Source organism: Mesoplodon densirostris, chromosome 8, assembly GCF_025265405.1.
Source record: "Mesoplodon densirostris isolate mMesDen1 chromosome 8, mMesDen1 primary haplotype, whole genome shotgun sequence".
In the NCBI taxonomy this organism is placed as follows: domain Eukaryota; kingdom Metazoa; phylum Chordata; class Mammalia; order Artiodactyla; family Ziphiidae; genus Mesoplodon; species Mesoplodon densirostris.
Window position 1 is genome coordinate 97,809,685 of NC_082668.1, and position 144,179 is coordinate 97,953,863.

General features: G+C 37.3%; 1 protein-coding gene across 1 annotated transcript; it reads right to left on the bottom strand.

Moving 5' to 3' along the window:
* Positions 1-35,565: 35,565 nt before the first annotated feature.
* Positions 35,566-98,259, bottom strand: CWC22 (CWC22 spliceosome associated protein homolog). Its single transcript, XM_060106953.1, has 20 exons — positions 98,193-98,259; positions 77,078-77,217; positions 72,325-72,392; positions 70,872-70,982; positions 68,059-68,298; positions 63,970-64,098; positions 62,273-62,441; positions 61,835-61,888; positions 59,459-59,594; positions 59,162-59,368; positions 59,008-59,070; positions 54,712-54,816; positions 53,124-53,205; positions 49,486-49,546; positions 45,910-45,987; positions 45,133-45,285; positions 42,848-42,975; positions 41,042-41,143; positions 40,730-40,950; positions 35,566-36,420 (listed from the first exon to the last, which is right to left on the bottom strand). Exons 2-20 carry the CDS (start codon positions 77,102-77,104, stop codon positions 35,849-35,851), a joined length of 2,706 nt encoding a protein of 901 aa, XP_059962936.1. The 5' UTR covers positions 77,105-77,217; positions 98,193-98,259; the 3' UTR covers positions 35,566-35,848.
* Positions 98,260-144,179: the final 45,920 nt, after the last annotated feature.

Below are 144,179 nucleotides of genomic sequence, written 5' to 3' on the forward strand. Positions count from 1 at the left end.
TCCCTCATCTACATTACAAAGTAGGCTTTTTGAGGGACTTCTGGAATAATAATGTATGCCAGAGGGAGCTTGGCTAGTCCTGGATGACACCTACAATTCTAATTATCTGCCTTATCTTCTTTTCTAGACCCCATGCAGACCCTGGCTCATTTATGTAGCTTCTCACATTCTCCTGAATCAAGACTTCACCCTGTGTTTTTGATATCTTAAATTTATCTCTTGGATCATATTTATTCATATATTTATTAATTCACTTCTTCAAGAACATGTATGAAATGGTTACAATTTACCAAGCAGTGTTCTAGGCACTGAGGCAGACAACAGAGAAAAAAGACACCATTTTTACCTTAAAGGTATCCACATTTCAGTTGGGAAGGTAGACAGAGAAATCCTTGATAGACATCTGCAAATGTGTCCAAATCCAACTATATTGTATATTATTTTTTAAATTATGTTTTGAATCACATATCTGTGTAAAACCTGATTTTGCAAATTGTTATATATTTAAAATCATCCTCATTTTGGGTAGTGTTGTATCAATCTCCAATATGACTTCCAGTGTCCTCACCTCCTGATCTTTATCCTCTTATAAGGCCCCTTCCCCCATTAAATCAGTGCCAGTCTGTGTGACCAATAAAATATATCAGAAGTGACTTCTGAGGTTATAAAAGGTATTACTGCTTCCACCTTGGTCTCTTGGATTGCTCACTAGACAGCCACATATAAAGTGGCCCATGGAAAGACTACTCGAAGAAGAATTAAGAACCCTGGCCATAGCTAGCATCAACCTACCAGTCACATGATTTGACCACATTGCAAGCAAATATACTTTAGCCCTAGTAAAACCTGCAGGTGAGTGCAAGCCTGGCCAGGATGTGACTACAACCTCATGAGAGACCCCAAACCAGAACCAGCCAGCCAAGCCAGTCCCAAATTCCTCACCCATAAATACCATGAGACATATAAGCAAGTAAGTTTGGGGGAAATTTGTTACACAGCATTAGATAACTAATACAGATAGGCTATACTTTTGTCTTTTGTTATGAGCTTTCCTTCTGTGTAGACAGACTCCCTCTGTATATGTTCTCCCATTGCAGCTCCCTTACATTTTAAGGCACAGCACAAATATCACCTATTCTAATGCTTTTCTTAGTTATATCAGTCTCAGATCTGTTCCAATTACTTGGTACATTTCAAGTATTACAATTACTTGTCTATTTGTCACAATTATTCCTATATTATGAGCAATTACAACATCATAGCACTAGCCTAGGGTCTTATACATCATACGTGTACAATAAATATTTGTTAAATGAATGATAGAGTGTGGTACATACACAAAATGTGCTACATTAATTTTTACATTTTAATGTTTCATTTCAAGAGCTCTTTTGTCTTTTACATTTCCTGCATTGAAATTAGACCAGAGAATGAACCTCATCTATGATATCTTTTCTGCCTGCCTACAGTATCTAATATAGTGCTGGATATACAATGTGTGCTCAATAAAGGTTGGCTAAGCATTTAATACCTTAAAACAGAAATTCAATAAATGTAGTACCAGTGACCTGAAAGAATGATGTTTCTCCTTGTGTGTCTAATGGATTACCAAGGAGTATCTTAGAACTAGGATTTTAGAAACAATTGTCAATGCCAAACTCAAGGACACAACTATCACCTGAAAGGGTCTGCCTCAGAGAAAGATAATTCCCAAAGAATAATAAAGAGCTTAAGAAATCAGCCTGTACTTGGTCCATAAAAACTTAGATTCCTTAGATGTAAAAGACTCCCTCTGGGAGACACATAGTTTTTCGAGGCAAAAGCCCAGTGTGTCTCTTGCCTGGCAAAGCAATAAAGCCATCCTTTTCTACTTCACCCAAAACTCTGTCTCTGGGATTTAATTTGGCACCGGTATACAGAGAGGCCGAGGTTTCGAGGGAAGTGTTCTGTGCATAGCTGTACATTCAGTGTGTCCACTGAAGGAAGTGAATTCAGGAGCCTCCTATGTTGCCATCTTGGACCAGAACTTTGCTTTATATATCTTGAAACTCAGAAATTAGATGTGTACGTTTTAATTTTGAGGAACTGTTGATGAGAACAACCTGAAGACTAGCAGAAAAGATATTCCACAACTAAAAATATAAAGAAGGAACTACAACAAAACAGATTGCTTATTGATTATTTTTTCATCAACATTTGCATAACATAGTTGGCAGGATATCAGAGATACCCACCAGAGGACACCTGTATTCTACCCTGGACTGGTGTGTGGTACCAGCATGGGCCGTTTGAGCCCCACTGACTTCTTGGTACTCCTCAGATGTTCCGACAGTTGTTTTACTCTGATACTTTTGCAAAAATGCTTCATCTTCAAGAAGATTCATAGAAAGGACTTTTTGACAAGTACAGGTCTCTGATAGCTTTCAGATCATACTGCACAAATGGATCAGATGCCCATGACCTGCAACCAGGAGATTATGCATATTGGAAAAGACGTCAAGTAAAGAAACATTGTATGTTTCTGCCATACAATGAAGTGAATCAGCTATATGTATACCTATGTCTCCTCCTTCTTGGAGCTCCCTCCCAACCCACCCCCATCCTACCCATCTAGATCATCACAGAGCACTGAGCTGAGCTTCCTGTGCTTTATAGCATATTCCTGCTAGCTATCTATTTTAAGCATGGTAGTGTATATATGTCAATCCTAGCCTCCCAATTTGTCCCAGCCTCCCTTCCCCTGCCCCGTGTCCACTGTCCATTCTCTATGTCTGTGTCTCTATTCCTGCCCTGCAAATAGGTTCATCTGAACCATTTTTCTAGATTCCACATATATGCATTAATATATGCTATTTGCTTTTCTCAAAAAAAAAAAAAAAAAAGACTCCCTCTGACCTATACACCCATGCAGAAATCAAAGATTTCCTTTGAGGAGAGTGAATATCCCATCCTAGGTCAGCCTAGAAGTCAACATTAATGATGAGGGTTTTTGAGCTTCAAGATGGTGGAGGAGTAAGGCATGGAGATCAACTTTCTCCCCACAAATACATCAAAAGTACATCTACATGAGGAACAGCTCCTACAGAACACCTACTGAATGCTGGCAGAAGACTTCAGTCTTCCTAAAAGACACTCTCAGGCGACCTACATGCAGAGGTGGGGCCAAATCCAAAGCTGAACCCCAGGAGCTGTACAAACAAAGAAGAGAAAGGGAAATCTCTCCCAGCAGACTCAGGAGCAGCGGACTAAATCTCCACAATCAACTCGATGTATCCTGCATCTGTGGAATACCTGAACAGACAATGAATCATCCCAAAATTGAGGCAGTGGACTTCAGGAGCAACTGTAGAATTGGGGTTTGCTTTCTGCATCTAATTTGTTCCTAGTTTTATGTTTATCTTAGCTTAGTATTTAGAGCTTACTATCATTGGTAGATTTGTTTATTGATTTGGTTGTTCTCTTCCTTTTTTTATATATATATATTTTTCCTTTTTCTCCATTTGTGAGTATGTATGTGTATGCTTCTTTGTGTGATTCTGTCTGTATAGCTTTGCTTTTACTATTTGGTCTAGGGTTCTGTTGGTCCATTTTTGTTGTTGTTGTTGTTTTCTAGTACAGTTTTTAGCGCTTGTTATCATTGGTGGATTTGTTCTTTGGTTTGGCTGTTCTTTCTATCTTTTTTATTATTACTTTTTTATTTTTAATAATATATTTTTAATTTTAATAAATTTATTTTATCTTATATTTATTTTTCTCTTTCTTTTCTTTTCTCCCTTTTCTTCTGAGCTGTGTGGCTGACAGGGTCTTGGAGCTCCAGCCGAGTGTCAGGTCTGAGCCTCTGAGGTGGGAGAGCAGAGTTCAGGACATTGTCCACCAGAGACCTCTCAGCCCCATGTAATATCAAACAGCAAAAGCTGTCTCAGAGATCTCCATCTCAACGTGAAGACCCAGCTCCACTCAACGACCAGCAACCTACAGTGCTGGACACCCTATGCCAAACAAATAGCAAGACAGGAACACAACTGCACCCATTAGCAGGGAGGCTGCCTAAAATCATAATAAGTTCACAGACACCCCAAAACACACCACTGGATGCAGTCCTGCTCACCAGAAAGACAAGATCCAGCCTCATCCACCAGAACACAGGCACCAGTCCACTCTACCAGGGAGCCTACACAACCCACTGAATCAACCTTAACCACTGGGGGCAGACACCAAAAACAACAGGAACTACGAACCTGTAGCCTGTGAAAAGGAAACCACAAACACAGTAAGTTAAGCAAAATGAGAAGACAGAGAAACACAGCAGATGAAGGAGCAAGGTAAAAACACACCAAACCAAACAAATGAAGAGGAAATAGGCAGTATACCTGAAAAAGAATTCAGAGTAATAATAATCAAGATGGTCCAAAATCTTGGAAATAGAATGGAGAAAATATAAGAAGGTTTAACAAGGATCTAGAAGAACTAAAGAGCAAACAAACAATGATGAATAACACAATAAATGAAATAAAAAATTCTCTAGAAGGAATCAATAGTAGATTAACTGAGGCAGAAGAATGGATAAGTGACCTGGAAGGTAAAATAGTGGAAATAACTACCGCAGAGCAGAATAAAGAAAAAAGAATGAAAAGAATTGAGCACAGTCTCAAAGACCTCTGGGACAACATTAAACGCACCAACATTCAAATTATAGGGGTCCCAGAAGAAGAAGAGGAGAAGAAAGGGACTGAGAAAATATTTGAAGAGATTATAGTTGAAAACTTCCTTAATATGTCAGAGGAAATAGTAAATCAAGTTCAGGAAGAACAGAGAGTTCCATACAGGATAAATCCAAGGAGAAACACACCAAGACACATATTAATCAAACTATCAACAATAAAATACAAAGAAAAAATATTGAAAGCAGCAAGGAAAAAAAAAACAAATAACATACAAGGGATACACCATAAGGTTAACAGCTGATCTTTCAGCAGAAACTCTGCAAGCCAGAAGCGGGTAGCAGGACATATTTAAAGTGATGAAAGGGAAAAACCAACAACCAAGATTACTCTACCCAGCAAGGATCTCATTCAGATTTGACGGAGAAATCAAAACCTTTACAGACAAGCAAAAGCTAAGAGAATTCAGCACCACCAAACCAGCTTTATAACAAATGCTAAAGGAACTACTCTAGGCAGGAAACACAAGAGAAGGAAAAGACCTACAGTAACATACCCAAAACAGTTAAGAAAATGGTAATAGGAACACACATACTGATAACGACCAAATGCTCCAACCAAAAGACATAGACTGGCTGAATGGATACAAAAACAAAACCCATAAAAAAAACCCATGCTGCCTACAAGAGACCCAGTTCAGACCTAGGGACACATATAGACTGAAAGTCAGGTGATGGAAAAAGATATTCCATGCAAATGGAAATCAAAAGAAAGCTGGAGTAGTAATTCTCATATCAGACAAAATAGACTTTAAAATAAAGACTATTACAAGAGACAAAGAAGAACACTACATAATGATCAAGGGATCAAACCAAGAAGAAGGTATAACAACTGTAAATATTTATGCACCCAACACAGGAGCACCTCAATACATAAGCAAATACTAACAGCTGTAAAAGGGGAAATCAACAGTAACAAAATCATAGTAGGGGACTTTAACACCAACTTTCACCAATGGACAGATCATCCAAAATGAAAATAAATAAGGAAGCACAAGCTTTAAATGATACATTAAACAAGATGGACTTAATTGATATTTATAGGACACTCCATCCAAAAACAACAGAATACACTTTCTCAAGTACTCATGGAACATTCTCCAGGATAGATCATATCTTGGGTCACAAATCAAGCCTTGGTAAATTTAAGAAAATTGAATACATGTCAAGTATCTTTTCCAACCACAATGCTATGAGACTAGACATCAATTACAGGAAAAAATCTGTAAGACATACAAACACATGAAGGCTAAACAATACACTACTAAATAACGAAGAGATCACTGAAGAAATCAAAGAGGAAATCAAAAAATACCTAGAAACAGGGCCTCCCTGGTGGCGCAGTGGTTAAGAGTCCGCCTGCCGATGCAGGGGATACGGGTTCGTGCCCCGGTCTGGGAGGATCCCATATGCCGCAGAGCGGCTGGGCCCGTGAGCCATGGCCGCTGGGCCTGCGCATCCGGAGCCTGTGCTCCGCAACGGGAGAGGCCACAACAGTGAGAGGCCCACATACCGCAAAAAAAAAAAAAAAAAAAAAAAAAAAAAACCTAGAAACAAATGACAATGAAAACATGATGACCCAAAACCTATGGGATGCAACAAAAGCAGTTCTAAGAGGGAAGTTTATAGCAATACAGTCCTACCTCAAGAAACAAGAAACATTTCAAATGAACAACCTAATATTATACCTAAAGCAATTAGACAAAGAAGAACAAAAAAACCCCAAAGTTAGCAGAAGGAAAGAAATCATAAAGATCAGATCAGAAATAAATGAAAAAGAAATGAAGGAAACAAGAGCTAAGATCAATAAAACTAAAAGCTAGTTCTTTGAGAAGATAAACAAAATTGATAAACCACTAGCTAGACTCATCAAGAAAAAAAGAGAGAACACTCAAATCAACAGAATTAGAAATAAAAAGGAGAAGTAACAACTGACACTGCACAAATACAAAGGATCATGAGAGATTACTACAAGCAACTCTATGCCAATAAAATGGACAACCTGGAAGAAATGGACAAATTCTTAGAAAAGCACAACCTCCTGAGACTGAACCAGGAGAAATAGAAAATATAAACATTCACTGAAATTGAAACTGGATTAAAAATCTTTGATCAAACAAAAGCCCAGGACCAGATGGCTTCACAGGCGAATTCTATCAAACATTTAGGGAAGGGTTAACCCCTATCCTTCTCAAACTCTTCCAAAATATAGCAGAAGTAGGAACACTCCCAAACGAGGCCACCATCACCCTGATACCAAAAGCAGACAAAGATGTCACAATAAAATAAAACCACAGGCCAATATCACTGATGAACATAGATGCAAAAATCTTCAACAAAATACTAGTAAACAGAATCCAACAGCACATTAAAAGGATCATACGCATGATCAAGTGGGGTTTATCCCAGGAATGCAAGGATTCTTCAATATATGCAAATCAATCAATGTGATACACCATATTAAAAAATTGAAGGAGAAAAGCCATACGATCATCTCAATAGATGCAGAAAAAGCTTTTGACAAAATTCAACATTCATTTTTGATAAAAACTCTCCAGAGAGTAGGCATAGAGGGAACTTACTTCAACATAATAGAGGCCATATATGACATACCCACAGCCAACTTCGTTCTCAGGGGTGAAAAACTGAAACCATTTCCTCTAAGATCAGGAACAAGACAAGGTTGCCCACTCTCACCACTATTATTCAATATAGTTTTGGAAGTTTTAGCCACGGCAATCATAGAAGAAAAAGAAATAAAAGGAATCCAAATCGGAAAACAAGAAGTAAAACTGTCACTGTTTGCAGATGACATTCTACTATACATAGAGAATCCAAAAGATGATACCAGAAAACTACTAGAGCTAATCCATGAATTTGGTAAGTAGCAAGATATAAAATTAATGCACAGAAATCTCTTGCATTCCTATACATTAATGATGAAAAATCTGAAAGAGAAATTAAGGAATCACTCCCGTTTACCATTGTAACAAAAGAATAAAATACCTAGGAATAAACCTACCTAAGGAGACAAAAGACCTATATGCAGAAAACTATAAGACACTGATGAAAGAAATTAAAGGTGGTACAAACAGCTAGAGAGATATACCATGTTCTTGGATTGGAAGAATCAACATTGTGAAAATGACTATACTACCCAAAGCAATCTATAGATTCAATGCAATCCCTATCAAACTACCAATGGCATTTTTCACAGAACTAGAACAAAAAATTTCACAATTTGTATGGAAACACAAAGACCCTAAGTAGCCAAAGCAATCCTGAGAAAGAAAAACGGAGCCAGAGGAATCAGGCTCCCTGACTTCAGACTATACTACAAAGATACAGTAATCATGACAGTATGGTTTTGGCACAAAAACAGAAATATAGATCAATGGAACAGGATAGAAAGGCCAGAGATAAACCCACACCCATATGGTCACCTTATTTTTGATAAAGTAGGCAAGAATATACAATGGAGAAAAGACAGTCTCTTCAATAAGTGGTGCTGGGAAAACAGGACAGCTACATGTAAAAGAATGAAATTAGAACACTCCCTAACACGATACACAAAAATAAACTCAAAATGGATTAAAGACTTAAATGTAAGGCCAGACACTATCAAACTCTTAGAGGAAAACATAGGCAGAACACTCTATGACATAAATCACAGCAAGATCCTTTTTGACCCACCTCCTAGAGAAATGGAAATAAAAACAAAAATAAACAAATTTGACCTAATGAAACTTAAAAACTTTTGCACAACAAAGGAAACCATAAACAAGATGAAAACACAACCCTCAGAATGGGAGAAAATATTTGCCAATGAAGCAACTGACAAAGGATTAATCTCCAAAATATACAAGCAGCTCATGCAGCTCAATATCAAAAAAACAAATAACCCAATCCCCAAATGGGCAGAAGACCTAAATAGACATTTGTCCTAAGAAGATATACAGATTGCCAACAAACACATGAAAGGATGCTCAACATCACTAATCATTAGAGTAATGCATATCAAAACTGCAATGAGGTATCACCTCACACTGGTCAAAATGGCCATGATCAAAAAATCTACAAACAATAAATGCTGGAGAGAGTGTGGAGAAAGGGGAACCCTCTTGCACTGCTGGTGGGAATGTAAATTGATACAACCACTATGGAGAACAGTATGGAGGTTCCTTAAACAACTAAAAATAGAACTATCATATGACCCAGCAGTCCCACTACTGGGCATATACCCTGAGAAAACCATAATTCAAAAAGTGTCATCTACCACAGTGTTCTTTGCAGCTCTATGTACAATAGCCAGGCCATGGAAGCAACCTAAGTGTCTGTTGACAGATGAATGGATAAAGAAGATTTGGCACATATATACAATGGAATATTACTCAGCCATCAAAAGAAACAAAATTGAGTTATTTATAGTGAGGTGGATGGACCTAGAGACTGTCATACAGAGTGAAGTAAGTGAGAAAGAGAAAAACAAATACCATACGCTAACACATATGGGCAAAAAAAAAAAATGGGTCTGAAGAACCTAAGGGCAGAGCAGAAATAAAAACACAGATGTAGAGAATGGACTTGAGGACACAGGGAAGGGTAAGGGTAAGCTGGGACGAAGTGAGAGGATGGCATGTACATATATACACTACCAATTGTAAAATAGATAACTGGTGGGAAGCAGCCGCATAGCACAGGGAGTTCAGCTCGGTGCTTTGTGACCACCTAGAGGGGTGGGATAGGGAGGGTGGGAGGGAGATGCAGGAGGGAAGAGATATGGAGATATATGTCTATGTACAGCTGATTCACTTTGTTATACAGGAGAAATTAACATACCATTGTAAAGCAATTATATTCCAATAAAGATGTTAAAAAAAATGATGAGGCTACCTAAAAAATATCTGGACTGCCACAGTGAAAGGGGAGATCTCCACTGTGAATTCCTGTCGAAGCAACACCTACAAGGTCCAGCCACAGTCTGCTTGGTGACCAGTGCTGACTCTGCTCCCCAAGGCGGCTCCATGCATCTTGCTCATGATGCTCCCTGTCTGCACACTGACGTGAAGAGTCACCTTTACCCTCTAGGATACAAGCCTCTTAGCTCCAGCCCTGCCCATGACTGTCTTAATTCTCTTCATTTTCCTTTACCCATGCTGTGTCTTAACCCTGACTGACTGGTTTATGTCTCCTGGATGAATTTCCTTTCATCCATTTAAGTATCACTAATGAACTTGTGATTAATTAATTCCTTCTCAGTTTCCAAAGTAGGAGTTTTATTAATAGGAAAGTAAATGCTGATATTACCCACACTTTCAAAAGAGGAATTCACTGATTTTTTGGTTTTTTGAGATAAATGTAGCTTTACTTACCACAGTTCTTTTTAAAAGAAAGGAACCAAAATTCTGATGATGAAATTATTCTTCAAAACTACTTCTTTATGATATTTGATATATCCAGGGTTATGGAAATGATAACATTTTTGCCAAGTGAGAGGAAAATACAAGAGTGGAAGGAATATAATGAATATTCAAGTCTTTTAATACACTAACATTTACCATTTGGATTTTCAATAATTTAATGGAACACCAAAGCAGGTTTTTATTATTCAATATATTTGCCTTTGGATTATCCATCAGAGATGTAAATGCCTCTAATTCAATCATGTTTATCTTTTAAGTATATTAATAACTGTACTGTTGATGGCTTTTGTGTTCTGTATTCAACTGTATATTTGTTATTATGAGAACAATAATTTTAGAAAAGACACAAAATTATATAAAGTAGAATGGTATCTAAAGGGAATGGAATAAAGTAAAAATTAATAGAAACAGAGCTTTAGGAAGTAAATTGATTTTAAAATTAACATTATGCTACAGAAGGTTTTTAAAAATTTGTATACCCTACAAAGAATTAAGATGATTCATGGATGGCTTTTGGCTCTGAAACTTATTTAAGTTTAATAATTTAGCCTGAAAAACCCTTGGTATTTTATTTAAAAGTTCAATAAAGAATAACAAATAAAGTATGATCATCACAATCTTCAAGTGGTATTTATTAAGCTCCCATCTTCTTCCTTTAAAATCATATCCAGTACATAAATAACAAAATAGGGGCTCATTAAAAACTGATCTTCGTGCAGCTTCTATGTTCATTCTTCTGTTTTTATTTACAGCATTTTCTATACCACCACAACATTTATTAGGTACCCACCACAGGTCAAGTATTGCACTCATCACTCTAATGCACAATCTCGCTTACCATTCCAATCCTATGGCTAATTACTCAACATGGCACAGAAGGGGAAACTGAGGCACAAAGAAGTTAAGAAATTTGTCCTAGTTCACACAGTTAGAGGTGGTAGAGCCAGAATTCAAGTCGTACCTCTTTGACTCCAAAGCCTGAGCTCTTATCATTCTACTATGAGAGTGATTAAGAATGTTAAATCTCCTTCAAAAGACCTGCTGCTTCTCCAGCCCACACAAATTTCACTCCCTTTTCTAAATCAAACTTTTTTCCATGTATACCATGTTTTGATTATATACTGCTTTATATTGTTATGTACATGTTTAAAGTGTGTAAAATTTGTTCTTCAACTAGACTGTAAACTTCATGAAGGTAGGCTTATGTCTAGTATGTGCCATACTACTATCAGAAAACAAAAGACAACAAGTGTTGATGAGGATGTGGAGAGAAGAGAACCCTTGTACACTGTTGGTGGGTATGTAAATGGGTAAAGCTATTAAGGAACAGTATTGTAGTTCCTTAAGAAACTAAAATTAGAACTGTCATATGATCCAGCAATCCCTCCTTTGGGTATACACCCAAAGGAAATGAAATTGACACCTCAAAGAGATATCTGCACTCCCATGTTCACTGCAGCATAATTCACAATAGGCAAGATATGGAAACAACCTAAGTGTTGATGAATGAATGGATAAAGAAATTGAGATTATCTATCCTACCTACCTAATGAATATTATTCAGCTTTAAAGAAAGAAAGAGAGCCTGCCATTTGTAATAAACCTGGAAAATGTTATACTAAGTGAAATAAGCCAGGCATTTACTCATATGCAATCTTAAAAAGTCATATACAGGGCTTCCCTGGTGGCGCAGTGGTTGAGAGTCCGCCTGCCGATGCAGGGGACATGGGTTCATGCCCCAGACGCGTACAGCAAAAAAAAAAATAAAGTCAAATACATAGAAGCAGCGAATAGGATGGTGTTTACCAGGGACCGTGGGATGGAGAAATAGGGGGATGCTAGTCAGCGAGTACAAAGTTGCAATTATTTAGGATGGATACATTTAGAGATCTAATGTACAGAATGATGAGTGTAGTTAATAATAATGTATTGAAAATAGAAATTTCTAAGACAGTAGATTTCAGGCACTCTCAACACACACACAAAGAGTAACTATGTGAGGGGATATGTTAATTAGCTTGACTGTGGTAATCATTTCACTATGTATATGTTTAACATCATGTTGTACATCTTAAATGTATACAACTTTTATTAAAAATAAATATATTAAAAATGTGCCCTATACTCTTCCAATTTGCCAAATAAGCACTAAATAAGTACTAAATGACTTTAATTGAGTGTGACTATTTAAAGTAGGTGTTGATGGTTAATAAGGTATTTAGCACATTTATCTTAGTATTGTACTAGGTACTTTACATATATTATCTCATCGGATCCTGGAGGTAAAGTAGGCTTCATCATGCCCATTTTACAAATAAAGAAATGGAAGAAATATTAAATAATTTGGCCATGGTCACAAAGATAACTAGCGGCAGTGTGGGATTCAAATCCAAGCATCTAAAAAAAAAATCGATATTCTTATCATCTACTACACTGTTACATTAGGACTTGGCTAGGGAAAGTGATATTAACAAAATTATTTTTGCTTCTGGGTACAGGGTGAGCAAGAATTGAACAAATAGACAATATACAGCATTTTTACATATTATGTGTCTGAGTACATGGGGCTGAATATCAGCGATATGACTGACTGATAATTTAATACTTACTATGGAATAGGGGAGAAGGAGGTGGGTAGAAAGAGAGCATTTCTAGATATCTCACTCACTTGGGGGACAGAAAATTGAATTTAGTCAAAAATATTATCTGTAATCCTTCTAGAACTAAGGCCTGACATTTAAATAGCTTCTGGGGCCTTCCATGATGGAGCAGCGGTTGAGAGTCCACCGGCTGATGCAGGGGACACGGGTTCGTGCCCCGGTCCGGGAAGACCTCACATGCCGCAGAGCGGCTGGGCCCGTGAGCCATGGCTGCTGAGCCTGCACGTCCGGAGCCTGTGCTTCGCAACGGGAGAGGCCACAACACTGAGAGGCCCACGTACCGCAATCAATCAATCAATCAATCAATCAATCAATCAATCAATAGCTTCTGATTTCATATGAGATTGCCAACTATTTCTATCGGAGAAGTAAATCTACTTTTATTTTATTTCCACAACTTGACTTTTTGAGATGAATTAGCTTTAATATAAGAGATATCCCATAGTCCATTGTTATTGCATTATTAAAGAAAACAATCTCGAATATTCTCCTTTCACCACAAATCTCTTGGGAAACGTCACCTGCTTTTCCTACTTCAAGTTTGTGTTATGTTAAATATTTTATTTTCTTAGCAGGGGTCAGTCTGGAGTCGTTCCTTCACTTCCTCTTGATTTTGTCCTTTCCCAACGGATGATTCATCCAGAAAGAGAGTCAGTTAAAACCAGTATCAGGGCAGCAGGAGAGACAAAGTGTGTTCAGCAAGCAAGCACTGACCTCCATTGTAACTTCTCATAAAGTGATGACTCACCTCTTTTGCGAACACTGGCTTCACTGATTGCTTCTACTCTGCTGTCTCTATACCTTTGCCAAAGATGGCCATAATAGACTGGCAATATCTCTATTTGCTGGAAAGTAATACTTTTGATAGTTGATAAGGTAGCCGTATCAATACTTAACAGCATCATCAATATCCAGGAACAAAATTGATTTTAGTGAATACAGAAATAGAAAAAAGATTTAGCAGAGTTTTCCTTCAGCCTTCTTAAAAACTGCATTTAACTATATACCCCTTCATAGTACTATTTGTTTTTTGTGTGTGTGGTATGCAGGCCTCTCACTGTTGCGGCCTCTCCCGTTGTGGAGCACAGGCTCCAGACGCGCAGGCTCAGTGGCCATGGCTCACGGGCCCAGCCGCTCCGCGGCATGTGAAATCTTCCCAGACCGGGGCACGAACCCGTGTCCCCTGCATCGGCAGGAGGACTCTCAACCACTGTGCCACTAGGGAAGCCCCATGGTACTATTTTTTAATGGTTAATATGTTGGCTGACCAAGCAAAACTATAGATCTTTAAAGAATTATTAATGATGAAGAATTAGAGATACACTAGGAAAAAGTGAGTTACTGCAGAATGAGGTACACCTGAGGAAGGCAGAAATTAAAAAAAGAGAAAAATGGCTTAATATCACCAACGTTGAGAGGAAGATTGTCTCAATTCCAAGATGGGAAAAACAAAGTCATTGCCCAGGAAAACTAACCAGAAGCACACCTCTATGTTCACTTCAGCATTATTTATAATGGTAAAGACTTAGAAACAACATAAATGATCCACCATTGTGGCTCACTCTCATGTGAGAGAACACTATTCAGCCATAAAACTAGATTGCAGAGGTATATTTAATGACATGAGAAAAATTCATTAAATATTATAAAGAAATAAAAACCAGATTACAAAATGGTAGGTACAGCATGATGGAAATTAGATAGAAACACACAGATATACACATGCTCATACATAACATAAAGACGGGAAAGATAAGCACCAAAATGTTATCAGTACTTAGCTCTGGGTCATGAACTTGTGGATGGTTTTAATATTTTTCTCGGTACTTTTGTATACTTTTCAAATTCTCTATAATTAACATGTGTTATCTTTACATTTCCAGGATAAAAATAATACATTGTATTTTTTAAAAGGAAGAAAACAAAGAGAAGGAATTCTATTTTTGGCAATAAAGCTGACCAGGTACCCTAAATAGCACTTTTATTGAAAACAAGAAATTCTGGGCTAAAATAAAAATAAAACAAACAAATAAAACCCCTTTTAAAACATATTGCTAAGCTGGTAGAGATACACAGAAGCCTAAAGCAAAGTCAAAGAGGAACTCCAAGGAGGTAAGCAATTACTTAAATGCCTTTCACTTTGAGGGATATGCCAAACTCTGGTGAATTGAGCTTGTTTTCAGAGCCATGTAGCAATGGTGTGACATAGCTACCTACCAGCAGCCCAGAGAGCTGACTGTATACACCTCTTCCCAACTTCAATTCAGTGATACCACCTTGGTATCTTGATATCGGCCATGTGAGTATTTATAACACAGAAACTAGCAAATGCTACAAATCAGGGAACTTTTTCCAGAAAGCCAGTCCTTAAGCATTTACCAACACATCACTGAACATGAAGTTCAGGAGACAAATCCTAGGGTCTATAGAACTTAGGGAATCCAATCGTAGACCCCATGTAGAGCTGGGATCCCAAAGAACAGCATATTTAGCATAAAAGAGAAGTAGAAATAAGCCTATTCCACAGAAGGGAGCATCAAGAAAACAAACTTGATGCTAGGCGGGAGATAAAATATCTTCCCTGAAAATTTAACCACAAGCTTACCCTTACAAAAATTTTAGGGCCTGAAATTCATACTACCTATTTTGAACCAAAATTCAAAAGTGGTCCCAGTTGGTAGTATACCCAGGCTTCTGGTTGATACAAATACAAACCCTTTCTGTAGGAACTAAGAACTTACAACTAAGTCTCAAAAATTAGCACAAGAAAAAAAACTAGCCCACAATTTAAAAAACCCAAGAAAATAAGGCATTAAGAAACAACAGAGAGCAAAATCAGATCTGCAAAAATTTAAAATATGTAAGCTAGGCACAAAATAAAAAATAAGTTTAACATTTTAAAGAAATTAAACAGAGAATTGTAAAAATATGAGAACAGAGTGAGATTCTATTAAAATAGAAGACAGAAACAGGCTTGAGTCTATTAAAATAGAAGAAAGAAAAAGTCTATTAAAATAGAAGAAAGAAACAAATAGAACTTCTAGAAATAAAAAAAATCAAGTAATGGAAACCAAAAACCCAGTGAACAAGTTAAACAGAATGTTAGAGCTGAAGAAAACATTAGAAAAATCAAAAGGCAGATCTAAAGAAAGTATCCAGAATGCAGCAAGAAGTGTCAAAGAAGTGACAAATATGTAAGAGAGGTTAAGCAATGTGGTAGAATGACGGGGACAGGGAGACACACATGTGGTAAATCCATAAATAAAGGCAGGGGAATAATAAATATTAAATTCAGGATAACAGTTACCTGTGGGATGGAGTGAAGCATTGGCTCATGTGGGGCACATAGGGCTTTAAAAATACAGTTGACCATTGAACAATAGGGGGTTAATTCACATATAAATTATAGTCTACCCTCCATATCCAGGGCTCCTCTACATCTAGGGTCAACCAACCACCGACTGTGTAGTACTGTAGTATTTACTACTGAAAGATATTTTTGTATTAAGTGGACCCCATACAGTTCAAATCCACATTGTTCAAGGGTTAATTGTATTAGCAACATTCTATTTCTTAAGATTAGCAGTGGATACACAAGTGTTCCTTTTTATTGTTATTCTTTATGGCTTAAAATACATTATAAGTGCTCTTTTTTATGTTGTCAATATTTAGTCCAAATATTTTATTAAGCTATTTTTAAATAGCCTAAAAGGAAATACCCCATGTTGTTAACTCTAATTGCATTTGACTCATGCAACTATGGGTATTTTTATTTTCCCACCTTTTCTGATACTTTAATTTTTTTTTCTTGAAACTGTATTAAATTTATAATAAAAATATAATGATGAACACACTTAATACAAAAAAGAAGCATATGGTTTCACAACATGATAAATCTCTTTGCATACAATACCAAGCTCAGATAATCCTATTATCTGGAATCTTGTCTTTTATTTATAGATAAATAGACAAATTTCTAAAATACTATAGAGTGGGAAGGCTCCTTTGGGTTCTGTTTTTCTGAGTAAAAACCTAATATCAAGTTTCCAATGAATTAAGGAAGCTTTATTACTCTTTGGAACTTATGAAGGTTTTTAAACTGAATTACTTCAGTTTCTTGATTATATTTAATGACAAATTAATTAGACATCTGGGACTGATAAAATTATGACTGCTGAGAATTAAACTTGTTTCAAACAGTCTGTGACAAAGATAAGATTGATTTAATTTTGACTTAATGCGTTTATAGAAAGAAAATGTTAGAATAAGGCCCATTGATAAGAGAAGCATTGACACTGGTAGGTTTTTAGATAGAGAATTTGCTTAGGCTTCAAAGCATTTTTAATAACTAGTTGAATAATCAAATCCTAAAGAGAAAAAGACTTTTTTTAATGCTGAATTCAACTTACTATAGAAATTACATTTTGCAAAATCATGTAAGGGAGACAATGAGATTTTAAAAATTTCATTGGAAGCTGCTTCAGTTTTTCTAACATAAAAAAAAAAGCTAACTTATGCTTAAGGGTGAATACTGTTTCCTATTTGAAAAGTATAGCTTTGCCTGCAATTTTTATTTTAAGTGGCCTAAATTGTTTTTAGTTCTCTTTTAATTTCCAGCCATATTTATTGAGGTATAATCATATACAGTGAAATGCACAGATATTAAATGTAGTTCAATCCAATTTAACAAATGAATACGCCTGAGTAACCCAAACACCTATAAAGATATAGACTACTACCATCACCCCAGAACTTTCCCTTGTGCCTATACCCTATCAACTTATAACCCCATCCAACCACTTCCCCGATATCTATTACCATTGACTGGATTTGATTTTTCAAGAATCATGTAGTATTCACTCTTTTGTGTCTGGCTTCTTTTGTTCAGCATAATGTTTTAAAAATTGTTTCATTCTTTTTGTTCTATTGTATATCACAATCTGTTTATCCATTTTCCTGTTGATGGCCACCTAGGTTGTTTCCAGATTTTAGCTATTACAGATAAAGCTGCTATGAATATTTTTGCATAAGGCATTGGTGAACAATATGTTTTAAATTCTTTTGGATTAAATACTTAGGTGTGGGACTGCTGGATTATAAAGTAAATATATGTTGCTTTTTTCGTTAACTGCCAAAGCATTCTCCTAAGTAGTTACTCCATGTTATATTCCCACCATGAATGTATGAGAGTTTTGGTTGATCCACTCCTTGCCAACTTTGGTATGGTCAGCCACCTTCATTTTAGCCATTCTAGTGGGTGTGTAGTGGACTATAATGTTCTATTCTTGAATATTCTTGTCTGATCTTGATTGGTATCAGGGAAATCTGGCCTCATAAAACAAGCTGGGAAGCGTTTCCTCTTTCTATATTTTCTGAAACTTTGGGAAGCTTTATATGATGGTTTTGAGTTCTTTACCAGATATAAGTCTATCAAGATTTTCTTCAAATTGTCATGTTAGTTTTTGTAATTTGTATCTACATTGAATTTGCCTATTTCATCTAAGTTTTAACTTATTGGCGTAAGATTGTTTATAATATCCCTTTAATATCTGTAGAATTTGTAATGATATCCCATCTATCATTCCTAGTATTGGCTATTTGTGCTTTATCTCTTTCTTGATCAGTTCTGTTAGATATTTAACAATTTTATTAATCTTTTTAAAGAACCAAATTTTGGCATCATTCATTTTTTGGTTTTTGTCCATTTTCCATTGCACTGATTTCAACTCCTGTTTTATTAGATCATTCCTTTTACTTATATTTGGCTTAATTTGCTCTGATTTTTCAAGCTTCATAAGTTAGAAACCTAGGTCATTTAATCTACATCTTTTTTTCCTAATATAAGCTTATATTGAAACTTATATTATAAAAATATAAAAATAAAATATAAAAAATTAAGAAAAAAATGTAAGCTTATAATATAAAAACATATTTGACAAGTTTATATTTTTTTCTAGTATAAGCATTTATGTTTGAAATATAAATTTACCTCTAGGCACAGCTTTAGCTGCATGCCACACATCTTGAAATGCTGTGTTTTAGTTGTTATTCAGTTCTAAATATTTTTAATTTCTCTTGTGCTTTCTTCCTTGGTCCATGAGTTATTTAGAAATGTGTTGTTTATTTTCCAAATATTTGGTGATTTTCTAGACATCTTAATGTTATTAATTTCTAATTTAATTCTAGTGTGAAATAACAAATGTTGGTGAAGATATGGAGAAAAGGGAACCCTTGAAATATTGATGGAAATATAAATTGGTGTAGCCACTATGGAAATTAGTATGGAGGTTCCTCAAAAAACTAACAATAGAACTACCATATAATCCAGCAATTCCACTCCTGGGTATATATCTGAAAAAAATGAAAACACTAATTCAAAAAGATACAAACACCCCAATGTTCATAGCAGCATTATTTACAATAGCCAAATTATGGAAGCAACTAAGTGTCCAACAACAAATGAATGGATAAAGAATATGTGGTATATATACAAAATGGAATATTACCCAGTCATAAAAAGTTATATTCGGCCATTTGAAACAACATGGATGGATCTAGAGGGTGTTATGCTAAGTGAAATAAGTCAGAAAGAGAAAGTCAAATACTGTATCTTATCACTAATATGTGGAATCTAAAAAATGAACAAACAAATGAATATAACAAAAGGTAAACAAATTTACAGATATAGCAAACAAACTAGTGGTTACCAGTGGGGAGAGGGACAGGGGGAAGGGCAAGATAGGGTAGGAGATTAAGAGATGCAGACTACTATGTGTAAAATAAATGAGCAAAAACGATATATGATACAGTATAGGGAAATATAGCTATTATTTTGTAATAACTTTAAATGGAGTATAATCTATAAAAATATTGAATCATTATACTGTATACCTGAAACTAATACAATATTGTAAATCAACTATACTTCAATTAAGAAAAATACTATTGTGGTCAGAAAACATAATCCAAAGATTTCAACCTTTGGAATTTATTGAGGCTTGTTTTATGGCCCAATATACAGTCTACCTTGATAAATTTTCCATGTGTAATTGAGAAGAATTTATATTCTCTTGTTTTGGGCTGTACTGTTTTGAAAGGGACAATTAGATCAAGTTAGTTGATGCAGTTTTTCCAGTCTTCTATATCTTTACTGATTTTTATTGTCTACTTGCCCTATCATTTACTGAGGTGCTAAAATCTCTCAGTAGGTTTGTCTATTTCATACTAATAACTTCAAGCATTTAAGAGCTTTATTAGATGCATACATATTGTTTTCTGTTTTATTATTATGAAATGTCCCTCTTCCATCTATGAATATTCTTTGTCCTGAAGAGTCTGATATTTTAAAGAGTCTCACTCTGATGAGTGAGAGCAAATTGTCTTTGAGTATGAGGATCTTAGGATTTCTGAAACATCACACTAGCCTTTACTCAGATTTTCAAAATGTGTTAAAAAAGCCCAGCCATTTTCTTCTTACTCACTTTTGTGGCATCTTCCTCCTCCTCTAGCTGTTCCACCAAGAATTGAGCATCTGTGGATCTCCTCTCTCACTTTCTGAATTGTAGTTTATTAGGTTTCTTTGCATCCTCAGCTCTCTTCTGTGCTCCCCCAAAACAGAACAAAACTATGAATTTGTACATTATCCAGATTGTTCTTGTTGTTTAGGTAGGAATAATGCTTTCTTGCGACTTTCTATAGCCTACACCATAACTGGATGCAAAAGGGCCAACATAAGCATTTAAATAACATAAGACTCTCTCTCTTAAATCCTATACAATATTAAGTTCTTCAGATTAGTTTGTAACTTCTCCTTTCCCCAAGCAGGACCATGATTACATTAACCTAGACTTGATAGCAGGGGTCCTCAATCTTTTCTTGATGATGTTACTTTCAATATAATAGAAGTTTCACCATCACAGAGATTATATCTAATATAAGTGAATCTTACCCTAAGCAAGTCCCTCAACTATGGAGTCTCTTCTCATTGGTGCCTCTCCACCATCCTTCTTTGTCACCAAGTCTCCCTCTTCTAATTTTGCTTGTTCTCATGTGCACTCTGTACACTGCTGAGAGATAATTCCTAAAACACAGAAGTGGTCCTGTAGCCAGTTTTGAAGCCCTTCAATGGTTCCCCACAGCACAGATTACAAGGCTCCTTATGATCTGGCCCTGCATCAAATCTACATCCTCTTCATTTGTGTGTGTGTGTGTGTGTGTGAGTGTGTGCTTTCGGGCCTCTCACTGTTGTGGCCTCTCCTGTTGCGGAGCACAGGCTCTGGACGCGCTGGCTCAGCGGCCATGGCTCACGGGCCCAGCTGCTCCGCGGCATGTGGGATCTTCCCGGACCGGGGCACGAACCCGTGTCCCCTGCATCGGCAGGTGGACTCTCAACCACTGTGCCACCAGGGAAGCCCAGCCTCTTCATTTTAGATCACAAGATATGTGGTTTTAGTTTCATCCAACAACCCTCTGTTTTGAACTCTATTTAGTGACAGTAAAGTTAATCTAGCCAATCTGGGGTAAATCCAGTGAAGCCATGTTTTTCTTGTTCCCTCTTTTCTCCCCTAGATTGGGTCTCTCATTCTTTAGTGTTTGGGTCCATCTTGGAACATTGTAATTATCATCACTCTTCTACATTGGCAAATCCTGCGATATCTGAGTGCTCATGAACCCACAGTGTGAAACAGTTGTGGGTTTCACAGTGTATCTGCTGCTGTGCCTTCTCCCTCTTATGATGCCCCAAACCACAAATCCACAGGTTCTCAGTGTCATATTCACAAGAAAGTCTTTTGGCTAGTTCCCTCTCCTAGCTGAGGTTTTTTGAGGAATCTATAAGTCTTCCTAAGATTCTTTTGTCTATTTATTGTATTCAGACATTTCTAATGTATTCTCCAGTGCTATGATGATATAAAGAATTCTTCAGGGCTTGTCACCTTCCCAGGAAACCCAAAAGGGCAGCAGGCTACAGGACTCTTTTAACTCTGAGAATTTCAAATTTATACTGGGTCATCTGTTCTCCCTTAGGATTCAGAGAATCTTTATCTTAGATGGGAGTGATAAAAAACAAAGTCCTCCTCATCACATATTCTTCCAAATATCTCTGCCTTACTCTTTTGAAACTCAAAAGCAAAGACATCTTTGTTCTCTGATTCTACTGGGGCAACTCCCATTGAGGACAATAAGTCACCTGCCTAATGATTTAAATGCTGAAAAGGGTAATAGAAAGTAGAAATAGCAAGAATAGAGATAGCATTCTCTGCGATACTCCTGAACAGTCGTTTAATGATGGTGTTATTGAGCCTCTACCAGTAGAGCATATACTTGGGGAGGTTTTCTTATTGTGGCCACACAGTTGTGTTAATTATTCACCAGTCTCCCTCATCCTGCACCTCTGATTAGTAATACACATCAGAAAGACAGTGGCTAAGAGATAGGGACTACCATGCACAGCTAAGAGAACTGATTCATTATATAGAAGTCTCCTAAAAACTCAAATTACAAGCCAAAAGTCTCTCAGAGTGAGGAAAATTATAAAAATTACTGGCTGTCCTACTACACTGCAAAGAGATGAATGCCAACTTTTCCTGAGCTTGCTTCTTTATGTTGCATTTGTGGCATGAACTAAAATCATGGGTTTGGTAGGGATCAAAAGATGACTTTTAGATATGTCCAAAAAGGAGAGAAGTCGTTCTTTCGAAAGCTTAGATTCCACAACCCTCCATGGTAAATTTGTTCAACATTTCTCTGACAGGAAACATATTCCTTTAATAAAAAATCATGTAGTTGCTAAAGAACAGTTTTGACCATTATTTTCTAAACAGATAGGAAACAGTGATCAGCATGGTTTGTGGGAAAAACCTTACTATATCTGTAGGTCATTCCTGGAGTTTTCAAAGAGGCTGGTATAGTAAAACAAAATAATGATAAAAACAATGCAATAGGTATTTTAAATATTTTAATATTTGTAAAGCTAAATATTGGAGGTTTATGTTGTAAAACTGACCACTTAGGAGGAAAGACTAGAAGAACAAGGAGAAATCTCCATCATTATTAAAACATTTGTTAACTGTGTAATAGTATGTGAAAGGTATTATACTAGTTGCTGTGCAAAAAGTTCAGAGATCATTGTTGTATGTATCTGTTAGGTTTTATTGTATAGCAAAATACTCTTAAATCAGTGGTTTAAAAGAGCAAACAGGGCTTCCCTGGTGGTGCAGTGGTTGAGAGTCCGCCTGCTGATGCAGGGGACGTGGGTTTGTGCCCCGGTCCGGGAAGATCCCACATGCCGCGGAGTGGCTGGGCCCGTGAGCCGTGGCCGCTGAGCCTGCGTGTCTGAAGCCTGTGCTCCGCAATGGGAGAGGCCACAGCAGTGAGAGGCCCACGTACCGCAAAAAGAAAAAAAAAAAAAAAAAAGAGCAAACATTTATTAGTTCTTAAAGTCCTGAGGGTTGATTGGGTGGTTCTTCTGGTCTGTGACAGCCAGGTCACGGCTCACTCATGTTTGGTGCTTGGCAGGCTGGTTGGTCTGGGGGCCTCATTTATATGTGTGGCAGTTGTCTCAATGCAGGCTAGGGGTGTGGCCCCAGCCTCTCATCCCCCAGCAAGCTAGCCTGGGCTCATGCATTTGGTGGGAAAAGGATTTCCAGCATCACGATATGCCATGCCCCAATGACAAGACTATTCAAGCCTCCCTGTGCATGTTTCCTAATAGTCCATTGGCCAAAGCCAGTCACATACCTAGATTTATACCTCTCACAGAGGTGTAAATTATATATTCTTGTTGTAAAAAGGCTGAAATTCTAACTAGGGTTCAGATAAATACTCAGATTCAGTATTGGGTATCTCTTTGGGTCCCAACAGTGGAGTGATAGAGTATAACTCAGTGATAAGGGGTGTGCAGAGAGAGATTAGATAAATTTGTGGCCATGAATCTCCTTCATCGTGCATCTTTTTTTATAGTTATCACGAGGCAATAATTCCAGCTGTATTTGAGTTGCAAAGAAGGTCAAAAGCACCTATAGATTTTACACATCTGTATCATTTTTTTGCTTTGCTACTGAACAGAAAGTGTACAAATCCAAAGCATTTACAAGTCAATGCATTAGCTCAAAATGAAGACAATTTTGTAACTAATACCTGGAATGTATTAGTTTTAGTAACTAGTTTTAGTAACTAGTTACAAAATTAGTTTTGTAATAATAACTAATGTCTGGAAATAGAACAATACCAGTACCCCAATAGTCCCATTTGTCTCTTCTCCCAACATCATCCCACTCTCCTCCCCAAAGGTAACCACTATCCTGATTAGGCCAGTTTTACTGTTTCCCTATTTCATATAGTTGGGATCATATAGCATGTGTTCCTCTGAGTTCTTTCATCAACATATATGTTCTTTACATTTATCCATGTTGTTGAACACAGCTGTGGTTTTATCATTTTCATTTCTGTATAGCATTCCACTGCATGAATACACCACGCTTATTTATCCATTCTACTGTTGATGAATGTTGGGTTGTTTCCAATTTTTGGCTATTATGGATAATGATATTCCGAATATTCTTGTACTCGTCTTTTGGTGCATATTTGTACACAGTTCTGTTGAGAAGCAAGGAGATTGAAGTGTTTGTAGTGTTCTTACTGTTCAAGTACCTAAGTACGTAACATGTAGTGTTTTGGGTTTTTTTTAACAGCTTTACTGAGGTATAATTGACAAAACTGTAAGACATTTAAAGTGTACAAAGTGATGATTTGGTATACATTTACATTGTGTAAGAATATCCCCCCATGGAGTTATCTATTACCTCACATATTTATCATTTTTGTTTGTTTGTTTGGTTTGGTTTTTTTGGTGAGAACATTTAAGTTCTGTTCTCTTAGCAAATTTTATTTATATAATACAATGTTATCAACTATAGTCACCATGTTATACATTAGGTTCTTAGACCTTATTCATCTTGTAATTGAAAGTTTGTACCCTTTTACCACCCTCCCCCTACTGAACATGCAGTATCCCACTGCCCTGTTGAGCACTTAGGAGTGAAATTACTGGCTCATAGGGAACATGTATGCTCAAATTTAGCTGATATTGTCAAACAATTTTCAAAAACTGACTTTACTCATTTACACTCCCATCACTTCTGCACTTTTTTTCCCTTTAACACACTTTTATGCATACATATTTATCTTCATTTTGGTGTCCTAGGTTTGAAGCTAATGCATTTTTACCTTCTATTTTCTCTTGCTCTACTACAAAATACTTACATTTGGACTCCAATTAGGTTAACAATAATTGATCCTGCATTTAAAATTTCATAAAACCCAGAGGATCCCAAAGTGTATCAAATCATTCTGCCTAGCAATAAACCAAAATAATCTGTTTGCCCATTCACTCATCAAATGCTTATTGACTACCTATAAGAGATAGATTCGAACATGGGGACACAAAGGAATGTAAAATTGAATGTCTGACCTCCAAGGAGTGTCTACAGTAGTAGAAGACTCTTTTTCATTAGTACTGCTTGTTCCTCTCCAGTGCCTCCCGTCTCTCCTATCGATTCTCCAATACTTGCCTCCAGCCTAGGCGAGAAATGCAGCGTCTTTCATTAACCACAAACACAACTTTCCCTCCTCTCTCTTTTCCCTCTTTAGACAACTATAATTAAGAATTTTGTTTCTTCCTTTTTGGACAGAAAATAATATTAAGGACATAAGGAAAATTGTGCTCAAAACTTGAGGAATAGCAATATTTACTTTCTGTGTTTTTTCTATATTTTGAGGAAGCATCTCTGTGTATCATGGGGTTTTCAGGCTGCATTTATATTCTGTAAGAAGATTGCAAATGTTCGAAGTCTTCTTACTGTTCAGTATTTCATATTGTAAAATGATTAGGAGAATACATTAGTTGTAAAGGTAATGAGCTCAAGTATCTTTGTGGTTTAAAGGAGGCATTACAGCTCCCAAAATAGCTGCAGTTAGTCCTTTTCACTGGTAATATGAAACCAATTTTTGTTTGTGAACTGAATTGTTACATCTGTGCAATACATTTCAAAGCCCAGGAAGAGTGCTGTAGGAAAAGTGAGGTTCTGTTATAAAAATAGAGTACTAGTGGGCTTCCCTGGTGGCGCAGTTGTTGAGAGTCCGCCTGCCGATGCAGGGGACACGGGTTCGTGCCCTGGTCCTGGAAGATCCCACATGCCGCGGAGCGGCTGGGCCCGTGAGCCATGGCCGCTGAGCCTGCGCATCCGGAGCCTGTGCTCCGCAACGGGAGAGGCCACAGCAGTGAGAGGCCCGCGTACCGCAAAAAAATTAAATAAATAAATAAATAAATAAAATAGAGTACTAGTAATAAAATTAACCTCATTTAAAATCACTCATTTAGATATTTCCGTGAAGTATTAAGAGCCTCCCAAAGGTCCTTTTTTATATTTTTCACAGGTTATCTTTATGGAGTACATATTTATTTTCTTCTATACTCAAAAGGAAAGGCTACATGCAGAAGTATGTAAGCAAAAGTATAGTGTGGTGGGAACAGCTGTCCTTGTCACCCAAAACTGCCGAACAACAGGAATCACCCTGAATTAATACAGATGCTTTTAGTGCAAGTGGTACAAATCCAAATCAAAGTAGCTTAAATAGAAAAGCAAATTCATTTGTTCATATAACTTGGAAGTCTAGTGCCAGCCACACTTAAATTTATTTAGGGTCTCAAAATTGTTAGGACTCCTCCTCTATCTGGGCACTGCTTGCTTTTGAGTTGTACTCATCCTCTGTACTGCAGATTGGCTTTTTCCATGGGGCAGTGGATGCTCTAGCTTCAATAAACACCTTCCTTGCTCTGTGTGCCCTTAGATATGGCCCTGTGTTTCATGTTCCAAACTGAAAAACTACTGGAGAAGCTCTGAGTGGCCCAGCTTAGGTCACATGCTCACTCGTGAACCAATGGCATTGTCCAGGGGGATCACGTACTTTGTATGGCTAGGCCAGGGAGTTCTTTCTTTGGCAGGTTTACCAGAATTATCTGATCAGGGAGAAGGAATAATCCTCATACAAAAACAGCGAATGTTCAGTACAGCCCTCATAAGGCTTTTATGACCATATATTGGTCATAAAAACAGTGTTAGAGGGCCTTCCCTGGTGGCGCAGTGGTTACGAATCTGCCTGCCAATGCAGGGGACATGGGTTCGAGCCCTGGTCCGAGAAGATCCCACATGCCGCGGAGCAACTAAGCCTGTGCGCCACAACTACTGAGCCTGCGCTCTAGAGCCCGTGAGCCACAACTACTGAGCCCACGTGCCACAACTACTGAAGCCTACTAGAGCCCATGCTCCACAATAAGAGAAGCCACTGCAATGAGAAGCCTGAGCACTGCAACGAAGAGTAGCCCCCGCTCACCACAACTAGAGAAAGCCCGCACGCAGCAATGAAGACCCAACACAGCCAAAAATAAAATAAAAAATAAAATAAATTTATATTAAAAAAAAGTGTTAGAGAAGGGTAGCTCTCTGATTAAGCAAAACGGGTGCTATATAAAGTATGGGACTCATAAGGACTCCTAATTCATACCAGATACTGTTCCAGGATTTTTTCTAGGAGGGAAACCGACTCACAGGAGATTCAATCCCATTTGACCAATCATTTCGGTCTTTTAATGCACAAAATTACTGATTAAATGACTAGTTAATTCACTTTAACAACCATTTGACTGTCACTGAAGTGTATGATCAAAAATTAAGGTATTTGGATATTGGATAATCTAATTCTCTAATATGGGATTAAAAATAAAACAATAGTCACAGCTGGTTTGTTTTCCATTCCTAAAATGTGTTGGTTATAATAAACAGCTACGACAAGAAACCAGAACCTATATGAGACAATCATTTTAACAGGCTAATCATGCTTCCATTTGCAGAAAATCTACCTTTTAAAATGTCAACCAGAATGTGTTCTGTTCTCTATTAAATGGTGAGCTCTTCATTTAAAACACATCTCGCCCTCACAAAAACAAGAGGGCTGTATAAGTAGACACAGCTTTATATGAGTGGAAGACAGTGAAGTTCCCACAATAAACACTATCACTGTGATCCACTGAAGAGTATTTCCTAAGTGCTACATCTATGGCCGTGGTCATCAACTAGAGATGATTTTGCCTCCAAGGGCCTATTTGGCAATGTCTGGAGACATTTTTCATTTTCAGGACTGGGAGGCTGGTACTACTGGCATCTAATAGGTAAGGCCAGGGATGCTGCTAAACATTCTACGATGTACAGGACAGGCCCCCAAACCAAAGAATTAACTAACCCAAAATATCAATAGTGCTGAGGTTGAGAAACCCTGGTCTATAGCAAGGTACAGACAGAAAGGCAATGTTTAAGACAAAACTCCTGCCACTGACAAATCTGTAATCTACTTAGGTGGGTTAAGACAAAAAATAAAAATGATCTCACTGTATGATATACAAGTGCTAATTACAAGGTGTTTACTATGTGTGCCTTGAACTGTATCAAGCGCTATAGAAGGAAAAGCCATTGTTGGGTTCTACAGCAGAGCAACCTTCAAGTTAGTAGCAAGGTGGATGTGTGTTGAATCTTGAAAGATTTGGATGGGCAAACAGAAAAGGATATTTTAGGAGGAGGGTAGGAGGGAGGCAGAAATCCAGAGAGGAGAAAGGGTAGTATCTTTCCAGGGCAGTAAATAACCAGCTCAGCTATAGCAGGGTTTATGCGAAAGGGTAACCTTAAGAAAAAACTGATTTCACCTGTCATGTGTGATCACGTGGTGGATAGAGTTCTGGCTTTGCCATGTCTTAGCTGGGCAGACATGAGCGTGTGAGCTGTAAAATAGGGATAGCTCTTACCTTTTAGTTGTCATTGTAAAAATTAGGTACTCTAAAATGTCTGCCACATAGTAGTGCTCAAAGGATGGTCAGCTGCTAGAACCAACATTAAGAAAGACAAATGGAACTTGAACTTCAAAGAAATGCTAGAGGAGTTATTGGAATTCAGTGGATAAGGTAAGGACTGGATGAAAATAATGCTTTAGATTAACCTGAATCTAGGTAGATGGTATATAGGTGGTCACTGCATTGATTTTTCTGGATAGCTAACATTTTTCAAAGTATAAGTTTTTAAACTTGATCTTTTTTTCCCGCAAAAATTTAGGCTCAATTGAAAACAGGTCCCCTGTTTGTGTGTCCTCTTTGCTATATCCTCAGAACAGTACCTGGCACACAGTAGATGACCAATAAGCTATTGTCCAAGTCCAGCCATAAGTAAAAAGGGCCAAGACTATGGTGGTGTCAGAGTGGGAAGATAGGGACATTCGCAGACTTCCAAAAGCAATATTGATAGAATTTGGCAATTTGAGGATAGGGGAACAGCTCTGAAAATGCAAAAGTGACAGGAGATTGGTGGAATCATTTCACAGTTAAGTTGGAAAAGATGGAGATCTGAGGAAAAATGAATTGTATTTTGGATCCATGACATTATGGGGAATAGGCCAGTGAAATGCAGAACTGAAACTTGACACAAGTTTTGGAGTAATTTAGCTAGAGGGGATTGCTGAGATTAGCAAAGTAAATGAGGTTTCTCAAGAAAGATGAAGGGCCTATTCTCCCACTATTATGAGAGCAGAAACTAAAGCTAAGATCTCCTTTGTATAATAAAAGTGTTACTTCAAAATTAAGTGAAAGATCGTTTTTGAGGGTTTAGAGTGGAATCACAAACCAGCTACTCGAAAGCTAATTTACCTGTAGAGACTGCTTTCTTTGGACCTTCAATAAACTTTGGGCTGTTTTAAACTTACTCAAAGTCATTGTCAACAGGCCAGAAACTATCAAACTCTTAGAGGAAAACATAGGTAGAACACTCTATGACATAAATCACAGCAAGATCCTTTTGGACCCACCTCCTAGAGAAATGGAAATAAAAACAAAAATAAACACATGGGACCTAATGAAACTTCAAAGCTTTTGCACAGCAAAGGAAACCATAAACAAGACGAAAAGACAACCCTCAGAATGGGAGAAAATATTTGCAAATGAAGCAACTGACAAAGGATTAATCTCCAAAATTTATAAACAGCTCATGCAGCTCAATAGCAAAAAAACAAACAACCCAATCCAAAAATGGGCAGAAGACTTAAATAGGCATTTCTCCAAAGAAGATATACAGACTGCCAACAAACACATGAAAGAATGCTCAACATCATTAATCATTAGAGAAATGCAAATCAAAACTACAATGAGATATCATCTCACACCAGTCAGAATGGCCATCATCAAGAAATCTAAAAACAATAAATGCTGGAGAGGGTGTGGAGAAAAGGGAACACTCTTGCACTGCTGGTGGGAATGTGAATTGGTACAGCCACTATGGAGAACAGTATGGAGGTTCCTTAAAAAACTAAAAATAGAACTACCATATGATCCAGCAATCCCACTACTAGGCATATACCCTGAGAAAACCATAATTCAAAAAGAGACATGTACCAAAATGTTCATTGCAGCTCTATTCACAATAGCCCGGAGCTGGAAACAACCTAAGTGTCCATCATCGGATGAATGGATAAAGAAGATGTGGCACATATATACAATGGAATATTACTCAGCCATAAAAAGAAATGAAATTGAGCTATTTGTAATGAGGTGGATAGACCTAGAGTCTGTCATACAGAGTGAAGTAAGTCAGAAAGAGAAAGACAAATACCGTATGCTAACACATATATATGGAATATAAGAAAAAAAAATGTCATGAAGAACCTAGGGGTAAAACGGGAATAAAGACACAGACCTACTTGAGAATGGACTTGAGGATATGGGGAGGGGGGAAGGGTAAGCTGTGACAAAGCGAAAGAGAGGCATGGACATATATACACTACCAAACGTAGGGTAGATAGATAGTGGGAAGCAGCCACAGAGCACAGGGAGATCAGCTCGGTGCTTTGTGACTGCCTGGAGGGGAGGGATGTGGAGGGTGGGAGGGAGGGAGATGCATGAGGGAGGGGATGTGGGAACAGATGTATATGTATGACTGATGCACTTTGTTATAAAGCAGAAACTAATAAAAAAATAGAAAAAAAAAAGCTACATACAAATTCTTATTCTTTAATCCTCTTGAAAACCAGGTAGATTTGTCAACCTCAGCCTACGGCACAATTGGGTGGAGCTGGGCACCTACTGCCGCCTTTAAATGACTCCAGTTTACCGCTGCATTTGATTCTTTCAGCTGTGTGATCCACCTGGCCCCTGTAGGTATCTGAGTTTGCAGTTCTTGGTCTAGTGGTACCATGTCAGTACACTGATAGTACAAACTGTAACGATGAGCACTTAGTGCCAGGCACTGTTTTAAGCATGCCACAGAGATCATTTACTATTTGAGGGAGTTACAATTATTAAACCATATTACAGATGAGAAAACTGAGACATAGAGGTTAAAGGACCTGTCTGAAAAGTTAAAAAAAAAAAAAAAAAGGACTGCCTGAATGAAGGTCAACAACCAGCAAGTGGTAAAAAGTCAGACTTACATGTGCAGTTACCCAAATAGTATTCAATTTAAATGGTCATAAGTTACTCTATATGAACCTGAGTCTTTTTCTAAAAGAAAGCCTGTGCTCTTCTGTACGTACACACAGACATGCACACCCTATGTGACTTTGGCTAGCTGAGTATCTCCTTCCTTCTTCGACCTGTGCAAAGTTGGCCTAAGGTGAACTCAGTTTCATCCCTTCCCACAAAACATGGTCTTGCATGGTGAGGAGGGTGAGTCATAGTGGTAAGATGTCCACACATTTATCTCTAGAAAACATACAGTGCATAGATAAGACTAACTTCAAGAAACATATGTTCTAACTGGAGATATGTAACATGCTCAAAAGTTTTTAAGGACATTTAAAAAGAAACAGGTGGGTGGGTATAAATAGAAGTTGTAGAACATATCCAAGGCTGAAAGGCTGAGGGGACACGAGATCAAAATAAGGAGAGCCAGGAAAACCACTTGGAAGTGTTTCAGTTAGGGTTTGGAAGTGTGCACACGAAGATGTCCATATGAAGGGAACAGAGGTTTCCTAAAGGTCACACCAGGCACTCTGGGTTCCCTCCTAAAATATCAGCGGACATTAAAGTTTGCTTGACTGAAGAAACAACCGGTGGAATAAGCATGGAACAGAATGAAAGAATGTGAAAGGTCAGAAAGGACATCTGACTACACTGGAAAAAGTGAGAAAAGGATTAGGAAAAAAGGATCAGGGTTCTAAAAGATCTTGATGAATGAAAGCATATAATTATAAAGTAGACGTGAATTAGGGGAAAAAAACCCACACCAGTTGAGTCAAAATGACAGTGGAATAAACAAAGTATTAAAATCAAGAACAAAAAATTCCCTCATAAAAAAAATTCACGCATAACTATCAGAGATAACGAAAACATTTTTTCCCCTTTCTGACAACACATCTGGGAAATGTGAAATCAGAGGTATAAGAAGCTGGTTGCTTAAATTAAAAGAACACATACATCTGGAAAAGAAGTACTATAATAGGAGAGAAATGATAGAGAATTACTCTTTGTCACACATTGACTCTAGAAAAATCCATTAATTTTCTGTGTAGCTATTTTAACACAATCCTTTTTTAACACTGTATCACAGATGACATATAACAGAGCAATCATGAGTCAGGCAATGAACCTCAATTTTCTCCTAAGTCTTTGCTAGATGCTGGGGAAAAAGAAAACCAGTATTTGTTAAATGCCCACTTTGTGCTATGTATTACCACAGGCCTTTGACTGCTTTATTTCATTTAATCATCACTATAACTGTGTAAGGTGGGCACAATAAACTTAAAAAAAATCTTCTTTGAGGTATAGTTGATTTACAGTGTTGTGTTCTCTCTGCTGTACAGCAAAGTGACTCCATTTTACACATATATACATTCTTTTTTATATTCTTTTTCATTATGGTTTATCCCAGGATATTGAATGTAGTTCCCTGTGGGCACAATAAACATTTTAAAGATGAATGTGAAGGTTGGAGAGATGAAATAATTTGCCCAAGTCCACAGAGCTGGTAGGTGGCAGAGCTGGTCCTCAAATATTACTCCTCTCAAGCTGGAATAAAGCTTTTCTGGGTTAAAATCTGGTTCTGCTCCATACCAGCTTTGTGGCCTAATTAACCTCTGGATTTCACTCTTTTGCAATACAGGAAGACAAAACCACTTCTCAAAGGGTTATTTTGTGGAAATCAGTTTATTCATTTGTTCATCTATCAAATGACGGACCACAGAACAAGGAAGTGAAGAAATGAGGGAGGGGGTAACCTAAGAACAAAGTCAATAGCTCTAAAGTTGTGATGAAGTAGAGAAGATTGCTAGAATAGCAGCATTAAAGCAGATGAGCTGGATGGGCAGGGGTCAAAGTACAGTGCTTGAAGGAGAGTTTTCAGAGGTGGTATGGATTTTGATGTCAACATGAAGGAGATGACCACAGGACGGGGTGGCTAAGGATGTGAAAGGCAGGGATGGGGGAAGAGAACCTTGGAGGCAAGGAAGTTGCGAAACTGATAAACAATGAGCAACGCTTGCGAAGTATCTAGAACTCAGGTGATCCTTATAAAATGCTAATCCTGAAAAGTAAAAAATTAGACATAGCAAACATATTTCTTGTCTGCATATTAAAAAGGATGAAAGCGAGAAACCTGCTTGAGTGGCAGGCAGTGGACAGGAACACATATTTGACGCTATAGAAATGCATCGAGAAGGCGAATAGTGCAATTCCCCACCCAGGCTCTTATGTATTATTATGTCCTGATATGACTCCCTTACACTTTAAATACTTCTGCTTGAAGGTACTTAAGTGTTCCGTTAACTGCTTTTATAAGAGTAAATAAAATCGTGAAGAGTAAAAAAAGCTGAATTAAGTACAACAGGAAACAGTTAACAGTATGCAACAATGGTATGTTATTTTAAGAATATTAAGCATCCTCCTTACAACTTTATTTATATTATTAAATCACTTAGCAGTTCCTTTCCTGTTTTAAAATACAGGAACATATCCAATCCACGTTGAATGATATCTATTATCATCTGTTGATAATGATTATCTGTTATCAGGTTATTGGGATTCCAATTAAAGAGACTTTACTTATAGAGAAAAAAATAAGTAATTTTAATAATTTTTAAAAAAGTACAACAGGAAATGTTAACAAAACTTTCCAGGCAATATTTATTATAAATAAATACCTATGCCTCAGCAGTTCCCTCTACCTTGGTTCTTCCCACAGCAAACACCACCTTATGAGATATCTTCTCTGTCCTTCCTACGTAAAATCACCCCCCGCCCCCTGCCATTATCACACTCTCTTTTTCACATCATTTATTACCACTGGGTACACTTACATTTCTTTGTTCATTGTCTTTCACCATTCTTTCTCCCCACCATAAGAGCTGAGACTTTGTTTCTTTCATTGTTTTACCTCTAATTCCTAGAACAGACTTGGGCACACAGAAGCTCATAAAAGTTACATTAAAAAAAATCTACTTTAATAACTCTTCAAGGTCTTAAGTACTCAATAAAAAGAATGGTTTCCCATTTTTACATTTAGAAAAGAAATTATGAACTAAGGTTAAAGTGAAGAAAATAAAATTTCTAGTCCACTGTTTTTTTCCTTGTTACCACCTCTAAAGATCAATGTTTAGCTAAAAAAAAAAAAAAAAAATTAACGCTTATTTATTTCCTTTAGGGCTTACAGCCTATGTGTTCCTTAAATCCAATTTGCTGAGCTTCACAGTTCTGTGAAATGTACTATGTCCATTGTAATCACAACTCACCACCTTCTAACCACCACAGATGGAGAAAGCGTTGAAAAGAATTTTTCCAAGCTGCCATATTCGATTTAATACTTTGGGGGACAGAGGGAGAGGAGGAGGAGAGCATATTATTTCTTTACTGACATGGACTTTATTGTTACTTATACTCAAGTTTTTAAATAACAAAAATAGAAGACATTTTGAATCAGAGTACATCTCAAAGCAAAACATTAAAATGGTGGTCCCATTACTCTTGAACCTGGATACTGGCTAAAATGGATTTTATGTACTTTTAAGGTGAACAAGTACAAGTGGTCTATTTAGTAAAAAAGGTTAAATGTCTGTCAGCAGATCTAAAATTTCAGAGGCAATATTTTATTTCAAAAGTAATAAATAATACGGTCACATATTAACTGGTGAGAGTTACAATGATAGAAACCCTTAAAATTCTTATAAAAAAAACTCGAATTATTTCACAGTTAGACTTGCCCACATTTCTCATGACTGTATGTTTTCTGGTGATCTATTAATCCAAATTAAAAATTAAATACATATTAACTTACCAACAGTGATATAACTTCAAGGCTGAGAAAAAGCACTAATCACAAAGAATTTCAATTAAACGTTCATCTAACAGTACAGAAAGAGATGTTATCGAGAAGTCCTAATTATAAATCAGATAGCTGTGTATCTGTTTAAAGACTAACATACACCTAGCTTCACCAAAACACTTCCGAAAACAACTACACATACTTATTTTGTTCAAGACATAATATGAAACTTAAAATAATTCCTCTACTTAAAAAAAAGCGTGACTCCTAAGAAAGGTTCATAGCATCTCATTAACAAAGCAAAAATGTTAACCTGAAATGGTTCATCTATTTTGGTCCTCAGTTACAAATAAAAAGTCACTAACAATTTATTATAATAATTCTATAAACAATTGGAAACATTATTATCAGGAAAAAATTTTGTCAATGGAAAAAAATCACTGATTCAATGAGCATTTGATCATTTTATTAACAAAATATTGGCAAGAATTACATCCCTCTCTGGTGAAACTTTTCAAATAATTTTATGTGGAGGGCCTTGAGATGTATCAATTACAAAACATTTTTTTAAATGAAAGCATTTTTTAAATGTACAAATACAAACCAGTACTTTATACAAGCTACAAAGGTTGTCAATCAATGTAAAAAATAATTTGTTTCAACTGAATATAAGGCATGTTCAGTTTCTGTAATTTTGCAGAATTATTTTTTTTGCTTTGTTGGAGACTTTTCTTTTCGCCGGTCCTGATTTTTCTTTGATTCTCTGGATTGTTCAGAGTATCGGCTAGATTTTTCCCATCGCCTCTCAGCACCATTCTGATACCTATCTTCATCACTTCTAGAGGCTGAATGTTTTTTATCCTTTTCTCTTGACTTGGACCTATCCTTTCTTCTAAAATTCTCACTGTCCTTATTTCGGTATTTGTGCTCATTTTCAGAGAAGGAATTTCTTCTCTCTCCTCTTTTCTTTCTGGGATCCCCAAGATTATGTTCCAAATCCATGTACATTTCTTGGTCTCTGTCTTTCATGGCTCTGCTGTAGCTGTTTCGCTCAGAAGGAAGCCCTCTGTCTGACGTGTACTTTGTTACGGGATCTCTTGAATCTCTGTCTCTGGGTTTCTCTGACCTCCTTTCTCTCTCGGTCCTCGCTTCCTGCTGCCGTTGCTCTGGTCTCCTTTCTTCTTGTTTCCTATCATTCGTGTGTTGTTTCCTGATCAATTTATTTACTTCTTTCCTTCTGTGGTTCCCTTGCCCCTTCTTTCTTACATCTTTATCTGCATGTGTAAAATGAAATATAGCTTTCATTTTAGTCTTAATTTCACAACTGAAAAATCACACTTATTGATGCATTATAGGTTTACTAATTCAGACAAACTGGATGCAGAGCCAAATCGACTGAATGCAAAGTCTGATGACAACATTATACAAATAGTGTAATTTTTAAGAATATACAATATATTAACTGAAGTACTGCTTTGACCCTTAACTCAAGAGTAAACAAGAACTTTAAATAAACTATAGCCAATGTAAAAGTTTTAATGAAGTGACTGAAGTGGTACATTTCCACTCACAAATTTTATCCAAAACATAAATTCCAGCCCACATGCATTATGTCATATGAAATATTATGTCAGATCTCGTACATAATTAAAATGCAATGATCATACATGCCAGCAACATCACTTCCTAAAAGGTGGGCTGAGCGGGATGACTGGGTTTGTGTAATGATATGAATATGTATTTTTCAAATGAAAACCTCTGCCTACAGAAATGATAGTCCTGCTATCAGAGAAGTACTAATTGTACTAGCAAAGAGAAGCTATATTGAGATATCATCATAGGCTTTATGAGAGCCACAAAGGCTTGATTTCTGAGAAAACTCTTCTAAGAAGGCCTTGGAACTTTTAATTTTATTGATATGATCACAAATATAAATATTAATTACAATGAAATATCTTACCATTTTAAGCTATAAAACACATTCAATCACTATATCTGTGTTATTTAGTTTGGGTACATAATCAAGGGTACTGAGATGACCAAAATTTCTGTCAAATTCATATGAATACATAACAAAAAGAAGAAAATATGGTGGAAAGTTGCCTACCCTTGTCCTACCTCCACCCAAACGTCAGTGTACCAGCCTCTGTTTCTCCTGACAAATGCCTACCCCTGGCACAGTCAGTTGGTTTGCCACTAAGGACCTATTTCTCTGGTTCCTATCAAGCAGCTCAGCTGAGCTGCAGCTACCCAAGCAGAAACCATCTGGCTCTGTGCAGAATCGACGTCTCTCTGACCCTGGTGTATGCCACTCTTGGTGCTTCTTGACACTAAAACCTGAGCCCTATAATAATAGGCACTCTTCTCTCTCTTTGGTGTTTGCTTTAAAATTTTCTAATTTGGGGTAAGTTCATATTGCTTTTATGCTATTTAATATTTTACTGATAAAACTGAAAGCTCTCTACTGAAACAGTATGATGAGGCAAATTAATTCTGAATCAGCAAGCTTCCTTATTGCAGCAGTTCATGCTGTGTTATCATCTGTTCTCAAAACAGACACCATGAAATAACAAATTCTTTAGAGGTGAATGGTAAATGAACAATGTTAGTGTATTTCAATTCAAGAATAAAATTTCCTGTGAGCAAATGGAATCTTGCTCTAATAATATAAAACACTGAAAGTTCCCTAATTCTGCATGCCACTTAGTATGTAAAACACTTTGAAGTGAAACAAGCATGTAAAGACTAGCCTTCCAACCTACTAATAAGGCTGTGGGGAGAAGTGCTGCCTCTCTAAAATACACATTAAAAGATACAAGAAATGACACGCATTTTGGACAATCAGACTATCTCTTATTCAAACTAAGATACTATGATGAAAGAAAGCAGAATTGGCCCTGGGGAAAACAACATAGACCTTTTCAGAAAATGGCATATTTGAAAAAATCCTTTACTATAGCACTTCCCCTTCCCAAGGAGGATGGAGAAAATTGTGGAAGACTAGTGATGCTGCTGAAAACAACTAGAAATGCCAGATAAAATTTTAACATCTTCTGTTGAAAGGCACTAAAGATCTGGAGCAACTTAAGATGCTATAAGGAACTGCTCAAAAAAAGGGATGGGAGTATGTCAAAAGAACACTGGAGTCAACTTGAAGGAACTCCTAATTGCCAAAGTTGAAATGATCTGAACAAGAAAATAAATGATAGCATTGGACTTTAACCCATAGAATAAGATAAATATTCATGAGTCCACACTGATATAAATATATAGTTGAATTAATAAATAAATGGAGGAGGGCACAACTCTTTCTTACAGGAGAAATTCAATTACCAAATGTGGAAAAAAAGAGACAAACAGGAAAACCACCATTTGGCAAACACGACAGTAGTAAGTGTTGCCGATAAGATCCACAGATGGATGTGAAAATAGAAGACTGAAAGTTAGAGGAGAAAGAGGAGATTTGCATAGTATTGAATTATCTCCCTATAAGATATTAATTTATAAAGAAAAAGTTTCTATGAAAAAACCCAATAGATACCACCTTAACCAAGTGATCAAACTTAATGTCACCAGTATCAATATTATCAACTCCTCAATAAGGCACAGTAAGAACAACACATTGTTTCTATGGTATTCTGGCCAAAAATGAATAAACTCATTCTGATCATGAGAAAACATCAGACAGATCTCCATACTGTGGGACATTCTGCAGAATAAGTGACCAGAGGACTTAAAAAGGGTCAAAGCCAGTCAAAACAAGGAAAGCCTGAGAAGAACTACCACAGGTTGTAGAAGATTAAAGAGAAATACAATTAAAGGCAAGGAGGACCCTGGAAAAAGAAAAAGCACATTAGTGGGAAAACTGGTGAGATTCAAATAAGACCTGTTGTTTGGTGAATAGTATTTTCCTGATGTTAATCTCCTGGTTTTGATAAGTGAACTACAGTTATGGAAGATGCTAACATTAGGGGAAGTTGGGTGAAGACTATATGGAAATTCTCTGTACTATTTTTGCAACTTTCTTATAAGTCAAAAATTAGTTCAAGATAAAAAGTAAAAAATAAAGACACCAGAGAGCTGGCAAAAAAAAAAAAAAAAAAAAAAAAAAAAATGAGGACTAGAAGGGCCAAGACTCAAGAGAAGGCAGAACCCCAGAGAGGTAAGGTAATGTCACTTTCTCCCTGCGAGCATCTGCTGATTCAGGGCTGCTGCTGAGGGACATAGACCAGCAGAGCTCTGGCAGCCTTGCAGGGCTCGAGAGATAAGAACAGGACTAGTTACTTGCAATACATACATGTAACAAAAGATTCATATCTGAAATACATAAAGGCACTTACAAATCAACAGAAAAGCCAACTTAATGAAAAGGGGGGGAGGAGGCAAAAAATCTGAACAGCCACTTAACAAAAAGAAAATATCCAAATGGCCAATAATACAGAAAACGATGCTCAACTTCACTACTGATCAAGGAAATGCAAATTAAAGCCACAATGCAGTACCATTACACACCTACCAAAATGGCTAAAATGAAAAAGACAGTCAGTTAAAGTGTTAGTGAAGATGGGAGCTATGGGAACTCTCATACATGGCTGATGGGAGAGTAAACTAGAATAACCACTTGGAAAGCTGTTTGGCAGTATCTACACACACCCTACAACCCAGTGATTCCACCTCTAGGTACATATCCAACAGAAATGTGCATATATATATATATATATATATATATATATATATATATATATATATATATGTATGTCACCAAAAGATATGTACAAGAGCATTGATGGCAACATTATTTATAAATTTAAATTTGAATAAAAAGGATAAATGTTAAATATACTGTGGAATACCTGCATGGTGAAAAACTATACAGCAATGAGAATGAATGAACTATAACTAAATACAATAGTGCGGACGTATCTCACAAACATAAAGTTGAAAGATAAACCAAACATAAAGGAGTTCATAATACATAATTCTAAAGTTAAAAGCAGGCAAAATTAATTTATAGAATTACAAATCAGAACAGGAGCTGCCATGAGGCAGTGGATGGGAGGAGTGGTAGTAAGTACAAGAGGGAAAAAGGAAGATTTCTGGGGTACTGGTCGTTCTCGTTCTGGGTCCTGGCTACACGGATGTGGTCTGTTTATGAAAATTTATACAGCTGTTCACTTAAAATGTGTGCACTGAATGTGTGGTATGCGTCAATTACTAATATAAAACTTCACTAGTAAAAGTAAAAAATTAAAATTTCTTTAAAATATAACCATCAGGAAAGCTCCTGTAAACTAGATTACAGACATTATGAATGGCATTTCAGTCAGCACTCAAATAAATATTTGCCAATGGAATATCTTCATTTCGTTGAAGAGGATTCCAAAAGATAATCTTAGCATTATAAATGCTGAATTCAGTATAGACTGCAACAGTGATAGATGATCATTTATATTATTAACTGTGGCTTTTAAACAACTGAACTCTAAATAAATAAGCAATCAAATTATTCTCTTCCCTTGCAAATACCACCAGCAATACACTTGTTAGAAAAGAGCACGATCAACTATACATGAGTTTCAGTACCTGAGGCTGAGCTCTGACTACTGGCGGATGAAGAAGCACTTCCTCCACTAGAAGACTCTGAACTGCTGTCGCTGCTGTCCGAATCAGAGGCAGAGGAGTCAGACTCAGAGGAGTCAGACTCAGAGGAGGAAGAGGAGGGGGAGGATTTATTTGGCTCAACATCTGGTTTTTGTGCCACGATGACCTTTGGTATATTTTTGAGATGCTCACGCAATTCATCCCTAATTAGAAACATAATCTCTGTTAGATTCTGCCTTGAAGGAAACTGAAATAATTTTGTAAGTTGAATAAAATTCTGATAATAATTCTTACGTTAAACCGCCAAGACCTATAGAAGTAAAGAAGTTGATGGCAAACCGAGTGTTTCTTGGGTTATCTCGGGGTAATAATCCTTCAAAGAATGGCTGTAGAGTTCTAAAAAAGAAAAAGAAAAATGAACAAAAGAGGACAGATTGCTTAAATATAAAAAGGCAAAATCGATATATAGTCATTTTTTAGATTTTCTATATATTAAATTAGTAAATGAAATACAAGCAAGTGATTTAAAAATCATTTATCTGGTCAGGCTGCATGCTATCTAAATGAGTAGGGTCAAGTCATAATTTACTAAAATTAATTTCTAGGGATTTCCCTGGCAGTCCAGTGGTTAGCACTCAGCGCTTTCACTGCCATGGGCCCTGGTCGGGGAACTAAGATCCCACAAGCCGCGAGGAGCGGTCAAAAAAAAAAAAAAAAATTAAATTGATTTCTAGAATTATACAAGAGGAGGTTTTCAAAAAACTTTCTCATACACACACAACACTCAGAATAGATATATGTATATAACACATATAAACCTACATATACATATGTATATTTATTATATGTGATTGTATGTACAGAAAAGTAAAAAACAAAACAAGCCTCCTCTGTTGTACATGCAAACATGCATGTATACACAGCACTGTGGAAGGTACTGGAGGAGGGGAAGAGCAGTCAACAAAAGAGAAATCAAGGATGAAGACTGTAGGAATCACTGTTTCTAGGGAGGGGGAAAAATAGAGAAACATTAACAATATAATGTGGTTTTGAGTGCTACATTCAATGCACTAAGCTGCAGAGTTAGGAAAAACCATTCTTCACAGAAAAAGGTAACTTAATGTAAGAGGAACGATTAATAAGAGTTTGCTGGATAGAACAAGAGAAGGAAATCCCAGCTCTGGAAACAGAGGTAAGGAGGCATGAATGAGCCGGAATTGCTTAACCAGCTGGGCAGCGTTGGTGCAGTGCAGCTGCAGTGCAGCTTGCTGGGGAGGGAGTACGTGAGCCTGGCAAAGTAGCTAAGGACCAATAAGTAAGTATACGAAGCTAAGAGAAGCGGATGGATCCACCCAGAGCATGCAGAATCCAGGACAGACTTTTAGCGAACACCAGAGAGGCAGGCTGAAGAGGAGAGGTTGGGGGGAGCAAGGCAGAATGAGAAGAAAGTGAGGCGCTCAGGAGCAAGTGGTCAATGGTGTAAGTGAGACCACGAGGTCACGAGGCATGAGGACTGAGGAAGACTGCGGGACTCGGCAGGTGGTCCCTGAAAAAAATCTGAAAGGATTTCAGGACTGTGAATGGAGTAGAAGCCAATGTGCGTGGCAATGGGCAATCTGAACACACAGGAAGCAAGGAAGCTGGGACAGGGATTCCATAATAGTCCTGGAACAAAGCCCTAGTTCAGTGTAATAATTTCAACAGTTACAGGACTGATACTCACTGGTGTACGTTCACAATCATCCGCTGATAATAAAAAAATGATCATTCTTTGGCTCAGTATTAGGGTAAAAATGAAAATAAAACTACAAATACTCATTACTGGGAAACTCCAGTGAGCATGCAAAAAAAATTTTGTATGTTCTAACTAAACTAAAAGAGGCGTTAATTCTGCATTTTCTGTACTTGAACTAAACGATCGTTAAAAGTTTCACATTGTCCTGTGCCACACAGAGCATCAGAGTCAGAGCAGTATAACGGACAAAGAATGTCCTAAGGACTTAACTTGTATTTTTACAATTAAGGATGAACTTACGGCTGCTAAAGTAGGGGAAAACCTCCGAAGGCAGTAAGAATAAAGAGTGCTTAATATAAACTTACTCATCCTTTAATCTTCCATTAAGTTTAGGAAGACCCATGTATTCACACAGCTCTTGGAAAAATATTTTCACAAAAATTCTACTGGATGACGTAGTGGTTTCTTCACTCAGCTTTATGCATTCAAGAACCTGAAAATTAAAATTAGAAAACGATAATTTTATCTTGGTGTTCAAAAGATGAGACAAAGTGACCAATATCTGTAACTTTTAGTACCCCTTGAAATTAACGATTTGTTCTCATCTGCAGTTAGAATTATCTCTGAATATCTTCCCTTATGCTGATACGCATTATTACTTGGAAAAGTTTAAGACTGCTTCTCTATACAAATTTCCAAAATGTTAAGATGCTACAGAAATAGAGTTCATTCTCTTTCCTGAGTAATGTGCTTTTTATACCAGGGAGGAATATTGTCTTGAGCATATAATGCTAAGATTACTAGCTCCTAAAACTCACTCAACAAAACATGGGTGTATGAGGGTTTGGGGCAAAATGCCACTTAAAGCATCAAGCTACAGTTTTGTCCAGCACTAGAGTATACAAGACGAGTAAAGACGAAGAGTAATGGCTTGTTCTGAATAGTTAAGATTGGGCTTACTGAAGCTCACAGAGAGAAATTTTAGGGTAAATAAAAATAAAAGCAACCTCCAGTTTTTTATGGATGTGTTCCAGGAGCTCACTTATTTCAACTGTTTAAAACTTTGATTTCATTTTCCCAGAAAAGGGAGTAAAAACAAAGTAAAAGTTGTGATTAGCCTGCTGGGTTAGCTTATAAATGCCTATTAAAGTAGCTGGACACACTTAGTACTTAAAAGTATTACAAAAATCTATCCAACATTTATAAGCTCAATGATGCTGCTTCATTCTACCATTGGGTTGTGGTATTCTACAATAGGATCCTCTTTTTTCTTCCTTCTTGGATATAATTTCTTTCCAATTTTTCAGTTCCTTCAGCCTAACCTACCACTTTGTATTTTGCATTATTACCTTGGGCATCTTACCTCTTCTGTTATATGGTACTAAGCTTCTTGAAAGCAGGGACCATATACAATTCATTTTGGATGCCCAGTGTCTCTTTCTGGGCACAGACTAGGTGACTAAACAAATGGCTGTTGAATGAATAGTAATTGTACAATTAAATGCCAGCTTAATGAATGCAGTTCAAATTCCAACCCAGTGTACATTTCCCCATCGAGAGTATCTTTCCTTGTTCTAACTATGACTACAGAACCTCCTCCCTATCACTTACCCAACTTCAATGCCTGCTAAGAAAAATACATCTTGCCAGAACAGTCATTTCTCTCATGTCCTTACCAGAGGAACTACTGACAGTTACCCCGTCAGGAAACAGGCAGTAACTCAGAGGCTCATGTGCCACCAAACTATTGGTGTACGTGAATATGAGTGTGCACACATGTGTGTACACAGAGAAGATGAAAATCTGTATTTTCTCTGAAAACACTCCTAGCCATCACTATCAGAAAGCACTGTAATGTTTGGACTGTTAATATCATCCAGGATGGTATTTCTTACACTCACACATCATTTATGTAGCTTTTCTTTTTTTAAAATAATTAATCAATCAATTGATTTATTTTTGGCTGCATTGGGTCTTCGTTCTTATGTGCGGGCTTTCTCTAGTTGCGGCGAGAAGGGGCTACTCTTCGTTGTGGTGCGCGGGCTTCTCGTTGCGGTGGCTTCTCTTGCTGCGGAGCATGGGCTCTAGGCGTGTGGGCTTCAGCAGTTGTGGCATGAGGGCTCAGTAGCTGTGGAGCACAGGCTTGATTGCTGAGCGGCATGTGGGACCTTCCTGGACCAGGGATCGAACCTGTGTCCCCTGCATTGGCAGGCGGATTCTTAACCGCTGCAGCACCAGGGGAGTCCCTGCTTAGTTTTTTGATCCCTTGTTATATGAACACAACCTCAAAGATTGCCATTATAGTAAAAGTTTGCTCCACATTTCATTTTTTTTTTGCGGTACGCGGGCCTCTCACTGTTGTGGCCTCTCCCGTTGTGGAGCACAGCCTCCGGACGCGCAGGCCCAGCGGCCATGGCTCACGGGCCCAGCCGCTCCGCGGCATGTGGGATCTTCCCGGACCGGGGCATGAACCCGTGTCCCCTGCATCGGCAGGTGGACTCTCAACCACTGTGCCACCAGGGAAGCCCTCCACATTTCATTTTAAAGTACATTTCCTACATAGGAAAAGTATGGCTATGCTATACTTAATATCTATTTCATAATAACAGGGGATTAGGAAAGAAGTACAAATATTGACCCATCTACTTACGCTCCATGGAAGTGAATCGGTGTATAAGAGGTGAGCAAACATCTTAGCAACATTTCTCAATTTGTTTGTTTCCAAGCGATGGATGGTATCATATTGTTCTTTGAATATACTTTCAAAGGATTCCATGTATTCTTTTTTTAGCATGCAAAATCGCTAATAAATTAAAAATAAAAATGTCAATACCATTATGAGCATATTAAATACTAATTTTATTCAATCAAAAGTTAATAAATATTTGTATATCATATCACTCAATCTTCTTGTGCTGTATAATGGGATGCTCAAAAAAGAAGTTAATATATATCACCCCTATCTGTATGCTAAAACAAAGTTATACATGTGGCTGACCACAGACATACACGTTTGTATAAGATAAATATACTTCTCTGTGGGTTGAGTTTGGACTCAAAACATTATTTTAGATCATGCTTTATTTGTGCTGCCTGAGCATGTACTTGACTTCAGAAACTGCTGTGAAATTTTGAAAAGACAGCATTTAACTGTCCTCTTTGGGAAATTTTACAAAGCATGTGGAATTTCTCAAAGTTCTCGAAGAGTAATATGTAACGTTAAGGCACTATAAAAATGAAGTGGGAAAGGAGGAAACTGCAGAGAGTGGGAAACCTGTGGAAGGGAAGAACAATTTGCTTTCAGCAAAGATGTGTTATTATATTAGACCAGGCAACAAAGCAGACACATTAATTCACAATACTCATGTTAAGAATTACCCTTGTGATTTCATCAAAATCCAACAAGAAAAATGAGGTTGGAACTCACCCCAGCTAATAAGCCAAAAAATTTCTCATATGTCCTTTGTTGGGCACAGCAGTCAAGTATCATGTTGCAGAGTTCTTTCTATTTGGAGAACAAATACATTAATGATTCAAAACACAGTGAATCCATGCTATATGATAATTTATCAATATGACAGAGACAGCCTGAATTTTTAAATAAGGTTTTAAAAACACAAAACTCTGTGAACTTTAGTTGTGAAGACAAAACAAAAAATTCAATCTATTCAGGCCTATAGCTTTTTAAAGTCTTCTGTTTGCCTGACAGAAATTCCAGAGTCATTTATGCTAATTAGATTGATTATAAAATTCTAAATTCATATAAGTATGAACCACTTCATGAAAACCTAGTATAGGAAACAGATACATCAAAAAGAGACTGAATATACTGTATTCTAAAAAGATTCTATACAGAAGTCTTTTAAATATAGATCACCAATATGACATATAACAATTCAGTTATACATCTTCCAAAGATTTAAACCCAATTATCAAGGAATATATTTTGTTAGTACGGAAAAGGCAGAACATGGTGAGTCTTTACAGAAGCATACATGGGCACAGCTTCAATGTTAATGTAAATGACCCTCTGGCTGATAAAGAAGAAAATATATTTAAAAGAGCAACAACAAAAAAAGACCTTTGTGGCTAAGATTTTAGCCTCAAAATAAATGTTATACATATAGATCTGTCAATAGATGAATCTCTATAAATAGATGGAATCATTTCATAACTGCTATAGTAACACACTGTCCAATCAGTTATTTATGGGCCTTGAAACTCCTTTGTGAAAATTCTGTTGAACTAAGAAATGCAAGAATAAATCCAGGATCAGGAAATACCATCATCACAAATGACTTATAACAAATAAATATTATTTACTAATTCATGAAATAACCTTAATGAAATATGTGTTGATTATAGAAATTTCATAAATGACGAAACTCAGGAAATATGGACAAATCAATGGAGACAAAATGAAAAAAGGCATAACCCTACCCCTAACCCTGAGCACTGCTATAGAATTAACTAAATATATTTCTCAACATTTCTTATCAGAAATTTTAAAATTAGTTTTTTTAAATACAGTAAATGCAATGTATTTGCTTTCTATAAACAGAAAGCAAGCCTATAAAATACAATGTATACATTTCAGTTCATTTTTACTTTTATTTAATTTTACCTTTATATCTTCAATTAAGAATTTTGACACTTTTGTCACTTGATGACATTTTGTAACATTTTGTCACTTGATATAATAATTACTAAGATACAACCTAAGCAACTATTGTAAATAATTTAAAAAATGAGGTCAATATGCATTTACTGCAAATATCTGTGTGCAAGAGGAAGCAAGGGGACCCTGAAGCAGCACAGAACAGACACTCTAGAACTGTGCTGTCCAGTATGGTAGGCCCTAGCAACACATAGCTATTTAAATTTAAATTGCTTAACATTACATAAAATTCAAATTTTAGTTTCTCAGTCACACTTTAAGTACTCAAAAGTGACATGTGACGAGTATAGTGGCCACTGTATTAAACAGTGCAGAATATGAATATTTTCATCACTGCAGGAAGTTCTATTGGACAGTGCTGTTCTAGAAGCTGATAATTCACTTACAAAACTATCTACTCAAAGGCCTCCCTTCACAATATAAGATTATTTTTAGATGTAATTATATAACATTTTTAAAGATTAGTCACGAGTTGCCTCAATTAAAATGTTTATAAATGTCTAAGTTCTGAAGAGATGTACTTTGTCAAAATTTAATATAGTACTAAAAACTTAAATGAGGCTTTTCTGAGTTCTGTCATATAATGTTAATTTGATATATTAAAATGCATTTTCAACTTCTTCTACCAACACTGTATTTTACAATAACATAACAGGTAATCAGGTTTTAAACAATATAACATGGTAATATGCTGATAGCATTGCTAATAAAGTCAACACTACCTGAAAAACAAATTACTTTCTTCCCTAGACTAAGTGCAATTACAAGAGTTATTCCCTGTGGCATAAAATAATTAAATATTTTAACATTTTAATTAAATATCATAGTGATTTTAGGAGTCTTTTGAGTGCATGAAAATAGATGCACTAAGACACTCTTCCAAATGTTATCAAAATATGTTGAAGTTAAGTTCTAGAACAACTATCCTCTGGATTAATATTAATAAAATTTATAATGACTTAATTGTATTGCTCAAATAATGTGACAAGATCATATTACAACTTCAGTTTCAATTATAATTTTAAAGGTTAATTCACTAATTTATTCCCTTCCAATGACAACACATCAAGTGAACCATAATACAAACAGGTACACTATTATTAATATACCAATAAATAAACTTTAAGAGGGAAAAAATAATTTTTTAAATTTGAAAAGTATAATCTCTTCTCAAAATTCCATACCATGGCATTTCAAGAACTAATCTATATTCTTGAACAAAGCCTGGGTAACTTTTTCGGTAAAAAGCCAGACAGTACATATTTTAGGCTTCAGTGGCCATACAGTCTCTGTTGCAACTAGTCAATTCTGCTGCTATAGGGCAAAAGCAGCCACACACAATACATCAACCAATGGGCACAGCTGCACTCCAATAAAACTTTATTTACAAAAATGGGCAGTGAGCCTGGGCCACAGTGTGCCCATCCCTGTAACAGAACAGATTTAAAGCCTTAAGACAAAGGACTTCCACTTAACGTTAACTTAGCTCAGACAGTCAAGAAGATCTCTTAGAAGAACTAGAAACCAAAGAGCTGATACATTCACTCTGCACCTGTCTACTACATGTAAAGGAAGGTGTGAAAAAACAAAACCCTGAAAGCCTTGGCTCAGGCTCCAAGGATCTAAAATCCAGATGGACAGGGAATAATATACATAAGAATACAACTAGAAAAAAACACCCATCTAGTCTTTATTATCCTTGGTATTAGGGTTCCGTGATACTTTGAATAGTGAAGTATACTGAGTTATAAGACTAACTAGTTATAAGACTAATGGGCTAAGAGGGGGCTAAAACGTACTTTACGGCCAGCTGAATCCCTGACACCTTGCAGAGTGCCTGACATACAGTATATGCTGGATACATTTTGTTAAATGAATTAATGCATGAAAAAAATGGTACAGATTCTTCTGTATGCAATTAAAGTAATGTAACAACATGTATGGTGATCTTCACAACTTCTACAACATAAAGTAGATGGACCAGGTAATTCATTAGAGAACAAACTTCTTATTGTATTTAAGTCACCATTTGATTTATAGGCAACCACTCACAAATTTGTGTAAAGTGTGGTGGTTCAGAGAGACTTCCTCCTTTTCCCAAAGCCAAATCAAACAGCCAATTTAAGTCACTGGAATGAGTAGCATATATGAAGCACCTCGGAAGTCCTAAGTTTTGAGTTACTTTAAAATTTTAGAAAACCTACATTTAAAAAAATGAGTATTCAGTACTGAGTTACTGTTTCAATTCATGAAACCTATTAACTGTCTTAACCATTTTTATAACCAGTGTATATTTCCTAATAGAAAAAAAAAGTACTAACTTACTGTTTGACCCTCAGGAAACTCCATTTTCAGCAATTTGTGAGCACACTCTTCAAAATCTAAACTGTAGAGATAAAATGGTCACAGTAGTTAGGTTAAAAACCTGCAGCATATTTAAACTGTAGCACTCTTTCATATATAAAAATCTTACCTTAATAATTGTTTTAAATATTTTTTACTATAATTTCATATTACTGTATTGTATATATAAAAAAGACATAGTTCTTAACTCTGCAAAGAATGAAGTACTGATACATACTACAGTATAAAATGGATGGACTTTGACTTATGCTAAGTGAAAGAAGTCAGACATAAAGACCACGTACAGTATAATTCCATTTATATACTATGTCCAGAATGTGCAAATCCATAGACACAGAAAGCAAGCAAATTTTTATTACACTGCTAAATATTTCCACTTCTCCTGATCCAAGTCAGGAAGAGGTAAAAGATGTTCCAGGAGCCCAGCATGACATCCAGTGCTTAATCACCACCTTTACAAGTTATCTTGATTCATACCCAAACACAGGGCTTCTATTGTACATTATATAAAAACTAAGTATAAAAATAGTACATAACCAAAATCACTTACAAAGAAAAAAATTTGTTTTTATACAACACTTATATAAATTACATGAAAAATATCTTCAATATGCTTCACTTAAGAGAATTATCAAACTCAGTGTGAACTTGATTCAGGAATAATGCTAATATCTTTTGATAACAGCAGTATAAAATAATCACCCACTGAAATATAATGATTATGAATTTAGTTTTATAGTTCATCTCTATTCCTCAGCTTCTGTTACTTATTGGGTTTCATAAACACAAAAGGGGTAATAATTCAAGATGGTAGAATAGAATTTCAAAAAAAACTAAAAAGAAAAAAATCTATCAAGAAAGAGCTCTCATAACAGGTAATATTAAATAATATCTAGCCCTAAGATTAAAATAGTTGACTGTAGTTGATAAACTTTAATAATATAGCAATAACAAAAAGTATTTTAAAAGATGTGACATTTTCTAGTTTTTATTTTTTTGAAAACAGAATTAGTGCTCAGGAAGAAAATCCTGTAATTTCTGAAAAACAAGTCAAGTAGGTCACGGAAAACTTTTACAACTTTCCTTTTATCTAGTAAGTGAAGAATAAGGGAGAAGGTATGACAGTCTATTACCCTTGTTCCTGTTTTACTTTAAATGTATTTGGTGACTCCTTACCATGACTGTTTTGAAGTTGCACTAAATGTAAATATTAAATGAATTAAATTTGCTTGGTATTTTAAACCAAATGAATTCCAGGTTTAACACAAATTAATAGTGATGGAGGGAAGGGGAAAGAAAAAAGACTTTACATGATGCCCGTTGTCAAGCTGTGCTTACAAATGGTTTGTTGATGTCTCCAATCTAAGAAACTTCAAATTGTTGAGGACATTAAAGTCCCACCTCCCTCTGATGCTACAGCTTCAACATCACTTAAAAGCAAGAACAACCAGGAAAGTCTAATTTTTAATAGCAAAGCTAGTTGTGTTGTTTTATGTTTCCATAAATAAAAGAAGACTGTTTAAGGAGCCAGAACATTAAGAAGAAGATCAGAGTACTGTTGAGGTCAGTCAACAAGTCTAAAAGGAAAGAAAGTAAAAAAATAAAATCCCCAGATAGTTCAGTTGCCAGAACTTGGTTTTGTTCAGAAGATTTCCAAAACTGAACAGTTTCTATAAATAATCCAACGTCCTCTCAAGATAACCACTGGTGTTATGTTAATGCATTATTTCTAGAATCTGCCTACCTATTTGTATACTTAAGATAATGCTACCATCATGGTATTATATAGTCTATATTACTAGTTTTTATCCCCACCTAACAATAAATCAGACCACTTGCCCACATCAGTACCAACGCTCCATTAACCTAATTTTCAATGGTGGCATAAATTGAACATTTTGATTATTCATACTGGGCAATAAGATTCTCTTTCTCTCCCCCTCTCTTTTTGCTTTGAACAATTCTGTGTATAATTCTCTGTCAATATGTATTTCTTTAAGAAACATAATGAAAAAGAAGGGTCAAATGGCAATCAAACTAAGCCATTGATTCATGCTATCAAAAGGCTTTCCATAAAGAATGCACCAATTTAAATTCCCACCAGTAACTTTTCTGTGTATCTAACTGAACTCATCATTACTACTGAGTACTGTTGCTTTAAAAAGATAAAGTAAACCACTTTAGCTGTTTTAATGACCAACATTACTTATTCATCTCGAATAATATTTGTTTGGTAACTTTTTTACATTTTATAATCCCATTACCCGAGTCTCCCAACCAAGTCCTTTAAACACCTTTTTATCAAAGTTGTGTTTACTTCCTAAAATTATTTTTACTAGGCATTTAGGGGCTGAGACTCTTAACAAATAACACATAAGACAGTACTTACTGTACTGTTACTAGAATTGGTGCCGCTATATAATAGTGGCTGTCACTTGTCTAATGTTTTAGCTTTTCAAATCTTTTTGTGTGATTCAGAGGTTATCAAGGTTAGATCGCTTAAAAAACAAAGTTTCTTTTAAATAGTAATTCAAAAAACTCCACTGTGGCTCTTCAAAGTTAGTGTTAATAGCAATATTAAAGCAGTGAATCTGCTCTTTACAACTGATTACTATTGATTTTCTTAAAAAAAGGACAAATAAAAGGTCAAACTCTAAGAACAGCTACTTAAAACAAAAATTTCTCACTTTTAAGTTTGTATAAAAAAACATTTAATAGTTTTTCCTTTCATGTGAAAGGCAAAGAAACATGTAAGGGTAAACCAAAAAAATTTCTTAGCAATGTTTTGCTGTTTAACATTTCTCTTTTTGAAGATGAATCTAGGCCAAAAAGTTTTCAGACAGACTGAAAACAAGACGACTCCTACTTATGAATCATTTTTGCTATTACATCATATTAAATGGAAATATACAAAACCTAGTAACAAAACAAAACAGAGAAAATATTCCCTCTCCACTGTAAAATATACACGGTGCCCACTAAATCAATAGGCTGATTACCATTCGAAACAACAGATGTACTAAGCATTTAATATTTTCATTTATTTCTCTTTAAAACCAAAGTCACTGCCTTCAAAGGGAATAGGCTGTTTTCATGACATCATAGTAGTTCTTGCTTAACATTACTTCAAAGGGTCCTTAAAACCTTCCTAATTCCTACTTCTGTTCATATTCATTTCCATTTGCACAACAAATCAGTGTCCAAACGTCATCATAACAGTGTTTCTCTGCTTAGAACCAGAGTTAGAAACCAAATTAAAAAAAAAACAAACATTAAACTTCCACTACACAATTAAATACTGTGCTAACTCTGTAATGTAGAATTGTTTTCAGGTTATTAGTGATATTTAAATATAAGAAATGACATAGCTTTAAAAAGAAAAACATTTAATTACATAACAGATAAGTAAAGACAATTTGCTCTTGAAGTGAAGAACCAACAGCAGGAATCTATTAACTGGGGCTTGGGATGGGGTTAGAGGCAAGTAGTTTGAGAATCCCTGCAATAGTATCTAGTTTTCTGTTATCAGATTCTAAAAATCCCATCTGCTTGCCCATCCCCTGTCAAAAATAAGGATCAACTGATCTACAGTACCTTACCTTGACTGAATAGCAAGATAAATTGTACGACGAAATGAGACTAGATTAATTTCTGTTTTGTCATGAATAGTCACCGTTTGTCCTGAAATTAAACATAACAAAATTATAAAACTACACAAATAAATGTGAACTGGAAATGTATCCTTGTATAATATTTTCATAATCTATTTAGAATCTATGAGTTTAATAATAATAACACTCTCTTCTACAGTATAAATTAGTATTTACAGAATTCAAAGTAACTATTTCTAGTCTTTTGCCATATCTTAGAGTATTTTAATAAGTTTATTCAGCTCAAAGAAGTCCAGAACCAAGCCAGGAAAACTATTTTTGTTTCTGTGTCACCTGCTCATTTAGACATTATAAAAGGCTGCACTCATGCTGCTGTCTGTTAAAATATTATTTCGATATTTATAAACCGTTACCTTGATAATTTGAAAGAACTGTAACTTATGGGTAGAAATTCAGCTTCAGAGAACACTGGATCATCATGACAGGTTTAATGGGTCCAATAGAAATATGAATATTTGTTAAAATTTTCTCTTACCTAATGCATGAAAACTTTCCTTATAAACATTTAATAGTTTTTATTTGAATAGTATTTTCACATTAAAACAAAGAAATGCTAAAGTTAAATGTAGTACATGGTTAGGAGATGTTTTAAATGAGGAAGACATTGGAAAAAATCAAACTCATTTTTATAAACTATGTTGTAGAAGAGCTACTATACTCTAAGACAGAACATTATGCCCTAAAAGGGAAAGATATACTTTTAATATTTTCAAATATGTAACGTAAGTAAATACTGACCAGTGTATGTTCTTATGTTTTAACTGAGACTTAACCAAAGTAAAGTTCTGAGCTTATTTTCCTGTGAAATAATATAATCAAAGCTGAAGAGGAAGAACATCATGCCTGCTTCTGTTCAAATATAGCTTTGGGCCTCTCCACTCTATTTTTCCAACATAAAGAGCAAATATCTAGTCACTCTCATCTGTTACGTTCATGCCAGGGTAACATAAATCACATGCCCTCAACATGAATGTACCCTTTTCAGAGTTTATAATCAAAGTCATAAAATGTCAAGTTAAAATTATGTTGATATTAAAAAATGAATTTCCTTGTTTAATACTTTCTGAGCAGGGTCTTCCAACCTTGCCAATACTTATACTTTGCTGTGAGGGGCAGTCTTATGACTCACAGGATATTTCACAGCATCTCCAGCCTTCACCCATTAGATGCCAGCAGCATCGCTTGCAACCCTCCACAGATTAAGAGCCACTGTCTTAGAGGATTACGGTAGATTACCTTGGGAGTATTTTACAGTTTTATTTGAATAAGCTATACTTTTTTTTTTTTTTTTTTTTTTTTTTTTGCGGTATGCGGGCCTCTCACTGTTGTGGCCTCCCCCGTTGCGGAGCACAGGCTCCGGACGCGCAGGCTCAGCGGCCATGGCTCACGGGCCCAGCCGCTCCGCGGCATATGGGATCCTCCCAGACCGGGGCACGAACCCGTATCCCCTGCATCGGCAGGCGGACTCTCAACCACTTGCGCCACCAGGGAGGCCCTGAATAAGCTATACTTTTACCTTCTTCATCTTCTTCTCCCTCTTCCTCCTCTTCTTCCTCCTCCTCTTCACTACTCCCAGCATCTTGGTCTGTGTTTGAGTCACTATCTCCTTCATCAAGAATTTCTAAAAGAACAAGGTAGGTTTAGGAAAATATGAATGAGCGAGGGGTATAAATGCATCTCATTCCAAGAAGATAATTCTCAGTTCACTGCAACCCATAGTGGTGTAACAGTTTATCAACCAGCAGAGATGATCACACAGGCCTAATGTTATTATCTGAGTATTCAGAGAGCACTGTAACTAATTTGACTAGAGAAAGCCATATGTGTAATTCTTCTGCCAGATAGAAAGTGGCCATGAAACAAGCAAGGGATGAGAAGAACAAAGAAAAAGCAGATGAAGGTTTTCCAAAAGAGCAAGAGCACTGGAACAATAAATTAGGAAGAGAAGTTAGCATACTGGAGTCAAAATATTATTAGTTCATCATCAGAAAGAAGATAATTTATCATAAGAAGCTAAGGCTAGCTATAGAAAACAAGAATTTAGGCTAAGAATGTTTTTTGAAAGACAAAGAAGGGAAAAGAAAAAATTGTGTAATTTAGCATTCATTTTACATAAATAGTGGTGAGATTTTTATTAAAATGTATACTTATTAAATAGAACATTACAATCAATCCATAGACTTTCCATATGTACAACAGAAACGGAAGCTTAAAGGCCTTTAAGAAAAACTGGTAAGATGAGCACTTCACTGGAATATCATTTCTTAAAATACATGTCACATTAAGAACTGGGCGAAAACAGTGATGTAAATAAGAGACTACATAAGGCCAGTCATCATGTTAATAGTAATAAATGACAAAAACTAGAATCGTATTTTGCCCAATGGTATGTGCTCTCTATCTGTCTGACAAAGATTTTACAAACCTAGACAATTCACTTTTGCATTTTTATTATAATCAGACAGAACTTAATATAGTTTTGGGGTCAACTAAGTTTTAGGAAAATTCTAATTTCCTTATATTTAACCAAGTAGTATACATCAGGAGCCACATGTAATACTTAATGTTAGCAGAGAATTTCCTACTGTGAGAAACAAATCATTTTACAAAAATGGAGAGTTGTCATTCAGCCCTTAGCTGGCACACAAGTCTCCTTGAGAATATTTCTAACAAATTGTGACTTCAAGAAATGATCTTAAGTGTCTAGTTTATTATGACATAATGTGGCTTAGACAGACCTTTAAAAGAGGAAACTGTTTAGTATTCAATAGTAAGAAGACAGGCACTCCTGCTGTTTTCCCAAATGCTGTAAGACCTAAAACACAAGTACACCTGGGTCACTCTAAGGTGCTAATTACTAAAGCTGTGCCCACTTCCTGCTGCAGCCATTTTTTAATGCCAACTCTAGAACATTTTCTGAAAGAATTAAGGTCAAATGGACTGTCTAGTCATTTACATCATCCTCTCCTTATCTCTTCACTTTAAGATCTACTTACTGAAATCACTTAGGCCATGACAGCTGGATTTTATTAACTGAATAAAGCAGTGGTTTCCAAGCATGGTCTGTGAGTCCTGGGGGGAATCACTGAGACCTGTCAGGTAGTCTATGAGGTCAAACTATTTTCATAATAATATCAAGATATTATCTGCCTTTTCACTGTGCTGACATCTGAAATGATGATGCAAAAGCAAGAGGGGTTAAAACTTGCTGCATCCTGAGCAAAATCAAGGTATCGAACTGCACTACCAGTTATTGTACTATTTACTGCCACACTATTGTAGTAGGGGAAAAACACACACACACACACACACACAGTTTCATTTAAGAATGTCTTTGAAGAAAAAATATAAAATTATTAATTTTGTTCAGTCTTAGCCCTTGAGTATTGGCATTTATAATAGTCTGAGTGAGAAAATATGGAGTTTATATATAGCACTTCCGTTAAAGACAAATGTACAACGGTGGTGGCTATCTCAAGGAAAAGCACTTGTGTGACTGAGTTGCAAGATGAATTAGCCATATTTTTCATTTTTACTTGAAAGAATGGCAGACAAACTAGAGTTGTTAGGTATTTACCAGACATTTTCTCAAATATAAACAAAGTGAGACTATCATTTCAAGGAAAATGAACATAGGTATCTTCAGGTATTTGCCACCATGATCAAATTAAGAGTTTTCAAGAGGAAATTAGAATTTTGGAAAACTTGTATCCATCCCTGTGAGCTTGACAGCTTCCCAATACTTAGACTTTTCTGATAAGATAGGTGGTAATATGAATAAATGTGACTTCTTGACATTGTATTAATGTGTCAATTTAATTTTGAAAATGTTAACATGTTAATACTTGGAAGATGTGAATAATTCAGTGAATCAGTATTTTCCAAATGACCAATGCAACATGTTATGAAATCACGCATGAGTAAAAGATCCATTCAAAGTGACACTCCAATGGATTTTAATGTTAACAAAGTATGAAAATTCGTGGATATTGTTTCAGGTTTCACAATGCAATCAAATCATTAAGAAGCTACTAGCTATTAAATATTAATTGGAATAGTATTAAACAGAAATATACACAATTATAATTCTGAAAAGGCTATTAAAATACTCCTCCTTTTCCAACGATGTATCTGTGGTTAGGCTAAATTTCCATCATATATTTCAATCAAAACAACCTACTGCAACAGACTGAAATCAGAAACAATATGAGAATCCAACTGTTTCCTATTAGGCCAGACATTAAACTGCACAAAATATATAAAACATGCCATTCTTTTTCTTAAATTTCTTTTTGTAGTTATTTTCATAAAAACATGTAACATGCAAATATGTACTATGTTTATTATTATTTTGAAATGATCTAATATTTTTTATATTATCAGTTTTAAATTCTAATAAGTAAATGTCAATAGATACAACTCACATAAACAAAAGCTCTTTGGAGTCCTCAATAATTTTGAAGAGTGTAAAGGGATCTTGAGACCACAGAGTTTAAGAAAGGTTGTAATAAAGTAAAGTACAACTTTCTTGGCCAACTGCCAAGAGCCTAAAAAAATGGATGGGGAATTCCCAAGTTCAAAAAATAAATAAATAAACAAAACCATACCAGGTATAATAAGAATTCCACAAAATCATCTGCCATCTTTTAGGGAGACAGTAGAAAAAGAAGCTCATAAGAAAAGAAGAAAATGGGTTTAAGGGGTTTCTCCATGTTTGGAAACTAAATTTATTAGAGAAAAAGGAATCTGGCTGTTGCAGTGAAACCCCTCTAGGAAAACAGCAACTAAAGAGAGAAACATATTTGCTGTACCAGATTTTTAGGATAACGTATAAAACTGGAAGCTTCTTACACCTTTACCCTTAAACATTTCACTTCTAAGCGTGACTAAAGCATAGAACGCAGCAATGACAAGAGTTCTACGTCTCTGCTCTCTCTTCCTAGGAGCTTTCAGAGCTGTAAGTATTTGTCAGTAAAATCACAACTCAAGGGAAATAAACCCATGAAATTATTATATAATTATAATATATAAAATAATATATATAATTATGTAACAGAATATAATAGAATGATATAAGTAGCTCTGGATACTAGCTTTAGAAGAAAAATAATGACACACATGAAAAAAAAACAAAAAACCCCCCTTGTACCAGTGTCTAAATACATGCTCTGTGGCAATATAAAACACTGTTTTATTTATCCTTACACAAACAAGTAACATTTACTCTTACATCAAACAAGTAATTTGTTCTAGGTGACTAAGCTAGTAATGGCAAAAACAAAATACAAACCAGTATCTGTACAAAGTTAGTGCTTATAATAAACTAATGATGTACAAATGATAAAATAATCAATTTATCCATTTATTAAGTATATTAAATACCAATACCATATCTAGCACTGTGACTGATTTTATCAGAAAAATATCAACCTGCCCTCAACAAATAATGAAGTGTAGAACTTTATAATAAAGTACAGCACTGAATTGAATATTAAATTGGGTGGCAATTTAAGTTAAATAAAGGCCATTGGTAATACATGAATATTTCTTAAGAGGAATGAAGCTTAAGAGCTGCATAATTAAATAGAAAGAGGAGAGGGAAAATTAGTTAAATAATTTAGAATGAACTAATACCATGGATAAGCACTAGAGAGAAAAATAATGCATGGGCAAACAGTGAAGAGAATGGCTTCACAGAGCAAAGATTTCAATAGGTGGCGGTCAGTGATCTATACCATTCTATCAGTACTATATAATTACATTACTTGCTTCTACTTATCCAAAGGAAATTATTTTGTAAAATTCTACATACCCTTCTTAATGGTTCTGTACTTCTCTTCATTCTCCATAAAATTAGGATCCATCTTGAAAACATCTCAAAAAAAAAATTAAAAGTTAAGTTAGTGTTTATTTTCTATATTTACATTTGTTTGTGCTCCATTTCTCAACGCCCAGCCCTGACTTACTAAGAACATCTTCTGGATTATAGTCATCTTCCAGAGGGAGCATATGGGTGAACTGATCATCTTCTTCCACTAAGTCAAGTCCTTCTAGGACAACAGGGTGGTCCTTGAATCCATCCTTCCTTACAGCAAACATCACTTCAATCATATACTGAACTCTTTTGTCAATTTCAGACTCATGGAGAATGTTTCGAAGGCGTTCAAATATAGCTAAAGTTAAGCCAAAAGAAAACAAACTAAGCAATACATATTACAACACTCAAGTAAAAGCTCAATATCAAACCAAGGATATATACTTACCATTGATTCCTCTTGGTGACACTTGTGTTAATTTGAGACCACATTCCTTAAGAAAACCAATAGCTACTTCAACACTATCATCTGTTGGTCTTTCCAGGAGCAAAGTGAGCATTTCTAAGCATAAAACTTCATGAGCCTTGAACAGAATGAAGACACATAGAATAGAGAAAATGCTTTTACATATATTAATCTACTACTGATGGGTCATTTTAAAAATTAGTAAATCTAGCTTTTGCAGTGATAATATTGTACAGAGGATGAGCAAAGATTTATAATGTACATAAAAATACTCCAAATATGGGATACAATTTTTCTTTCACTTCCATTATGCATGTTAAGAATCTTCTGATTTTTCCAAAAGTCTTAATTTACTACACTGAATACAATTATATGATTTATCTCCAGAAGAAATATTCTTCTTATACTCTCTATATAGGAAATATATATTAGCTATAGGAAATGTCATATTAACCTCAAAATATAAGTTAAAAAGTCATTTACTAATTTTTAATCTGAGATATTTTCATAATTACTACATGAAGAACAGTAACATGATTCTTTTTATATCCTTCTCCATGACCACAACTCTATATCCATTTCCCAATTCATTCTCTCAGCAACTCTGTTAGCAAATAGTTCTTAAGTTATATGAATACTAATTTTCTCAGAAAATATCTTTCCAGTAATTTATAGCATACAACAACAGTTTTGAACACTTCTATTTTTAATTAAATCAAACTCTACACTGGCCATGGTCAAAATTTTTTAGAATGTTATAAACAATGCCAGGTAGACAGGGAATAAAGTTCTACTGACAAGCTCTGCTGTAAAAGAAAATGGACTTAGGAAGCATGTTCAAAAGACCATATATATGCCTTTTTAAAACTAGACTCTTATTTGAGATGGAGAGAGACAAAGTCCAAATCTCAACTCAGGAAAATATCCTCTTACATTTAGCACAACATCAAAAATACATACTGCTTTTATTTTGGGAAGGCAGGCGGGGTTGAAGTCTTACCTTAGGGACAAGAAAACATTGCCCAGTACCACAGTATGGAAGATGTAAAATATTTATCATTTTAACTAGTTTATGTCAATGCCAAAAATATCTCCAATATAAGTGTAATATACATTCAAAAATTGAAACATAATATCTGTGCTGTTATAGATTATGAAATTAGGTTTACAGACATATGAAATTAAGTTTCCATGGTCTTAAGTAGAAAATTATCACTGTAATAATATGACTAGGTTAAAATCTAAAAGGTTTCTTAAAGTGAATAGTGGAAAGAATTTCATATAGGAAAAAATTAAAATATTATTAAATGTTAGAGAAATAAGATTAAGTGTGACTTCAAAATTCTTCCTTATGTACAGATATAATTTAAAAAACAACAGTATATATCTGAAGGAAAACTGTGAGTATGAACAAAAGCAATTTTACTATTTTCACGTTTAAAATGAAGCTAAATCAAAACTCTCAAACAGTGGAAGAATACAAAATAAACACAAAAACTAAATAATAAAATGATAAATTTCTGCATTTAAAACAGATTAAAATTATTTAATCTATAATATTTTAAAAACTGATTCTAAGAATATATGAATATATGCATATACTATGTAGTTATATATATGAATATACACATATACTATGCAGTTGTGGGGAATAGCATTCTTTTTAAAGAGTATCAGCTATTAGGTTTTCATGAACACTTAGGTACAGGGAAAAGAAGAAATAGCAACTTTTAAAATAAACACACATTACACGGGCTTCCCTGGTGGCACAGTGGACAAGAATCTGCCTGCCAATGCAGGGGACACAGGTTCAATTCCTGGTCCGGGAAGATCCCACATGTCACGGAGCCACTAAGCCCGTGCGCCACAACTACTGAGCCTGCACTCTAGAGCCCGCAAGCCACAACTACTGAAGCCCGCGCACCTAGAGCCCGTGCTCCGCAACAAGAAAAGACACTGCAGTGAGAAGCCCACGCACCGCAAGGAAGAGTAGCCCGCACTTGCTGCAACTAGAGAAAGCCTGCATGCAGCAACAAAGACCCAATGCAGCCAAAAATAAATAAGTAAATAAGTAAAACAAACAAACAAAAAACCAAAAAACACCACATTACACTCTTTGACGAAAAAATGTGTAGTAAAGTAACCATGTACAGCATTAAGAGTTAGATAAATTTGATAAAACAGTTGTTCTGGGTTCCTCTTTATATTAAAAAATGCACTTATTATAGTTCTAAAATTAAAATATTCAAAATACTTTTTCAAAGGACTATAAATCAAAACAAGGATGTCACTGAAGTGGCATCAAGCCTGTGATCTAATGCCACTGAATGGAACCAAATTTTGAAACTAATTACTTACCACATTTTGGTTAATAAGATGTGCCACAAATTTTGAAGCTGTCAGACAAAGTGGCTGAAAAGAGAAAGTAGGGACAAAGTAAATCTATAAATTAAAACCAATTTTCATTTATCTACAGAGTCTACAGTTCACTTACATACTCTCCTTAAAATATGTAACACGCAAGGTAATTTTAACTTGTAAGAAAATTATAAAATAAAAACTAATACATATGAAAAAATACCATTTCTGGATCAACAGTTATAATTCAACAGTTAACAGCCATCATTTTTGCTGCTCATTATCAGAGGCCAGGAATATTTACTAGAAAAAAGTTCTCATGAAACATGCAATTTTAAAAAGAATTCCTACATAGAAATCAACATTGCTCACTACAGTTGATACTGGTTTATTAGTCTGCCATGTGTAGCAGTCTACTTACAAGTCCATTATATATACCTTATCATTTCTCCGATAGCCTTTTCGAAAATTAAGAATTAACCTTTTGAGGATTAATTCTCCAATTTGTGGAAATTTTGAGTTGATAATTGCCACTAATGCTGCATAAACATGGGTGAAGATTGGAGAAGCACTCTGTGCTTGCAAAACAGATCTGGATAGCAGGCCTCTGATTAAAAGAGAAAAGAAAGGGAGTCAATAATAATCACCAGTTTAATTAGAAGGAAAAAAAACTCAGTTAAAATCCAGCTATACTACTCCTCTGTAAATCATCATAAAAGCTAAGTCAGGACTAAATTTTCACCGCTCTTATCTAGGGGAAGAGTTCATCTTACTAATAAATAAAAACTGGTTTTGAGGAAACAATTTTCAATTTGTACATACATAAAATAGACAGATTTAATACAATGTTTTTTTCAAAAACTTTTCTAAGTATAATTTATCTTTTCCAGCTCCTGTTCATTACACCTAATCATGAATTTGAGTTTTTAACTTCTTGTATTAACTTGCTTAACTTTATCAAAAAAAATGAAGGGAGAAAAAACCTGCTTCAAAAGTACTGAACTTAAAGTAAAATTTCCACTATGGGCCCATCATTCATATAAGTTAATTCTGGGATTAAAGACAAATCCGGGCGGTTTCCATCTTTAAAGACAGGTGTAAGTCTATTGTTCTTGAAAATAAAAGTGGAAATATGGAATTCTCCTAAGAGGGATAAAGACATAATCAAAGCACTGCAAAAATAACGCTAAAACAAGGACAGGAAAATAAAAGGTTCTACCTTCTAACTCATTTTGAAATGGGCATGTTTCTACATATATTTGATAAGAGGAGAGATACAAAGTGGGCTAAATGAAGAGTTATTTTTAGAAATGTAATGATAAATAATTAACTATTGGATTGTCAAAAGGCACAAAAACAATGTCTTTATTTAGGTATGACATCTGAATCACTAGAGTAGAAAATGAGAAAAGAGAATTCAGCTTATAAACTGTAAGATCTTAATCTACCCTTCTCTGAGTCTGTTCTTTCTGAGTAAAATGTGAGAGCTCTTCCCTACCTCGGAGGACAGTGGCTGCCTCCTGGTTACCTTACTAACTCCCACAACCTGCTGCACCTTACTTTATATCCCCAATGTTTTGAGATGATGAATCAAGGTCCTATGAAATGACATGGGAAAACAGCCTTCAGATTTTAAAATAATAAATATAGAATATGTCTATTTCCTGACCCTTTAAAATATCACAACTACTTAAAAACCACGCAGAAAATGGTTATTCCCTTCTGCTTTTCTAAAATTACTAATCTTTCTCATTTCGTTCACATTCCCACTTTGCTTTCATTAGAAATTAAACTGGTCTGAGGTAGCACTTTACGTATATATAAAAAAATTAAATGTTTATTATTCCTCATGAGTTTAAAATTATTGGAAGTATTCAGTAAACAAATATATGTGTAAAAATCATTATGTGACATCAAAGCTTCTCAAAAAGTAAAAATTCCACATAATCTCTAACAGTGGAGTATAAGTTATCTGTTAGTAGCTTACATTTTTATAGGAACTGCATTTTAAATATTCCTTGAAACTTCCTTTGAAATGAAGTAGCATAATAAATCAATGATTATTATTCATGTAGATATTATGTTCCTTTGAAAAAGTGCTATGAAATACTACAAATAAAATAGCTGATGCTTACCTTCCTCTAACTATATTTTCTTGAAGAAGTTCTTGAATAATAATACCAATATTGGAAATGTTGACTTTGTTGATCAGACCATTGATGGACTTCTTTAGGGCTTCCCAGCTCATCCTCTGGTATGCTAAGCTAAAAAGAATTGATTTTAATAAAGAGGAAAACTTACTCAACAATTACAAGACCAAGAGGTTATAATAACATAAAAAATACTTAGTGTTCCTTTACTTTCAACATTTTCACAAAGTGATCCCAAAGTGCAGTAAAATATATGACCATGTGGATACACAGATTATATCCTAAACCATATTTTACTCTCTGTACATGTGATACTCAGGTACAGACTAATTCCTTTTAATAATATAATAAATACAAGGATATGTAAGGGTAACATTTTGTTCTTATGTCCATGAATATTGCACATGTATAATATTTATTAGATTCAGTACATGCTTACTTTACATTATAACAATTTACTTAAACTTGTCTTCAAAGGAAATGTTTTAAAATAAAAGCAACTATTTATTTTAAATTACAATATGACATACCTAAATATAAGCCATGAAAAAGAAATTATTATTATGTCCCTTCTCAAAAGCATGACAAGAAAACAAAATTAAGTGTTTTAAAACCATAAAGAAATAGTATTAATTACAGAAAAAGGGAGAGTCATACGAAATCATGGGGCTGAAAGACTGTTCCAAGTACCTTAAAGAACATCTCTATATTAGGCAGTACCCCCAGGCTGAATCTTATATGGCTACACTGTGTTTTAACTTACAGCTTAGGTAAATTATTTAGTCTAACTGGGTTTCTTTACAATGAACTTGGTAATATCTAAGGTCTTTCAAAGCTCTAAAATTCTATGGTTTTTATAATTATTTCTCTGTGGAATATGATTTCAACTGAAGAAAATCTTAACTTTTCTTTTTCCTTATACTTCTCTGGCAGTCTGGTGAAGGTAATGAACTTCTTAGAATAATATATATAATAAATACATAGGATTACAAAGGATACCAATCATATTGAAACAGAGTTTTCAAAGCATGAAAAGAACAGAAGTTTGATATAGTATTCTATGTGCTTCTTAACACATTAATAACAAGAAGTGGTGGTAGGCATGGTAACTTCTTTAATTCGCAAGTAGCATAAACAGTATTTTGAGGTATTTGCAACAAATAGTCTATTAATACTATGGTCTGTTGCCTACATTCCTGATAGAAAGAAATGCTAAATTAGATCAATTTTAAAAGATGCAATTTTCTTCCCATTCACATTCATGGACTGTCTGAATTCTATCCATGGACCTCTTGAAAGTTTGTAGGTTAAGAATCCCTGTTCTGAACCCTCCTACACTGTTGATGGGAATGTAAACTGGTACAGCCACTATGGAGAACAGTATGGAGGTTCCTTAAAAAACTAAAAACGAAGTTACCACATGATCCAGCAATCCCATTCCTGGACATATATACAGAAAAGATGAAAACTCTAATTCGAAAAGATACATGCACCCCAATGTTCATAGCAGCACTATCTACAATAGTCAAGACATGGAAGCAACCTAAGTGTCCATCCACAGATGAATGTATAAAAAAGATGTAGTATATCTATACCATGGAATATTACTCAGCCATAAAAAAGAATGAAACATTGTCATTTGCAGCAACATGGATGGACCCAGAGATTATTATACTAAGTGAAGTAAGTCAGACTGAGAAGGACAAATAAGATATTATTATCATAGTATCATAATATTATGATACCACTTATACATGGAATCTAACAAATAATGCAAATAAACTTATCTACAAAACAGAAACAGATTCACAGACATAGAAAACACACTTATGGTTACCAAAGGGAAGGTAGGAAACAGATAAATTAGGATTATGGGATTAACAGATACACACTACTGTATACTAAAGAGATAAACAACAAGGATTTACTGTATAGCACAGGGAACTATATTCAATAACTTGTAATACATAATGGAGAAGAATCTGAAAAAGAATATATAACTGAATCACTTTGCTGTATACCTGAAACTAACACAATTTATATTTAATCAACCATACTTCAATGAAAAAAAAAAAAAAGAAAAGAAAAAAAAGAAAGAATCCCTGTTCTGGAGTGGTATACCAGGTATACCAAGGAGGGGTGGTGAGGAAGAATATTTTATCACTGACATTGTCCTCAGCAGACACTGAAGATAAAAAGCAGACTGACTTGCAGTTAATTTCATTACTGTTTCTAAATTCTCTATAGATTACAGACTCCTTTACTGCTTGCATCCAAGGTGGAAGACTCCTCCGGCCCCCTAACCCCAACCGTTTAGTATGCTGCTGTCTAGAGTAATAAGATCTATGGCTTAACAATTAGCCTGATCAATAAGATATTGCTGATACATAATCACAAACTCTCCTATTAAACTTTGGTCAACAGATGATAATCAAGTACACTTGTATTTCTTAATTAGGAAACCTACACTTAACCTGATTTAGTATCTACTGAAAGCAAAGACTACACTTCTACTTCTCCTGTCCCTTTTATAGCCTATAAGCAGAGTTCAACTGTATATAAAATTATCTTCCAAGAATCTGTTTAAAATTGCATATACTGTGGACTCTTCTCTGCCCACTTTATAAGGAAGCCAGACTTGGGGATTAGCAACAATGTACCCGGTCTTTTACAATTAGGATTGCTTTGGACTGGATTGGAGACAGTAAACACTTCTCACTAATGCCGCCACTACTGCCTCCAGTAAGAGCAGAATTCCGACATGATCATAAAGCTCCCACAAACCACAGAAGGCATTTCCCAATCCCTTCTCAACATACCACTCCAGGCAACACTACCAAGTGCCAGAATATGACGCAGAGAGAAAAACTTACTTATTAGTTTTAAATTTAATGTCATTTAAATGTCTCCCTTCTAGCTCACAAATTTTTTTAACTTATAAATATTTATACTTTATTTTATATAAATGACATTTCTACTTCAAGCTAATTCTTGCAACAAATTTAGATTTCATTTATATAAGGTTCTCAAGTACTTTCAAGTTGCCATGAAAATACCCAAGAAAGATGTGGGAAGACTTTCTTGACTCACCTGGAATCTGTTTTTCTTAAAGCATACCTATCTTCTATCCCAATCTTTTTCCTGACTACCTGGCAATTGAGTGATCACTTCAATCTTGGACCACAGTTTTCCTGGTTATCTCATTCCACTAGAGAAAAAGACCTTGAAAACTTAGCTGCACTTTCCTACATAGCTCCTCTTTATCCCAATTATTTTGCAAAGGGAAGAAAAGGTACTTAAAGGGTGAATGGTCATATATGAATTTTGATTGTTTGCCTTAGTGTAGCAAAAAACTATAGTCTAAGATGTTATGGTCTAAGAAAAGGAGGGAAAAGAGAAAACTGTCAACTGTTTCAGAGGTTAGTACAGGGGTTGGCAAACTACACCCATGAGCCAAATTTAGCCTACAGCCTGTTTTTTGCAAATAGAGCTTTACTGGAACAAAGCCATTCTCATTTGTTTACATATTTTATCTATGACTGTATTCACTACAATGGCGAAGGGGAGTAGCTATAACAGATAGAATAATGCACAAAGCCTAAAATATTTACTATATGGCCTTATACACAAAGCCTAAAATACTTATTGATATTATCTGGCCTTTTATGGAAAAGTTTGCCGACTCCTGGTTTGGTACAACTGGAAGGATCTATTTTAGTTCTGAAACATCAATATTACTCTTGATTATTGACGAAAAATGGACACTACTAATAGGCATGCATGCAACTACAAAAGGAACAGCTTGAAAACAGGAAAGAAAAAAAGATAAGCGATCTTTCCTCAAACTTTTCCATTCATTCATGCAAAAAATAAAGAGCTTATGAGCTAATGTCAGGGAAAATAGTAAGCAGAGCTCCAATGGAGCTTCTGAAGGTAGGAAGGAAAGAAGTCTAATTTGAGGTCTCTATCATTGTGGACTCATGCAAATTCTCAGCAGCCAAGGTTAATTAGAGCACAGATGATTTTTTTAAATGAGGGTATCACTGCCTTGTATACTTAGTGATATTGACATGCCTGTTTTTATCTGTAATCTGTTCTTGCATCATCCTAAGCTTTGCAGGAGGAATATATGCTCCACCAGTGCGAGTAAGAAGAGGATCCAGCTCCTCTTTCTTCTTCTTTGCAGTAGGTTCATCCTGAGCAGAGGAACTCTGGGTTACCAATGGTTCTGGGCTTCTTCTCCCAGGAGATGGAGATTTCCGGGACCTTTTCCGATCCACATCTCTTTCTCTGCGTTTTTCTCGGTCTCTACTTCTGTAATATATTTTTTTAATGGAGAAAAGACAATACAAATTACATTCTTAAATGAACTGCATACCAAATGAATGAGACTATTTGGGGGACACAAATTCAGACAAGGAAAAGTGGTTAAGGAAGTGCCTCACAGAGAAAATGTAACAAACCAGGTCATCAAGGCTTAACAGGATTTACATTAGGGGCAAGGTAGGAAGGTGGGAGGGGGAATGGAGGATGGCATTCTGCAACTAGTAGAAGACAGAATAACTACTGAAAAGCTGAGCAAGGGTATTCGGGCCAGAATAAGTAGAAACAATAACGAATCATATATAACAGTAGTTGGAAAGATAAGTTCAAGTCAGACTATGAAATCTTAAAAGACAAGCAAAGACTTTAAGTTGTTTATCCTGGAACTGATGAGGAATCTTTAATATTAGTTTCTGAGTGGAAGAGTGACATGAAAATAGTGTTTTAAGATGACAAATTGGCCTGTGATGTACATGATAAGTTGTGTAAAGGAGAAACCAGAGTTTATCTCCAAAAATGGCAATTTAGGAGTAAGAATGTTATAATAAACTGTAACATTTGAACTGTTTCTTGATAGAACTTGTAATTTATTATAAATCTCAAAATATCAGAGGCTTCTGGTTGAGACACTGTGAAAAAATAAACCATTTTCTAGCACAATAACTTTTCCCTACTAATGCAGGTGACTATCCTTTTTTAAGTTAGCACTTTAAAAATGATTAGGGTATTTAATGTTCCCAAACTATCAAGAATGAGCAAGAAATAATGCTTTGCCTTGCTTTTTGCTATCTTTCCCCAGAGAAGAGTTTGTCCACTTGGCTGTTTTTTACTTATACTGCCTGGAAACTCAGATTATTCTGCTCATGCTTTGTGCAACCATGAGTTATATGAATACAATAAATAAAAACAAGTTTCATATTATCACTGCATTACCAGGAAACCACTCAATAGACTTTAGCTAAATCTAGAGGGTATATTTGAGATAATATGTCTTAATAAATGGAGAGACAGAAGCAGTCACCTACCCAGGCAGCTGTGGATGAACTCTTTAAAACTGAAGTATAAAGAGACCTGAGTGATTGCCCCATGAAGGCAGAGTCTGTACCTACTAAGACAATGTGAACAGTGGGGGAAAAAAGTGGTTCCAAAGAGAAACCCCAATTAGTCAAAGGCAGGTGCTCTGAAATCTAGCCAGAGATTTGTAATTGAGTTGCTTCTTACTGCAGATATAAAATGTTCCAAGAGAATTGCAACAGAAGGGATTTACTGACACTGGTTATGATTCTTCTGAGAAATGCCAGGTAAGACTGCTCACTGGCTGGTAAAATCATGTCCTTACATGATTATAGTGTTTGTTCCTTTAGAGTGCAGAAGTAATATTCTTCTGAGTCTAAACAGAAGTGTTTCTCCTCAAGTGTTTTTGTACTACAGCCTTTATATTCTACATAATACACAACCTGCTTACTTCACAGTGTGACTGTGTGATCAAGTGAGACTTTATATACATACAGTGGACCAAACACAGAGTTAGAGTGAAGTAATACAGTTAGGGCATATGGAAATAAACATGGGCTTTGGAGCCAGAACTGAGTTCAAATCTCAGTTTCATCATCTACTAGATGGGTAATGGCAACCTCAGGTTAGTTAATCAGTTCAGACCCCAATTCCTTACATGTTAAATTGTGAGATATAATACCCAGTGTGTAAGAGTTTTGACAGTATTTGAGAAGGTATAGGAATGCCTAGCTCACCAATTATGGTGGTAGTAGCTGCTCTTATTAAGGTGTCATTAGGGTAACAGCAGATGAACCTGGCTTTTGAGGTTAATCTGACATTTAAGGATTGGTTACATATTAGGAAGTTAGTGAGAAGGTAATTTTGGCTGCAGGTATCAAATAATGTGTTTGATATCTCCAAACTGGAGATATTATTTATCTACTCCAAACTGTGGAGAAATCTGATCAAAATTCTAGTGGGTTATAGTCTCAGTAGTCATGGAGTGGATAAAGTGAGAGAGACATCAAAAAGGATATAGAAATAGGTGAACAATAAAACATGGTAGGCAAGTTTTTGAAACTGGATGACTAATAAGGTGGGAAATCAAGTTCTTCAAGACTCAAGTAAGAATAATTTACACTTAGATAAAAACTGCAGACTGGTAACTTCATTCTCAATGTCCCTCTGCCATTATGTAGGAAAGTAAATTAAGATCACTCTATGTCATATAATATAAATGGCTTTCATTCAGTAAATAATCTCAAAAACTCACATAAGCCAATTCCTCATGTAGTACAGTATGAATAAAAGCTTTGGCTCTAGTCAGACCAGGACTTGCCACTGATACACTTCTAAAACACAAACAAATGACTTAACTTCTCTAAGTCTCATTTTCTTCATCTATAACAGACATATATTTACTGCAATTAGGAGTTAATTCACATTAAGTCTTTGTTAGAAAGCCTGGCACCTAAAAACATCCATTTAATGCTAGCTGCGATTATTATTAAGCATAAAGAAAATTTAAACAAATATATGTTTCTATAGTTAAAATATCCAATACTAACCGTGACTCCATGCTATCATCATAAGAATGTCCTCTTCTTGAATGCTCGTAGTCTGACCTGCTGTAATCAAAGTAATCTCTATCCCGAGGGGATCTTTCTTGTTCCGTGTATCTAACACATAAAAGAAGAAAACCAAAGTTTTAAGTTGAAAATAATGATGTTATACTTAGGAAAGTCATATATTGGTAATGGCAACATAACTCTATGATGACTGAACAAAGTCTTATCAAGTGGATTTTAACAAACAGCTTATTTTGTTGACACCTATTCATTTAGTCATGATTATAAAAGCTTTCAGCTGGTGTGCAACAAAACAACTCCTGGAATTCACTTAACCAAACTTGACACCCTGATTCGTACTGTACTTAGTAAAAGATATATATCTGCATATCTTATATAGTTTAACATGAAAAAGGCTATCCTCCAAATGATTCCTTTTGCTGAGTCGGCTCATTTTACCAAAGTACTGAACAAATGACATTAGTGTCATTGTTTGGCCTCCATAAAGACCAGTTTAACTCTTCTCCGAAAGACTATTTTTATCAGCTGCTATTCTTGAAATTATATTATTAGATATCTGTGAGAATGGATTGAAATTATTAGCAAACACGGATAGACAGTATAAATCTGCTATTTGAATCTTAGAAGTAATAAAATCAGAGAACCTTAAGTTAAATACATACACACACGATAAATAGACACAGTAACATAATCCATGTTTTATATACATATCTACAATTAATTTATACACACACACATACATGTGTGTATGTCTGTAGAGAGATTTAAAAAAACATATATATAGGGAGGAGGTGATCGTAGATGCATCACAGTGATTAACGTGATGCCCATAAAGCAAAGGTTTTGAGAGACAGCAGAGTGGAATATGAACAAAGTACAGAGGGAATAAGAAATTAGACAAATGAAACAAAGTTTAGAGGATGCTTCTCCTTTCGTAAGTTATTTTTAATGGTTATAGCTTACTAAGTGAAATAACTAAAGTCCCACTGTGAATGCATGATGAACATTAATGGTAATATTTCTGGATCTTTGATCTTAACATAATTATGGTAAGATATATATAAAAACATTTTGAAAACTTATATAAAGAGCTATGTAAATATAAAGGATAGTATTAACAGTAAAAGCACTTCAAAATAATTTGATTTCAACTCACCTTTCCATTTTATAAACTTTCATTCTATTTAGAATCTGAGATATTAAAATTATTCCCTTTCACCTAAAAAATTTCATAAAATCTAGAATTATTTGCTAGAAATTCCTAGAACAGCCATTCAAGGATGATCTGTTCTCAAGCTCACTCAATAATATTGCCTGTAAAACCATCAAAAAGAAGTTGTTTACCCTAAAATTAGAAATCTAAGAGCTAGATAATTTCTTAAACTCATTATAAAAAATTTAAATGGTATTTGGAACACATAAAACTGTTTACCTGTCTTCTGGAGAGGAGGTCCTCTGATATGAATTATAGTTCTCCCTTCTGTCATGACTAGAAGAATGCTTTCAAAGGAACAAAAGAGGGGGAGGGGGCATTTAAAAATTCTGTTAAAAAACATATAGACAATGACAAATGTATCTTGGAAAGTAGGAAGTGCTTTAAAAAATTATTTCAAAATATTTTTTTAACCATAAGAATAATTTGTATTACCTAAATAGTATATAAGATAAAACAAAATTTTCAGGTCATCCAAGGTAAATGTTTGTGGTTTTCACTATAGATCAAATACTGTTTTTAACAAAAAAACTCAAGGTAGAAGAAAATTCTCTAATTTTGATGCCACTTAGTTAATATTTTATTCCTATGTAATAAGATATAGATTTACAGAACATCATTTTTTTAAATTAATTAATTTTATTTATTTATTTTTGGCTGCGTTGGGTCTTCATTGCTATGCGTGGGCTTTTCACTAGTTGCGGCGAGCGGGGGCTACTCTGCTGCGGTGCGCAGGCTTCTCACTGTGGTGGCTTCTCTTGCTGCGGAGCACAGGCTCTAGGTGTGCGGGCTTCAGTAGTTGTGGCTCACAGGCTCTAGACTGCAGGCTCAGTAGTTGTGGCACACGGGCTTAGTTGCTCCATGGCAGGTGGGATCTTCGAGGACCAGGGCTCGAACCCGTGTCCCCTGCATTGGCAGGCGGATTCTTAACCACTGTGCCACCAGGGAAGCCCCTAGAACATCATTTTTATAAAGGCCTTTCCTGGTGAAAAACAAGACCAAAGCTTTCCTTTGGTGAAAAACATGACCAAGGGCCAGAGATTTTCTAGCAAGAGCTCACTTCTGTAGTTATGCCCAAGTCTTTTATAACACTGCACTTACTTTCTTATTTCCATTAGCTTACAGAAATCACAACATTAGTCCAGGTTACTAAATCTGGATAAAATAAATAGCTAGAAGAAACTGACTCTAATGTATTTATGAAAATTCATTTTTGTTTTCAGCAAACAATATTTGAGTGTCTGATATGGCATGTATGGCAATATGGTAGGCTGTAAGGATTTAAAAAATATGACTTGTAAAATACAGCTCCTAAGCCAAATCCTTTGAAAAATAACAGACATACAAATAAGTAACTTCAATGTAACATGAGACTGAAGATATGTCACACTGAGACAGAGATATGAACCATCCAGTTTAAGAACATATCCTAATTTAAAAGTCCAAATATAGTTAAGAAGCCAAAATATTTATCTATATAAATAGGTAAATTTTTTAAACCACTGGTATGAAAACATTCATATTGACAAGCTTATTTTTAAGAATTAAAGTAACTTTAATTAACTGAACTGTAAGAACGGAAAAACAGTATGTTTTCAAAGGATCTTAATCTTGAAATCTAAGAAAAAATAATTCAAATAATGAGTAACTTGTTCCACATACCTACATGCTTCCCTCCTTAATGGGAAAAAAATACATTTAAAAATTGAAAATTATATTGCAAAGAAGTGTAAACAAGCTCCAACTTCCTCTTATGTTACGACTATCTAATTACCAGTAGTGCAAGTATAACATTATCACAAGTAAATTGCCAATACAATCTTCTTAAGTATTGAATTTTTTGAATAGCATACACTAATTAGACTAATCATGTTGGTGAATAAACATGTGATCAAATTTATAATTTAAAGTAGCCAGTCTGGCTGTATTTCACACTGAGTGCAAACATCTTAAAATCCTGTTTCCAATGTGTATAACTTTTAAAAATTATTTCACTGGGCAGCATTAAATTAAATAGAACTGTTCAATATATATGATATAGGTTTCCATAACACTTGACATCTAGATCCTAAACCAAATATAGAGCACAGATTCATTCAATTCATGGTAACACTAAACACAATAGTTACTTATTTATTATAAGACACAGCCCTTCCTGTCTAGACACTCTGGGGGATACAAAAGATAGGAAAAACCTTCAAGGAACTTAAGATCTTCTGGGAGAGAGATGGTTATAAAGATTTCTGCGATTAAACACATCAGATTATAAATGAGAGAGACAGAGAAGGGGGAGAAGAAGGGGAAGGAGGGAAGGGAGGGGAGAGAGAAAGAACAATAAAATTGCACTGTCTACTTTTTCTTTTACAAGGCATGACAATTATTTTGACTACATTAGGGAGCAGGCCTCAATTCTGTGCTAATGATTTTTAACATGTCTACACAATATCTGTTGTGGGTAAGAGGGAGAAACCCAAAATACTGAGATCGTGAATCAGGATTTTGTAAATATGATCAAGTTAACAAATGACTGGCACACTAGTCAGTGCTAACAGGAGATCTTGAGTAGGAACAAGCACTGTGGTACAGAGTACTGAGGATGACAGTGAGTAAAGGGGAACCTGAACTGGGCTTCGGTAGGTTTTACTAAGTGCAAAATAATTTCGAAGTGTGATCCAAATAATACTAACCTAATTTCCCTATTTCCCTTATCATAGAGTTTAGATTCTAAGAGCAGTAGTTGAAAGTAACATATTGTTGAAATTACCTTTAAAAATTCTTTACATTGTTCATTAAGCGAAGCAAATATGGTACACAGTGCAGTCACCTGTAGTCTCTGACGATGTACAGAGAGCAATATGAGGAGGTGAGTGGAGCAGACAGCCTGTGTTCAGAGGCTCTGAGCATCCATTAGGCTCAGGGAACAAGTCTTCAAGAGCCAGAGGGAGGAGGGGCTGGAAGAGTTAGGGAGCTTGCTTCCAGCTGGCGAAGGAAGCTACGGGAAGGCTCAATAGAAAAATAAGGGATCCTCAGCTAAAGCCTCCTGAACCTTTCAGATGAGGTCTCAGAATATCAAGAGAGGATCTGAGCTTCACCTGAGGTAAGAATGGGCCCAAACCAGCTAGTGGACCTGCTTATAGCCAACAAGATGGAGAGAAGGAGACAAACTAAACTGAGAACTGGCTGGAGGGCTGAGCCACTAAGTGTGAAGGGCTTGCTGATTGAGGACATCCCTTCCTAAGCGGGGGGAATGCCCCAGAGGTCCACAAGAGGGAAACGTGGAGAAGCACAGTCTAAGAGAAACAGGACAAGGATTCTGAGAAAGACTAAACACTTCTCCTTTCGTGTAAATGGTAGAGTCTAAATCTCTGTGCTCTTACCTAACACGGCTCAGTCAAGAGCCAGTTCCCCACAAGGTCTCCTTTCTCCTTATGTCCCCAGCTCCTAACACAGAGTCTGCCACCTACTCGGCCCACAATTAATTGTTTAATTAACTGTCATTGGACCAATCAGTACAAGTGCCAAAGAGGCACATTTCAGAACACTATATGAAAGTATCTACTGACAGATGGGGCCAGCTTCAGGGACAGTGAGCCCCCTGCCAAAGGAGCTATGCAAGCACAGCCTGGAGGTCTACCTAGGAGGGAGGCTAGAGAGTGTCTTCTCACACTCAAAAGAAGTTCAAAGAGATGGCAGCAGAGCCTGCCTCGGCCTGTAAGCATATCAATTCAGTTTATTAAGCATTTACCACACCCCAGGCCTGGTACCTGGTGCCTGCTGTTAAGGAGCTCCCACCTACTCACACTCTTTAAAGTAGGTTTAGGGGTGCAGAGGTGGTGGAGGAGGGCAAGGGCCAAGTGCCGGTCTTTACAATCAAATAAAAATCCATCTTTCCCTTTACTGACTCCAAGACCCAGGAAGTGATGTGCCTGCTTGTATCAACAGATCTGTGGACTACACAGATTGGCTAGCAGATCTGTGCAGCTGAAAAGAAAAGGAAGTAGAGTGGTTTGCTCTCCTGCCAAGTCCGCTCACAGGCAGAGGAACAGTTCTGAAGCAGGTGGAGTTACTGGTTCCTGTGACTGCTCTGACCTCCTCTACTATTCTACTTTTCTCAGAACCTGCTCCAGCCACACTAGACTCTTCACCTTTGCCTCTGTTGTTCCCTCTGCTTGGCACACTCTTCTCCCAGATATCTATGTGGCTAACTCCCTCATCTCCTTCAAGTGTGTGCTCAAAAAGGCTCCTTTTCACTGGGCCCTCCCTATGAAAAATTACATCATTCCAACGCTACTCATCAACCTTACCCTACTTCTTTTCTCCACAGCGCAAGTCTAGCATTTAACACTCTAATATACTATATAATTCACTTACGTATTAAGTTTATGATTTTTCTTTCTCCCCCACTAGAATGCAAACCCCTCAGGACCAAGGATTCCTGTTTTATTCACCATCTTACCCAAAGTGCTTAGAATAATCACTAGGACATAGTAAGAATTCACTGAGTATCTGCTGAATAAATGAATGTATAATGTCTAAAGTAAAGTACAACACAGAATAAGGAGCTCATTTATGCATATGCAATATGCAATAAGAGGTTCACTTGTAGACAGACATGTAGGAACTGTGACCAACTGCGGAAGAAGATACTCATCTTCCATTTCATGCTCACGCAGGAAAGAATGCTCTTTGGGAAGAATGGTGGAATTTCCTGCTGTTTATTTTTATTTTGCATGTGCTCACTCACATGCACTTTCTTGATTCACCCCCCCCCCCCCGCCCCGTATGTTCTCTCAACTGCCCACTTGCACATCTGGCCAAGTATCTACATCTGAAATTGTGTTAAGTTAAATGTGCATATGATGCAATTCTACTGTCTGGTTCTAATGTCCTAATTATACAAATGCATTTTTGTTTAAAGGGTAGATAACTGACTACAAGTTTATGTTCTTTATTATAAGTTTCAAACACTTACCTTTATTTGTGCCACGCTACTTTTCATTTTCTGTTGCCAGTTGATCTGATATGTCAAAGACTCCTTAAGCTGGTCCAAATAACAAGTACCGAACAGTATGAACTCCTTGGCAGTTTAGATTTACTATCTGCAAATGACACCTATAAAATATGCCAAAGAAACCTTTGTTAACACTTATAAAATGTGTGTAAAATAACAACATATTATTTCCACACAATGGACATTTGATTGCCTTATTTTTCTTAATAGGCAAAGATATAATCAATAATTAAATGTAAGTTCAAAAACTCTTTAAATAGTTCCATATAACAATGTATAAAAAACATGTATTAGTAGAAAAGACTCTGAACAAAAGAGCAATAATAACAAAGGCTTATTAAACAACATAAGTATTCTAATACAAACTTCCAATGTTTCGATTTAAACTAAGAATGAAATAGCCAGTGTTCTTGTAGTAATGATCATTCAGAAATATACACCACATGGAAATATAAGGTGCTAAATCAGAATAATCAAGTCTTAATAATGATCTATCAAAGGCACAGGGCCTCAGATACATGCACATATGAGAACTAATATTTGGTCACAATAAACCTAGTCATCAATGTTAACCGTTACAATAAAATGTCTTTCAGTAGCCATCTATTAAGTAAAATTTAGTAATTTTGAAAAATGCTGAACTGATAGTTATGTTCACACACAACTGCCATTCAAGTATTTTATTGGAATTGCATATCTAAATAGTTTATAGTTTATGGTATGGTGTAAGGTAATGAAATCATGAAAGTAAAATGAAATAGAAAAAAATTTAAAAATTAAAAGAAGTAGAGAAGATAGAGAAAAAACTGTGCTCAGTACCAAAATAACCAAATACAATTAAGAAAATTTCTAATTTGAAAGTGAGAAAGGATGTTATAGATTATCTGGTCCAATTCCTTCTTTTTAAGGATAAGAACACTGATGGTCAGATAAATCATTTCAATGTCCTAAGCTATAATAATGTCCTAAGCTATAAAACAAGCTAGTGGCAGACTAGAAACCTAGCTTAAGGACACCCAATTAAGTATTCTTTTCACTGGACCACAAACACAAATAATCTAGATACTATAAAGTGATACAGAGTTGCTATCATTTAATGCAGATGGGGATGTACACAAATCACTAAGTCAAGAAAAGTTTCCATTACAAAGGTTAGCATGCTATCTAGGTTAGTAAAAATAATATACACCAGATTAAGTTGTCAATCTATAAAATATAACTGCAATCTAAAGCACATCATTGCTCAGTGGCTCCCAAAGTGGAGAGAGCCAAAGAAAGGAAGCCCAACGGGCTAGATATACTCTCCCAAATCTCTGACCACTGCTGAACCAATACATGTACTAAATAGTGTCCTACTCAGGATCACAGGACTGAACTGAGATGTGAACAACTGCTTAAGAGACAGAATTTGCAATTTAAGCCTAATCAAATTAATTGCCTGAAGGGTCACCACTCCTCAGAGGAATGCACCAGAATCCAAAGCCTTAACATAATAGTAAAATGTCCAGGATACAATTAAAAACTAACTCAACTTATCAGAAAACTGTGGCCCAATCTTAAGAAAAAAGACAATCAAAGGAATCCAACACTGAGACACCAACCCAAATGCTGAAACTAGTGTACAAGGTTTTTAAAGCATACTCAAAAGTGCAAAGGAAAACACGCTTGCAAGGAATAAAAATATAGAAAATTTCAGGAAGAAGAAGAAAAAAAAAACAAAACCCAAAACAAAAAATGAACCAAACTGAAATCCTAGAACTGAAAAATATATGAAGCAAAAAATTCAAAATGGAGATAAAGGAAAGCCAGTAAACTTGATGTAAGATCATTTAGAAATTATCCAATCTAAAGAACAGATAAAAAGTTTTAATAAACAGTATCAGGGACATGTAGGACAATTATCAGAAGGCCTAGTGCATGTGTAATTAAAGTCCAAGAAGGAAAGAGAGAAAGAATGGGATAGAAAAAATATTTAAGGAAATTACAGCCAAAATTTCCCCAAATTTGATGAAAGGCACAAATTTACAGATTCACAAAGCTTGGAGAATCCCCGGCAGGATACACATAAAGAAAACCACACTTACACACAGTCATATATAGTAGTCAGTAGTCAACCACAATGCGAATTTGCAACAGGGGAGAAAAAAGAACCAAAACTTCCAAGGCCCTGACTTTTTTCTTAAAGTACTTAAAAAGGAAAATTTGTTTGTATTTTTTATTTACATTTTATATTTTTGTACATATTGTTAGGGGTCAGCCATTTTTAATGATCTCGGATGACCAAACCAGGCTTCAGAGCGTTCTCTGTCCTACTTCTGACTTTACTTGTGGTGTGACCATGTTCATTATAATCTCAAAGGAGAAAAAAAACCTTGTAAAAAAAAAAAAACACCACAACAAAAAATCTTATTCCGAGCATTCCAGTTACCTTTTTGTGTATGTACTTAGCTGTACTGTAAGAAGTTGGTTTGTATGAGATGGTTAAAAAGGCCAAAGATAGGTTTCTTTTTTTTCCTTTTTTCCATCTATGAAGTTGCTATTTATTTTTTGGGGGCCTGTTTGATGTATGTGTGAAACAATGTTGCTGAAAATCAAAGATAAAGAGAAAATCCTGAAAGCAGCAAGAGGAAAAAAACAACACATTATGTAAAAGGAAATAATTCAAATTATTGATGACTTCTTACCAGGAACTAAGGAGACCAGAAGACAGCAGAATAATTTTTAAAGTGCTGAAAGAGTAAGAAACTGAATTAACCTAGAATTCCAGCAAAAATAATCTTAAGATGAAATAAAGACATTTACTGATTGAACAAAGAAAACAAAAACAACGAAGAGAAACTAAGAGAATGTATCTCCAGCAGATCTGCACTATAAGAAATGCTAAAGGAAGCTCCTCAGGCTTATCAGAAATGATATGAGATGGAAGACTGGATTTTCAAAAAGGAATGAATAACACTGGAAATGCTAACTTTCTCGAGAAATATAAATGACAACTTTTTCCTTTATCTAAAATACACAGGTTTGTTTTAAAGCAAAAACTACAATGTCTTGAGAGGGCATAGTGTATGCAGATGGGATATATATGGACTAAAATGGATCTACATGAGGCAAGGTTTATGTCTTTTTTTCTGAAGCAGAACAATATGAACTCTAAGAGGCCTGTGAAAAGTTAAGGCTATACAGTGTGTTCTCTAAAGCAATGACCAAAAAAATAACATAAATAAATATAGCTAAAAACTCTACAGACAAATTAAAATGGAATTTAAAAAATATTTAACTTATAAAGGCAGGAGAGAAGGAAAAGAAGAACAAAAAACAAAGAGGACAAAATGAAATAAAATAAGATGGCAAACCTAAATCTAACTCTATTAATTATATCAAATATTAATGCACAAACATTTCTAATTAAAAAACAGAAGCTACTCCTCCCTCACCTCAGGTGATACAACCCTGAAGGCACCTTGTCTTGGATGGATTTTATGTCCCAGTTGCCTCAAGATGACTTACACAATGTGTATGTGCCATACACAAATCACATGATTCTTTTCAAAGATCCTGTTTTTATGGCTATAAATGTATAGAGCTATAAAACTCAAAATTTTACTCAACTAACTTTTGCTCAAAGGCAATGGTATTTTTGTTTTTTACTTCTACTAGCACAATTGTTATAGTCTAGCATATCCTTATCACCTAGTATTATTTATACATATACTTGTTCGACAACAACAAATATTTATTGCACTTGTATTATTTTGCCAGGCATTTTTCTAGGAACTGGGTAGAGAGCAATGAACAACCATAACAAAATGCCCTGCCCACATGGAGCTTATGGTCTGCTTATAAAAAGTAAATCTATAACGATAAGCAAAGCACTAAGCTACTAATAAAGCAAAGTGGCTGGATGGGCTTTTTTCACACATGCCAGTTTCAGATCATTACTTAATATTGTAAAACCAGATCCCTAAGTCACTATGTTAAAAATAATTTGAAATAAGAAAACTTGCATGATCAGAAAATTATGTGTACATCTATTGGGGCCCACCTGACTTACTACAGCAGAAGATACGTATGTGGGGTGGGGGGAACACCTAGGCACGCTGGTTTTATGAAAGCATCCCCAAGATAATTCCAACATTCAACTCTTCCTCAAGACTGCTCAGCTTTCCAATTCTGGATGAGAAACTGGTTCTCAATTTGTCTTAAACCACGAGCCATTTAAGGTAAAATATAGAGACTCCACAGCTTACCTACTTTATAATGAAGAACTTAGTCATAAATCATTTGGAAAGGGAAACATCAATTCCAAATATTAATCCTTAACTCACTGGTAAGAAGCACATACATGCATGTAAAAAAAAAATCAGTATCAGTGCTTTTAAATCTGAGAAATTCTGGGCACAATTTATAGGGAGAAAATTCTCACTCATAATGCACTGACGGCCACAGCGCAAGTTTTCTGAAGCTTAAGGTATCAGCCATGGGACTTCCCTGGTGGCGCAGTGGTTAAGAATCTGCCTGCCAACGCAGGGGACATGCGTTCGATCCCTGTTCTGGGAAGATCCCACATGCCTCGGAGCAACTAAGCCCGTGTGCCACAACTACTGAGCCTGCGCTCTAGAGACCACGAGCCACAACTACTGAGCCTGCGTGCCTAGAGCCCATGCTCCGCAACAAGAGAAGCCACTGCAATGAGAAGCCCGTGCACCGCAACGTAGAGTAGCCCCCGCTCACCACAACTAGAGAAAGCCGGCGCGCAGCAACGAAGACCCAATGCAGCCCTAAAAAAAAAAAAAAATCAGCCATGATAATTAAAGTAACACTATCTACTATAACATGATCACAAACACAAATTTAAGCACTGAAATGCAGTCATCCAGATGATGAAATATGTTCATAAAACACTTTTATTATCCTTAAAATGAAAACAAAACATGAAAAATTGAGAGAGGGAAAAAAACCTGCATTGAGGGCTTCCCTGGTGGTGCAGTGGTTGAGAGTCCGCCTGCCGATGCAGGGGACGCGGGTTTGTGCCCCGGTCCGGGAAGATCCCACATGCCGCAGAGCGGCTGGGCCCGTGAGCCATGGCCGCTGAGCCTGCGCGTCCAGAGCCTGTGCTCCGCAACGGGAGAGGCCACAGCAGTGAGAAGCCCAAGTACCGCAAAACAAACAAACAAACAAACAAACAAAAACGTGCATTGAGTTCAGCCTTCCTATATATATGAGATATGTATCTGATAACAATAAATGTTTCAATGATTATGTACTTCTCAAGTTAAAAAAAATTCATATACATAGACTGAAATAAATTCTATGAATTTTATTTTGCCTGTAGGCTTAAATAGGCTTATTAATTGGTGAGATCTGGAACATACTTTATGTAAAAATTAAAAGCCTAGAGAACTGTCAATGTCCTTACTATCCATAATTTGTTCTTACTCCCAGGACGATACTGTATTATACCTCAATAAAGGATTCACTCTCCTCTAATAATGTTGTTATATAAATTAATAGTTTTTGCTCATTCCTTACATCCACTCCTCTATGAATGAGCCTCAGGAACTGAATCGTCCATTAGGAACCTCAAAAGAATCCAAGTAAAAGCCTCTACCTAGTACTCTTTACTTTTTTCAGGGAATATGCTGATGGATACTGCTGCCATCATCACCTGTGACTGATTTCCAGGACTTTTCTGATCCTGAAGGAGAAAACACTGAAGACAGAAAAAGGGCCTCCTTCCCCGGATGCTAGACAGCAGTGACTGTCATGCACTTCTTTGCATATTTTTGTCCTTGATCCTCTTGGTTATTTTTTTCCCTCTCTGCTGGCTGACACTTATAATCAGCACTGTATAACACAACTTTCTGCACTGATGGAAAGGTTCATATTCTGCCCTGTCAGTAGCCACCATATCAATGCAATAGTCACTGCCCATGTGTGGCTACTGAGCACTTCAAATGTACCTAGTGGGACTGAGAAAATTAATTTTATTTGATTTTAATTAAGTTTATATTTAAACATGAATAGCCACATGTGGCTACTGGTTACTATACTGAACAACACAATTCTAAATGATTAGCAGACACTGGGGCCTTTTAGTCACGGTACTCCCAAGATCCTTGTCTTTGACAATCTCCAGATATGATACTAATTAATTCTTCAGATACTGGCAAAGTTAAAAAAAAAACTCATATCCAAATTAATGGGAAGAGTTGTTTGGTTATTTTCCATGGCAGATTCAGATTATGGAAAATACGGGATAATATAATAATGCTCATCTTAGAGTTTGTCTATGTTGCAATCATCAGTGTGTGGTCTCCAGAGTCTTAAATGCTGCTCTGCAGCTACTATGATGCCAAATGATCATTTTACATAAACAAGAAAAACCTGGCACTAGAGATACTACTACCATCACAAACTTCATATACAATCATGACCCACTGAATAACAGTGCAGATAGGGATGGATCACATTTCTAGAAGATAATGGTCTATCCTTCAGCTTAGATTGGGTAACCAGAAGGGGTATTAATAAAATGAAAACAACAAAACAAAACAAAAAAACAGCCTTGATGACAGCCAAGAATTGACAACTGACACAAAAACCACAATTTGTAAAATGGATTTCCACTAACTTGCAAAAGAGAAAAATTAAACCAATCTAAGTCATGATATACAACATGGATTATTTAGGATCCAATTCTTATTTCTAGTTAGTCCAGAACAATCTGACCCACACAAAATGGTGTCCGCATGGACTCGTGTGTTCTAAAGATACGACCACTTACTGTTCCAGCAAGTCTTTAGTTTACAAATTTTCTCTAGTCTACAAATTCCTGCCAAGACCATCTGATGACTACTAGGTACGTTACTGGGGATTTTTCATCAATGGGCTTTAACATACAAGACAACTGAAGCACTTTCTCCAACAATTCAATAGCATGGGGGACAAAAAAAGAAACGAACGGCACAGCTGTTACAGAATAAAAGAGGCCTAACAGACCTAACATATGTAATATGTAGACCTTGCTTAGATCCGAAGTTGAACAATTTGCCCCACTCTAAAATGGGATGTGTTTATATAGCAGGACTCATGCAAACCTGAATTCAGCACTAACTCCTCTATGGAGCCTTTCTTCTAAAAAAGGAGATGGACTGAAGGTCTTTTCTCTTCATGGGACACAAAATAATGGAAGAGAACACTTTCTAGTCCAGTAAGACTGTGAACTTGCTGACAATTACTATATTCACATCATGGTTTTCTGGGTAGAAGAATGAGAAGAGGGTGGGATCTGGACTCTCAGAATTACTTAAATCCTTAGATACATATTTTCTACCCAAGAGAACTTATCTCAGCATGTACCCGAAATAAGACTCATTTCAAAATCGGCTGTTACCTATATAGTGTGCCCAAATTGATAATAAAGGAGAAGCTTTAGCGCCAATAACATACAAACTTTAAAATAGCATTTTCCTCAACTTATTACAGTTCTCCAATGAGACAAGTCATTTTAAAATAATACGATGATGGGACTGCCCTGGTGGTCCAGAGGTTAAGACTCCGTGTTCCCAGTGCAGAGGGCCTGGGTTCAATCCCTGGTTGGGGAACTAGATCCCACATGCCACAACTAAGAGCCCACATGCCACAACTAAGCCCGCATGCCGCAACTGAAAAAAGATCTCGCATGCCGCAATGAAGATCCCGCGTGCTGCAACTAAGACCCAGTGCAGCTAAATAAACAAACAAACAAATAAATAATAAATATTTAAAATAATATGATGATCAGTGTCCCAAAGCTGATAGGAATGGTGCAATGGTGTACGCAGGCGGCCCAACACTGTTCAAAACCAGCCAATGGAAGAAATGCCAATGTATACAGTAGCTCCCAAAAAACTAATTTGCTGTCCACACTAACAGATTCTATAGCACATTACAATGATGTTTCTGAGATATCCAGAGATGAACTAATTACATTTCCTGTGTTAGAAATCAGAAACATGTAATTTAGAGTAAGGTGACAATAGCAACAATAACAAATAATAATACATTATTATAGCCACAAAGACACTATGCCAGGCACTTCATTTATATATTCTTAATTCAACTTTCATGATTACCCTGCTTTCGTGATTTTTTAAGTCTTATTTTTCAGTGAGAGAATTGAGGTACAAAGTTGAAGCAATGTGTACAAGTAAATCACAGCTAGTAAACAGCATTAAAATTCAAAAAAGTTTATCTGATGCTAAAACCATCTGATACTGCATCCCAATGAAAATGCCAATATTAATAAATTGATGCCAAATTGGTAAATTATAAAATGTAAACAGATACGATCTCTATTATCCAGAAAATTTTTCTATTCTAAACTGATCCATTCTTCTAAAGTTCCAGATAGTAAAGGTTTTGATGTTAATATGAGGCACTACGTCTTTTTAAATATGAATAATTTAAAGGATTCCCTTATTTAATTTGCATACCTAGAATTCACTGTGACCAGGTAGGTACAATATGAAAAAATAAATCACTTGACTCTATTGTGCAAGACCTAGTATTTTCCTTGACTATCCCTCTTGGGTCTTAAACCTGGTTTCTCTTCTCAACCTACCTACACACAGACACAGGGCAATTTTTAATGCCTTTTATTTCAAATTATCTCATCCATTTAAATTTAATGACTTTTCTTTCTGATTGGTGTCATCTTTCACCTTTCTACCCTTTAACCATCATCATCCAACATTTCTCTGGCAATCAAGTACAACCTGTTACATTTCTACCTCCCAGAACGTAAGTCTGGGGCTTCCCTGGTGGCACACTGGTTGAGAGTCTGCCTGCCGATGCAGGGGACACGGGTTCGTGCCCCGGTCCGGGAAGATCCCACATGCCCCGGAGCGGCTGGGCCTGTAAGCCATGGCCGCTGAGCCTGCACGTCCGGAGCCTGTGTTCCGCAACAGGAGAGGCCACAGCAGTGAGAGGCCCACGTACCGAAACAAAACAAAACAAAACAAAAAAAGTAAGTGTGAAATAGACAATACTGCAGACTGCTACCGCAGTTCTAACAAAAAATGCATGAAGTACTATCATCATCCAGATTTATATAGAACATGCCTGTAGGGAAATAATGAGAGTTCAACATGTGCATGGTTGATATAGACATTGGAAATTCCTGCAACGAGAGCAATTTATCTAGAGTTTATAGCTCTCACTGCTCTTCTTAGCATTACTGTGTGGATTTTATGATGAATTATTAAATTTCTCTCTCCTTGTCACAAGTAAGCAACTCAGCAAAACCACACCTGCTCTCCTGAGCAAGGAGGATATTTTATAATAAGGAGATGTAGTTTCAGCAAGCATCAGAGAGCAAAATATTCAGTAAGATTTGTAAGAAGTGCTTTAGACTGTTAACTGGAAATTATGAAATTATAAATTCCACAGTTATCTCAAAAATTCAGAAAATGAGGAAATATTCAACTAATGGCTGAAATGCAATGCTTTCTCAATCATTTCAGTATAACACATCTATCATTGTCCCTTAGGTGTCCTCAACCCATGTTGGAGGAACTTGTGGAAGCATACTGTCCTAAAATTGTTAAAAGAAGTCAAAGAAGGACTTCCCTGGTGGTGCAGTGGTTAAGAATCCACCTGCCAGTGCAGGGGACACGGGTTCGAGCCCTGGTCCAGGAAGATACCACATGCCTCGGAGCAACTAAGCCCGTGTGCCCCAACTACTGAGCCTGCGCTCTAGAGCCCGTGAGCCACAACTACTGAAGCCTGTGCACCTAGAGCCCGTGTTCCACAACAAGAGAAGCCACTGCAATGAGAAGCCCACGCACCACAACAAAGAGTAGCCCCCACTCGCCACAACTAGAGAAAGCCTGAGCGCAGTAAGGAAGACCTACTGCAGCCAAAAATAAATTAAATTAAAAAAAACAGTCAAAGAAGTGGACTTCCTTTAGTTTGCTCTTCTGCATTCTAAATAGTAACAGTAGGTGTGGCAAACTCCAAACATTATAACAGAGTTAAAAACAAACTTTAGTTGCCCAGTGGGGAAAATGGAATATTAAATAGTATTCAAAATAAAAGCTAGTTTAGGGCTTCCCTGGTGGCGCAGTGGTTGAGAGTCCGCCTGCCGATGCAGGGGACACGGGTTCGTGCTCCAGTCCGGGAAGATCCCACATGCCGCGGAGCGGCTGGGCCCGTGAGCCATGGCCGCTGAGCCTGTGCATCTGGAGCCTGTGCTCCATAACGGGAGAGGCCACAACAGTGAGAGGCCCGCGTACCACCAAAAAAAAAAAAAAAAAAAAAAGCTAGTTTAAATCTGTTCTTAATATAAAAAAGGCAATGGTATCCTCAGGAAAATCTACAAATGGGACCCAAGCCCCTGACCCTTCCAAATAGTGATTTTCCTGTTCAGGGAACAGATAGGAGTAACAGATGGGCCACAGTTCTTTGGTTTTTTTTTGGCTGCACAGCAAGGCTTGTGGGATCTTAGTTTCCCGACCAGGGATTGAACCCACGCCCTCCACAGTGAAACTGCAGAGTCCTAACCAAACCACTGGACCGCCAGGGAGTTCCCTGGCCACAGTTCTTAAGCATTAATGATAAAATTGCTATGGCTTTTCCCTATCTGTACTGAAGGAAAACTCCATTGTTTAAGAAAACTGCTTCCTTATTTTTTCTTGCTGTTTTTTTGGATATATACATATTAGTGAGAAATTTGCCCCATGATATGCCACATAAGAAAAAAATGATACTGTAATTTGAATTCAGCACAAGCACAGGTTCACAATTTCAAGAAAATAAAAGGGCCAACACTTTTAGGAAAAGTCACCAGGGTGGCAATCCCTTATCTGCAATTCTGAAGTCTGAAAAGCCTTGAAATTCAGATTTTTCTTTAGCTTGTGCCAAACTCATTTGGCAGCAAAATTTGACATGCACTAACTTGAGGCTTAATGTGATTCTTCACTTGATGCACTGTGGAAATATAACATGTATTTCATTAGAGGATGTTGCCCTGGATCCTCAAAGCGGAACCACTTAATAAATATATCTGTACTGTATTTCTTCTCTAAAATCTGAACAAAATTCTGAATGTCAAATCAGAATTACAAATAAAGAACTGCAGACCTGTCCTCCCTGTTTGCTTCCTGGTACACCATTGTACATCAGGTGTGTGCTCTGATGCATAACCATTTGAATAACTGGAGGTTACCATGTTGAAGTACAGGGTTAAAAACTGTGCAGATAGTATTGGATATTGTTTGGGTTTTTAAGTGATGAGGAATAAACAATATAAAAACCTTTGACTGGTCTCTGACCCTATGTAGGGGAGACAGGACCAACTTGGGGACATCTTAGACAGTGAGACTCAGATGAGTAAAAAAATGAAAAAAATCTGAAAGTTCTTATCATTTTAAGGAATCAGTGATACCAATATTCATACTGAAAATTACTCATTATAAACTGGGAGGAGGTATTACCCCCCCCATTCATTTCCTACACGATGAAACCAGTCCAAATTAGTCTGTGTTTAAGTTACCAAAGAAATTAAAGTGATATGATCATTTGGATATGCTACTTAAATATTTTTTAAGTAGCATTCTTTTGTTGGTACATAGGAAGATCGATCCTGTAATGTGCTCCTTTTCACCAGAATGCAGGCTCTATGACAGCAGGAAAGTTGTCAATTTTTGTTTGTTTCCAAATTTCTATCAGCTATTTCTTGATTTATAGTATTGATTTTCACATGAGTTAGTTTTAAAGAAAAATTCTATATGTTGAACTTCTTTACTGATTCATTTAAATATAAATTATGTCATTTACGGGGCAAATTCCCTGGATCCTACCCCTTTTCTACTTCCAGTCTCTTTCTCTACACAACCAGGTTTTTTTGGTAGATGAGTCCACACTGGCTGCCTCTAATTCTTAATCTCAAATTAAGCCCTCTTATGCACCACAATTTGGTTTTCCACTCCCACTATTACACAGTACTTGTCAAGGTTACACAATGACCTCCTTGTTGCTAAATCCAGGGGCCACTTCCTTATTTTATGACATTGTTTCTAGCACTTGGTACTGCTAACCCCCTTCTTGAAGTTCTCACTTCTCAGCTTACAGGGGTGCCAAGTTCACCTGGTGTTGCTCTTGTCTCTGCTTCTGTCCACCCCTCTAACATTTTACTACCCCATAGAGTTTAATCTTTGCTCATGGATTTTTCTCTGTTTTGTTCATTGATGTAATCCCAAAACAGAAGTCTCTTAATATTTGTTAAATGAACAAATGAATAGTGCTTATCTTTTCTTTCTCCATATTCTCTCTGGAAGGCCATCTCCACCCTCACATCTTCAACTCATATTCATAAGAATGACTTTCTTCCAGCCCAATCTTTTCTACAGTGTTCCAAATCTTTATCGCCAAATGCCTATAGAAACCTCCATGTGGATGTCCCAAAGGCCCTCTGAACTAGGGGAGTCCAAACTGGAACTCATTTCTTCCTCTCCTCAAACCAGTACTTCCTCTAAGATATTACCTGTAAAGCTAGCCAAGTGACACTTTCCTTTTCCTCACTCCCAGTCAGTCATCAAATCCCACTGATTTTGCTTTCTCAGGTAATAGGAGATAAAATCAAATCTGCCCATTCTCTCTGCCATTGTATACAAGAGAAAGTAGGGGGAAGGCTCCATTTAGGGAAGATCCCATAATAAGATAATCCTCATTTCATTTTAGAAGAAGGCAAGTTGGTTTTGACCTCTCTAACAAGATTTCTCACAAGGTCTTCATCTCTTGGCTATAAGAACTTGCCCAACTTGCCTCTAAAAAATATATGAATACTACTAACCTGTAGGGTTCCACTGCATTCTACCCATGCAGGGTAAAAAGAAATTTTTACAACAAATATTTAAAAAGATCCTTTAAATATCTGCAAAGCTACCCACAGAGAAACCAGGCCTTAAATTAAAAGCACATCCCACTATGAATAAAAACTGTAAAAAATACAAACACATGAGGGCTAAACAATACACTATTAAATAACCAAGAGCTCACTGAATAAATCAAAGAGGAAATCAAAAAAATACCCAGAAACAAATGACAATGAAAACACGATGACCCAAAACCTATAGGATGCAGCAAAAGCAGTTCTAAGAGGTAAGTTTATAGCAATACAATCCTACCTCAAGAAACAAGAAACATCTCAAATAAACAACTTAATCTTACACCTAAAGCAATTAGAGAAAGAAGAACAAAAAAACCCCAAAGTTAGCAGAAGGAAAGAAATCATAAAAATCAGATCAGAAATAGAAAAAGAAATGAAAGAAACAATAGCAAAGATCAATAAAACTAAAAGCTGTTTTTTTGAGAAGATAAACAAAATTGATAAACCATTAGTCAGACTCATCAAGAAAACAAGGGAGAAGACTCAGATCAACAGAATTAGAAATAAAAAGAAGTAACAACTGACACTGCACAAATACAAAGGACCATGAGAGATTACTACAAGCAACTATATGCCAATAAAATGGAAAACCTGGAAGAAATGGGCAAATTCTTAGAAAAGCAAAATCTTCCGAGACTGAACCAGGAAGAAATAGAAAATATAAACAGACCAATCACAAGCACTGAAATTGAAACTGTGATTAAAAATCTTTCAACAAACAAAAGCCCAGGACCAGATGGCTTCACAGGCAAATACTATCAAACATTTAGAGAAGAGCTAACACCTATCCTTCTCAAACTCTTCCAAAATAGAGCAGAAGGATGAACACTCCCTAACTCATTCTACGAGGCCACATCACCTCGATACCAAAATGAGACAAAGATGTCACAAAAAAAGAAAACTATACGCCAATATCTCTGATGAACATAGATGCAAAAATCCTCAACAAAATACTAGCAAACAGAATCCAACAGCCCATTAAAAGGATCATACACCATGACGAAGTGGGGTTTATCCCAGGAATGCAAGGATTCTTCAATATACACAAATCAATCAATGTGATACACCATATTAACAAATTGCAGGAGAAAAACCATATGATAATCTCAACAGATGCAGAAAAAGGTTTTGACAAACTTCAACACCCATTTATGATAAAAACTCTCTCAGAAAGTTGGCATAGAGGGAACTTACCTCAACATAATATGAAAAACCTACAGCCAACATCATTCTCAATGGTGAAAAACTGAAACCATTTCCCCTAAGATCATGAACAAGGTTGCCCACTCTCACCACTATTATTCAACATAGTTTTGTAAGTTTTAGCCATGGCAATCAGAGAAGAAAAAGAAATAAAAGGAATCCAAATCAGAAAAGAAGAAGTAAAACTGTCACTGTTTGCAGATGACATGATACCATACATAGAGAATCCTAAAGATGCTATCAGAAAACTACTAGAGCTAATCAATGAATTTGGTAAAGTAGCAGGATACAAAATTAATGCACAGAAATCTCTTGCATTCCTATACTTTAATGATGAAAAATATGAAAGAGAAATTAAGGAAACACTTCCATTTACCACTGCAACAAAAAGAATACAATACCTAGGAGTAAACCTACCTAAGGAAACAAAAGACCTGTATGCAAAAAATTATAAGACACTGATGAAAGAAATTAAAGATGATACAAACAGATGGAGCGATATACTATGTTCTTGGACTGGAAGCATCAACTTTGTGAAAATGACTATACTACCCAAAGCAATCTACAGATTCAGTACAATCCCTATCAAACTACCAACGGCATTTTTCACAGAACTAGAACAAAAAACTGCACAATTTGTATGGAAACACAAAAGACCCCAAATAGCCAAAGCAATCTTGAGAAAGAAAACTGGAACTGTAGGAATCAGGCTCCCAGACGTCAGACTATACTACAAAGCTACAGTAATCAAGACAGTATGGTACTGGCACAAAAACAGAAATATAGATCAATGGACCAGGATAGAAAGCCCAGAAATAAACCCACACACATATGGTCACCTTATCTTTGATAAAGGAGGCAAAAGTATACAATGGAGAAAAGACAGCCTCTTCAATAAGTGTTGCTGGGAAAACTGGACAGCTTCATGTAAAAGAATGAAATTAGAACACTCCCTAACCTAATACACAAAAATAAACTCAAAATGGATTAAAGACCTAAATGTAAGGCCAGACACTATCAAACTCTTAGAGGGAAATATAGGCCGAACACTCGATGACATAAATCACAGCAAGATACTTTTTGACCCACCTCCTAGAGAAATGGAAATAAAAACAAAAATAAACAAATGGGACCTAATGAAACTGAAAAGTTTTTGCACAGCAAAGGAAACCATAAACGAGTCAAAAAGACAACCCTCTGAATGGGAGAAAATATTTGCAAACAAAGCAATGGGCAAGGGGTTAATCTCCAAAATATACCAACAGCTCATGCAGCTCAGTATCAGAAAAACAAACAACCCAATCCAAAAATGGGCAGAAGACCTAAATAGACATTTCTCCAAAGAAGATATACAGATTGCCAACAAACACATGAAAAGATGCTCAACATCACCAATCATTAGAGAAATGTAAATCAAAACTACGATGAGGTATCACCTCACACTGGTCAGAATGGCCATGATCAAAAAATCTACAAACAATAAATGCTGGAGAGTGTGTGGAGAAAAGGGAACTCTCTTGCCCTGTTGGTGGGAATGTAAATTGATACAGCCACTATGGAGAACAGTATGGAGGTTCCTTAAAAAACTAAAAATAGAACTATCATACGACCCAGCAATCCCACTACTGGGCATGTACCCTGAGAAAACCATAATTCAAAAAGAGTCATGTACCACAATGTTCACTGCAGCTCTCTTTACAATAGCCAGGACATGGAAGCAACCTAAGCGTCCCTCGACAGTTGAATGGATAAAGAAGATGTGGCACATATATACAATGGAATATTACTCAGCCATCAAAAGAAATGAAATTGAGTTATTTGTAGTGAGGTGGATGGATCTAGAGTCTGTCATACAGAGTGAAGTAAGTCAGAAAGAGAAAAACAAATACTGTAGGGTAACACATATATATGGAATCTAAAAAAAAAAAGGGTCTGATGAACCTGGGGCAGGACAGGAATAAAGACACAGACATAGAGAATGGACTTGAGGACACGGGGAGGGGGAAGGGTAAGCTGGGATGAAGTAAGATAGTAGCTTTGACATATATACACTACCAAAGGTAAAACAGATAGCTAGTGTGAAGCACCTGCATAGCACAGGGATATCAGTTTGGTGCTTTTTGACCACCTAGAGGGGTGGGATAGGGAGGGTGGGAGGGAGACGCAAGAGGGAGGGGATATGGCAATATACGTATGCATATAGCTGATTCACTTTGTTATACAGCAGAAACTAATACAACACTGTAAAGCAATTATACTCTAATCAAGATGTTAAAAAAAAGATCTCACTATGATATATTCAATCATTCCACACTTTCTAAATTTCCTTCTAAATTTCAAAAATGAAAATTCTGTCTCAATGTATCAACAATCTATATCCTTATATTACTCTTTGATAGAAAAGAGTTCTTGGGCTAGCAGTCCCTCTACTTGCTGAATAAAATAAACCCTAAGGGACACAGTTACGCTACTGTACCCTCAATCACTTGTACTTAACCACACCTCCATAAGCCCACGTCGTCTCGCCTCAGTTTCCCCACACTTCACTTGGTTCACAGCTCAACTGGCTGGCAACAGAATTTAACTTTCCTCATTAACCCCAGCACCTCATTCACTGGACAAATATTACCATTATGGGTTTTACTGGTCTGCGATTAAGCTAAATTTATACCCATTTTCAAGATAACAAAGAGAAAAAACCTTACATTTCAAGCCTATACCACAATCCTCACCACTTTACTTAATATATATCTTATGGCAAAGAAGTAGCTCTAGTGCTTCTAATCACCCACTGAATGGCTCCTTTTTCATTTTGTCTTTATTAAAGTTTGTATTTGTGCAGGGGAGTCTCCTTGGTGAGGTCATAAAAACTGAAAAATTTTGTACAGGACAAATGAGAAAGCAGAACTAAAAATAATAATAATAATAATGAGGCTGGTGCCATAATTGATAATTATATTTAAAAGTGGTTCACTCTGTAATGACCTATATGGGAATAGAATCTAAAAAAGAGTGGATATATGTATAACTGATTCACTTTGCTGTACAGCAGAAACTAATACAACACTGTAAATCAACTATACTCCAATAAAAGTTAAAAAAGAAAAAAAGCTTACAAACTCCTAAAAAAAAAAAAAAAAAACGTGGTTCAGAAAAGCACTTGCAGAGAAAATGAGGAAGTGTAAGGTTAAGAGAAAAAGCCAGATGGTTTTTTTCTACTTTCTTACCTTACCCCCTGTTCTTCGGCAACAAATTAAGAATAGAGGGTTAAAGGCAGTGTCTGTTGTATAGTGAGAGGAGATATACGTTAAACTGCACAGGAGGCATTGAGGTCTGAGAGTTGAGAGCTCCTATCACCAGGCAGAGCAGAGAAGTCCAAGTGCTATAGCAAGGTTATAAACTCAATACTACTGGAAAAAAGGAAGTGCAACTAGGTGGGTCTGGGGCATATAGAAAGAAATGGGTTTAGAAGCTGAATTTTGAAGGACAAGTAGGAAAGGGGGAAAAGGTCATTCCAGCAATGAGAGCACTAGTAAGGACTCAGAGAGATGAAAGACCTTGTAGAACACTGGACCCCTGAAGTTCTTGGTCACTGTTATATATCCAGAACTTAGGACAGTGCCTGCTACTTAATAGGTTCCAATTCTAAAATCAAATATAAAAAGAGGTGTGTGGACTTTTGATTATTGCTCCTATTTCTTAACTCCCTATAATATTTTGACAACTTCTTTACCAAGGAATACCACAGCAGCCTTGTCCCACATATCAACCCCTATTTCTAGGAACTGCCAAGCTATATGTCATCAATTGTATCATGACAGTCCTATCAGGTGCCATTCCTTATCTGTCTTCATCTCACATTAACCTGGAGAGCAGCTTGAATATACCTCCCTATTGCCATGAAAAAAAGAAACAAGAACAAAAACAAAAAACAAAACAAAACAAAACAAAACAGTTCCTTTGAAGGCATTGCAAGACGAAATCTGATCCTGGAGGTGCAGTTACTTCAACTTACCAAAACAAGTCTAATTATTGAGGATGCTGCATGCTTTCAAACATTCATACCACTCTGTCTCCCCTCACCCCAAATCTGTTCATGAGCTTGCCTAATTAAGTATATGGGCCGGATATGTTCCACCAACTCTCACAGCACAGCTTTGAAAGTGGGCTTGCTGAAGATTTAATGAAAGCGCCATTTAGTAAATCACATTCTACGTTTTAAAGAAAACTTGGATGCCGTGTCCTCCACAGAGAAGTTTATGAACTATCCCCTAGACACACAGCACTACATTCTACTCCAGAGGCTCCTGTCCCCAGGTTTAGAAGAAAGCTGTCCTGGTAAACTAATTCAGGAAACGACTCACAGAGTAGCTTTGAGATGGAAGTACTGAATTCTAGTCTGATCCATTTATGAGCTAGGATCAAAGTCAAGTTAAACATGAACCTCCACTGGGTCTCTCCCTCCCATTAGCCAAACTATTCGATAATTCCAGGAGCCCTTATGTCCCCAGGCCAAGGCAGCCCACACCATCTTTTTGGTATCTGTTCACTGGGAAAGATTTATTAACTTAGCTACAAATAGCAAAGGCTTGCTTTAATCATTGCTTCCTCTCCAGATATATTATTTCTGAAGAAAATGCTTTGAAAGTTTGTACTTTGTTGTAGGCCTTGAAATGTCTCTTCCAATGTCCACTTGGGAAATGTATATGCTGAGATAAAATATTCAGGCTACAGGTTTATTACATCTGGAAGTCTGCTAAAGCTAATATGCCAGAGGCCTTTTTGTTCCATTATCCTCCCATGCTAGGATTCTCAGATTTAAATACAGAAGTAGAGAACTGAAGCAAGGAAGCCCTCCAAGTCATTAGTGGGATCAGCTATATTACCAATAGCCACTTCTTTCTTGAACTAGCTCTAGGCCAGCAATGACTTATATCAAGTTAGGGATATACCAGGTAGTACAAGATTCAGTCCAAATACAAGTGAACCATAAACAGAAAATAATGTTCAAGTTAAGGCATGGGCATTATAAATACACAATGTATCACTGTGTACTGTCTTAGGTGGTCTCAGATACAAGGAGCCACTGCAGAACTCTTGGCAACGCACAATCATCAGGGAGCAGACTTAACCTCTAACAATTCAGCAGCTGGGAAAAAGGACAGAGCTAAGACTGGTTTAGGAAAGACAGTTGAGCAATCTAGGAAGTGTCAGAACTCCAGAAGTGACTGGAACTAAGCTATGCAACATGAGGAAGGCTGTGGCGGCACAATAAGGAAAATACTGGCTGGCCACAGATCCAACACTTTGGAGCAAAGAAGGCAGCAAACCTGATTCTGGGGGTAGGGATGAACCACAGCCGATACCTAGGAGATGGGCTAGAACAGTGGCTCTCAAACTAACTGGCATGACAATCTCGGGAATGCTCTGGCAAAAAAGAGAGTGAAGGGTCCCTCATTCCCCAGCTTCTGATTCAACAGGATTGGGGTGAAGCCCAATAATTTACATTTCTAACAAGTTCCATGGAGATACTGATGCTACTGATTCTACTGATTCAGGACACCACATTTTCAGAACCACTGGGTCAGGCAGGATATTAAAGGTTCTTGGCCTCTGAAGTCTCAGTGCCTTACATGCATTATTTTTCTTCAACTTCAAAACAACCTGTAATTTTTAGCTGAGACTAGAGATGTTAGGTAATCTGCCCCAAGTGACAGACCTAATAAGTTCTGAAGCAAGACTGGAATCTTTGGTTTACCAGTCCTTCATCCAGTACCAATTCAAGTAGGCCTCCTCCTCCTACAGATACTAGACGCTTCTTGTAATCAAGATCACACTTTTAATGCCAATTCTAAATCCACTTTTCCACAGTAGGATGTTAACTGAGGTGAACTGGCAATCCTAAAACAAGTTTAAATACAGATAAGGAGGAGGCCAGTTAACTGGTTTTCTGAAGCCCAAGTTTGCTTGTTTCTCTATCTGCTATTCCTAGTCTGTGGAAAACTAAAAAAGCAAACTCTTACTACACTTTCAATCACTTAATTCTTGCATCTGGAATAGGCTTTCCCCATTTTTTTCGTTCTCCATTTATCTCAAAGAATTGTTTTAAGAATTAAGCGAAAATCGGTAAACTGATGATTACAGTTGGAGTCAGTAAAATTAACTATGATACTATATTACCGCTACGTGCAAATGTACGTCCTGTAGGATTGGAGCTCGATAGAGATGTGGAGACTGGAGACCCAAGTTTGGGAGTTATCACCTTATTGGTGGTAGTTCCGGTTATGGAAGGATAAAGGATGACAGGAGAAGAACACATGTAATGAGAAACGAACAGTCCCCAGTAATAAACACTAGTAAGCGTCAGAAATTACGTGGCAAATGAATGAAAAAGAAACGACTAATGAAATTTTAAAGAATCAGTCACATTATGCCGCAAAGAGGAATGAGAGTGAAACTTCCACTGTTCTTTAATTAACTACCATTCATGGATCCCACAACCGTGGCCCGGGGCAGGGGCACTAAGAAAAGGGCCTTGGGAAGCCCAAACGACTCGGGAGGCTCTAAGTGATCCGCACCCAAAACACACGCACACGAAAAGCGAGAGTACCAGCACTGGTGCTGGATTCCACAATAAAGCCACTACGGAAAGACAGGCCCAGGAACCTCTCGAGGAAACTACTCTGTCCGCGCAGGCGGGGCGGGAGTTCACCGCTGCCCCCTCCCCACCCCACACGCCGCGACTCCTCGGCCCGACCGACACTCACAGCCCAACCTCACGGGCCAGCGCGCGGCGGGAGACCCAAGCGCACCCGAGTCGCCCACGGCCCTACCACCGAGCCCGCACCCACTCCTGGTTCCCCTTCACTTCCCACCCGGTCTGGCAACCCACCACCCCCACTTCAGTTCGCTGCCTGTAGCTAGTCTACGGAGTTCGGTAATTACCTGGCGCTCCACCGCGCCGCCATTACACCGGACGTACGTCACTTCCCCTTCCCGGCCCGGCGGTAAGAGGAAGGCGGAACGTGAAATACATAAAAACCTGACGCTAAACTGACTTTGATACGTTATCCTATTAATTTCTTTAAAATACAATATTGTAATACCAGATACAGAGCCGTCGATCCGGCCACATTTTTCCTTTCCCAAGACGCCGACAAAAGAGAAGTTGACACAAACTACAAAATCCAGAACCCACCGCCAATGAGGACGGAAATGACGCGCGCAATTGTAGGCTGAGAAGGCAGCAACGCACGACGGGAATTGTAGTTCTTCTGGATAAGCGCCCGAGAGAGCGTGCTGGAGGCCCGCCAGAAACCTGGTTGTGTTTAAGAGTTTTTAAAATTTACTTTAATCTATAATTATTTCTCTGCAGTTGGCAAAAAAGAGGACCTTAGTGTAGTCACTTTTCCGTGAAAATCTTAAGGAGAGCAGACACCTTCTTCAGACTTTTTACAATAGTTAAACCAGGAACCAAAAAAAGCAAAAATGTTACCAAAGGTTAAGTGCCTACTAAATTCCAAGATTTCCAGCTCAAGTGAATGGGAGAATATTGGACCACAGAGTGAAGTAATGAGGAGAAACTAATTCTGTAGAGAAGGTGGTGCCTCTATTTTAGGTTAAGGTACCAGCTGGCGAGATATGCTGAGGAGAAGGAGATTGCCTGACCGACTTGGAAACAGCAGTCCACGCAAATCAGAGGTAATCAGTCGAAGTAATTTCTTAAACATTACTTTTCAACAGTAACAAAACCTAAAAGTTAGCTGCTTGTTACTGTTTTGGATACTATCTTTTCCTAAAACAACTGTATTTTTTTTTTTTTTTTTTTGCGGTACTTGGGCCTCTCACTGCTGTGGCCTCTCCCGTTGTGGAGCACAGGCTCCGGACGCGCAGGCTCCAGACGCGCAGGCTCAGCAGCCATGGCTCACGGGCGCAGCCGCTCCGGGGCATGTGGGATCTTCCCGGACCGGGGCACGAACCCGTATCCCCTGCATCGGCAGGCGGACTCTCAACCACTGCGCCACCAGGGAAGCCCAGCCTTTCTTTTTTTTTTTGCGGTACGCTGGCCTCTCACTGTTGTGGCCTCTCCCGTTGCGGAGCACAGGCTCCGGACGCGCAGGCTCAGCGGCCATGGCTCACGGGCGCAGCCGCTCCGGGGCATGTGGGATCTTCCCGGACCGGGGCACGAACCCGTGTCCCCTGCATCGGCAGGCAGACTCTCAACCACTGCGCCACCAGGGAAGCCCAGCCTTTCTTTTTTTTTTTGCGGTACGCTGGCCTCTCACTGTTGTGGCCTCTCCCGTTGCGGAGCACAGGCTCCGGACGCGCAGGCTCAGCGGCCATGGCTCACGGGCGCAGCCGCTCCGCGGCATGTGGGATCTTCCCGGACCTGGGCACGAACCAGTGACCCCTGCATGGGCAGGCGGACTTTCAACCACTGCACCACCAGGGAAGCCCAAACAACTGTATCTTTATGTTCCTCAAAACAAGTGTATAAAACCAGTCCTGGTTTCTCCAAACACTGATTTATGACAATGTTAGGGTACTGCTAAACCCTTCCTAGAGTCAGAAGAGTAAAGTGATTACGGGTAAAGACACTGGAGCACAACAACTTATGTCTAAATCATGAATCTGTTGATATACTCATGGACGATTGACCTTAGGCAGGTTACTTCGCACTGTGTGCCCATTTCCTGATCCATTAGATAGGACTGATAATAGTACCCACCACGCAGAATAGTTTTAAGACTGAATTAGTTTTGATACGCTTGATGCATTTGTGATAATTCCTACCATATGATAGTATTATCTATCCTTTTTTCATATATAAGATATTTGGCCATAGCTTAAGGTGCATTTTGGTGTCTTAAAATATTTAAGTGGATAGATTTTAGTTGTAATAATAGGAGATGAATCTGGTAAGCATTTGTATCCACACCTGAAAAAAGCACAATACCACCTCTACAATTTTCAACAGAAATAGGAAAGTTGGAGTTGAACCTAGGGGGGCTGGGTGGACCTGGGAGAGACTAGGTTTGTCATTTGGGTCCTCAAAGAAGTAAACAGTGATAAAATTAAGAATGTAAAAAAGATGAAAGGAAAAGGGAGAGAACTAGATGGGGTAGGGGTAGCTCCAGAGCAAACATGAAGGCCCTCCCTAGGATACAATGGCGAGGCCTTTACGACACTGTCTTGCTCAGTCATTGGCCAGAGCCTCCCCAAGAAGCGTGTGGCCTCAACTCAAAACCTGAAGTGAACTTGAAAGTGGTAACAGCTAAAGGCTGTCACCCAACCACACTCCTTGTAACCAGGCAAAAAGCCATTTATTGAAGAGGTATCTGAGCAGCACATCTCTGTGTCTGTCACAGTCCACCCATTGCACCATGTAGATTCACTCTCCCTACACATTCAGGGAACTGTTGTCTTCCTGAAGAGAAACTTCAAAGACAGAAGTTAGTGGGACAAACTACAGTCCCCATCTTTGCAGTTGGTCTTGAGCCACAACTGAGCTCAATGACTCTCTCCTCCACTAGTCATCCTAAATTTTCCTCTCTCTCTCAGCTACCACTTCTGCTGGTCTCAATAATTAACCTTGTGGTGTGAAAACCCTGATTCCTGAGAAATTTGAGCCCCTGGTAACAATCCCCTTCTCAGGCAGGTGTTGCTGCACTTGTCCATTTACAGTCACTACTGGAGAAGGTAGAGGTGTACAAGTGGATCACCTGAGTACCACGTGTATTCCTACCTGCCTCCGTTGAATAACATCAAGCCTGCCTCCTCCTGGTGATCAGAGTTAGCTTCCCTGACAGGGTGTTGACTCCTTGCCTACTTGTCCCTGAACTCAAGAGTTCCAAAGTTCCTAGGCAGCAGATGAAGCTTAGTTCAGTGGCACCCTTCCTGTGTCCCCTAGCAAGAATATACCACCTTTGGGGACTAGAACCTCTAATTCACAAAGTTCAGAGCTGCAGGAATGGGAAGTACTATGTCCCTTAGTGGATCATTGGGAATGATGGTAAATGGGGCTATTCCTGTTTTAAGCCATTGTTTATGGCCCCACCTATTGTTTCTATCTGGGATCCTGAGCCATACCAAGGTCTACTGCATCCTGTGGAACAGTACCTCATTCTTGCAGAGTATTGTCTCTTAGAAAGTACTTGAACTTCACCCTGAGCAGACCATTCCAGTGCTATACTAGGCCACCAGATTCTGGGACATGCAGCATGTGGTGCAACCAGTGGAACCCATGGCCACAGGCACCTTCCTGCACCTGAAAACTAAATCAGTTCCTGTAAACGGATTTCCCTGTTTGGATGCTATATTGCATTGTATTCTGTCCCTGTGGATCAGGCATTGTGTAAGTCCCCAGACGGTTGTGCTAGGTGAAGATTGGTGGGCTGCAAATGCATACCCCAAATAAGTAATCTGTTCCTATGCTGCCCCTTCCAGGATGGAGTGATCTCAAGGTAGTCAACTTGCTGCCAAGGGCTACTTGATCTTCTGTAGGAGTGATGACATATTAGGAGCTCAACATTGGTCTGTCCTGCTGGCAGGTTGAATTTTCAGATGAGGCACTAGGCAGGTCAGCTCTGGTAAGTGGGCTCCATGCTGATAGGCCCATTTCATAGACTCCATTCTTGTCACCGTGGCCATTTCATTCATGTGTCCATTATGCCAGCACTGAGGTGGCTGCTAACAAAGACAGGCTAACATCAACTAGCTGAGTAATTTTGTCTACTTGGCTGTTTAGTTCTTCTTCTATAATGTATACTTTCTGGTGGACATTGACATGCGACAAAAAGTTCTTCACACTTTTTGCCCACACCAGTATTTCTATCCACATATCTCTAAGCCTCTAAGACCTCCTTGTCTGCAACCTTCTAAATCTTTTTCTTTTCAGACCTCTGACCAGCCAGCCAGGCTATTTGCCATTGCCTATTAGATAATATTCGAAAGTCAGGCCACTTTTCCCTCCATACCATGTGTACCACCCGAAGCTCTGCCCATTAGGAAGATTTTCCCTCTCCTCTGTCTTCAAGGCTCTTCCTGACTAAGGCTTTAATGTAGCTGTTGTCCAGTTTAAGCCTTCATCCACATACTTAGCCAACCCACCTGTGAACTACGTTTGGCCATTTTTTCTTCCTTCAGCTTGTTGTTCAAGACCCCACCTCCTACCCCACATGGCCATCAGTATGAGCTGAGAGAAGTGTATCGATACAACTGTGATGGGTGATGTCAAGGTCTGTACTATGTCTGGTCTTCTTCATGCTTTATCCCAAATATAACACTTTCATCTTGTGACTGGGCCCTCAGAATTTATGACATGGTGGGTTCAGTAAGACACGTTTCATTTTGTACCACTAAGTGTCTCGTGATCAACCATTCCCTTTTTAGCAGTAGCATGCCAAGAGCTATTTTTCAAAAGTTGTACAACCTTGATCCAGAACTCTAGGAACCTGAACTGTGATTCTCCTACTGAGATTTCCATAAACTCCATACTGCATCTTTTCCCAAAACTGACAACTCTAGCACCATAGGATCTGCCAGATCCTTTAGCCCAAGTATCAAGGCTGCTTGCAACGTAGCTCACACCTGGTGCAGAGCCCTTTCTTGTGCCAGGTTGCACCTGGTATTATAGGCCAGAAATATATTCCTAGGTCTGGAGTACGTTGTTTACAGAACCCAAAGCATCCTCTTAGCCGTGTGCTTTCTTCCTTCTTGTAGGGGATGCAAGAGGCAGCACTTTGTCTTTTACTTTGAAGAGGATGTTCGATCACTTCCCAGAACACTGCACTCTAAAACCTTTAATGAAGGGACAGGTCCCTGATCTTTCATAGGGTTCCTTTCCTCCAGCATGCTATCCACCTCTTGCTCAACCTGTTGGATCAGCATGATGTCATTGTTATAATGGATCTATATGACCTTCGACAAAATTTGCAGATGATCTAGATCTCTCTGGACTGTATCATGAAAGAGGAGAGTTAACATAGCCCTGGAGCTAGAGTGTCAGTGCATGTTGTTGTCAGTTTATTTCATGTGGACATTAACTATTTCTAATTGTCTTTCTTGACTGGGCTAGAAAAGAATGCTTACTCCAAATCAATGGCTACATACCATGTACCTGAGGTCCTATTATCCTGCTTTAGCCATGATAGTATGCTTGGCATGGCAGCTGCAACTGGGGCTGCTTCTTGGTTGAACGTGCAGTAGTCTACAGTCATTCTGCTAATTCATCTGGTTTCTGCAGGTGCCAGACTGTCAAATTAAATGGAGATATGATGGGAACTATTACTCCTGTATCCTTTATCTCCACCGTACCCCAGGCATTGTGATTTAATGCTTTAGATTTGCTCTCTTGTCTGGGAGAGACAGGTTCAAAGACTTCTGCTTGACTTTCCCCCACTATGATACCTCTCACTCCACAGGCCAAGGACAATATATGGAAATGGCTCCAACTGTGAAGTATGTCAATCCCAATTATACACTTGGGACTGGGTAAAGGACTACCAAGTTAATCTGTGAATCCAGGGGATCCTTGTGGGCCAGACTCTGGCCATAACTCCGTATATTACCTGGCCTCCATATACCTCCGTTCCGATAGCAGAGCCATGATGTTGCTTCAGATCTTCAGGTATCAATGTCAACTCTGACTTGCATCTAATAGTGCTCAAATATGTGGATACTCCCCTTTCCCTGTGTACAGTCATTCAAATAAGTACAAGTGGGTCCCTTTGGGAAAGGGTCAGGGGAATCTCTACAATATATACTTGTTATGGTGTTGCAGGGTGCTTCTTCCTGAGACCCAGCTAAGTCTTCAGCCAATGGTTTGAACACTGGTACAGGTTCAGGCACTGGGCAAGAGATTGTGACTTTTTATTGGGGCAACCACCTTCAGCCTCCTGCTCATCCATTCCTTCTTCTTTTAATCATGTATAGTGAGCAGCAGTCTCATTGGCTGCCCATATATTTTGCCCCTAGTGACACCCTATTCTGTCAGCCATCTTCACAACTCCCTCTGGGCTACTGCTCCTATATTCTGGTCACTATAATTATGACCTCCTAGCTTCTGGGGGTTACGTGTTGCTCATCCTCTATTGCTTCAGGGCCCCATTATCCTCACTGCTACTAATAAACCGAGCTCCATGGCAGGCTCTCCTGTAGTCAGCCCTTGCGGACTCAGCATTGGATGTCTTTCTTTGTGATGCTGGTGCCCCTCTTACTAGCACATTCCTGTTGGCCTTGAGGAATGATATGTCCTCTGGGTCCTCCTGTGCAAAATAAATTTGTGGTAGGTTTTCTGGCCTCACATAATATATTTACTCCAGCATGTCCACTTTCCTGTGCTTTTTGTGTCTTTTCTCCAGGGTCAGCTATGGCAATTCAGGCATTTCATTTTTCTCGCCATGAGCCATTACTTTCTCCAGATGTCTGGGAATCACCCTACCAGCACATTCGCTCTACCCACTTAGATTCTTTCCAGAGTGTTTAATTCTATATTCCAAGAGAGTGCCCCAAAGTCAATAAACTCTACCTATCTAGTACTATATGCCAGTGCTCTCTATCAGTGAACAGTTTTAGCAATCACACTCCCATATTGTGCCACGTACTAATTGTTTCCCATATACCACCTGAGATGGGCTTTTCTTTGCCAGTCAGGAAGTGAGGGATCCAGTTTCAAGCTCCCAACTTATCACTTGCTTTTTAGGGTCTTTCCTGGAACCACTATGTCAGTTGGGTCCTCTGAGAAGTGACCTTTGAGATGGAGACAGGAGAATAAAGGTTTGTTGGGGAGTAACACCTGTGAAAGGAAAGGGCAGGAAAAAAGATTGAGCAGAAAGTGTCAACAGACCATAATGCAGATCTGACAAAGTACCTGAAAGCCCAACAGAGAGGCCCAGAGTGAGGATTAGCTCTTAGAAGAGTCTTGCATTGGATGAAAGTCTAGACCCTTGTAGCACATCTTGCTTGGTCTTTGGCTGAGGCCACCTCAACAAGAGCATGACCTGGACTCAGAAGCTGAGGCCAAACCTGAAGGAGTTAATAGCTGGAGGCCACAAGTCCTTTCTTGAAGAAGGATCTGAACATCTGAAGGTTGCATTTCTGTATCTGCCACAATAGGTACTAGCACTAGAAATAATTAGGTTTGTTTGGTATGTTCTGTATTTCTTAATTAGCTCACTGCTGTTATAAGAATTGCACTGGAGGAACTGACAAATCAGAAGAGATCTCAGCCTTTCCTGAGTTAAGTTCATATAAGAATTTCAGAGATTGTAGGTTTTAAGGGAAAGACCTGGAAATTTGCCCTCACTGTCCATAATAGGTTCTTAGTTCATGGGAAACATTGATTAAATCTTTACAAAATAGCTAATAGAGAATTTTACTCTCCTTCATTTTGATATTATTGGTACTGTACTAAATTGACGACAGCAATTCAGTCTCATTATTAAACAGGTTTCTGCTTCTCTCTGAAGCTTGCCTGAGACTCTAGTTTAGGCAACAAGCTAGTGATTGTGTCATAAACAAAAAAAAAAAAACTGTCTCAGAGCCCTCAAGATTGCACTAGGTACTCTGAACTATGGTTATTCCAAAGAACAGAGTCTTGGGTGCAATCTTCCCAGGTAAAATTGCTTAGGAAACTTTTAGACTGTACAGTGTACCAAGTCAGGATTCCCAGGACTCTTTTCTGTCCAAAAGCAGACATACTTCAACAAAACTAACTACTTGATCCAAGGCCCAATGAAATACGAATTAATTTCAGTGGACTTAAGAAACTATTAAGGGAAATTTTAATATGGTAATTTATTCAGAATATTTTTGGTATTATTTTAATGTTCTATTTTTTGTAGATATATGAAAGAGCCTTTTCCTTTTCTTCTGAAGCTATTTCAGATCTTCAATTTGATAAACTCTACCTTTGGGATCTGATTCTTACTGATACATAAACATTGAGAAACAGATATTTTCACTGAGTCTCCTTACTTTCATAACTTTTTTTCAATAAGAATATTTTCTCCTTTTTACCAGGGTGTAATTGGACAAATCAGTGGTGCAAAAGTCACACCTGAAGTGTCACATTTGAGAATAATTCTCATTTAATTGTGTATCAACCAGGGTTAACTTTATATGTCAAGATCAGCTCATGAATGACACCAGCTGTTGACTGTAGCTGTGAAGGCCAGCCAGCTAAGTAATGACCATTTTCTTGGAGACCAGAGGACCTGGGAACATTGCACTAATCTAAGGATCCTCACTAATCCTTTTTCCTATAAAGACCAGGTGCCACCTTGGAGAGGAGGTGGGGGAGGGATAGATCTGGCATGCTAAAAGATTTACCTAAATACACGAGCATTACTTAGGTTCCTTTTTTTTTTTTTCTTTTTTTTTTTTTAGGGACGTGGGCCATACTTACCTGCAAGGGGCTGTTTGGAAATGTGTAAGGGTGGTGAAGTTTGTCATCGTGCCAGGAAAGGCTGCTTTGGCATTTTGTAGAAGAAGGAAGTAGGGATGAAGAGGGGCAGGGGTGCTAAATGTTTGCAGAGCTCTAGGAAGAACTGTCTCCCTAGCATACCACTTGAGTTATCATGAGAAACACAGAGAGGGGGTGTTTAAATCATACTATCCGTTTGGGTTTAGAGGAGTGGCTTAACAGTTTGGTTGGGTTTGGTTTCTCCACACAATCCAGTGGGAAGAGCTCTTGAGGAAGGTAGGATTAGTTTGAAGCAAATAAAGAATTACTTTTCCTTCCCATATTTATAATGTGATTGGTCCTGTTACAGCTCTACTTAAAACAGAGTTAATCCAAATACAAAGTAATTATAGCCATATTTTTAAAAGGTGGGAGTATAGATTCGTGGAAGGAACAAAAGATATTCTTTAACTGATTTTCTTTAAGATATGTTTTTGTGCAGAGTGCCTTATTCTCAGATGATCATGTTAGTCACACTAAAAAGCCAAAGCTTTGAACCACTGTTGTGTGACTCAATTCATATCATATTCTGAAAGTTTTAACAAGCCTCTTGTGCTTATGTAACCCACATGTAATAACTTAAAAGTGCTCTTGGAACTATTTCTGACAGTTTCTACAAAAACACTTTAATTGGGGTGACCAACAGCTTTTAACTGCCACAGGGGATGTTTTGATATGGGAAGTGGGTGGGAACAAAAATCCACTAAAGAAGAGGGTTCCCTTGCCCACATGCCCCCACCTGTGTTTTTCTTTCTGATGATGTTTCCAGAAAGCTGTCCTTTTTAGACAAATGTTAAAGTTTCCAGAAGGCAAATAGTGCCTTTTTCTGTAAGTGAAAGCAGAGGCAGGAGAAAACTGTTTACAGGAGAAAGTGGAGATGCAGAGGAAAATTGGTTCTAAGAGTAAAGAAGAATAAAAAGAAGCATAGAAGCAGTGAAAAAAGAGAAAGTAGAGAAATTCAGAGAAACACATGAAATGGTAATAAGAGTGGGTATTTTTGAATCATAATCCAACAGGACTGATCGATAATGACCTTGTGGTGCAAGCGAGAGGACACAGACTCTTCTTCAGTGTAAGAGAAGGAGATGATTATGGCCTGTGCTCTGTGCTGGAATCTCAGCACTACCTGGGGGCCATTGGGAAGCAGGAAGGAGCACACTGAGCCTGGCTTCAAATGCTGGCCTCTGAGAGGGAAGCTGAGGGAACCAATCCCAAGTACCAGGGAGCAGTAGAGCATACTAGCTAAAACATGATGTCCAGAGCCAGATCGTCCAAATTGACATTTACCAGATGTATTATTTATTGTCACATAACAAATTACTCTAAAGCTTAGTGCTTAAAAAGTACACTTATTATCTCACATTTTCTGGGAGTTAGGAATCAAGGGCAGCTTAGCCTAGTCCTGGGGTTCAGGGTCCCTCACAAGGTTTCAGTCAAGGTGCTGGTCAGGGCTTCAGTCATCTCAGAGGCCAACTGGGAGAGGATCCACTTCCATGCTCACTCATATGGCTGTTGGTGGCCTCATGTCCTTGCTGTCCATTGGCCGGAGACATCAGTTCCTTGCCACTGATGTGGACTTCTCCATAGGGCAGCTCACAATATGGCACCTGGCTTCCATCAGAGTGAACAAGTGAGAAGGCATCAGAGAGGGCACAGTCTAATCTTGAAAGTGACAGCTCATCATTTTGTCTATTCCTTTTGTTAGAATCAAGTCACTAGGATCATTCCACACTCAGGGGGAGGGGATGACCCAAGGACATGAAGACCAGGGGGTCATCTGAGAGGCTGGTTTATCATACCGCTAAGTAACCCAACCTACCTTCAGTTTCCTTCACTCTAAAATGAGGATGAATAATAGTGTTGACAACATTAAACAATACAATAAAGAACATATTTTTGGCCTACGTTATTTGAGAATGGACTAAGATAATGTATGTAAAATGCCATATGTGGTGCCTTACACACTTACTTTCGAAATAGTGACCGTCTTTCCTCCTAGGGATTTCCTTTTCCTTTCTCCCTTTGCTCATTCCTCCAGAGGGAGATATGGCCACATGGGAAGCTGAGGCCTGCTGGTCTTCCCAATTTGGTTTCCAAAAGCCTAGAACTTTATGGAAAGAGAAAGTTTGGGATGGAGACCAAATAACTGGGAAAATCATTAGGGAAACAGCAGGTCCCAGGAAGGAAGAGTGGAGCGAGTGCTGAGCTTTCTCTTTCTTCAATCAAGCGTCACATGTTATCAATAGAAAGGTCTTTGTTTTCTAGTTCTTTGAATAAGCAATCTGGTGAAAATTATGGACATTTGAATAAGCAATTCAGTGAAGGAAAATGACCAGACTGTATTATGCAGAGGGAAGATCTCTACAATCTTATTGAATCCTGCAGCATGTGTTCTGTAATCCTTGGATTAAATAAAATGACAGTACCCTGAAAAAGCAATAATGGGGATTTCACTGCCTGGAGTTTAGGTTTAGACTGAGTTAGTATTTAATACCACTTGGCAGTATTTTAAAAGTTGCATATCTGTAGTCAGCAAATTAGTTAACACTATTTTTGAATACTATAAATATTCTATCATACAATCAAACCTGTGCTAAGAAAAATGCTGACTGTCTGGATGGCTGAAAAGTCAGTGTTCAATATATTGAGACATTTAGGGATAAAAAGAAATAAAGGACGTTTCTCATATTGGTATGTTTGATCAATAAATAGGAATTATTACCAAGCACAGGTTATAGTAAGAGGTACTGTGAGAAATATGAAGTTTGTGAAATATTTTCTCTACTTTCAAATTTTCTATCTAGTTGAGAGCTTTCGTCAAAGCTGATTTTTTAAAATCTAGTTGAGAAGCTCTGCAAAAGGCCTGACATACAATGTCTTTTATCTGGATTCCCATCTGACTTTTGGAAATCCCCAGAGAATAGGTCCTTGTTCCATAAACTTGTCACAAGAGACAGGATATCACAGTGGTTAAGGTGACTGGCCCTGAAGCAAAGGTGACTGCCAGAATTTGTACCTTGGCTCTGCCACTTGGTAGCTGTTTGATCTCAATCAAGTTACTTAAGCATCTCTGTACCTCAGTTTTCCTACCTATAAAGCAGTAATAATGTGACTCATGTCATATGTTTATTGTGAGAACAAAATGAGATAATCTGTGAAAATACTTAGAACGTGTTAGTCCAAGTGTGTCTGGCTCAATAAACATGAGCATATTCTTACTAGGTGGTGGTTGTTCACTTTTCTCCATGAAATGACTGCTTCAGGCTTTTCTGCTCACTGGCTATTGCCATCTTATAAGCACTTCATCTAGTTGCTATTTTCTTCCCATTCTAGTTATGCCCCATAGACAGACATGGCTCCTAATCCTTAATTGTTCAAAGCACAGCTGTGGCATTTTGTAAAACTTCACCGACGCATATATGGGTAGATAATACAATTAGAAAAGGAAAACCTAAGACAAAGCGTTTGAGTGCCATTTCTCCTGAAATCTGTTAGTCATGCCCTTCCAAAGGGGCTTCTTGGCAAGCTGACTCTGTCCTTTACTCTGCCTTGCTACCATGATCTGGGGCTTGACTCATTTTCTCCAGGTGGATATCCCCTCAATCCTGCCCTTCGTCTCAGGGTCCAGGGCCTACACCCACTCTGTCTCTAACTTTCTCAAGAGAAAGCAAAAACCAGCCAACACATCGTAATCTCTGCAGAGAGAACATGCCTGCAAAGAAAACAGAACACTTCCTTTCTTGTTGTCTCAAGTATCTCCGTTTCCACTTTCTCCTTTGCTTTGTACAACACAAAGGTCCATAAAAATGTATTTTACCAAAGAGCTGCCTTTTCCCAAATACAAATTTTCTGCCATCCCTAGAACAACAGGCACAAATTTCAATCTGATTTTACCTTCACCAAATTCCGTCCAAAAAAACCTCTTTAGAATCTCTCTCACAATTCCTAAATTAATGTTTTTAGGATGGAGGAAAGTGAGGAAAATATTGAATCAAAATGATCAGGCTGTTCCTGTGGGCAATTGCAGCTCATTTCTGCTGGAGATCCTTTAATAAATTATATACAATGTTGTCCCACAGAAATGTAATGCAAGCCACATATGTAATTTTAAACTTTCTAATAAGTAAAATTTTAAAAATTAATTTTGATGTTATATTTTACTTAACAAAATATGTCTAAAATATTATAATTTCAATATATAATCAATAAAAATATTAATGAGATAGTTTATCCTTTTTTTCATACTATGTTTTTGAAATGCAATGTGTATTTTTCACTTAAGGTGCGTATCTGTTTGGACCAGCTACTTTCAGGTGCTCAATAGTTAACGTTTGCTAGTAGCCATATTGGACAGCATGGAGAGCATACCTAGGAATTGCCCCTAACAGGACAGTGGTCCTTCATTGACTGGGAGCTGCTCCTGGGGAAGTTGACTTCTTTTGGCCAGCCTGGCATTCCAGCCAAGCTTGCTCCTGCAGCCAGAGAAAGTTTTCAGGCAAAGAATCCTTATGCTAGAGAGCCATTAGGGGAAGTGTCCATCAAACTGCAGGTAACCTCTGCACAGACTAGGGGATATGGTCAAGTTATCAACAGTGTTCACTACAACCACCTAAAACAGTAGCTGGCACCATTCCATTCCAGTGCTAACTAAAAATGGCCAACTAGTTACAAAATTAGGACACTGTATCAGGAAAATTACTAAACAAATGTTCCTTTTTTCTCTTCAACAAAAGAGATTCTTCTCTCCTGAATTTGATATGATGTCTCAAGTTTTTTGGGTTTTTTTTTCCCCCCTATACTTTCTGTTTTCTCCAGGAAATATGCTCTGGTGAGACTCTTGCACATTTGCAGGGCCCTAGGTCCTAGGAAATTTGCATTTTTTTTTGATGGATTGGTTTCTTTAAATTGTCAACATTATCTCTCAAAAGCTTTCAGTTGATTTTCTGGAAGTATGGGTGGGATTTTTAAAAACCTCAGATTTCATGAATTGAGCACAAAATTTTCACTTTTCACACTCTAGGACTGTGTCTATGTATCTGTTTTTCTGGCTTCCTGAGAAAAAAAAAGAGCATTTGTATTTTAAATAGTTGATGTTCTTCTTACATGCACATATTTATAAGATATCAAATCATGCATTCCAAAAATAATAATTAAACCTTGAAGCAGTAGCCAAAAAATGGCATATGCATTTTAAGCAAATTGAATATTTTAATAGAAACATCTTCATTTTTGCTGCTATTTATGGATTCTGAAATTGTATTTTATTTTACTTTAAGTAAATATACTTTCAGGCTTACAGGAAAATTATAAGAATACACAATGAATTCTTATACCCTTAAGCAAGATTTCCTGAATTTAACATTTTACCACATCTGCTTTATCATTCTTTTTCTCTCGCTTTCTCTGTCTCTGTCTCTCTTCCTCCCCCTCAATCCCCCCCCACATATCCACTCTCATACATGAGTGGGTGTGTGTGTATATATATATATATATATATATATATGTATATATATACACACATATACACACATACGAGATTGTAAGGAAGCTGTAAAAATGTCTCCTTACCTTTAAATACTTTAGCATTTATTTTCTAAAAGCAAAGACATTCTCTTACATAACCACAACACAGTTAAAATCAGGAGATTAACACTGACGGAATACTATGACCTAATCTACAGACCTTAGGCAAATTTTGCCAATTTACGAGTCCTCAGTGGCAAAAGGAAATCCTAGATCACACATTGCTTTCAGTTGTCATGTCTCTTTTGTTTCCTTTATATGTATATACATATATATATATATATATATATACGTATATATATACACATATATGTATATGTATTTATATACATATGTGTGTATATATATGTGTGTGTGTATTTATTTATTTATTCATTTTTGGCTGTGTTGGGTCTTCATTGCTGTTCTTTAAATATGTGGTAGAATTCACCCAGTGAAGCCACCTGGTGCTGGATTTGTCTTTGTTGGGAAGTTTTTGATTACTGATCCAATCTTCTTCCTGGCAATCAGTTTATTCAGATTTTCTCTTTGTTCATGATTCAGTCTTGGTAGGTTGTAAATTCTGGAGTTACTCCATTTCCAATGTGTTGTCTAATTTGTTGGTGTATAATTTTTCATAGTAGTCTCTTCTGATACTCCTCTGATACTTTGTATTTCTGTGGTTGTTGGTTGTGATTTGTCCTCTTTCATTTCTAATTGTACGTATTTGAATCCTCTTTCTTTTTTTCTTGGTTAAGTCTACCTTTTAGATAGGCCTAACGTATGATCCATCCTGGGTAATATTCCAAATGTGCTTGAGAGAAGGTATATTGTACTGTTAGTGGTTGGAATGTTCTGTGTATGTGTGTTAAGTTCATCTGATCTAATGTGTAGTTTAACTCTAATGTTTACTTGTTGATTTTTTGCTTGGATGATCTATCCATTTTAGAAAGTGGAGTATTGATGTCCCTTGCTATTATTTTATTACTGTCTATTTCTCCCTTAATATCTGTTAATATATGCTTAATATATTTAGATGCTTCTATGTTGGGTACATAAATACTTACTAACGAATTGACCCCTTTATCTGTATATGATGACCTTCTTGTCTCTTGTTGCAGTCTTTGGCTTAAAGTCTAGTTTGTCTGATATAAGAATAGCTACCCCTGCTTTCTTTTGAAATATCTTTTTCCATCCTTTCAGTTTCAGGCTCTGAATGTCCTTAAACCTGAAGTGAATCTCTTGTAGACAGTGTATAGTTGGATCTTATTTTATTTTTTTTCAATTCATTCAGCCACTCTATATATTTTTCTTGGAGAATGTTAGTCCATTTTTATTTAAAGTAATTGTTGACAGGTATGGGCTTACTATTGCCATGTTGTTTTCTGGTTGTTTTGTAAATCCTTTGTTTTTTTCTTCCTCTCTTACTCTCTTCCTTTGTGGCTTGATGATTTTCTCTAATGGTATGCTTTGATTTCTTTCTCTTTATCTTTTGTGTATTTACTATGACTTTCGCTTTGTGGTTACCATAAGGCTTACATTAAAATATTATATTTGTAGCAGTCTATTTTAAGCTGATAACAACTTAGCTTCGAATGCATATGAAAGCTCTACATTTTTACACCCTCCCATTTTATGTTTTTGATCTTTTTATATTCTGTATCCATTAAAAAATTATTGTAGTTGCAGTCATTTTTAAATACTTTTGTCCTGTAACCTTCATACTAGAGTTATAAATGATTTACCTACTTATTACAATATTAGAATATTGTAATAACTAAATAGTATCCTTACTATTGAGTTTAATCTTTCATGTTTTCATGTAACTAATTAGCATCTGTTTGTTTCAGCTTGAGGAAGTCACTTTAGCATTTCTTGTAAGGCTGGTCTAGTGGTGATAAACTCTGTCATCTTTTGTTAGTCTGGGGAACTCATTATCTCTCCTTCAATTCTACAGGACAACTTTGCCAGGTAGAGTATTCTTGGTTGACAGTTTTTTTTCTTTTCCAATACTTTGAACATATCATCTCACTCTGTTCTGACCTGCAAAGTTTCTGCTGAAAAATCTGCTGATTGTCTTATGGTTGGGGGGGTGTCCCCTGTACATAACAATTTACTTTTCTCTTGCTGCTTTTAAGATTCTCTCCTTCTGTTTAACTTTTGACGTTTTAATTCTAATGTGTCTCAGTGTGGATCTCTTTGGATTCTTCTTATTTTGAACTCTCTGAGATTCCTGGATCTGAATGTCTGTTTCTTTCCGCAGATTAGGGAAGTTTTTGGCCATTATTTCCTTGAATAAGCTTTCTGCCCCTTTATCTCTCCCTCTTCTCCTTCTGTGACCACTATAATGCGAATATTGGTCCACTTGATGGTGTCGCATAAGTCCCTTAAGCTATTGTCAATTTTTTACATTCTTTTATCCGTTTGCTCCTCTAATTGGATGAATTCCACTGCCCTGTCTTTGACTTTGCTGATCCTTTCTTCTGCTTCATCTAGTCTGCCACTGAACTTCTCTATTGAAATTTTCAATTCAATTATATTCTTCAGCTCTGTGATCTCTTATTGGTACTCTATTATATTTTTTAATCTACTTACTGAATTCTTACTGAATTGTTCTTCTGACCTTAGGGAGCAGCTTTATGACCAGTGTCTTGAACTCTTTATCTGGTTAATCACTTATCTCCATTTTATTAAGATCTGTTTCTGGAGTTTTATCATGTTCTTTTGTTTGGAACATATTCCTCTGTTTCTTCATTTTCCTTGACTCTCTGTGTTGGTTTCTGTACACTAGATAAAATAGCTTTTTCTTCCAGTCTTGATGTAGTGGCCTTGTATAGGAGATCAACCTTTCAAATCAGTCCAGCCGAGCTCTTGTTTTTCTCTCACACCATTTTGATTATCCAAGCTGCATTCTTTATTCTTGTTGCCTCCCCGTAGTTGAAAATGTGCCAAGACTCATCAATGTCCCAAAGGGGAGGATCACAGTTGGTACCTAGATGGAGGCAGATTAGAACATGGACCCTCAGGCAGCAGCTGGGAAAGTATGTACTTATGTCCCTTTCAGGGAGAAACTGGGAAATAGGTGTTTTTGTCTGCTCTGTCTGTGCTGGGCCTGGTTGTATAGTCAAGGAGACAGGGTGGTCCTCTGCCCATTAAGAACTATTTCTTTGTTTGCTACTGTGGGACTAGTGAATGCAAACCCCATTGGCTATCAGAGCCAAACAATCTGGAGGCCCATCTCCCTGGCAGCAGATGAAAAAGCTTGGGTGCCGTATGTGTGTATAAGCTCTTTCCAGGGAGATACTAGCAACTTGGTTTTATTGTTGGAGCAGGATGTAAGGAGAAGGCAGGAGATGTCTGCCAGCTTCCCCAGTCTCTGAGGGAAGGCCTAAGACCAGCCAGGCCTAAGATCTATACTAAAGTTAGAAGCCTGACCCTCAGGCAACAGCTTTTAAATTAGGTGTGTAAATCCCTTTCAGGGAAAAACTGGGAGATGAGATGAGCTCTAGGGGGATAGCTGGTTAAAAACTCTTCTTTGTTTGCTACAGTTCTGTGGAACTTGTGAATGGGAGCCCCATTGGCGGTGAGTGCCAGGGGATCTGGGAACCCATCCCTCAAGTGGCATCTGTAAAAGCTGGAATGCAGACATATGTACAGGCTTCTTCCAGGGAGATACTGGTGACTTGGAGCAGACTGGAGAGAGAAGGTGGGAGAGCTATCTGCCAGCTTTGCCAGTCTCTGGAGATGATCACAGCCAGCCCCTAGATTCATGATAAATTAGAAGCCTGGCTGTCAGGCAACAGCTTTGTAAAGTATGCAGACAAAACCCCTTCCAGGGAAAGAATGGGAGATGGGCATTTTTTGCCTGCTTCCTCTGTGCTGATCCCTGGGGAATAGCCAGTTACAAACTGCTTCTTTGTTTGCTGTAGTCTTGTGGGTCTCATGGATGCAAGCCCTATTGGCTTTCAGAGCTAGGTGTTTTAGGGGCTCGTCCCTCAGCTGGGAGTTTTAGAAGTTGGAGTGCTAGATGTTACTCAGCATAATGTATTCAAGGTCATCCATATTGTAGCATGTATCTGTAGTTCATCATTTGTTGTGGTTGAATAATACATCAATTGTATGGATATATCACACTTGGTCTTTCTATATTCACCCATTGATGGACATGTGGATTATTTCTGCCTTTTGCCTATTGTGAACATTGTTGCTTAAATATTTGTGTATAACTATTTATTTGAATACCTATTTTCAATTCTTTTGGGTATATACAAGGAGTGGAATTGCTGGGTCGTATGGTACCTCTGTGTTTAAATGTTTGAGGAACTGCTAGACTCTTTTCCAAAGTGGCTGCAACATTTTGCATCCTTACCAGAAGTGTATGAGGGTTCTAATTTCTCCACATCCTTGTCAACACTTGTTATCTGACTTTTGATTTTAACCTCTTAGTAGGTATGAAGTGGTATCTCATTGTGGTTTTAATTTACATTTCTCTGATGACTAATGGTGTTGAGCATCTTTTTATGTGTTTATTGGACCTTTGTATATCTTCCTTGGAGAAATATCTATTCAAATCTTTTGCCTATTTAAAAAAATTGGGTACTTTCCTTTTTATTATTGAGTTGTAAAAGTTCTTTTTGTATTTGGGATACAAGTCCCTTATCAGATATATGATTTGCAAATATTTTTCCCCATTTTGTGGCTTGTCTTTTTATTTCTCAGTGATATCCTTTGAAGCACAAATGTTTCTGATTCTGTTGAATTTCAATTTATCTGTTTTTCCTTTTGCTGCTTGTGCTTTTATTATCATATCTGAGAATTTTTTGTCAAATCCAAGGTCATGAGACTTACCCTTTGGTTTCTTCTAAGAGTTTTATAGTTTTAGCTCCTATAATTATGTCTTTGATTTATTTTGAGTTAATTTTTAATATGGTATGGAGAAATGAGGGTTCAGCCTCAATCTTTTGCATTTGTCTATCCAGTAATTTCAGCACCATGTGTTGAAAGACTCCCCATTAAATGGTCTTGGCATCCTTATGCAAAAACAGTTAGCCATAAACATGTGATTTTATTTCTTGACTCTCAATGCTATCCCCTTCACCTTTATATCTATCTTTTTGCCAGTACCACACAATCTTGATTACTTCTGCTTTGTAGTAAGTTTCAAAATAGGGAAGTATAAGTCCTCTTACTTTGTTTTTTTTTTTCAAGATTGTTTTGTCTATTCTGGGCCCCATGCAATTCCATATCACTATTAGAATCAGTCTGTCAATTTCCATAATAAAGTCAGTTGAGATTCTTATAGGCATTGTGTTGAATCTGTAGATCAATTTGGGGAGTATTGCCTCTTAACAATATTAAATCTTCCAATCCATGATCATGGATTTTTTTCCATTTATTTAGATCTTCTCTAATTTCTTTCAAGAATGTTTTGTAGGTTTCAAATATGTAAGTTTTGCACTTCTTTTATTAAATTTATTCCTAAGTATTTTATTCTTTTTAATGCTATTGTGAGTGGAGTAGTTTTCTTATTTTTATTTTCAGACTGTTTATTGCTCGTGTATAGAAATACAATTGATTTTAATATATTGACCTTGTATCCTGTAATCTTGCTGAATTTATTCTTCAGTCCTAACAGTTTTTTAGTGGATTCCTTAGGATTTCCTGTATACAGTATCATGTCATCTGTGAACAGAGATAGTTTTACTTCTTCCTTTTCAATCTGGATGTCTTTTATTTCTTTTCCTTGCCTAATTGTCCAGGCTTGAACCTCTACTACAATCTCAAATGTACTGAAAGAGGCCATTTTTGTCTAATTCCTGATCTTAGGGGGAAGGGTCTAGTCTTTTACCATTATGTGAAATGGCACAAGCTGAAAGGTCTCCACTGACAAGGTCTGGATGTTTCAACAGTTATAAATTTATTTTGTGAAGATTATTTGGTACTGGAACCTCTGGATTTCCAGTGATCTTATTTCCCGTGGTCAAACAGGTTTGGGGGGCAGAATTCTGGTTGCAAAAAGAAGAGAAGTAGAAAGGTTTTTTTAGCTTATCTAAAACTAAAACAAGGAGAAATTCAATTTGTGAACTGGGGTAAAAAGAGAGACTGATTTCTTGCTTAGGTATTGTGTGTGAAAGCAACAAAATAAGAAAGGAGAAAGAAACAGTTACAGAACAATGTAATTTATAGTTAGGGGGAAAAAAACTGGGTACTTCACTCAAAAACCTTTTTTGCTTCCATCAAACTCACATACCTTCTAGTCACTATTGCTGTAATTAGATTCTCAAGAGATAGAATAATGAAAACAATCCTGGTTGAATGAACCCTTTATTCCTAGACAGGGCTTCTATCCTGAATCTTTTCCCACTTTTCTCCCCAGATGAACTAGATATAGATATCTCTTTTATGAGAATCCTTTAAAATTACTACAAGACCCAAGTCTGGGCATCCAGATTAGTCTTCTCTGTCTTTAGGGTAGAACTCTGGTCCCCTTAGATAACCATAGTCAGAGGTATCCTGAAACAAAAGTCTGGATCACCAGAAGTTTTTGAAAAGAGAAGAAAAAAATGCAGAATGTAATATTATATTTCTGTGATCCTTTAATTCTATCCATAAAATGTTCCATCTGCTTATACTGGTAAAATAGGGTGAATTCAAGGCATCATTCCATGGTGGCCTTACTTGTGCCCTTACCAAGGCATTGTGCCATGAAGCCAGAAGCTTTGAGGCATTCGAAGTGGGGATATTGCTGAAGATTGCTTTGTCACTAATTCTGGCAAAAGGTTTTATGGAAAAATTACTGTGGGTCTTATGAACTTATTCTTAATATATTAATATTTAATAATGTAACTAGAACCAATGACTAATAATGCTTAACGTACTTTAACTTCTTGGTAATAAACAGTTTTAAAAGCTAAAAAAAGAAGAGTATAGTAAGAATAGACTACATGACAAGTTAAGTTTTTTTTTTTTTTTGGTACACGGGCCTGTCACTGTTGCGGCCACTCCCATTGTGGAGCACAGGCTCCGGACACTCAGGCTCAGCGGCCATGGCTCACGGGCCCAGCCGCTCTGCGGCATGTGGGATCTTCCCGGACTGGGGCATGAACCCGTGTCCCTGAAGTAAGGACCTAGTTAGTGAGGCCGTGCTTGGGATGGGCCAGTCAGAGGAGGATACTACATGGGAGTACCCAGCCCACCGGGAGACACTAAGGGGAATTTAAGTGCTGAGGGGGCTTCATAAAGAGACAGAGTGCAGAGTAAATGATATTTGGAGGGTGCCAAGGAAAACTTTCAAAATGTTATGTATTAGCTAATTAATTTTTAAATAACACCATTTATTATTTTGGGATTACTTTCTCAGATTGCATCAACCCATTACAGCAAGTAATGGTGGGCATTTATCACTTTTAATGATCCAAATGAGCACTCCCTGTACCTCCCATACCATTCCCAGAGTTATTCAGAATCAGTGCTTGGAAATGCAGAGATTCTATGGAACCCTCACTTTAAGTTGCTCACAGGACTCCTTGGTTTGAGACATAAGCCTTTAGAAACTTAATAATTTTTTATAAACACTTTTAGTGCCCCAACTGAAGCAACAATTCTAGAAGGGAGTATCCTTTTGGGGACTCTAAGTGCACCAAAGAGGTGGTATTGATCATGGAGGTAAAAATAATCCTTAGAGCTCTGTTCCTAAAACCCCAAACTCTTGTTAGATCAGGTTGTCCCACATCTAGAGGCCCCAAGGAATGAAAGACCAGGCTCCTGGGCATTGCCCCCGAAGTCCTAACTTACATTAAGACTGAAGGAGTTCAAGATTATCACAGGAAGTGTATGTGGAAATAAAGTATTATGTGTGTGTATGTTTTGGAAGAAGTGAGGAAGGAAGAAAGAAGGGAGCCAATTCCAGGTCTTGTGTGACTTCAATGCTTAAACCTTTTTACTGAGCAAATTAGAGCCAAATCTTCAACCTAAAAATCTCAAATGCCCTTTGAGTCACTTAGGACCATGCTTAGAACATCAAGAACAAGTCATGGCAAGTCTTCAACCCCTGCACCTCCTCATACTTATTCCTGTTTCCCCATATCCAAGATCTGAGGGCTTATTTTTACGCTAGATTAAGGTGAAGGATGAATTTAGGCCTGAGCTTTCCTCCATCGCCCACTCCCAAGCTTCCCATTGTCTCTCTTGATTTTGTTCTTCCAGGAGGAGTAAAGAGAGACCTGATTCCTCTGGCTTGATTTGTAATCCATTTGTTTCTCCTTGTAAAGATCAAATAGAGGGAAAGAACTTTGATCCCCTTTAAAAATCATACCCTTGGGCTTCCCTGGTGGCGCAGTGGTTGAGAGTCCGCCTGCTGATGCAGGGGACATGGGTTCGTGCCCCGGTCTGGGAAGATCCCACATGCCGCGGAGCGGCTGGGCCCGTGAGCCATGGCCGCTGAGCCTGCGTGTCCGGAGCCTGTGCTCCACAACGGGAGAGACCACAACAGTGAGAGGCCCGCGTACCGAAAAAAAAAAAATTCATACCCTTTTTCCTCTCTCAACCCTCTCTTCCCTCCCAGCCCTTCCCCACAATGATGACACTATTGAATACTGGAGGATCTGGTTTTAGCACTGATCCAGAGAAGGTCTTCACCTTCTTAGACTTAGAAGACATCAGGGGAGGCCTCTGCAAGGCCATATCTCTATTGCCATAGAAACTGAGAGGAGAAAGTTGTTTCAGAAGTTGAAACAGCAATTTGGGGGTGATATATTTTCCCCATATTATGATTTCAGCAAATCATAGTAGTCTTATGTTATATATGAGAAAATTGAGTCTCAGCCAGGTTAAGAGACTTGCCTGAGGCCTCAAAATGGCAGAGCTCAGCCTTCCTGGCTGGACTAGTTCTCTTTCCATTACACCATGGCGACTACTTAACAGTTTATTATTTTATGCTTTATTTATTATCTTAAAAGGTTGTGGCTAAGGGAATTTCCCCACCATAATTTATGAAGTTAGTCTGATTCAGGTTAAAAGAAAGAAATCTTGGGAACATTTCCCAACAGAAAAAAAAAATTTTTTTCCAAAAAGATATAATTGCTGAGAATATTTTAATCTGTGAGAATATTGCACAATTTTAATCGGCAGAAAACATTTGTACCAAAGTTAAAAACTGCTAAGAGAGGCTTCCAAACAAAATTGTCAATTTGAGATGTTGACTTCTTTTTTCCCTATTGAAATAGTGAAGGTCACAGGTTCCAGTTGATATGTTTTGGTTAGTTTTACAAAAATGAATACTGGAGACCAACTTCTGCCCTCCCTTTCTCTTCTTTTTTCTGGATTCATTTGTTAATTGGTTAACAGAGTTTTTGCCTTTCAGTTAATTTCATTATTTAATTGTTTTTTTTAAGGAATATAGAAAAATTTTCTTCTTGACTTCAGTAACATAAACCAGCCAGAAATCACACACACACAGCCTTGTATTTGAAACCAAGTGAATATTTAAAATATTTTTCTCAGTTGTTTGAGCTTAGTATTATATGACACTGAAATTATGCTATTAAGGCAGGAAGTAGGATGAAACTGTCGGTAAAATAGTGGCTAACCATGGATATTTCTTTGGAAATGCTTAGTTCACATCACTGCTATGATGTTTACAGAGCACCCACCATGAATACAGGTGAGAGACCATGAAAGACTTGCTTGGCTGACATTTGACCCAAACAGATGAAGGATCTCCCATTCATCAGAATGGCCACACAGACATAGTCCCCCGGCCTCAGGCTGCACCCTGAGGTGAATGATATCCTATAGAAACCAGTAAGAACTGAAAAATGGTCAAGCTAGTAAATTTTAGTTATGTGTATTTTACTGTAATAAAAAATGTGGCAGAAAAAAAAAGAAATCAGTAAAAAATGAGACAAGCCATGAATTGTGATTTGATAGGAGAGCTTTTATTTCAGAAGATCACAAACTCAGTATGAGAATGGCTATTCAAATAAAGAAGCTAATTAGCATGCATTTAAGTTCTTCAATGTCAGCTATGATTAAGTTTGGATTTTACCCCTTTAAACTATGATAGCTTAATCAAAACAGTAGGAACAGTAAGGCGAAGGAAAAGAAACATAAAACTTGTGGCAGAGAATATTCTTGGAAACTGATACCCTCCACTGGCATCCTGTACAATTTGAATGAATGTTTTAATTGGATGAAAATCAATTAAATATCCATTAAGGAGCTGTCTTAGAATATTGTATCATTAAGTAATAGAAGTTACTAATTTTTCTTAATCACAACTGGGAAATGTGAATAAAAAATTGGAGTAAAGAGGACATTTTGGAATGCCATAGTTGACCTGTGAAACCTGCTCTGAAGTAGTTATAATTCTGTCTGGCTCATTCATTGTACTTTTCAGGATTTCAGTGGTGCTTATTGGTAGGGAGAAGCAAGAAACTAAAACTATGAGGGACCAGAACAGGAAGAATGGACCTCTCTTCTGGATGGTGGATCTTAAGCTTCTTCTGGGCTATGGATCCTTTGAAACTTGGAAGAAAATTCATTTGCATATATCCAAAACTATCTGTAATAAAATTAATGTTGAGGGTTCATAGATTGTCAGAAATTCATCCATGTGTTATCCAGAGTTCTGTGGACATAGTGATAGGAATCTTTTCTCTTGAAGGTTTGCCTTCAAGTTGGATAATCAGCAATAATGCCCAGAGTCAACTTTGGCCCAATGGTGGCCCAGTCTGGAAGATGGTAGATAGAAGTAAGAGAATTTAGGCAATGCTGACATGCAAAGCTAGGGAGGCATCGTAACAAATTCTCCAGATCATCACATTATTCCAAATCAGACTCCAGATTGCAGCTGACACTACAGGGGACAGGGCTCAATGTTTCCATAAATGATCAGTTTCAAATAATTAACCAGGATCACAATCCTTATTAAACAAAACAGCCCTAATAATAGAGTACTGAGTGAGAAATTGAGGCACATCTTGTAGCTTGGACTAGCTAACCCAGTAGGGATTTGGAGAGTATATGCTACTTGGAGGGTCCACTGGTTTGCCAAACACCATACCTTTAGCATCAAACTAAATTTACAAGCATCAAGGAGATACTTTTTGTACTTTGTGCCCTGGTTATAATTGTTTTAGTAATTTCTGAACTCAAACTTGTGGGTAAACACTATCAGAGACCGTAGTTGGGTATGGCTAAGAATGTGAAGAGTTAACTGTGCCTGTACATTTTATTCTGGACATGAACTTGGACTGAAGTATGTAGATGGTATGGCAGTAGATTAACCCTTTACATGCAAGACCACACATAAAGCCCCTTCGTATAGAAATGACATCTTAAGCACTGACATTCTCCTTGGCTGAACAGCAGATTAGATCTCATTATATTATGTTGTTTCCTAGCAGACTTTCTGTATCAACCCAGTTCTTAACCATTACTTTATTTTTTCTCTTCTAAGTCAGTAATTGAGGCTGTGCTTTTAGAAGAACATATCTATTATTTGGTATTTTTTCCTCCCTCTAAGTGGTTTGCATCATCAGACTCATCCCTCTGAGCACAGTCTTACTCAGTGTGTCATCTGGCATATCCACACCTGCCACATTTCAGCCCTGCTCTGTCATGCATAAAAGTACAAGCAACATGCTGTTTAAATGGAGCCACACTGACAGTTTCCATTCATTGAAGTAACATCTGTGAGGTTTTCATGGATTAACATTCAGATGACAGAAATCTAGTTCTTATTCACATAAAGAGATAAGGATTGGTTCATTTTAACCATGGGCAGGCACTAGAGAAGGCTCACATCTCATTGGAATGAATTGGTGAGTATTATTTTACCAAAGGTTTTGCATCTAATGTACCATGTGTTTAGGCCAGGGTCCTGGTACCTTTATAAAGAAAACATCACTGGACATGCAAATAATACTGTGTTTCTTATTACTGGGAAATTGCTCTCAAGAATTAAAAACTTCAGTAAGTGTCTTCTCTGCTCACTGAAAGGAAGAATATCTTTTTGAAAATTGGTAGGTTTGCCCCAACTCATCCACATAGCTGCTTCATTCTTCACGAGATGTAAAAGACCGTGTAGGTTAGAATGACAGACATCCTTCAGGGATTGATTTTGGTCAGTCAGATAGCTATTATGTGCTCTGAGTGAGACTGAATGAGACTGAGGAGGATTGGTGGAGGGGATAGTAGGGGTCAGGATGTAGAACACAGGGGTGCCTATAGATTCTGTCTGTTGTGGGAGCTGATGGCCTTATCTCCGTGTTGGAGTACAGGTGCCTTGCAAAGAGCTGCCCATCAGCAAGTGTAGACCTAAGGACAGCTTACAGAACACCAGTCATAAGGAAAGTGACTTTATGTAAGCTTCTTATTTGTGTATCATAGGCCAGGTTGTGTAATCATAAGCCAGAGTGAGGAGTTGCCTTTTTATTGTTATAAATGCTGAATCATAAATATAAGCCTAGACATAGCCCTAGAGTCTAGAGTTTCTTGAAATCTTTTCCCCAGGCCATCCCTAGGAAACATTGGAAGGTAGAGTAGATTAATGTCTGACGCCTTTCTGTTCTTGGTTTCCACCAATGCTGTCTTCCCCTCAGACACTCCCTCAGGTCGCCTTTCTTTCTTATCCACATCAAAGTTTGGATCTTGTTAAAAAAAAAAAAAAGTCAGAATCATATTCACCTCCACATTAAGCTTAAAAAAAGCCTGAGTGCTGACTTTTGCTTTGCCTGAAACAAATAAAAAACTGGACAAAACATATGAAACAATGGTTTTCAAGACATTGGATGACGAAGGACACTAATCTCTGAGAAACAGGAATAAATGAGGTAAGCCCTATGTTGGCCCCAACTCACTGCATTGAGAGAGCCCCCGGACCATGGTGTGCTGGCTGGGGAAACCCAGGTGTAACCTGGTGGACTAAGTTGAGAAAAATGAGTAGGTTTTTAGTTGTTTCTATGACTGGAGATGCTGTAGATATCTAGTGGACAGCAGTTGATGGGAAATTCCTGAATAACAAAGAATCTTCCCAGCCAATTTGTACAAGTGCCACTGAAGAGAAATACTGGTGGATGATCTCTGCCAAGAATGTTGAGGAGGTGAGGGAATATCCATGACTCTCTACTGGAAGGACACTGGGATGCTGAGTATAGAACAATTTCTAAAAACACGAGCAGCATACAATTAATTCTTTAGTTTAAGAGTTAGTTGAAGAAGAAAATATTATGACTTTGTATGTAGTTCAACCAGTCTGAAGGCTTCAGGGAGAATTTTCTTTGTTTAGGATGTTGTAAAAACCCATGATCCTGAAGCACTCTTTCATTAGTCATACACTATGATCTCTTCTGAATTTCAATTTTATCATGGCATGGCCTTTAGTAAGCAATTGTCTTTAAATAAAGAAACATATGGTTTTATTGTGGCTTCATGAACTGAGAGTCACATTCCTGTGGATGAAATGGCACTTCAGGCAAAGTGCAGGCTGCCCAACTTAGAGCATCCTGGTCATTAATTATAAGTAAACATCTTGCCCTCTTGGTGATAAATGAAAAGAATCAACTCGTCCTATTTAATGACTATATTCATTATGAAAACAAAACACAATTATGCTGGAAAAATAAATCTTTGGTTTCAAAGGATAAGATTATTTTGTCTTAGAGCTCATTAACGTAGGTAGAAATCACTACTTGTGTGCTAATAGATGATTGATATATTCAACAAAATTACTTTTATAAATACTGTAGCTTGCCTTTGCCAAGGAGAGGTGGAGATAACGGTTGGCTAGTGTGCATTTTCCTTTCTTCCCTTGATCAGTGCTCCTTGAGTGTGCTCTGTGGAGAGGGATGGTGCCAGATGCTGAGACACAGGGGAACAAGACAGACACTGCCTTGGCTCTCCTCCTTCTTTGAGTTGCTGTCAGTTCATAAAAGTGAAGGGATTGGAGCTGAAGAGGGTGCTTCTCAAGTGGATTTGGTGTGGAAAGGATACCGGGAAAGAATTACTCTGGAGTCGAGTAGGACTTAGGGTCTGGGAAACAGCTGTGGCACCAATACATGACCCTGAGCAAATCATATTAGCCACTGGGTGTCAGTTCCTTCATCTGTGAAATGAAGGTATTACTCTTTGATCTCAAAGGTTGTTTTTTTTTTTTCAGCTTTAATTTGTAAATGAAGGAGATCTGCTCTTTGCCCCAAGTAATGGGTTTTCCTCCCAAAGCAAAGTGTATGTGCTAAGCAGAGACCTTACCTGCCCCTCCCCTGATGATTCTTTCCCTGCTACACCCAGTTGTACAGATCAAGACGACAGAGTGCCTGAAATCAGGGAGTATTCATTCTTTTCTCCTGACCTTTTTCCCTTAGGTGAGAGTCATGGTTGTCTCAGATCCCTGAGGAGAGTTTTCAGAAGGCTGAAGGCTTTTCAATTCCAATGATTATTTATTCAATACAATGCATGGACAGGCCCAATGTTTTTAGATACGTAATTCATCTTAATGACCTCAGGCAGTCTGACCTGGCCTAACTTAATACATGTGTAGCTTTATTGTGTATCTTTCCTATTATTCTGGTTTAGGATTAACGCCCTATAAATATTACTATAAAGGCTTAGAAAATTACTTTCAGATTTTCATCTGGAAGCATGAAGTATAATAGCATTACTTATTTGTCATGACAATACTTTGAACAATGCCTAGGACAGTATAAGCCTTCAGTAAATGATAGCTGCTATTCTTTTCTGATTACTAAAGTTTAGGGATGTTTGGTAGGGCAAGTGTTCCCTCATTACTTTAGTTTTTAAAAAATTATTGGCTATTATCACTGAATATTCATAAAGATGACCTTAAGATGCTTTTATTAAGACCCGAAGGAGGTGAGGAGAAAAGAATAACACTGTCATCTTTGCAGTGTAAGTTTCCCCCTCTGTCTCAGTTACCTGTTGCTGTGCAACAAGCCACCATAAAACTTAGCGCTTTGAAACAGGAACAATAAATTATTTCTCACAGTTTGGTAGGTCGATTAGGTTGAGCTGGGCAGTTCTGCTCCATGTAGTATAGGTTGAGGTTGCTTATGTTGTCCTATTCAACTAGGAGATCTGCTGCAACTGGGCTAGAAAGTCTGAGAAGGTCTCTCACACGTTTGGAAACTTAGTGCTCACTGTTGCTTGGATGCCTCAGGTCTTCTCCACGTCACCTTTCACACCAGGTAGATAGCTTGGACTTCCTTCCAGCATGGTAGCATGCTTCTAAGAGTGCAAAGGTGGAAGCCGCAGGTGTCTTAAAACCTGGGCTCAGGGCTGCACAGTTTCACTTCCACTGCATTCTATTAGTCAAATCAAGTCCCAAGTCTAGCCTAGTTTCAAGGGGAGGAGAAACAAATTCCACTTCTTGGTGGAAGGGGCAACATGTACATCCAGCGAGGGGAGAATTAGATGGTGTCTGGTAATGGGCTGGCACCCATGTTGGTTAGCATGGACAGCAGTCAGGAAGAAGTGCTGGACATGGAACAAAAGAGAGGGAGGACAAGCTGGAACTCATTAAACCACTGTATCTGTCACTGCAAATAACCATTATTAGCAATAGCTGCTGCTTCACTTCTACCTCCCAATTCCCATTCAAATATTTCCTTTGGCCAGTTCTAACTCAGGACCGTACAGAGATGAGGCATCTGGGAACATAGCTCTAGCTTAACCAAGTTGAAAATATAATGATCTAGTACACTATTTAAGATCATGGTTTATCTCTCCATTTATTTAAGTCCTCTTTTAGTGGTGTTTTATAGTTTTGTTCACATAAGTCTCTTCATATTATTCACATGTGTTTAGGGAGGTTTCATTGTCTTAACAGCTTTTCGTTGTCTTAGCGGCATGTATTTTTCTTATTTTTTGTTGATGTTAGTATTTACGTAGTGCTTTTCAAAACATGTTTATAACTGGACAGGTTATTGATAAAATTAGTCCCCATAGCCTTTTCACCAGTACAATTGTATTTTGTAGACAATCAGGTGAAGACATTCATCCAGAGTTACACTTTCTTCTTTCCAAAATTTATAACTTATATGTTTTTAAGACTGGATACATTGGTTAGCACTGACAAGGAGGCCCTCTGATTGAAATTCATACTTTATAAGGCTCCACATATCTCAGGAAAATACAAAAATAAATTTATTAAAGAGCTTATGAGTGTCCCTGCCATTTGAGATTGTATACTCAATCCTGTTATAGTACAGCCTGTAACCTTAAACATCCACTTTTCTGACTAACACTGTTCAGGATCCAAAAGAAATGCTTCTCCCCAACTCTTGCCCAATGTCCTTGAAACAAAAACCAATAAAATATTTTGGAGATTGTGCCAGTGTGAATGTTTGTGGATTGTGCCTCTGCCGACATTGGTGATGGGCTCTGATTTGAAATGCAAGGAATCTTTGAACCATGTAAATGCTTGGGTCATAGAAAAGACATATTCATTAACTCAAAAAAATCCTTTCTGTCATATAGCATGGATAGAATAGGATTTTGTAAGCATCTGTTTTCTTGCTTTTCTTCATGTTCTAACTCACAGTTCTGGAGGTGCTTATAGATTAGCACAACCTTTGCCACAGATACACTTGGCAGCTGAGGAATATTTTGCAATTTAAACAATTCTTATTACTCTAAATTTTGTATATATGTAAATATGAATATAATATATGAAAACAAATACAATTCTTTACATTACTCTATGGATCTGATGTTGTTTTAATGATGGTGAAAATTGCAATATAAGTATCATAAACTGACATGAAAATAAATATTTTGTAATATTTTCTGTAATGATAATTTATAATATATAACCCATTATAATATTTGAACATAATATAGGGACTTTATGGACATTTCTGAATCCAAACATTGGTTTAAGATTTTTATTTACATTTCCAGTTGCTACTGTCATGGCAAAATGAAGTTTCTCAAAATTGAAATTGTGAAAAAAATTATCTGAAATTTACAGTGAGTCAAGGAAGGTTGTCCACTTTGTGTTACTATCAATAGAATACAAATTATGTGAAAGTCTTGACCATAACAATATAATTTGTGATTTCTTTGAAATGAACTAAGAGAATGGATTTATGGAACAACTCTATAATGATTTATAAATTGTGTATATTTTTATTTTCTACTCATATGTCTCCATCCCATCAACAGAATATGAAGATAGGTGCACTAATATAAAAATCTAGCTGTCTTTGATATTTTGATGACTTTTAAGTCATATAAAATCATTGCTTTACATAGTTTAAAAATTTTTTGAAATCAAGGCTGGTAAGTGGATGGGTGGAACCAAGAAACAGATTCTAGATTATGGATGCACCTGTGTGTCTCCTTCAATACATGGACTCTAATGCTGTGTGGGAAGTGAAACTGCAGAAAGGCATCTCGGAGGGCTCTGAGGAGCTCTGGGTCTTTATGTCTCAGCACAGAAAGAATTCAGTGAGAGGCAGAGTGATAGATAAGAAGTGATTTATTAGAATAGGACGCTTGTGAGGTTTACAGGCGGGAAGGCAAGAGGGTACTGCCCCAAGAACATAGTGGGCTACAGTTTTATAATCAAAGGAAAAGTGGGGAGTAGGAGAAGACCACCTTCTTCCTCATTCTTGGGTAGATGTCAAGCTTCCATCATCAGTTCCTCCTCCACATTGGGCAGGGGAGTTTTCTTGTCCATACATGGTCAAACTGGGCCTGTCATGGCACAATGGAAATGAGGAAAAAGGCAGTCACATATACTAAAGTATGGTAAATCATATTAGGTTTCAGTATAAAGTCACCTTTTCCTTATTTTTTTGTTTTTAGTGTGCGTAGAGGAGCATGTCCTAGGAATCATTAACTTACTGAGCTCACTGTGCAGGATGTAGGTCTCATTCCACCGTTGTTTTATTGTTTTGGCACATGTCTCATGTTTCTGTTGCATGATTTTATTGCTAAGCAAGCCTTCTTGGTTTTGTGGTTAAGCAAACCTGCTTTCTTGAGTGATCATTAACTTACAGGGGTCTCCAATACTTTTTTCTTTACTTATGATCCCTTAGTGGGATTAACTATTTAATCACCTACTTTGTCCCTTTACTCTGTCCCTATCAGAAGCACCCTAAGAGAGTGACCTCACACACCTATGTCAAGTTATGGGATAAAACAAATTTTAATTGACAGCTTTTTAGCCTGATTTTTATTTTTTAATTAAAAATGTTTTTTATTGGGATATCATTGACGTATAACATATTAGTTTCAGATGTATGACATAATGATTTTATATTTTTATACATTGGGAAATGATCACCACAATAGGTCTAGTTATCATTGTCACCATATATAGTGTCGACAGAAAAAAAAATGCACAACCTAAAAGTTGAGAGTTATGTTTGTTATTCAGTGGACAAAGCTGAGAAGTTAAGCCTGGGACATAGCACCTCAGATAATTTTGAGAGACTGCTCTGAAGAGGAAGGGGTGGGGGAGAGGCCAGGATATATAAGAGTTTTTGCCAAAAAAAAAAACTCCAGGTAGCTGGAACGTTAAAAGATTACTGTTAATAAAAGAAAATCTGATATCTCAAGTTAGGGAATTTAGCGCTTTTCTATGTATGGGAAGATGTGAGAGTCTAGGTTCACTGAAATCATTCCTTTGATATGCACCTTAGCTACCTGAGGCCATATCCTATGTTTTCTTATCCAGAGTCTCCTCAGGATAAGGCGGGGTGGGGTGGGGGCGGTGCCTGCAGCAGTTGACTGCTAGATGGTGGCATTCTTTGTTTCTGTCCTGAGTTCCCTCAGGGCTCACTGCTGGAGGTGAGGGCAGCTGTAATGTGGTGGCTGGATGTCCGCCTTTGTTTACTGATATGGCAGGCAGCATTCTTAGTTCACGATAGTTATAAAAAAATTGTGTGTTTGTGATAAGTTTTAAGATCTACTCTCAGTAACTTTCAAATATGCAATACGGTATTCTTAACTATAGTCACCATGCTGTCCATTACATATCTGTGACTTATTTATTTTATAAATGGCATTTTGTGGCTTTTGACCCTCTTTTCTCATTTGTCCCACCCCCTGCGCCTGGCAACCACCAGTCTGTTCTCTGTATGTATGAGCTTGGTTTTTTTTTGGTTTTTTTTGATTCTATGTATAAGTGAGATCATATGGTATTTGTCTTTTTTCTGTCTGACTTATTTCACTTAACGTAATGCCCTGAAGGTCTATCCATGCTGTCACAGATGGCAAGATTTCCTTCTTTTTTAAGGCTGAATGTATATACACCATTGTGTGCATATATATATATATATATATATATACACATATACATATACATATATATACACACACATATATACATATACATATACATATATATATATATGTATATATATATATATATATATATATATATATATGTACATATATACAACGCATTTTCTGTATCCATTCATCCATCGATGGACACTTAAGTTGTTTCCATATCTTGGCTATTGTAAACAATGCTGCAGTGAACATGGAGGTGCATATATCTTTTCAAGTTAGTGTTTTAATTTTCTTCAGATAAATACTCAGAAGTAGAATTGCTGGATCATATGGTAGTTCCATTTTTAATTTTTTGGGGAACCTCCATACTGTTTTCCATGGTGGCTGCACCAATTTACATTCCCACCAACAGTGTACAAGTGTGCCCATATCTCCACATCCTTGCCAACGCTTGTTATTTCTTGTCTGTTTGATAATAGCTATTTTAACAGGTGTGAGGTACTATATCATTGTGGTTTTGATTTGCATTTCTCTGATGATTAGCGATGCTGAGCATGTTTTCATGTACCTGTTGACCATCTATATGTCTTCTTTGGAAAAATGTCTATTAAGATCTCTCTGCCCACTTTTTAATGGTACTGTTTGTTTTTGCTATTCAGTTTTTAGGAATTCTTTATATATTTTAGATATTAACCCCTTATCAGATACATGATTTGCAATTTTTTTCTCCTATTCAGTAGATTGCCTTTTCATTGTGTTAATGGTTTCCTTAATGTGAAGAAGGCTTTTTAATTTGATGTAGTACCACTTGTTTACATTTTTGCCTTTGCTTTTGGTGTCAAATCCAAAATAATAATTGCCAAGACTGATGTCAAGGAGCTTACTGCCTATATTTTCATCTAGGAGTTTATGATTTTAGGTCCTTAACATTCAAGTCTTTAATCCATTTTGAGTCAATTTTTGTGTATGGTAGGATAGTGGTCCAGTTTCATTCTTTTCATTCTTTTGCGTTTGGCTGTCCAGTTTTTCCAAACACCATTATTGAAGAGACTGTCCTTTCTCCATTGTATATGCTTGGCTTCTTTATTGTCATGAATTAATTGATTATATATGGGTGGGTTTATTTCTGGGTTCTCTATTCTGTTCCATTGATCTATGTGTCTGTTTTTATGCTTATACCATGCTGTTTTGATTACTTCAGCTTTCTAATACAGTTTGAAATCAGAGAGTGTGATGCTTTCAGCTTTGTTTTTCTTTCTCAAGATTGCTTTGGCTATTTGGGATCTTGTATGGTTTCATACAGATTTTAGGATTATTTGTTCTATTTCTGTGAAAAATGCCATTAGAATTTTGATAGGGATTGCATTGAATCTGTAGATTGCTTTGGGTAGTATGGGCATCTTAACAATATTCTTGCAATCCATGAGCATGATATGTCTTTCCATTTATTTGTCTCCTTCAGTTTCTTTCAACAATGTCTCATAGTTTTCAGAGTATAGCTCTTTCACCTCCTTGGTTAAATTTATTCCTAGGCATTTAATTCTTTTTGATGCAATTGTAAATGGGATTGTTTTCTTAATTTCTCTTTCTGGTAGTTTGTTATGATTATAGGAAAGCAACAGATTTTTATATACTGACTTTGTGTTCTGATAGCTTGATTTTTTTAAAAACATCTTTATTGGAGTCTAAATGTTTTACAATGGTGTGTTAGTTTCTGCTTTATAACAAAGTGAATCAGCTATACATAAACATATATCCCCATATCTCCTCCCTCTTGTGTCTCCCTCCCACCCTCCCTATGCCACCCCTCTAGGTGGACACAAAGCACCGAGCTGATCTCCCTGTGCTATGTGGCTGCTTCCCACTAGCTATCTATTTTACAATTGGTAGTGTATATATGTCCATTAATAGCTTGATTTTTAACTTCTAATTATTTAAGTCATATGGTACATGGGCCTCATTTTGTTCTCTTGTCCCAGAACCCACAAAGTTAAAGGAAAGCCTGAGCAAAACTCTATTAAATAAAGTTGTGATAGCTAAATCCCTATCTTGATTCTTAATTTAATAGAAAGGCATATTTTTTAATTTTATGATTTCATATGGTGCTGGTTATTTTGCTGCTTGAATTTGTTATTTGTTTGATTTTAGTCACCAGGATTATTTCCTTGAGTGAATGTTTTAGGAAAAGTTCATATTTGTTATATTTTCTGTATTAAGGGATATCTGGGAATGTCTTTTTGTTGCCCTTAAATATGATCTCTCACTGTCTGTTGAATTATTATGTCACTATCTTTTTCCTAAAATGCTTCAATTATTTTTATATTTGAAGAGGTTATATTGATACCAATATGATTTCTATTTAATTCAATTCATTCAACAATTACTTATTGCAAGCCTCCTTGTAGGTAACTTGATTTCTTCTCCTTGGGTGTTTATAATTTTGACTGTTGACATTTAAATTCATTTTCACTTACTATGTTTACCTCCTTATCCTTTTCTTCTGAGTTTGAGGAGAATTTCTTGAGCTGTTATTCACATTGTGATATTTCTGCAGTATGCAGTCTGCTGTTTGCTGTCCACATAATGTTTGTAATTCAGCTCCTTCCTTTCATAGAAAAGCAGGTTTTCCTGATAGCAAGCAGAGTGTTCTCTCTTTATAGATGCAATGTTCTCTTAAAGATCTTTGACAATATAAATTGATATTTTAGTTATTTTAAAAATCTGTTTCATAGAACCACATTTGCTTTATCCCTCATTCACTCAACAAGCATTTACTGAATGCCCATTATGTGGCAGGCATTGTTCTAGGCACTGGGCATGTATTAGTGGGCTAAAGAGGTCTTATACTGATATACGATATATCAATGAGCTGAAGGGATTTTAAAATCCCTGGCCTTGGGGAGCTTATATTCTAGTGGGAGAGGAAATATGATCAACAGTGAACATAATTTTTTGAAGGTCACATGATCATTCACATGTTTGGTGACTTGCTGGGAAGACTCACTGGACTCAGAGGTAGTTGTACTCACAGCTTTTCCCCCCCTCTGTAGGGGGAAAGACTCATCAGGCAGAGTCTGGAGGCGTCCAGGCACAGCCTTCCAAAGTTCTCTCACCTGGGGATTGGTATGTCACGGAAAACTTGCTTCTTCTTCCAGCGATCAAATGAAACAAGTGTGCAATGGCATTGTTTCTGCCCAGGGAAGCCCGCTTGAGACTTAAGAGTCCAGAGTTTTTATTAGGGGCCAGTCACGTAGGCATTCTCTGCCTATGAAACCAGCTGCATATTGCCAAAATTCCAGACTCCCAGAAGGAAAGAAGGTAGTTTCATTGTAAATCATGGTGTTTTCACAAATATAGGCAGACCTTGTTTCATTGTGCTTCACTTTATTGCTCTTTGCAGATATTGTGTGTTTTACAAATTGAAGGTTTGTGGCAACCTTGTGTGGAACAAGTCTATTAGCCTCATTTTCCCAACAGTATTTGTTCGGTTCATGTCTCTGTGTCGCATTTTGGTAATTATCCACTATTTCAGACTTTTTCATTATTATATTTATTATGGTGATCTGTGGTCAGTAATCTTTGATGCTTTTATTGCAAAAAGATTATAACTTGCTGAAGGCTTAGATAATGGTTAGCATTTTTAGCAATAAGAAATTTTTAAAGTATGTACTTTTCTTTAGACATAATGCTATTGCACACTTAATCGACTGCAGTATAGTGTAAACATAACTTTTATATGCACTGGGAAACCAAAATATTCTTGTGGCTCACTTTTTTGTGATACTTACTTTATTGCTGTGGTCTGGAACTTAACTCGCAATGTCTCTGAGGTTTGCCTGTAGCCTAGGCAACCAAACTTATCAGTAAGTAAAATAGGGAACATTCTAAAATCCAACTTCCCAGGCCCAGCCAAAGACCAGCCCCCTAAGCAGGCCCTTTTAAAGACCAACATCAGATGTTCTATGTGAACAATTTCCTGCATAATTGTAAACAAATAAATCTTATAGTTTAATATAACATGATAAATACCGTGAAAAAATAGAACAGGGTAAGGGGGAATTGTGGGTGCCAGGTGGGGGTGCAATTAGCAAATAGATTACAATTTTAAAAAGCTTCTTTGAGAAGGTGATATATTTGAGCAAAGGCAGGAAGGAGGTGAGGCAGTGGGCCGTGTGGATAGCTGGAGAGAGAGCTGAGTTGCAGAGGAACACCCAGAGTGCAAAGCCCCCTAGCAGGAGGGTTTCTGTTCTTTTCTTTTTCTTTTTTCTTTTTTGATACATTTATTTATTTATTTATTTATTTATTTATGGCTGTTGGGTCTTCGTTGCTTTGCGCGAGCTTTCTCTAGTTGCAGCGAGCGGGGGCTACTTTTCATTGCAATGCGCGGGCTTCTCATTGCAGTGGCTTCTCTTGTTGCGGAGCATGGGCTCTAGGCACGCGGGCTTCAGTAGTTGTGGCATGCGGGCTCAGTAGTTGTGGCTCGCGGGCTCTAGTGCGCAGGTTTAGTAGTTGTGGCGCATGGGCTCAGTTGCTCCGCTGCACGTGGGATCTTCCCGGACCAGGACTTGAACCCTTGTCCCCTGCATTAGCAGGCGGATTCTTAACCACTGCACCACCACGGAAGTCCTGTTATTTTCAAAGCACAACAAGGAGTACAATGTTGCTGGAGCAGAGAGTATGGAGGAAAGATTAGGAGAGGTGATCAAAATGGCAAATTTGGATTTTCATTTACTGCAGATTTTCATACGCTATTTTTTTGTTTGCCTTTCCTTATGTGGAGATTTCTGTTAGGAGGAATTGCAAGTGGTGCTGCAAAAATCTCATGGCTTTCTAATCAAAATTTTAGACTTAAACAAAGTAAAGAAGAAATTTTACAATTTTAACATTTTTATATTGATGGATTAGAGGTTTTCTTGCCTAGAGGGTAGGGTGGAATGGGGGTGGGGACTGTTTGCAATTCATTGCCTAATTTCTATAGCAAAGGAGATTTCTTTCTTTGCCTTTTACAAGTGGGGTCTGATGCTCCTTGTGCTGACTTCCATTGTGCTCGCTGGAATTTGTTCTCAGGATGACCTTTGCCCCCCACCCCCAGTTGCCCCAGGACCAGTCTTCACATCAAGCTCCTGAATTAGGAGTAAGTTAGATTGGAGTTCTAGATGCCTGAGGAAGGCAGTAGACCTGGTCTGGGAGTGCATTTCAGGTCTCTGCTTATTGTGTGTACTGGTCCAGGGTCAGCTGGAACAAAGACCTCTTACTCTAATTGGCAGCAGTATCGATTGGAATCTACCATGGCGATTCCCTTTTGAATTTAGATATTTGGATTTTAAGAGGGCTTTTTCAGCCAGGACTGCTAGGTAGGTGGCACCTAGAAACAGTCTCTAAAAGAGGGATGTGCCTGTGAGCCTTCTTCAGTAGATGGATCGTAATGCTGTTTTGGGAAGCACCCCAAGGTGCTGAAGAGATGTTGTGATTAATAATTGATGCCTGCTCTTACACAGGGGAAACGAGTAAGCACACATCTTCCACGTGTTGGGCATCTCTGTTCTGGATCTGGTGAAAGAATGACTATGACTGCAGTTGCAAGCACTGTTAAAAGCAAATCCAGGAGTTCTTTGGGAACTGGAAAGGGACCTATTCTGGTATCCCTCACATGGTACCGTAGAGTCACCATTACATGTAATCTCCACATTGTGTAGTACCAGCAGCAGCATAAGCCTTCTCGCAGTTAGTCCAGAAAGGCTAGGCTAGGTTTCGTGTAACTGGATCCTGCTATCCTGTAATTGGGGAAGAGATCCAAGAGCTGCTGCAATCATTAAAGCACAGCACCATGCTCAAAAAGAGGGCCCTTCATATTGGTATGTAGGAGATCTAGTAGATGTCATCAAAGACCAGAAGCATTGCTGGGATTTGTTCTAGTTACCTATGTTAACAAGGCACTTGGGAGAAGCTTGGGTTAGAAAGAGAACGAGAGCAGATTTTTATGGAAACCTAAGTTAGTGCTTAGCTCTTAAGTAACTCTCTATACAAGTCCTAAGTTTTCAGCCCTTTAAAATCAGGGACTCAGTTCCCAGCCAAGGCCTCTGTGAGCCCTCAATACACATTTGTTGAACGGCCAGCTCTTGAGGGCCAATCCTGTGGCTTCTAAAGTCCAAATTAATCACTTAGTTCAACCATTTTTCCACATAAAGAGATTAGAAATATGCTGTGGAAAGATTGTTGCTCCCAGGTCAGTCATTTTGAGCATATTGATAAATAGCATAGCATCATTATTTTCAAATCTGAAGGTCCTTGGCTGCACTCTCTGGAAAATAATGTATTCTTTCCAGAGAAATTACAAGGGTTAAATAAGATAATTCACAGTTTCTAAAGACACTTTACTGGAACATAATAAATGGTAGTTTCCTCTTCTCCTCTTAAACATGGCAGCTTAAGAAAAATATAGCAATAATCTACAGATTGAGAATAAGGTAATAAAATTCAAAATGGCTTTTGAAGTTTGTTAAAGTTGAGTACTCTTGACTAGATATAGTTTTGCTTTTTTTGTTTAAATGTAGCTTAAATCAAGAATCAATCCAAACAACTTTTTCAATTAATTCTGGCACAAATAGAGCTGGTTTGCTCATTATGTTATTACTGTCTGAAATCCTGTTTTCTAGTTTAGTTTACGACTCTGGAAGAAGCTTTTTGGTCTGATCTAATGTGCCTTTTGAGAATTATTAGACTTGAGTGGATTTCAAAGAAGAATTCTATGAAAGTTTTGACTATTATTTTTGTTCTCTATTACTCTTAAAAATACATTGATTCATATGTAAGTCTTTAAGATAATTAGAATTATGTTCACTATCCCTAACATTTGTAGGATTATCACAAGATTATAATGGTAATGATATAAAGTTCTTTCAGTTTTTATGTTACAGATACCATGCCAACTTCTTTACTTCCGGGTAGGAAAATACAATGTAAGCTGAATGACAAAATTTCTATCAGCAATGCATAGCCTCTGAAAGAATGTTTTCAGTCCTTAGAACTGTCAGGAACTGAGTTCCTGATTTGTGTGGGTACCAGACAACAAGAAATGAATTTTTAAAAAGAATTAATTAATTTTTGGCTGCGTTGGGTCTTCGTTGCTGCTCAGGTTTTCTATAGTTGTGGTGAGCAGGGGCTACTCTTCGTTGCGGTGGGCAGGCTTCTCATTGTTGTGGCTTCTCTTGTTGCGGAGCACAGGCTCTGGGCACGCAGGCCTCAGTAGTTGTGGCACGTGGGCTCAGTAGTTGTGGCTTGCAGTCTCTAGAGCACAGGCTCAGTAGCTGTGGCGCGCAGGCTTAGTTGCTCTGCAGCAAGTGGGATCTTCCCGGGCCAGGGCTCGAACCCATGTCCCCTGCATTAGCAGGCGGATTCTTAACCACTGCACCACCAGGGAAGTCCCAACAAATGAATTATTAAGAAGATAGAAAAGGAGTATTATTCAGCTTTAATGATGCTTATTCCCCAAAATTTATAGTTGTCTCCACAGCACGCACATTATGGGGGAAAAAGACAAAATTAATTCATGAATCAGGAATCATAAAGTCTCCAAGGATGATATTGCTGTTTAATAAATAAAGTACTAAATACTAAAGATTTTAAATTTTATTAGAAAGCTACTCTCTGGATTTTTTAGCTTCTGGCATTTTTTTTTCAAATCTGAAAATTTAGCAGTTTTGATATTCATTTGAGCTCTAAATTTTTTATATTTGAAAATAATATTTTTTTCCAATAAGCTTCTGGCAACATCAGCGTGAACAAGAATATAGCAGAAATAAATTGACTTCATATTTGAAAATCTCAAAGGACTTAAGATACTCACAGTTGAAAAATGCTTTAAAAGACATATTTCCTTCAATTTATAAAAATGGCCAGTTTGAAATTATGCTTTTAAGAAACAATTTTAATATTTATGATGATTGTGAAACAGTATAATTGAATGCTGAATTTATATTCTATTAGAATATCTAGAGACCTCTTAAAATGATTTTAAGGTTACCTAATAGGATCTCCGTGTTTTGCATTAAATTTCTGGGAATTTTAATGAAAAGTTCAGCAATTGCAGTCAGTAGATCTTTAAAGCTCATGTGATTTCTGTTATGTTATGCTTAGCTTCTCAAAGCTGTCACATTGTTTAAATCCCAGTGGAAGGACTGGAGCCAGGTAAAGTCAGAGTTGTGAAGTATAGTAGGTGAAGTTCATATTTACTGCCCAGAACGTCTATATTTGGTGCCCTTTTTACATTCTTTTTTTTTTTTTTTTTTTTTTGCTGTACGCGGGCCTCTCACTGCTGTGGCCTCTCCCGTTGCGGAGCACAGGCTCCGGACACACAGGCTCCGCGGCCATGGCTCGCGGGCCCAGCCGCTCCGCGGCATGTGGGATCCTCCGGGATCGGGGCACGAACCCGCGTCCCCTGCATCGGCAGGCGGACTCTCAACCACTGCGCCACCAGGGAAGCCCCCTTTTTACATTCTTGATGTGAGTACCCCCCAGTCCTCATTTAATTATAGATATACAGTGTTCACCTATAGCCCTCTGTGTCAAAACCTGTTCACAGATAAGGAGTAGATAAGAGATAGCCACAAGTTTATTTAAACAAGTAAACTGGTAACATCGTATGCCTTTGACTGAGAAATTAAAAAAACAAATTTTCTTTGCTGCTATCAGTGATCCCAGAAGGCAGGCACCAAAAATACAAGATCCTACATTTTGCATCAACTTAATAGCTGCTTTCATAACGTTGTCATGAATTATGAGCCAAAGAAAAGCCTTGTGTATTACCTAGTCTAGTTCCTTTATTTATGGAGGTGACAGGTAGTGGGTGGTTAGTTGTGGTGGGTCGGGGGAGGCCCAGTATCACAGGTGTAGTGTCAGTGGAAGACTGAAATTCAGGCAGCATGAATGCTAGTTCAGAACTCAGCCTTGTGAAAAGCAGTGTATTATGCAGATTAAGTGCACAGGCTCTGGAGTTAGACCTTCTGGGTTTAATTTTGGCTCCAACCCACCCTTGCTATTTATTTAACCTAAGTACCAGTACCTATCTTACAGTCTTGATGAGAAGATTAAATGAACTAAATGAAGTTTAAGATAGCCTGGCCTATGAGTACTCCACAGATGTTAATAACACCACTGGCCTTGAGGAGGCTGGTCTCCTCTGCCATTTGACCTATATTTACAATCATTTCAGCCCCTTAGTAGTTTCAGCCCATGCTGTACTGTTATGTTGTACTTTTTCAGCCCATTAGGAAGGTTATTCCTATTGACCTATGACTTGACCCATGAATAAAAAGCCATTAGACCCCACCATAAAAAGAAGCCCTGGACTATATATCTTTGCTACTTGTATATATTAAACTGAAGTTCATATAAGTCAATTCTTTAAGCATGGGGTAGAGAATTCTTTGGAATAATTCTTGCTATGTGTTTCCAGGGAAAAAGCCATTTAGTTTACTTGATATTTCCCAAATGGACCATATTAAGGTGATAAGTAACACTTGATTTTGTTTCTTTTGCACCTACTAATTGCTGCTGCTGTTAAAACAGCAATGTGCTCCCTAATCTGCTTCTAGAACAAAGGCAGCTTGAGTGGCTGGCACTAGAGCTACACATCTGTTCTTTCTACTCTGGTTGGCAGACACTTCATCTCTACATCTGTGTTAACCCACGAACTTTTTTTTTTTTTTTTTGGCGGTACACTGGCCTCTCACCGTTGTGGCCTCTCCCGTTGCGGAGCACAGGCTCCGGACGCGCAGGCTCAGCGGCCATGGCTCACGGGCCCAGCCGCTCCGCGGCATGTGGGATCTTCCAGGACCGGGGCATGAACCCGTGTTCCCTGCATCGGCAGGCGGACTCCCAACCACTGCACCACCAGGGAAGCCCCCCACGAACTTTTTGTTTTCGGGATTATTCAAGTATTTCCGGAAATGTAGTACTATGATTTTAAAAAAAATAAATTTATTTATTTATTTTTGGCTATGTAGGGTCTTCGTTGCTGCGCGCGGACTTTCTCTAGTTGCGGCGAGCAGGGGCTACTCTTCATTGCAGTGTGCGGGCTTCTCATTGCAGTGACTTCTCTTGTTGCGGAGCATGGGCTCTAGGCACGTGGGCTTCAGTAGTTGTGGCACATGGGCTCAGTAGCTGTGGCTCGCGGGCTCTAAAGCTCAGGCTCAGTAGTTGTGGCACACAGGCTTAGTTGCTCCGTGGCATGTCGGATCTTCCCCGACCAGGGCTCAAACCCGTGTCCCCCTGCATTGGCAGGTGGATTCTTAACTACTGCACCACCAGGGAAGTCCCAGTACTATGATTTTTTTTCCCAATGGCTATGAGTTACAGTTGACATGGATGCTAAATTGTTTTAATCTTGACATATTATTAAAAGATGTTCCGTGGCATCACCTCAGTGAATTACATACATTATGCATTTGACAAAGGGATTTTTAAAAAAGAAATACTGCCCCCTTGTGCTGTGATGTGGTACACTACTGAACGAGGGTAATTTTAAGAAGATTTTGTAAATTCTCTGAATTCTCTTTAAGTATAACAGATCTCATTGAGAAAGAACACTAAATAATGTGCGTTGTGTATAACACTTTTTTACACATTAGCAAGTAGTAATAGAAGCAAAACCAGACAGGATGACTATTTCTTTTATCTGGTATTACAAGGAGCAGCACAAATGTTGCATTTTAGAAAGATTATTATCTATCTATAGTGAAAGTTCTTTGTGTTTTTGTTTTGGTCTTTGCACACCATTTCACCTGGAAGAAATACTACTATATAGTAATAGATTTGTAGTAGTGCTTTACAGATGACCATGGGACCTCATTTAGTCCTCAAATCAAGTGTGTTAGGAGAGATATTAGTGTTATTCTTCCCACTTTATAGAATAAACTGAATGAACATAAGAAATATTGAATAACTTGCCCATATTAATACAATTAGGAAGTACAATTGGTAAGAACATAAAGAAAGCTAATGTACTCAAACTCATACAACTAAGATCTTCTGACCTTAAATGCTGAGCCTTTTCTACTATAAAATACTGACTACTAAGATGTTCAAAAGTCAGTATAGGGGCTTCCCTGGTGGCGCATGGTTAAGAATCTGCCTGCCAATGCAGGGGACACGGGTTTGAGCCCTGGCCCGGGAAGATCCCACATGCCATGGAGCAACCAAGCCCGTGCGCCACAACTGCTGAGCCTGCGCTCTAGAGCCCGCGGGCCATAACTACTGAGCCTGTACATCACAAGTACTGAAGCCCACACGCCTAGAACCAGTGCTCTGCAACAAGAGGAGCCACCGCAATGAGAAGCCTACACACCGATACAAAGAGTAGCCCCTGCTCTCCGCAACTAGGGAAAGCCAGCAACGAAGACCCAATGCAGCGGGGAAAAAAAATAATAAAGTCAATATAGCAGTCACACTACTGAAATTGTAGAACTAGTATTTTCAAATCTTTAATCAAACTGAGGTTCTGTTGTAATATAATAGCTCCATATTCTATACTTATCTCTTTGCTTTATGAAACACAACATTAGATTGATATTCAAGTCAGTTGGTAAATTTAATTTGTGGGTTAGCATTGTGAAAGAATGCCAAAAAAAGAAAAAAAAAATCAAATGGGTTTGCTTGTATTCTTTACTTGGAAGAAGTACATTTTATAGTTCAAAGAAATCATTTGAGCTGAAGAAGTTACTCAAAGGGAAATGTACCTATAAAATATGCTAAATAAGACACAAATCAAGTATTACATAGTTAAAAAGCTTTTTTTAAAAAAACTTGAACAACGAATAAATAAATTCCCATGGTTAAATTTTTCAACAATATGAGAAAAGGAATTAAGGGGTTAAGGATTTTTCCCACTGCCCAAATCCCATTTTCTTCCCCAGAAGTAAACACTGTTAGCAGTGTGGTATACATTTTTTCATTCTATTTTCTATTCATTTACACATATTTGCATGCACATGGACAAATATATTGTTTTTGGAGGTCATGTGTAGGATCCATTTGTAAGTATTCTGTTGACTGCTTTTTTCACTTGAAAGTATTTTGAAGATCACACATACAAGTGTGTATAGATCTTCCTTCGTTCTTTTTAATTGCTGTGAAGCAATTCATGGTATTACTATGATTTAATTCTTGCATTATTGGTGACCCTTTAGTATGTTTCTTGTTTTTCACTGTTACAACTGATACAGGAATAGAGCACATTCATGGCTATTTTTTCGAGAATAGATGCCTAAAATTGGAATCACTGTATCAAAAGGTATGCATGTATTTAGCATTGATAGATGCAGCTAACATCACCTCCAAAAAGCTGTTACATGTTTGTATTTTGACAAAGCATGTCCATTCCCAACACTCTTCTCAAAGCCAAATCATATTAATATTTTATTTTATGCCAATTTGTTGGGTGAAAATTTTTATTTCCTTATAGTTTATATTTTTCTGATTACTGGTGAGGTTCAGAAACTTAACTTCTATTTATCTTTTATGTTTTTTCCTCTAAGAATTGCTTGTTCCTCTCTTTGTCCCTTTATATATTGAGTTTTTTTTGTCTTTTACTTATTGATTTGTAGGAATTCTTTTTATACTTAGATTTTAATTTTTTACATTTTATATATAGTAAATACTTTATTTTCTTTGTCTATGTAAAAAAATTTTGTGTCCTGTTTTGGACAGAA

Excerpts from the sequence above, each read along its gene's own strand:
- CWC22 (XM_060106953.1), bottom strand. The coding sequence starts at position 77,104 with ATGAAAAGTAGCGTGGCACAAATAAAG. Across the intron at positions 70,983-72,324 it reads ACCTCCTCTCCAGAAGACAG|ATACACGGAACAAGAAAGAT; the intron begins GTAAACAGTTTT and ends TTTATGTGTTAG. Across the intron at positions 41,144-42,847 it reads AATGGAAGATTAAAGGATGA|AACTCTACAGCCATTCTTTG; the intron begins GTAAGTTTATAT and ends TTTCTTTTTTAG.